At 41.9% G+C, this 127,764-nt stretch overlaps 2 protein-coding genes across 2 annotated transcripts; one reads left to right on the top strand and one right to left on the bottom strand.

Annotated features, from left to right (window-relative positions):
* Positions 1 to 6,158: 6,158 nt before the first annotated feature.
* SLC49A4 (solute carrier family 49 member 4) lies at positions 6,159 to 70,967 on the bottom strand. The gene is made up of 9 exons (XM_086615751.1): positions 70,613 to 70,967; positions 51,157 to 51,250; positions 37,852 to 38,120; positions 32,121 to 32,250; positions 26,874 to 26,982; positions 26,166 to 26,233; positions 21,142 to 21,269; positions 10,479 to 10,661; positions 6,159 to 7,344 (listed from the first exon to the last, which is right to left on the bottom strand). The coding sequence occupies exons 1-9, from the start codon at positions 70,965 to 70,967 to the stop codon at positions 7,229 to 7,231; spliced, it is 1,452 nt and encodes a 483-aa protein (XP_086471877.1). The 3' UTR covers positions 6,159 to 7,228.
* A 300-nt stretch (positions 70,968 to 71,267) lies between these two features.
* Positions 71,268 to 108,842, top strand: HSPBAP1 (HSPB1 associated protein 1). Its single transcript, XM_086616163.1, has 8 exons — positions 71,268 to 71,793; positions 84,029 to 84,214; positions 89,797 to 89,981; positions 94,137 to 94,273; positions 97,418 to 97,589; positions 105,005 to 105,088; positions 107,986 to 108,096; positions 108,288 to 108,842. The coding sequence occupies exons 1-8, from the start codon at positions 71,268 to 71,270 to the stop codon at positions 108,840 to 108,842; spliced, it is 1,956 nt and encodes a 651-aa protein (XP_086472289.1).
* Positions 108,843 to 127,764: the final 18,922 nt, after the last annotated feature.

Below are 127,764 nucleotides of genomic sequence, written 5' to 3'. Positions count from 1 at the left end.
GCCCCCCACCCTAAAACCCCACCAAAAGCAATGGAAATCTGTCTGGTGGCTGGGCTGGGCTTTGAGTGAGGGTACATTCATTTAGACTAAGCAACCCCCATTTTGAAGCAGTATCTGCAGTGTCTTTCAGTGATACCACAGCAGAAATAAACTATTCCACTGTATTTTTCTGGAATTAATGAACAGTGACGGCAGCACCTCTGAGTAACCTCTTTAATGTGCAACAACCAGTACGTAAAGTAACACGCACTTCATGGTCAGATTCCAGTTTTAAAAAGAAATAACACGGTGTATGTGTTACATTGACAAGTATATAGTGGTTTCAACATTATTTTCTCAAAAATAAAAATACATCACATTGGAATATCGCATACAAAAAGTAGAATTCGCCCTAAAATAAAATTCTATCAAATCATTAAAAAATTACAAAAGTAAAATGCATACAAACCCCAGTAAAATTGAACAGTCTTACAGGTTGAGGATAGTTTACAGAGATGCTCTCCAACACGTAAAACCCTCTTCCTTCTCCATATGTTCATGCAGTCCAAAAACCCCAACCGTTAGGTGCATCAACATCATTAAAAGCCATTTTTTCCACCTTATCAAGTACTTGTTTCTAAAATGCACAGCGGAAGACATTAAACTGGGTGGGGAAAAAGAGATTTTAATCTAGCAAATATCATAGGCAGAGAAAATAAATATTTCTGGAAAATACACCGTTTCCTGGAGGGGAGCAGCAGCTGGTGGCCAGCCGCCTGTGGGGATGCCCTGCGGCTCTGCTGGGCTTACTCAGCCCAGGTGACGGGTGGCAGCAGAAAGGTCCATGCAGGCAAGAGGGGAGCAGGCAGGTGCCAGGGCCGGGGCCAGGGAGCCAATTCTGTTTTCTCATCATGGTTTGATCGCACATCCAGGGTGTCCAGAGGGAGCCGGACACAGCCCCAGGGCACTGCAACCCTGCCCACCCAGGCAGACTGGCTCTCCGAGCATCCATTCCCTCAACATAACCATTTCCCACCAGTTTGCCAATACAACCTGTCCTGCAGAGGGGTTTTCTATCCATACAGCACATACTGTCTCTGCCCTATAGATTATGCTGGCCAGGCAAAGCAAACCAGGGTCTGCACCCCCTACAGAAGTCTCAAGGCTGAGGATGTGCAGCCCATTAAACAGGGCATTTCCCAGACCCTGCTCCAGCCCCCAGCCCTCACAGGATTCCAAAGCACTTCCCAGCCCTGACTGCAGTGTGTCCCTGCCTGTGGAGGGCCAGGGGGGCATCCCCCTCCCCTTTTACAGGTGGGCAGAGCGAGGCACCCCACACAAGCAAGCCCAGGATCTCGCTACCCATCCCAGCATCACACACACCTGCACATCCCCTCTGCAAAGCAGAACATGGGTCTGGGGTTGTTTTGGCTTTTACAAACAGATGGACTAAGATCAGAGAAATGGCCCAAGCCTAAAGGGAAAAGCTCCCCCCAAAGAAAAAAAGGATTTGCTCACAGTATTTTCTTCACGGAGCGATACAAAGTGAGTGCAATGAGCTTGTCTGCATATAACAAGCGGAGAAATCGCATGGGGGAAGCTGGCGGGGTGAGGGACTGTGGAAGGAAAAGCCGTTATCGCCGAGAGTGAGTCCCACCTGCCTTCTCTGCCGCACCCTGGAAAACCAGCACCTCTGTGCCATATGCCACAGCCAGAGCCGTTCTGCGGCACAAATCATGTCACAAACATAAAATGAAGGTCAGAACCTCATCCTTGAGGGAGCAAAAAGCGAGCTCTGCTAAAATCAGGCTGCAGAAGACATCCCTCTTGTGCAAATAATCCAGGTGCCCACCAATGCCGCACCTTCTGGGCATCCTGGCTGCAGCGCTCCCCTTCTCCCACTCCGCACCCACCGGTGCCCCCAGCCCAGGCACACGCCGTGGACAAGCACCAACTGCTCCAGCTTCCTCATCATTCCAAGTAAAAGGCAGGAGCCAGCACATCTGTGCAAATACCTGGTTTTTCTTGTCAATACTTTGGACAGAGTTACATTTCTTCTTCTGTTTCTTAGTTTCACCTCTCTTGTAACACGAACTGCCAAAATTATGAGCAGGTTGACATCACCTTCTGACTTTAGGGGGTCTGCCGCCCGCTCTGCGGCAATTCTCTGCCGCCCGAAATGGCACTCCTGGAGGCAGCAAGGCAGGAATTCCTGCGCCACCTACAACCCACCTGCGGCAGCAGCAGCTGCAGGGAAGCGGGCGCAGGCTGTGTTGATAGTTATGGTTGTTCAGGCAGGAAGCCTGGAGGGTGTCTCTGCATCAGAAGGGAGGCAGCAACCATGACCAGGCTTTTCCCCTCATCACCTGTCCCTGTACGTGCTCCCCTTCTCCTCCCAGCTCTGACGCTGGGACCCACATCCCGGACCCGTGAAAGACGATGTAGTTGCATTTTGGCAGGGTCAGCGTTAAGCCTCACGCGACCGTGCGCCCACCAGCGCTGCTGCCTCCCCCCACACACCGCGCCCCAAGCCTGGAGCTTTAACACCACCGAGAACAGCAGCACCAACATCCAATACCAAACTGATACCAGATACTAGCGCAGGCTTCCACACCAGCACAGCAGCTGTCTTGCCAAATCATTACAATGATCCAGACTCAGCCTAGAAGAAAACCTCCCAGAACTAATGAAACATAAAACCGCCTTTGTCATAGATACTGATATTTGCAAGTGACCCAACAGAAGAAATGGAGATGAAAAATTAAAACCCTGCTGTCACAGCATTACAGGACAGTTATATCCACTGTGCAAACTGTGCAATCCCCATTCATATTTCAGTCAACCCTCACAATTACACAGCACTTCCCTTTCCAGTAACAGCCAATCCATGCATATCAATCAATTCAGTTTGCTTATATTACAGTGTAAGGCAGTCACTTGCAAAGTTTGCTGTAGAATAAGCCAGACACTAACATCCCTGTCACCATGAAACTTTGAATTTTATACAGATTTGATCAACTCAATGCAATATTTCAGTGCTGAAATGCCCTCTGGAAACCTCCCTCCCCTCACTCAATCCCTCAGCTCGGCATTCCCAACACAAACACTGATGCAGCCTGGGGTTTTCCAACCCACTCCAAGACCAAAGACGTCCCACTCCCATTCATTTCAGCTTTGTCAGAAGGTTGGGAATAACTCCTTGATGCTGTGAGCCTGAATATGTAACACGCATGGCGCCCACCAGTTTGGTCTCTCTAGGTGTGGGAGCCAAAATTATAAGCCTCAGGCAAATTATAGTTTGCCCATAAGAGACTATCTGCTCACATATATGCAAAATCCTTTTGGTCTGCACTTTCTTCCAGCTTGCATGATTTTTCAAAAAAAAAAAAAAAAATCACTATTTTTAGGCATATAAAGTACATGGTCAGCCAATTCATCCCTCTAAAATTGGCGTGAGAGCACAGAAGCTCTTCTCCGTACCTCCTGCATGGACTCTGGCTCAGGGGAGCGGGTGGCCACGCGGGAAGGCGAAGGAATCAAAAGGAAATTAATGCAGTGAAGAGAGACAGTAAGCAGTGCCGTAAGCGGAGCCTATGTCCACTAACCCTGAGCTTCCCCATTAGCAGCATGAAAACGAGCTCAGCTCCACAGCTCGCAAGCAGCAGAGCCGGTAGCTGGAACTGGAAGCTGAACTGAGAGCTGTTACTGAGCCAAGCAGAAACCTGAGGAGCAGTCCATCTCAAAATGAAGAACTACGAAAGAGGGAGCGGTCGGTACAGAGCATCCTTCCTGGTGTTTTCAATATAAATTATTTGTGTTTTAGGGGGCTCTGCACTGCTGGGAAAAAAGTGTTCTTCAGGGCTGTGAACTTAGGGGCCACGAAGAGGAGGACATATTGTGACTTCCCAGGGCACCTTCCTCTGCTGGCAGATCACAGGCCAAGCAGCAGCTGTCAGCTACTCTGCAGCAGGACAAGGTAATGCCTCATTTAGATGAAAAATTCCATTGTTGCTGACTCAGAAGTTACAAAGAGACTTAGAACTTTCGCTAATTAATAAGAGAAATATGAACAGTTTTGAGCCTGTTCTGCACTACTGCTAATTGTATCAGCATTGCTTACGGCTCTCCCTGCAGTCTCAAATTCTAATTTCCAATGAAGTGGAGTTATCCTGACAACTTGGACCCCTGGTAAATCCAAAGGCGGACCCAGTGATAACCCATAACCAAAAAACACTCCCACATGTTCAGTTGGGTTACTGGCATGAAATGGACTGCTCCTCCCGAGAAGGATGCTGCTGCTGGGCACCGATGAAGATAAAATATTTTTCAGAGATCTCAGCAAGCACATTTGCAATCCCCACCTCTGTCCTGAGCCAGACTTGCTAATCTAATAAAATCCTAAAGCCCGAACATCCTGTGTGTGTGTGGAGTGCAGCAGCATCCTGCACAACTTCAAGTCATTTGGGAGCGACTTGGTTTTCACTCAGGCAGATTTCCATCACACTTACCGGGAACTCCGGTGCCTGCATCCCCAGCGAGGGTCTCCAGCAGAGCCCTGCCGTGCTGCCCAGCTCCGAATAACGTCTCTATTTTGGTGCAGAGGCATCGAGGGCTGTAATTAAGACCACACACTACAGTGCTCAAGACAGACACAGATACTTCTACCAAAGCATCAAAGTTCAGGAGAGCAGCGAGCAATTCACACCGACTCAGAAAAACAATCTAGGGGTTTAAAACAAGATGTTCACTCTTCTCCCCTGACTGTTTGGAGAGTCTGCATCTGGCAGCACTGACAAATATTTGTAATTGTTCAATGCTTTCTGGAACAGAGGCAGAGTAGGTTATAGTCTGAATACTGCCTGAAGCGCTTCTCTATCTTAAAATAGACAGGACAGTGAAAGGATTGGAAATCTCTGTCACTCGGGACAGCGCCTGAGTTGTGCAATTTTAATCTTAATATAGCTGCAGCAAATTGCAGAAGCAGAGCTCCAAAAAGCCATCCGAGCTTGCAGTTCTGCCACGACAATGCAACTCCAATCAGACTCCTGGCAAGTGATCCTTGGTTTCAGAAGACAATAGGTAGCAGCAGCTACTGGATACTCAAACTATTCCAGGCACTAAAACATAGCAAAAAGAAGTTGGACAGTTAATATGATTCATCTGAAAAACGGTAAGAGGATGATGCCAGTGGTTCTGAACACGCTGGTTGGTTTGATTTAGTTATCCCAGTGTAGGTTAGCTCCATTTCTACAAAGAACCTGCTTCAAGATGGAAAAAATTACTTAGTAGCTGATACAGGCGATGAGCTAAGTCAAATCTCTGTTACCACAATAAATACATCCATTGCTCTGAAAACAAAAGCAGGAAACAGCCTGTTTTATTTTACTGCACAGATACACTCCTGAGTTGAAGGTACTGGTGGCGCACTCTCGCTGCAAGAGGAGAGCGGACAGAACGAACGGACCCGTGTCTGAAAGGCAGTGCCCAGTCCAGGGTTTATTGGAGTGAGTTTACCGTGTGGGTGTCAGCCCAGGGTGGCAGAGGAAGGCCCTGCACAGGAGCAAAGGGCATCCGATGTCTACAGAGGCAGAACCCTGCACACCAGCCTCCTCCAACACGTGCAGCACACCCTGGAATCGCTACCGTAGGAAATCCTTCAGCCCCTGAAAAAAAATCACGTCGCAGACAGCGTACGTATGCGTTCCCATCCACGGCAGTGACTGGTTTAGTTACAAACAGTGGCATACCACCATCCAGCGACAGGATTACTTAAACCAAACCTATGTAAACACATACCCTTATATAACTTATATATAAAAGATATATATATAAGTTTAATTTGTGTATACATAGATATAAATACACACGCGCACACACACAAACACACACCCCTAACACAAAGCACAGAACACACGTGGAAATACTGTAAATGATGCTGAACCGAAATCTAAGAATATAATTAAGAAACTATTAGCAGGTTTAAAATTGAGTTAAAAAACTATTCAAAGTGTCTTTAATATTAATGTTCAAGTAAGGGCCAGAACGACCATAGATTAGTACCGATAAAAAGAGCTGGCATTGTATTTCCCATATTATGCCAAAACTCATGAGTTATTTCTCATTGTGAAACTCATTGTCATTTTGCCATCAGGGCACCTGGTCGACTAGACAGACTTTTTTTTTTTTTTTTTTTTAGGAAACAGTGATTTGAAAGACTTGGGTTAACAAACGATACTGTTTAGGCACCCTCAATTATAAACTAATCCTAAAAACCACACACACCTTAGAGTATCAGAAGAGAACTAGTGGGACTCGGACATCCACACCCACAGTATTCAGTGGCACGAATGGGTCTTCACAGTAAAAAAGGCAGTAAAAGGCAGTACTGGAGATGGGGGATGAAAAGGTGCAACAGTGGGGGACTTTAGAACAGCGACATTTACCAAGAGTGACCCTCCAGTAAACTTCTGAGATACCAGAGATGCTCCGTGTTTGGGAGATACAGAACCACGGTGGTATTTCAGAGGCGACTGTGGGTGTAAGTTAGGTTTCAGTGCCAGCTAAAGCTATCGTCTACCTGTGCTCCAGGGTGATAACCAACACCTCTAACAACACTGCAAGGATTGTTTGGGATATTTAGTATGGCTAAAAACCCTGGTACCAGTGTCTTATACCAGAAATCACTTTATTAGAATGTAAATGTAGTGTACAAGCACCAAATCGTTTTAGCTTAACTGTTTAATGGACATTCATTATATAAATGACTAGCGATTTAAAACAGAGATCTTTAAAAAAAAGATTTTTTTTTTCCTTTTATCTTTTTCTTTTCCTTTTGTTAAGATTATTCACTATTTCTGTTCTGATAGAAGACTTCGATGATTACTGGTACCCTGGTGTGTACAACCTTGAGTCAGCACACATGCACGCACACACACACAACTGTACACCTCACTGCTACATCAACAGCCTTTTAAATAGAGAGCCCCAGCTCTGACACCGGGACCTGTACATCAGATATATTCTCTTTGTGCATTTCGGCATCATTGTCATCACTCAAATTCCACGTTTATCGCAAATCAAGGTGGTCTTGAATGTGAGAACAGCCTGTCCCTCACCCTTTCCAATAAAGCCATGATTAAGTCTTGTAATTTCTTTGTTTTTCTGCTGTTCAGCCGTGCAAATCCAGGCAGATGTGCAGACTGCAAAGATGATTTCCAGTCTCTTCCAACCCCTCACCAGTCTGGCGTTATCACACAGAGACGACGACGTCAAGATAGAGTCTGTCGTAGGACTCGCGGAAGCAGAGGATGAGGAGCAGGCTTAGCAGACATGATCCTGGCAGGCACCAGTTGAACCAGGAAAACTCTGTAAAGCAGAAAACAGACCCAACCTCAGAGTTACCAAACATATTTCGTGTTTAACGCAACCAAAACTTGGATTGATGGTGAGTTTGAAGGAAATGGCTGTGTTCTGAACAAAATCCTGACAGCTCTTGATTGATAGATGGTTAACATGGTCTATGAGAGTTCCATGGATGCCTTATGTATATATAAAGTATATATTTAAATAAATGTATATATAAAAAAACAATGCCTCTAGCTAACGTTAATCCTCCTTATTCAACCTGTCAATGGAGAGAACGGGGAAAAAAAACAGTATCATTGCTAATGGAAAATAAACCACTTCTGAAGACCCTACTCATTAGTTCTTTGATTTCATTAGTTCTTTTAAAACTAAGATAAATTAAAAGTGTAAGAAGAAGCAGAATTTGATTTTGAATCAAACCTGCTACACGGTATAAGGAGGGAAACCAATTCCTCAGAGGAAACTTGTGAGTAGTACGATCAATTCAATTTAAAACTAGTTGCACAAACAGCTCCTCAGAAGCCTCTTTTTAGCTCTTTTAATATATTGCACTTAAAAGCCTGTGTTCCACATTCAAGAAATTCTATTGTCTAATATTTGATTAGTAATTAACAGTTTTATTCAGTTTGTTGTTTTTTATTTTGTTTTGGTTTGGGTTTTTTTAACAAGAGGACCACAATTTCCTTTTTTTTAAAAATCTGTCAATTTACTGAAGAAACAAGAATTTTACTGGAGATGGTGGGTTTATTTAGTTTTTTTTTAAAGTCTTCTTTATTATTATTTATTTATTTTTCCAGAATCTAAACTCTTCCTCAAGGTCTCAGTTAATAAAAATCAAGACTTCAGCACTGCTACTTTCTTAAATCTGTAATTTATATTGCTAAAAGAAAAAGCACAATTTATATTACACAATGCAAATGACAAAAGTCAGAAAGCCTAAAAAAAAACAATCAACCTTCCAAAATCAGTAACCTTCAGCAACACCCTCCCTCATCTGCCAAAAACCCATACAGACTTGTTTAGGCAGTAATCTTATTCAAATCTTACTAAAATTTTCCTAGGCTTGGAGAAGACCTTGTCATGCAATGCCAGAAGTCAACAGGCAAATGCTTTGCTATTCTTTTCCTTATAATACTCTTGCTTAATGGGATTAAACAGGCTTTAACCCAAATATCCTAAAAGATCAAATTTAACTTGAGAATCCTTCATGTCTTTTGTAACCCAGACCGTGCGGCAGCACCGGCGATGCCCGTTAGCACATCGATCGCATGAAGCTAAAGGCCGATTTCCGTTTGTTTTACCCTTGGAAGTCCCTGCAGAAAAGGCGAAGGAAACCTCGTTCAGAGGCTGCAGCTTTGGGTCTCAGGGCACAGCTCTAGCAGGGAGGCTGAGCTTTAGAAAAGGTTTACATCTCCACTGTGCTAGCTGGTCCAAAATCTTCAGTGCACTGGAAAGTTTCCAGGGTTTGGCTCTTTCACAGCCTTTGCAATATCAAAGTACCAGGAGAAAAAAATATGGAGAAATCTGAATTAAAACTACTAAAGATTATTTGGCCTAAAAAGCAAGACCGAGGGAACAAGACAAATTTGACTGAGTTCTGGTTTATCTTTAAGTTTCTTAAATGCCATTAGAAGATGTATTTGAATGAAATGAAAGACTAATGTTTAATATCGTTATCTACCCTCCAAAGGATTTTTTTAATAAAGGAGCCGATAGCACCCACTGGCATTGATTCCTCAGGGACCCTATGCACTCTTGTACTTTCGATCATTTGTAAAACTCCACCATGGAGAATGGATTGTCCTAAGTACAAATTATTTCTTTTTTTTCCCTTTGAAGAAATAGGAAAAAATATTCCAAGTGTGTGGATACACTAATTTAAGGTTTATCCTTACCTGCATTTACTGATACCTGCTACAAAAAGAAATACTAGAGAGAAAAAGAGGCCCCGCATATCCTGTTCATGAGGGAATGAGTTCACTTTATCGTAATTCTTCAGACAGAAGTGAGACACTGTATCTCCAGCCTCAATTATTAAGTAATTCCAAACACTGGATTGTTACTCTGAAAAATGCTGAAAAAATTATCACAACATTCTGTGTAATCTTTTCGGCTCACATGTAAATGTTGGAAATAATAGTACATGTGAACATAGTTCACATCAATTAATATTAATCATAAAAGCATTCGTTAAAATGGAAAGGCTAGATATCAGGCCACCCAAGGCTAGCAGGAATGGAATTCAGATTGTACAATGACGCAGTTCAACATCTATATAAAAACCCCCATAAAAATAATTTCTCTCAGTTCACAAACCACAATTTGGAATGGGGTTGTTAACCTGCTTGAGATTTCCCTGGCAGAAAGACACACAAACCATGCTGAAAATTTGCCCCAGGCTCTGACCTTTGTAATTTCAAGCACAATTCATTCTGAAATTTGTCAGTCTCCTCTTCGTTATAAACCAAGACCATTTCCTCTTTAAAGCAAGATGGGTTTTTATTTTACAACTTAGAGGAATAACATATAGTCTAGTAAATAGCAAGTAGAAAGTTATGATTATGAATTATGAGGAAGCAAATAATACTTGAGAGACGAGAAAGTCTGAAGAAGTTGATGAAAATATCAAGCAAAACACTGTTCTGCCTCATTAGGCCGCTAGATTATCTAATTGTCTTTGCACAGTGGCCAAGAGATGCTCTCCCCTACAATGGTATGTCCAGCCCACCAAACGGAGCTGACCATAAATGGGGCGTTTCTGCTCTGCCCCTCCTGGGCAATACAGTTATGCCTTGAAGCATGAGACTGGATTAGCTTTATTGTAGCTTTATTGTGGTTTTGACGACCCATAGATACAAACGTTATTAATGGTCACATTACCCAGACCTTCATAAAAATATGACGACAGTGTCTATCTGGATGGCTTCTGGCTACAGCACATTCTAAGTAGAGTACGACTATATACATCCTGCACTAAAGCACTGCGTTTTTGTTAGCATGCTTACAGAAAAGAACAATTAAAGTTCTTCAAACATCCCATTATTAACAGAAATTGTACGTGCAAATCCTCCCTTTACTGATAAGGGTATGTCTTCATGGAGAACTATATTTTCCAAGTAGCTTATATTTCTTACCTGTATGGTAAAACGTGAGGAAAAACAAAAGCACTCCCATAAACACATTACTCAAAAAGGTGACAACTCCGCAGGTAATTCCTTCTGGAACAGGGTAGACTGTCTCTACAAAGAGCTCAAAGAATATTGGTACGCTGCTGTTGAGGAATATACCCAACAAAATGCAGGATGTGTACAGTGTAGCTACAAAAGAAACAAAAACAGTTATTAATTTCACACTGGCATTTTTTCCTCCCTATTCAGAGCTGCCAAGAATACTAATACTTGAATAACTGAAAAATGCATAAACTTATTTTTATCCTGTATGTATTACAAAGCATATCACATCCCACTAGTTTCAGGTGGAATGCATGCATTAATTTTGAAAAAAAATTAGAAATACTGTTTTATTTATATTTTTTAAAACAGAACCTATGAAGACACGTTCAGTGATTTAGAATTTACTTGTAAGTAAAACGAACAGAACAAAATTATGAATGCAAAGCATCACTTACAGTTTGATTTACCTCTGAAATGAACAGAAACTATTGTCCTATACACAATTAGGACAGGGAGCAATTAATGCACCAAATTGGAAATGGACATGGATTAACCTTTTGACTTAGCTCTAAAGGTCAAAACTAATTTTACTTCCATTTTACACATAAATACTAATGATCTACCAGATATCAAGACATTAGTATTCATCACAGCCTGAGCTGCAAGATGTTGAATCCCTTTTGGCTTCAAAAGGAAATGAAGGGCACTCAGCACCTGGCAGGAACGGGACGTATTTGATAATGCAGATAATTCACCACTGTACAACAAATTATTTTTCTTGGATGAATCAACAGAATAACATAGACATTTCTTCAGTAGCCTCAGATATTTTGTTCTACAATTTCTGACACTGTCAAATACTTTACAGAGCTTAGCATCTTAATAGAGATGCTTAATATGTCTATATTATCCATTAATAAACGTGTTACATCTATTTCTGAAAAAAAGAAAACTTCAGAAGAATTTACTATCCATTTAGAAATGTAAATAAGTTGTTGCTAAGTGCTGTCTCAGGAAGGGAAGATTTCCTGACCTGCAGCCTCAACAGTCTGAAGTCACTGATCAAGTAAAAAGTATAAGGCAACGACTAGAAGGCTTGGAAAAAATAGAAACGTCTGGAATAATTTCTGAAGTTTCCACCAAAATGATAAGAAAACATAAAGCAAAATTTTTCGATACAAAAGTGTTACCAAGTCATAGGGAAATTATTTACAGCATCTTTTCATTGCAGCATGGTACAAAATTCTTAGATAGTTTTTTTTTTTCTTATAGATATACATGTTTATATAAAGAAGAGACTGTATTTTCAATTTAATTTATGTTCTTCCATCTTGGAAAGGGAAGAACTGAAACAGCTCTGCTTCATCTTCTGTTAAGCATTACTCGAGCTTTCAATTGAGAAACTGTTAGAAGCAGGAAATTTCCAGCTTAAAAAAAAAAAATTAAAAAAACCCACTGTTTCTTAAAATATGAAGAATCATGGAAAAGAGATAAAGGCACTAAGAAGCAGAAAGCGCTATCTATCAGATCCTCTGTTTGATGTGGTTTGCTTCCAAGGCACAAAGACATATTTCTTTCTCTACAGAGGATTTGCCTGGACAGGAAAAGAGGACAGAAGTCCCAGCCAGAAAGATGACACAGATGGCACAACTTCAGGAGGGAGAGCTAGCTCCCACATTTTTTTTTAATATACCAGAATGTTCTGAACTGTTAAGGAAAAAAAAAAAAGAAAGAAAGAAAAAAAGAACAAATAAACCACAGTAACTTCTCCAACCCTCAAATTCGCTTATTATAAACTGCAGAATAAGAGTCAAAGAAATCGATGCACGATAAGTTCAAGTGTTTTCAAAGAGGAAGGGAAAAACCCAAAGCAGGACTAGGATGCTCTTCCTAATGGGCTCTTCTAGTTAACACTGAAGAACTGATTCCCTAGTTACAAGATCCGTAGATTTTTGCTGCAAGTCCTCATCAGTATTTAAAATTTCACGAACCTTTCTCTGAACTCCTATTTACCTCAAACACCACTGCATATTGCTCTAACTGTCTCCAACTGCGGTCAGGTGTAGCCAGCAAATCTGAACATACTCAGCTATTTGAAATTTTTGTGTTGGCTTGAGAAACCAACACGTAAATGTAAAAGAATCTTGAGAGAAATGAACATCTGCCCCTCATTACACTCAAGTAAAGATATCTACAGATAACTACTTGTAACTTCTAGAGAAAATTTCCAGAACTTTTCCCAAAGAAAAGATGGTGGTAGCCAGCAGTAATTTTGTGTTAGAAACTCAAACAGTGGAAATAGTCATGAAGCTGCTGAAAGCCACAATAGCACCATAAAAAGTGGAGCTGCATATAAAGAGCACCAGAAGCAATACCTCTACAGGGAGAACAAAACCTCTTCCATAAACAGCAACAGCCAGGAAAGGAGGAATCATGTGCCTTTGAACAGAGACAATCTCTAGACATATAATTTCCAGAAACTTCAATTCACTTGAGGTGAAGGCAAAAAATATGCATCTAAGATCAGTGGCCATTTAAAAGACCAAGACTTTAAATTTTAGTCAATACAGTAGAATTATAGAATGGTTAGGGTTGGAAGGGACCTCAAAGATCATCTAGTTCCCAAAAGTTTCCATAAAACAAACAGAGGTCTTCAAAATAAATTTGATAGTTTAAAATATGCTAGTTGAATTACATCATTGCTCATCACTTACTAGAATGTATTAAGAAGACTAGACTTACTAAGCAAGTAAGCCCAATAACTCTGTACTTTAGAAACTACACTCTCATGTTTTCTTGTCACTACACCTAGCTTCAGTCACACATTTACCAAATACACCCCCTGGCATACAACTCACGCTTCCATACTACCATGAGTAAGGCAGCTTTAGCACTGCCTTTTGTTTTCCCCAAGTTATTACCTGCCTTGTGTGCATGCCAAAAATCACCAGCTGCATACCAATGACAAAACCTCTGCTGAGATCACACATAGTACTTACACAACAAAGCGTATGTATATGCACAGACATATTTGAAAACTAATAAGAGGAAACGTGAAGGCAAAAGGATAGGAAGAACATAGCATCTGGTAGATGCCAATTTAAATTCTAAGATCTAATGGAAATGACAGCTTTAACTGATAAATCTCAAAAAGCGTCTCTGAAAGTGAGGGAGATGTATGCATCTGAAAGCCTACAGAACTCTCCCTCAGTGGGTACGTACTGTAGTGATGGGAAAATATTTATTTCATGTTTCTGTAAATCACCCAAGGTCTTCCTGAGCGCTATACAAATAAGCTTATTTCATTAACTTGGCGACTAAGTCACAAATTCAATCGGTCAACTAGACAGAAAGTCAAAGATACACAGTTTCAGAAAAATAAGTTATACAAAAAAGTCAAATAAGAGTTCAAAAGTGGTTTTTGCCTTTTATTTCATACACTAAGTAGCACACCTTATATTCCAGCTCATGGGCAAAAAGATACTGCAGCAGGGAGAATACCACCTATTAACAGAGACCATTTACTTTCCATTACAGCGACCTTGCACTGAACCAACACAATTACCATGATTTTATACTGTAGAAGAACAGCTGCTAAAGTTACAGCGATTGTTTTTTCAATTAAGACAATCTTGATGGTAGTCACTGTAAATGAATAGAAGGATATGAAAGCGCTGACAAGAAAGAAAAGAAAAAGAGATGATTTACCAAGAAGCTAACACTACGTCCTAAAGCCCAACAAGGACAAACGACTAGCTTTGATAGGCATACGCTGAGGAAGCATGTCATGCTATTAGTACAAAAAAAAAGATCACTTTTTCTTAGGAAAAGGGATTAACTGCCTATGAAGCCATGCACAAAGCTGTGTACTCGAGACAGTGGTAGCTGTGGACATCAATAAATAATGGAACTGGGCTGGGTCTCTTTAAAAAACCACTTTGATCAATGGCACGTTTTAAAGATGCTTGTATGAATCAGGAGCTATTTCACAGGTTGGCCACTGCAAAAAGAGCAGGAAAAGCAAAACACCCATGCAAAGCACAGTTGCTTTGGAGAATTGGCCTGGAGCTGCCGTGGCAGGAGGCTCAGGACAGGCTTCATCACATAACATTCATGCTTGGGTGTGAGGCAACCCATGCTATTCTCTCAGTGCTCATTCTCCTCCTGGCCAGGAGGGACGCAAGGAATGAAATTTGCCTTGATAACAGCACTAGGGATGTTACCAGTTAGATGAAGCAGGGTACCGACTCGGGACTAATGGTGACACAGTGCCTTAGCACAAAAAGGAGAAAAAGTGGTAAGAAGGAAGGTTCCTTCCTGTCTTTGTATCCTCCCTGCAGGTCTTCAGCTACAGGATGGAAAATACACATCTGCATCCAAGAAACAGACTTTCTTTTCTCCCAGTCACAAGCTGTGGCAAAAGCTTTATACCAATTTAAAAGAAAAATAGGAATTTGAACAGGCAGGTGATTTAAATGACGATGTGTACTTGGTGTCCCCAGATGAGTTTGCAACACAGCAGAAGGAGTCTCAAGTGTCTCTGACATCCAAGCAAGTTCCCAGAACTTCCCAGGATGTTCTGCAACATGTTTAGCAATTTACTCTTTAAATTACGTCATCTCTGAATTTATAACTACAGAGCCTAATCCAAACCCAAACAAAATTAATGGAAGGACCTCCACTGATGTAAATAGTTCTTGTCAACCCATTGGCATGTACATCTTAGCTTATTTTTAACAAAGACTATGAAATATTACCATTTCTCTAAAAAAAAAAAAAAGTATTTTGCAGATAAATTTACAAAAGAAATGCAGATACTCTAGAGCAGTATCAAGTGTAAGCAGGTGGTACAGTATCTTCTTTCCAAAGTCCTTTGCCAGAAACTCTTGAACTCTGTACATTGTGTAACAGTTCTCTTCTCAGACAAACCGAGTCAAGACTCTCACAAATTTCATATGGATAAACAGGAAAGTAAATACAACTGAACATGTTCTCTTGGGTGCAGCATACAATTTAAAGTGAAACCTCCAGGAATCTAGGGCATTTTGTTATTGACCATTAAAGCAGCATCTCAAATGCCAAAATAAAAGGATAATGTCTCACGTGGATGTATGCTTTGTTGACTTTAGTACTTCAGTATCTCCACAAATGCTTTGAACAATTCAAAGTTAGCTCCTGTCAAACTCTAAAGTCTGTTAAAGTGGAATAAAACTATATTATAAATAATATAATTTATTTTTTGCTACTGGCCATGGTAAGAATAGTCATGGAAGAAGTTCCCTTTAATTTTTCCATGAGAAATGTGACTCCTTCAAGATAAGACAGTAATTTTTACTGTAATTCTCTTACAGGAACAAAAAACACAATAGAAGAAGGATGTCCCTGTAGTGCGTGTTTTTAACATCAATGTGTTTCATTGCCTGGATTTCCATTCCAGCATGCACTGATCAAATTCTTATCTCATGATACAGTTATGAAAGTAATCAAAAATATGATCAGATTGCATTTGTTCCACATAGTTCCCAAGAGAAAAGCAAGTGGAACTCACTTTGAAAGGAGAGCATTCACTCTGGAGAACTAAAAAGTGAAGAAATTACTGAGTGACCCTCAAAAAAAAAAGGGAGGGGCTGGAAATCATGCAATATTTGAGACTTGCTATCAACAAATATTTAAAGTTGCCAGATTTCTAGATATTCATTCCTGAAATGCTCCTTCCAAATTTCAAGCATTGTACACTATTTAATACTGGGTTTTAAAACTGTGTTTAATTAAAACCCTTAAACTAGTTTTTCTTTAAGCACTCTTCTATCTGTGGATTTATGGAGGCCTTCAAGAAGACAAAGGTCATTATTTCCATCTTATGAGTGGGAAAAGCACAAGCGGAGCAGGGGTAATGATTTTCCCACAGGCAGAAGCGGGTTAATGCTGAAGCTGGAAAAAGAATCTCAGTTTCTACATTTTCAGGCCACTGTTTTATTCTCTGGGTGCCCCTGCCTTATACTTACAAAGCACATCTTGTTTATAGTAAAGAAATTAAACTCAAAGAATAAACCAATCAGTATTAAATAATTAACATCTCTCTTTTTCAATACTGTGCTTTGCAGATGAAGACAGGGAGACAGATGTGCTTATAATGTTCAATTTGTTGAACCTGAAAATAACATGTAGACTGCTTAACCTAAATATAGTCATCAACTCATGGAGTTGCCACCATATTCAGACTATCTGCCATGTAGCACTATAAAAGATTTTGTAAAGCAAAATTCTGCTGAATGTGCTCATAAATATTAGAATATTCTTGATATGCTATGCTGAAAACATTCCATCTGAGCTGCAAGAAACTAGTGTTGCATACCAATTTTTGGAAAATGCTGGTATTTGTAACCAGAGATACCACCAGCAATACAAAGTGGCAAGATACTGAAACTGGCATTACAATGCCTTACACAATTATTTTGGGTCAGAGTATCCCATTGTACATAAATTCACATAATGAAGTTCAGTATAAAGCAAACTAACAATGGCTTTGGCACAGAGAAACAGATCAGCAGCTGCATTGGTAATTCAATGGAGAAAACTATTTTAATGTTCAATGTGTACATAAAATTGTCTTTGAAATTTGCTGAAAAATGCAAATAATACACATTAAAATTAAAATTTCTTAAAAGAAAATTCAAGCTTGCTTAAAACGTACACCGATTCCAGATCAAGAGTTTTTAAGAGCTGTGAATAGCTGACAAGAGGTGTTTTAGACAGATGATATAGTCGCTAAGATGGCACTGTGTCACTATTGCCTTGCTTTATTTTTTTTTTCTACACTAGCAGTTATAGTTCATACACGACTCCAAATTCACTTTTTATAAAATCTTTTGGAGATACAATAAGAAGTCAGCAAGTGACAGAAAACTTCTCTTGCTCTGTGGCAGGATGAAAACCAGAGCATATTATGACAATGCAGAGCAATGCAGGCATTACACAATACAAACAATGCTAAACAGCATCATTTAAAGAAAACACAAAGCAGTCATTGATTTTTAATATCTGCATTACAGGTCCCCATTCTAAGTAATTACATTTCGTAGGAAATATCTTTAGATGATGTCGTGTCTATTTACAAGAAATTAGGAGAATATTACACAAACAAGTGCAGGAAAAAACATTTTTCTGTGACCATTTTTTTCAAATACAATTCCTCCCCTAACATTTAAACCAGACATTACTACAACTGCTACAAAGAATACTGATTAAAAGAGGGGGGTTGATTGTTTGTATTTTAAAGAGAAGTCTTTAGAGATTTTCTTCCCTTCCCTTTAGGGTGAATAATTGGCCAAACTGTCTTTTTAGCATTTCTAAAGCCTGCTTGCATGCAAACGTTCCCACCTGAGTGCTTACTCTGAGACCAGGTGAGAGACAGGCAGAGGGTTTTTGGAAGAGGGAATGAGCAGAGCACGTATGCCACACAATATCCACATTGTAAAGGAAAAGACTGGGTTTGGACCTGGGGAAACCACTGGCAATGTCTACCTACGGATGCAAACTTTATTCATGGATCAAGCAGCTGCCAGGTGAGATGAAGCAGATGATGATGTTCTCTAACCAGCTTTCATCTCCAGGGTAAAAGCCTGTCTTAATACCCAGGCCAGTGCAAAGACTCTCACAAGGTGTCTTGCTTGCTCATCAAAACGACTGTCCCATCCCATGGAAGAGCTCCCTTTTAACTGTACCAGCAGTCCACCAGGTCCTGTGAATATTCTACCAGTTCCCAGGTATTGCTGAAGACAGCAACACTTGTGGTTTTGTAAGGCAAAGTCTGACTTGTCCTGCGTTCAATTTTGTTCTCTTGAGCAAGAGAGGAGAGGGAAGCTCACAAAATGGGAGCTAGATGGTTGGAAGGGAAAACCTCCTTGCAAGATCAAATGTACAACCCCATAAGTTTCAATAACAGTTTTGAACCCTGCTTGCTCTGCCTCAGCATTTGAACAAGGCTGAAAGTGTGGACCAAGACCCATCACTGGCTCTGTAGAACCACCAAGCCTAACACTTGTGCTCTTTGACACAGGGCAGGAAGAAGTTGAGGAGCCTATTAACCTTCTGGCAACATTAAACCTTGTTGCCCTCAATAACACAACAATCCCTGCTTTACAAGTGTCCAGTGATACCTAGAAAGTAGCTTTGGGATACAAAGCATTACATATACCTCTACTACTACCTAAAAAAACCTCCAAAACAAAACAAAACAAAAAACAACCCCACAATGATGGGGGTTTTGTTTCGCACATCTTCCAGCTCTACAAAAACGCACAGAGCATTAACTACCTGGAAGTCCACTGCCAAGAGTGGTCCACTGAGTATGCAGAGTGACTTCCACCTTAACAAGCTACCTCAAATCACTTCTCAAAGCTGCCAGCCAACGGCCTTTCACCTCCTACATTTATACTCTGATATAACCTACATCTCAAACTTTTAATTAAAGAAGAAAAAACCCCAGAAGTTCATCCAAATCAATTCAAATGTACTGTTTCTCCCAATTACTGTGGAATTCAGAGGTCATCATCATGTTGCATCATTACATCAAGGAATAATCTAGCATGAAGTCCTATAAATTAGCTTAAATAGCTTGTGTGTCTTCATCCATAACAGCATATTTCATAAAGATACAGCACTGCTTTTCTGTGTACGAGGATCTAAATTGAACAGGCGCATTACATTATTTTATGGGAACTTTAACGAGAAAAGGCTGATACGAAACTCCCTCCGCCTATCTATGAAGTTTAAACATTATGCCACAGAAGTAAAAAGATATCTTATCTGGTGGCTGCACATTAGGCTCTGATGCTTTAGATTGCCTTCTTTGAGGCATACACCATATTGCTGGCATTTTTATTCAAAACAATCTTGTGTTTTATAGAAAAGGGTTCAACATTTACAGTGACATCTGTAAGAACAGCACAGACAGAAAACTCTAAAATATAATTTACAACTCAATCTAAGGAATCATCCATTTAAAAGAAATGATAACTGCATGAAAAGAACAACCCAATCCCTATTTTTATCAAAGGATATTAGTTTAGGACGCTTTGTATCAAACCCCAAATATCTTCAGTACTTCCATGTCCTGACAGTGGATCACCTTTCCAAAAAAACCACCATAATGCACCTGCATGCTATAAACAAGTAAGAATTCTTCTAGAACCTATGCTGCATGCTTAGTTCTTTACAAAAAAGAAAATAAAATCAGAGACAGAGCTCCATCCGTTTTGTTTTGGATCATTGGTGAGTGCATACGTAATAATTTTCTCCTCTTGAAACCTCTCCACTTCATTCTTATGCATAGACTTGAAGGGACATTTATGTGTTTGGCTTGTTGTATCAATTCGGAGGATAGAGTTACTGTGAAAATTTACATTACTGCAGGCTTGTAGTGATGAGGCAGGCAAGCACAAGAAATAAGCTTTTATTGCATTTACTTTAAATTTGATAGGAAAGGAAACTCTAGTCCTTTGGTATGACAATAACCACCATGAAATTTGATTTTTTTTATTGATTTAATTACATTTTATTTAAGATTTTTTTTAAAAAAAGTTGAAATTTCAAGATAAATCACAAATTTGACCTATCCATCCAGATGGTGTTTCTCTTGAATTGATCATGTATTTCAATTTGCTGTACCCACTCTAGTTTATAGTTGTGACATACACAATGCACCAAGGACACTTACTGAAACTCAAAGTTAATTTGAGTAAAACAATATTTCATACACTACTGTCCACACCAAGCTCTTTATTAAAAACGGGAAAAAAACAATTTTCATTTCTCCTATAACACATAAACTTGCCTATAACAAAGATGGTACTTTCTTTAAAATGGATTATAAATAAGTATTTTTTTAAATCTCAGTGGCTTAGTTTTACTGTAACTCATTACTCTGTTGAAGGTCTTGGAATCACAGGTGGACCAATGCTTCGGTGCAGACAGGAAGGTGAAGGACAGATTTTTGAGAACTAAGCAGAGCTAATGTTCAGCCAAGGGTACTGCTCACTGGCAGCTCTGAGCTCTTCCCCCACTCCTGCCAATAGCTTTTTTCCCATCTTTGAGGCATAGGCTGAGTTAATTTTGGGCTGGAAGAGTTCCCTGAACCTGCATGCAGGTGCAAAAAAGAGGACAGCACAGTGCAGGGATAGATCTAGATGGCTGAAAATACCATGGGTCATCTTGGTTTGAATTGCACCATGTGTTTCCAATAATTAATGTAAGTTTCAAAACCCTAAATTCCCAGAGGTGTTACTGTTTCTTATATGCAATGCCATGCCCATTCATCTGATTTCTCTTGGTTTATTTCTCACTTCTGTTATTTCAAAACACTCAGTCCCAAAAATCAATTTTAAATGTATATCCTGGGTTCTTACTATTGGGTTTTGTTAGTTTTCAATCTTTTTATAAAGTTATTCAAACCCAGTAAAGAGATTTCAGATTCAGTAGCTTTTCTAAATATTTTTTTTGTCTTAGTAAAACTACTGTATTACTAAAGACATCAAACCAGGTTATAATATAGTCAATTTAAGATAGCAAATATTTGTCTGCAATACCAGTTACAAATAACAGGAATTAAAGTAACTGCCGATACCTGTGGTTAAAGGCAGATGAGTGACACTAGTTAGACAGGTGAGAGTGAACCAAGTCGATGCTAACGTTGCTCCAGATAAAAGCAGCAGTAGTATAAACTTCAGCATGCCCCTGATGAAGTCTGCAAATCTAAAATAAAAGCACAGATCAGAGCAGTACAGATGCTGATTTTCGTATTATTTAAATATGATGATACTTGATAACTAATTCAGTATATTCTCATTAAATATTGTGGAGACTATAAAAACAATTTAAAAATCGTTTCTCATTTTCAGAAATAAAAAAAAGGCGTTTTGATAGAATGGTGGTATTTCCAGCTGTCAAGCTGAAGAGCCATGGATTTTTTAGCTGTCACAAAATAATAACCAAACTAGAACAATTCTCAAGGCATCAACTGAAAACACTTGGTATACAGGAAGGCTTATTTTTTTTCTTCTGCATTTGTTGGACACAACACAACATCACACCACTACTCACATCGCTGTTTTGTCAGTGTTTGCCAGTCTCCCTTGGCAGACACAGCGCCCAATTAGCATATGAGGAGGCTGTTGCATTTCATTCAAGACATAGTTAAGTGTCAAGATTCATTCCTGTGGGAAATGACAAAACTCCAAACACCATAATCCCTAGATCGAAGACGACAAGGAACAGCTTCTGAACCCTTGGATGCGTTGGCGATGAAGCTCTCGGTGGCTCAGGCAAAGGAGGAACTCTTTACGCAGGCGATCACTGCCAGTGGCTGTTTTGGGTTGAAATATTCCAGAAACTAAGAGCTCGGTTCCACTCCTCTCCTACACACATGCCCTGCTGACAGCCTGGGGGAGGACAACCCCACAAGTCCTTGGGCAGTCTGACTGTTACACAGAGGGAAATACCATCTTTATACCACCTGATGGTACAATTGCTTTTTTCATCTTTTCTTCTTTTTCTTTCAAAGAGAAGGAAGGCATTTGAGCAGCGCCCGCATGGCATAATTATCAGTGCAACTGCTCTTTTCAAAAGGGATTTCAACACAGCTACTAAAAAAGATATATTAGAAAAGGCAATGTCATTTATCCACTAGTAATTTTCTCTAATGTCCTGCTTAGGAGATGTGATTTTGTGCCAGATTGGTTAGGTATGTATGTCTAAAGAATGTCTTCTGCCCTCACAGCCTCCCACCTCGATGAGGCTAACAGCGGCACAACCCACCTGGGTTAGTACATGATAAAATCTGTCCCATCTGTCAGCTAACTGCCTTCTCTCCCCTAACAAAGATCACTTTACAGCCATATAGCTTACTTGATAAAACAGATAATGCTACCAACATTATGAGAACTGGGAAGCCTAGCTCTACATACACCATAAGAGATGTACACATAATGCAAGCAGGAAAAAACAAAACAAAACAAAAAAACTCACAAAAAAACCCCACTTCTTTCCTCTTATTTTGATTCTCTCTGTGCTTTAATTCCACATTGAATTTAGCAGTGAGTAATTCAATAAGCAGTAGAGGAAGATCAATGCTGCATATAATCTTCAAAGTTTATGACTGCAGTGTTGAAGTGGCTTATGCATTAATCTCTGATAGTCAGAGGTTAGCTGCTACTGTTGTTTCTGACAATCCATATCCAGCAATCAGGATCACCACTTCTCAGTGGTTTGTCAGTTTCTTTAATTATTCTTTGGGATCGCTGGGGTCAAAATCAGTAATTTTAAAAGCTTCTCAGAAGCATCTCAAAGTACAAACTTTTGGCTTCTTCCACAGAAACTCTCCGCTTTGCCTGCCGGCAAACATCATTATTCCCTCTCCTTACAAGCAAAAGCAGCTATGTATATCCCATCTAATGAAACGCAGTGTGAGAAATACCAGCCTTCAGGGAGGGATCTCTAGGCAGTCCTCCATCTCTATCCTATCACCAGGGATATGAGGGAGTGGGAGGACAATATGCAGTTAAACCATTCCAGATAAGTGGAGCAAACACCTACCTTTACTGAGCAGTTGCAACTCTTTTTGACATAAAGATCCTGGTTTGGATAGCAGTGGTAGCAGCGTGCTCCAAGGAGCTCTCAGATATCACAGAACTCCAGAAGGATCAAATACAAACTGAAAGGTTTATGCAGCTACTGAATTCAGTCAGCAACAGAAATAATGGGAAAAAATGACATAGCAAACTAGCCTGAACTTGGTAATCGAGGGGCTTTTGCTGCTTGTCTGTTTAAAGGATAATAAAGATGACTTTAAATCTTGTTGACTCTTCAGAATACTTGTTTCAATCAAAAAATGAGAGAAATTATTTTTATCCTCTGACCCCAGTATCCGCTTTCAAAACCCGTTGTTCTGTTTAAATCCTTCTTCAGCATCTATCATGTCAGGGGATGTCTGCAGCTGCTAAAAAAGTAGGCATACCAGGAGAGCATGTATGTACTTACCCAGACACAGACTTCTGAGCCTACTGCTGGTAACAGTCTCCTGCAACGCAGCAAATCCAGCCCTAGGCTGGATCCTACAGTTAAAATCACAAACCTGTGTTGCTGACAGCACTGTCTGTTGCTAAGGAAATTACCACCATGTCATAAAGTTTCAGCGTTTTTACCACACTACAGGTTAAAAGCAGGAAGAAAAACTGAGCTGTAGAGAACAAAACCTCAGAAATATCTATGATCATCAGAAAATGGGGGGGAAGGGAAGGGAATAGATTTATGTTTCCATGCAATGATATGAATGTCACTCTCTGACGCTGCTGTTCTTCAAACCAGTATCATTTGAAAGCTGCCAGCAAAGGGTAGAGCACCTGCCAGCTGCCCAAAATAGCCCAGGCTTTTCAATTATAAAGATGTATCACACAAATTAGCTAAACATATCTAAGTTCTGGCTATCAGGACAGCAGTGGGTGGAGAGCAGGAGGATTTATGTATTGTGCTGAGGAAAACTTGCACCATTTTGAAAATCAAATTTCCAAACTGGGCATTACTTTAAACATAGATGATTTAACATCTACTGTGATGTGCAGCACCAAATGCTCCAGGGCAAGGCTCAGGTTGTTACAGTTCTAAATGGTAGAATCTGCATTGACAAAAATGTGAGGAGTGAATTTCTAAACTGCACCGATTTTCCTTTGATAAATTAGCAGAAAAAAAAAAAACAGGGGAAAAAAATCCCACCCAAAACCCAACAGCTTCTTGAGAGGTGGTTAAAGGAGAGAGCTGCTTGCTTGGCAAATCACAGTTCTGACACTGAAATACATCAACTTGTCAGCCTTGACAAGAATCATTACTTAATTTTCCTAATTACAACTTTCAGCAGATTACAGTCAGACTCGTCATTGATTCAACTCTACACAGATAAATGCTGAATAGGCCTAGGAGGGAGAGTCATCCATCAGGAGTGACAAATCACCTCCTCCCTCCCTTTCTGTATGCAAACCCTCCCATTTGAACTGTGTATTGCCCAAGTTAGAAAGACATATTTGGAGACAGACTGTTAGTATTTTTTTAATTTACTCAAAAGCAAAGCTCTGAATGCCACAAAATACTGGTATTCAACAAGGTTTGAAATCAATTCTGAAGCAGTTAAAGAGACTGCCAGCATTTCCTGAAACTTAAGCCAGGCAATATATTCAATAAATTAATCTACCATAAAGATTGAGATTTGCATGTTGGAATTGAGTCAGCAGATTCTCTCCTAACAAAGTTAAGTGAGCTGCTAAGGGTGCCCCTCCACTATTGAAATGTTGCAAATATACCAGAGATTAACTCATGATGAAAAAGATAAAACTGGCACACTACCTGCTTCAGTATCTAACCTGCTACGGTGTCTGTGCTGTTTACAGCAGTTGGTTTTAAACATCTACTTTTCTTAAGTGAGGAAGTCTCCTATCTAAGCTTAGCTAATCAAAAGCAACTCCTTTTACAGGAAATCAGGATGGGAACACTGTTTCAGTAGATTAAGTCTTTTGGCCCACATCTGGAGTGGACAGGAGGGAAGTGTGTTTCTTTTCCCCAGGTCAGGAGTTTTTCCTCTCCCTCCATCGCAGTTGCTAGGCAGCCTGCAAAACGGCAGGATGAGAAACCTCTCATTTCTTTATGCATTGTGTACTCTGATGATGCACAGCAAGTGAAAAAAGAAAGCGCTTCAATTTCTTTCCTAAAAAGACGCCTCTCTGGGTCCGCAATCCCATAATAACTGCAATGATGACAGACCCCTGCACTTTTGCTAAACTCATTGCAGAACTGGAGTCTAAAGAGCAGACAGAGAATCCAGGACAACGCTTAGTTATCCTGATGCGAGGGGAACATGCGATTGGTTTTAATCAGTTTTATAAACTCACTGCTCAAGTACCTCCTGAAAGACTTTTTCTCTCTCCTCCCACCCCCTTCTTTAAAGAGGATCTCAACAAAGAACAAGCAGCATTTGGAAGGGCAATCCATTTCTTGTTTTTATGCTCCCCATGTCATCAGCATTCAGGATGGCCAGTGAGCACTACAGTTGGATATATAAAAAGCGTAGGTACACCCATACTGGTACAGCAAAAAATAGCTAGGCCATATAGGAATCCAGTAAGCTGGCCAAAACGAGCCTAGACTAATTCCTCTGTGGAGGAACATAACATTACTGTGGGTAGGCTGCTTGTGCTACATTCCCGATATTCCTTTGGGAATCAATATGCCCAAAAGTGTTGATGGAAGGAGACAGACACTAATTTCCTCAATGCCTTCCAAATGTGCTACAATGAGTTCTCCCTCATACCAGGCAGCTGAATTCACAAGGACTGTGTTTAAAAGGAGCATACAGGAAGTACTTGTCAGGAGTAACAGTATGACTTGCCAAACTGAGGTATACACATGTAGAACTCTCTACCCTTCAGCAACCACTAACACAGAATACACGAATTATTGCTCTACAAGAAGCACATCGTAACCCCAGAATGTATTTTTCATTTGAAGTTTCTAAAAGATGAGGGAAAATAAGTTATGTTATTAAGAGAATAAGCTAAAAGACAATCACGGTTGAAGAAACAGAGAAGGACATGTAATTATTCCTACCTTGCCATTGCTATGCCAACAACACAACCTCCAACTATAGACCAAAATCCAATCCAGCCTGCATCTACCTGACAGGAAAAAAAAAAACAAAACAAAACAAAGTATAGAGAAATGTGTTAAAGCTGAGAAAATAAGATGATGTTACTTTCAAAACAAACAGTGTGCAGGAGCTCCAAACTGCTAGTAACAGCCCCCACTAACAACTTGAAGCGCAAGACTTTTTCTAGGATACTCAAATGGAAATTAATTCACTAAAAGAAAGTATGACTAAGTAACCCATGCGCTAAATGTGACCTTTCTTTATAGAATCTGAGTAATGTCCTCTGGATTTTTATAATACTCTATCAGGGGCTTAGAAATCCTTTTTTTCTCACTTCATCTTTTCCACCTGGTAAACATTATTTTCTTTTACTAAAGGTGCAGCAGCCAGCAATACTCCCATTTTTTTACCTGCCTCTTCCTTCTTGTCAAAAGGTGCGTACAGTTCTGAAAACACTCACCGCTAGTGGAGAGTCAGCAGGGAGAATTGTGACAGGTTAGGGTGCTAAAGCTACAGTTTATTTTGTTTAAAATTTCTGGAGAAAAGTGGTCCAAATGTATTAATAGCAGCTTAAACATAAAAACTTGACAAAATTGTATGCTAGCGCAAAAAAAACACCCCATGCCACTTACAAAATAACTGCTGATTATCAGTCAGGAGATACTTACTTGGCTTACGTGAATTGGCGTTAATATCAAATCCAAAACACCGGACCAGCCAGAGAAAACACCCAGTGGTATGGCATAGGCTAAAGCAATCATCAAGAATCGGAAATTGCTGTGAAGACAAAACATACGCAATTAGCCGCAGCTTATACTAGAAATTGCACCAAGATTGGCTGCTAGAGTAAAGGACATCCCAGAATCTATATTCTGCCCATCAAGAAAAACAGCAGAGGTCTGAAAAAGTGAGCCAGGAAAAACAAGGAAGGTATCCGGCCATGCCACTCAAATTCCAGTGCTGAGATGTTGCTGCCTTAGCACTGTGATAATAATAATAAAAAAAATATCAGTCTCTCCATGTAGTTCAAAGATTTTTGTAACATGCTGGGCTCATGTGTTTCTCATTTCCACATGCAATTCTTCCACGCATTTGCATGGGCAACCTACCTAGCTGAAGTGTATGTTAGGAACAATAAGCACTAATTTAAATGACAAAAAGCATATTCCAAGAATAAAATCAGAGATTCATACTTTTTGAACTGTCCTTTTTTTAAAAAAAAAAAACCCACACAACTTTTTTACTTCCCTTTATTTTGGTGAAAGGTAGGGAGAGCTCTGGGAATGAGATGGGTACAGTTGTAAGAGTTGAAAATTTTGACAGTTCGAGCTGTCAAAAAACAGAGACAAGTATAATATTCTGCTCTAAACAGTAAATGTGTTTGCTTTTTCCTCCCAATTAAAATTATTCAACCTTTAGTATTCAGTGAAGATGAAGCAGTCAAAGCTTCATTGTACACAGCTAAACAGGAGAGTGGGCAGACAAATACCACCACCAATTTCCCCCACCCACCCACCATAACCGAAAGCAAATGCGAAATCTTTGCTAAGAGACACCCAACTTTTCCTAAAAAAGTCTTTTGAATTGGAAATAAAACCAGAAAATATACTTTGGACTCCGCAACAGTGATATTTTAAAGAGATTTTACAGTGATTCCAAGGTTATCCCATGGGATAACTGTGTAACCACAAAATGTAGCTCCCCCCATTCCCAAACAATTTACATAAAATTGATCCTGATCAGTACCAGTTCCTTGGCATGCAGCGGTAATTTGACAGCACACAGTTACGAAAGCCAAGAGGGAGAGAAAGAGCTTCAAATACTCTCCAAAACATTCAGAGGTTTGCAGCTTACACTGTTTTACTCCCCGAGAAGATCCATGCACAGCACACCAGCCAGCGTTTCTTTGCACTGTTCTTTTTCACACATCCTCCTCTTGAATAACACATTTCTATCACATGAACATATCCTCCTCTTTCACTATCATTCATGTCAGATTTATTTTTTAATGCAAAGAAAAACAACTCCCAAGCTTTCAGCTCTTCCACACACTGCTTATATTTCTCTGAATGCTGAAGTGTTTGCTGTCTACCTGACAACTTTTCTTCCTCTCTCAAGAATGTCACACTCTTACCCTAGTCTATCTTGTATCATCTTGGCATCTCTTAAGGCAGGTTTTCTGACGCTATTTAATACTATCCATGTAAAAGCTAATTCAACATCTGTAGAATAAAATAAAAGAGCAAGTGTCCATTTTGCATGGACATTATACAGCCATGTCATAGATTGTGAAGAGGGAGCAAGTCTGAAAGCACTCTTCCAAAATAACACTTGCCCTATATTCAAGATCATTGGCTATCTGAACCTTGTCTTCATTAAAGAGCTATTTTTGAGGAGGTGAGTACTTGGTAACTTACTTGACCAACATCTCCTGTGGTGTATTTTGTCTTCTGTAACTCAGGCGAAGAGACAGACTGGCACATGGAATAGCTGCTCTGTGCCACGTACCAATACTAGAGAACCAGATCTGCATCATGACATCCTCCAGTGACAGAGGCTGCCACTCTGCCTGGTCTCCAGAATAAGGAAGGTGGCCAGGAGAAAGGGCAGATGACAGTGACAAAGCAGCACGGATGACCAGATGTCATTCTGCTCCCTTGTCCAGCAACAGCTAGCGCTGGCTACATTACCTGCTAAAGCTATTTGAAACATACATCTTAAGTAGCAGCTCTGCTTTTCATGGCTCCAGTCGCTTGTATTTGTTTTTGCCATTTTGCAATTGCTCCACTGAGAATAGAAAAACCTGCTGTCTGTCACACCATCAGTTGGTGAACCCATACTGTTTCCCATCGTATCAGTCCTTATGACAGGACATCAGCAATAGCCTCTGTTAAACCATTCTGCTGGAATATGAATTGGCGTTTTCTTCTGTTTTTTTCAGAAACCTACTTAACATGACTAGAATCTGTAAGACAGGCTGGTTCAGAGGGGAGCCCCATCAAAGTCAGTCACCATTTTCAGAATAACTGACAGCGCCTGTTAACACCAGGCACACTCTGAGCAGCTTCAATCACTGGATGGTGATGTCATATGAAAGTGTCATTAAAGAAATAATGATACACAAAAATCCTGTTACAAAATTTGAAAATTGCTTACATAGTTCTTTGAAAATATAAAAGGCATGTAACCAGCTAAAAGCACCTAATTACTTCAAAGTAAAAACTATGACACGTTTTCTTAATGCAGATATTAAGACTTATCAACTATTTAATTATATTAGATTTTTTTCCATGGAAATTTGTGGCATATTCTGAAGAAGGAGAGGAAAAAAAAAACACGTCATATTTGCTTCACCCAAGAAACTGAGAAAGGGTACTTTTTCTAATGGAAATTCAAACTACACTTGTCGCAGTGTGTGATAGACTGTTAAAAGACTTGGGCTTAGCTCCCAAACCATGACTAATCTGTCGTCTCCCACTGCAGGCTGAGAGAGTTGGTATCAGGAGATAACCAGAGATCAGCTAATTGCTATAATCTGTCAGAAGCAGGAATCCTCTGAATCAGGACGAAGAACCAAGTTCCTAAGCAAGTCCCCAAAAAACGGCCTACAGGGGATGGTTGACTCTAAGAAGATACATATAATACAGCTCTGCATGAAGCAGCTCATGAAGATGACTGCTCAAGGGCCTGAAGGCATGAAGGAGTGTGGGAGTTGCAAGGATGTGATAGATCCCTTTGGCGTCCAAGGAAAAAGGTCAATGACTTCAATGGTCAAGTTATGCTACACAGCGTTATTTTGAATTAACAAAACCGCAGCCTTGAGAAAAGAAGAGGGAAATGATGAACATCTCAATTCCCATATGTGTTTTTTGGTGTACAGTTGGGTCCACCCACCAGCTCACACACGTCCTAAATGCCTTAACACACAGTTCTTATACCAGAGGGTAAGTCCGCAATAAGGGGAAATCATGATTCCCTGGTACTCATCAGCTGATTACCTTCAGTCTACAACATGAAGTCAAAAGAAAGGCTCTCTGTGCCAAGAATTATGAAGCCTAGATTAGACAGGCAATAGAGCTTAGAAGCCTAACGAACCGGATGACGGATTTCTCTTGAAGCATAGCAGATACCACTTTCCTTTATAAAACCCCCTTGCTTGACGGATTGTTGCTGAAAGGTTCCAAAACATAAGTGGGTTTAACGATGAACTGTTGATTGGTTCATGTACAGAGGAATGAAGAACTGCCTTTGATAAGGGGTAGCATGGAAGAACGCATAAAGACTGGAGGGAAGGGAGATATAATGATCTACCTGGCTGCATTTTAAAAAACCTTTTGGTTCTCAAACTATGCTCATTATTTAAGCATCCAGTTTGTTTTTTGAAGTTTCATTGATTGTGAATAATAAACCAGCTTTGCTGTTTACCTCCTGACCTTAACAAGTATCTCAGGTTCACTGTTTACAACACTTTGAACAAGGAATCTAATGGTTATAAAGCTCCCAAATGGAGTACTGTCAACAGAAATTTTATATTTCACCTGAGGAGTCGGTTGCTGTTTGGATTTTTGTTCAACAGCAACATTTTTACAACACAGCCCTCAGGCAGGGTCTCACCACACACCAGCTTGGGTGCATAACAGCATTATTGTGTGTGCTAAGTGTCCTTATGGGAATTGCAATTTTTTAATATCCTGAGTAGGTCACTTTGTAGACTAACCACTCAGCCGTACTCACACCTTCTCCCAACTGCCAGCCTGCTCCAGGATGAACGCACAGAATTAAGCATCTTGTCAGCTATTTACTCCCCCAAACTGAAACAAAAGCCTCCAAAAGAAAAATACCAATGACAACAAGGAATGAGTTGTTTTTGCTGGCTCTAAATACACTTTCAGAAAGTACAGCCCACAACAGGTCTGTAATAACTCAATGCCTAAAGCTCCACAATTATCAAGTTTCAAGCAGCCCTTTGTACGCAGATTCAGCTCCTGTCACGACATCACCCAAAAAAACATTGCAGCAAGAGTCTGAAGTTCCCCAGTGAAGTCAGCCACACTCCACACCCCGGGAGTGGTTCTTTGCCCCACAAAGTTCATCTGTGCACAGTATCACGTACAGGGCGCAGGCCTTCACAATCATTCAGAATTAATATTACAGTTGCTTTAGCTGTTCTCTGAGATCAGATTACCATTACACAAGACATTCTGCAAACACTGGGGGAGGTGGGACTATGTCTTACCACAAGAGCCCAAGTGGGAGAAGTTGCAAAGCTGGGGATGTCACTTTCTTTATATTTTTTTTTTTAAACCCAAAAATTTAAAGGAAACTAACTCACCCTTGAACCTGTCCAGAAACACATCTGGGGACGCTTATCCTATTCCCACTACATATTTTAAAATACAATTAATGAGATTTAATAGATCATATTATGGTTTCAGATAGTTCATTCACTGCTTCCACAGTTGAATGAAAGCAGCTGAATACTCCTTTGAATGACAAGCAAATCCCAAATTCATTCCAATATAATAAGCATGGAAGAAAGCAGCTTATTAGCTAGTTAAGTCCAGTGTTGTTAATTGTTATCTCACATCTAGCAGTACGCACACTGTTAACAATCTTGTACAGCCTGATGTAACAGAAGCATTGCGTAAGAAAAGCCGTGCTAACAGGATGACTAAAGCAGTGTTGGTGCTGAAGGACTCTGTCATGAAGGCTTAAGATACATCAAACGATTTAAAATTTAATGTCTGCTTTTTCGCAGTTAGCATCCTTTTATGTCTCAGCATTAATATTTTATTTTATTTTGTTTAAAAGCACTACAAACCAACTTGTTTGCTCAATGAGAAGATTAAAACACGCTTGTTTTTATTTATTTAGGTGCTGATCTGCTTTGAAGCAGAAACTCAATGAGGACCTACCTTAAGAGTCTGCAGAAACTCCTCCTGTAGCTGAGCCGTTGACTCGCTGCAGCCACGCTGGGAGGGAACGGAGGGCGCGAGGGGAAGTAGGCCAACGCTGCTGAAAATATCAGGGAAACCATTCCAAATTCTAAACGAGAGGGCAAAGAAAAACAAAACCAAGAACAGATGTTAGCATCAAAAGACTTATTTTGGTACAGCATTGTTATCAGCCAGCCTCTGATACATAAATCCACCACAAGCGCTTTACTGCTCCCAACAACACAACTCTGTAACCTGAAGGAGAATTTATTTTTTCCTCCCCAAGCAAGATTTCAGATTGAGACGGAGAATCAATGAGATGGAGAAATACCAGCAGTCCATTCCAGTGACAAGAGCTGCAGAGAACCAGGCTGACACACGGGGAGCTCAGTGAAGCAAAAGGAAGGCTTTTGCATTTTATCTTTAGAGAGAACTGTACTACGGAGATTTGGCCACGTTTCCTCGTGATGGAAGTAACACAGTGCAGGTAACAGCGGGCTGGAGACTTTAAACAGATGGGACTGGGGAGGCCCCAGGGCATGGAACAACAGCTACTCAGCGCACAGGATGGTGAGGGCAAAGGAAAGGTCAAGCAAGGCAGCATCTCGGACACAAACTGTATTACATGGCAATAGAATATAAAGAGAAAAGTGTAGGAGCAGCCATGGCTCAAGAACAGAGGGAGCACAGGTAATAGGGAGAAAATGGAAAGAATATAGCTGTTTGCAGATCCTCCTCTTGTTCAGGAGCAGGTATTCTAGATCTTTGAAAAATTCCATAGTAGGAATTTGGACCTGAACTTGCCAAGTGGTAAGCACTTCACAGAAAATAGTCAGCAAGCCCCAGGATCAGACATTCTGAGGAAAAACAACTCTACCCAGTCAATCTAATTAATTTGATTTACAGGCCTTTTACAATGTATATCATGTTTTCCACAGTCCTCGATCCCAATATTTCTCCTATCCCCTTTAAAAATAAGATTCTTTGCTGCTAGAGAGAAAAATGTATAGCTGAAGCATGTTATCTTAAAAGAACTTGTGATCTTATAACAAAGGAGTGTTCACTGACACCACAAATAAATTCCAGCAGAGCTGGATACTCAATTGAGTTCATTTTCTTTTTTTCTTCTCTTTTTTAATAAATCAATATGAACATGGCACTTTGCCAGCTCTTCTGCTAAACCAGAAGAAAATAAATTCAGGAAACTGAAAAGTAAATAACACTTGGACTCTAAATGGATCAGCTGGAGATGGAAAAGGGAAAAGAATGCTTCTATTCGGTATAGGGGAAAAAAATCTACACTAAATTTCTTTTGAAGGCATACTGGGAATGTGACAACGCTATTCTTCGCGATCAAATACTAAAGGATTCATTTTGAATTATGTAGTGTCTCTTTTTCTTGCTGTGGTCTAATTGCATGTTTCGAGGGTCAAGGGCACTTTTAACCAGACCTTGTCACTGTATCTCCTCTGTTCTCCAGAAAACAGATTAATTTCCATCTTTATGTACATTGTTTTTGAGACGATGAGCAGTGAATAAAGCACTGGCCGTAACTGATCATCCCAGATCTAAGAAAGGGATGAGATGCTCTGTCACTACAGGGTGATACTGGACAGGAAAGCAATGCTTGCCAAAAGCTATTTATCCCCTCTCCTGCACCTAGGTGTACATACAGGTTTACTGGCATATATATGCACATGCCTATGCACACTTTAATCATCTATTAAAGGAAGAGTCACGCTGCAGACAGGTATAGCCAACAAGACTGTGACCACAGAAAACCATAAACATTGTCCGAGGTGTTTATTATTTAGCTTCATTATACTGCAATGCCATAAGGGGAAAGGCTAGGTCTTTTCTCTAAAGAATGTAAAACACGTTGATCATTTTTTTAAGTCACAGTAATATTTTATAACAGCTGCCCATCTGGGGCCTCTTCTACGGCTTGCCTCAAGATTCCTGCCAGTCAAATTGCTGCAGTAGGAACAGTATAGTAACATTTCATTTTTTTTTAAATTAGTAAATTCAGCATGCAGTCCTTGTTGTACCTTCTTGCAAGGCTTTGATGTTTCCCAGTGTTATACTTTCCAGGCTAACAAATTTGCCTCGTAAGCACTGCCCTCATACACAAAACAAAAGAGCCGAATTCACTTCGGAAGCTAAAGCAGCTCCCTCTATTGAAGCGTAAGAGTCTTTAGTGCCATCTTCGCTTTCTGTATCACACTTGCATCTTTACCAAAAGTCCAGGTACTGTCAAACACATCCAAATTCTTACATGTTGCATTCCTTCCTCATTAGGAAACCCACACCTTTATCACCATTATCATTTACTCTATCAGACCAGATAAAGGAAAATACAATCTAAAACTTGTCCTGGGAATGTAAGTAGGGAGTAAAAGTAAGCAAAAGAGAAGAGGTAAGAAAGGTCAATATTAAGACTGAGCTGCAGTCACAAAAGAGGAGCTCTTCCACAGGAGCTATCGGCTTCTCAACAGCACAATGGATGCCGCAAAGCACTGAGAATTGGGCAAATCAGACTAAACTAGCGTGCAGAGACATAGCCATGTATATGACTTGTTGAGGAGTGAATTTGGAATGCTTCACAAAAGCCAGGTACCATGCCACAGTGACCCGTGACTGTAAAAGTGGAGAGATGTCTGCATCTCAACCTAGGAAGTAGGCATCCTGCTGCCTGTGTAAGCCCTAAACAGAAAAGAGAGGTTTACAGAGACACAAGACTCCTTGATACAAGGTCTTTTTCCTTCAGATAGGCTACTCATAGCATAAAAACCTACCCAAACTCAGAAACCCTCCTCCTTATCTTGTCTTGAAATGTAAAGGGAGAACGAGGGCATTTTACACACACACTCACACTTTTTTAAAAACAAATAATGAGTTTACATTGATATTTAGGAAAGCACATGGCTAAAAGCTCTGGCTGAAGTCAAGAATAATTCCAGCTTCCTTATGGTGTTATTATCAGGTGATAAATACAATCCAGTCCTGATTTGCTACATCTGTACTATTTCAGCTGTGAAGCAGAATGTGCAGCGACACATGACACAGAAAGAGGCTGTGGTAATTCAGCCGAGCTCTTAGTCCGCGCTTGAGATAAAGGAACAGCAATTTATTAAAACACAGAAGAGACTGCAGTTAACAGAGCAATTTCAGTTCGGGTTTATAAGCAATTGCTTCGCAATCATGTTTGAGGTTAAGTCCTTGGAAAATTAGCACACTCTTGGCACGCTACTGATCCCAAGTTAACAATTCACATCATTACCATTTTTTAAAAGTCATCACCTAACTTTTGGAGGCTGCTTATCTAACGCTACTTCACACAAAAGCAACAAGCTCCATCACAAACACAGCTCCGTTAGGAACGCAAAGGCTTACCCGGTGAAACTGGCTTGCCCATAGTAGCTGAAAGGAGAAGTCATACCAAGCCTGACCACACTTGAAGTGGGGAAGTGGGACATTTGGGTCCAGCTCCTTCTTCTGCTACGTTCTGTAATGCCTTTGCTAGTAATCTGTGAAGTCAATTCGAGCTTCGTTTTCTGCCCAGCTGACTGAGGAGACAAATAGTACCCTACAACACCTACCAGGTATTTTTTGGTTTGCAGGTGAACAGAGCTGTACAACTACCACAAGGCAGTCACCCACCACGAGGCAGCCGTCCTTCCACTTCTGGAGCCTACCCAGCATAACAGAGCCCAGGGCAAGTGGACAGTGGGGACCTGGCTCCTTCAGCTCTCTTCAGTGAGACAGGACAGATCCCACCAAGGATTCAAAGCAACCTCCTCTTTGACAGTTCCTATCAATTTTAAACCAGTTGGACGTTTTGCCACTGTCACTGCCATTTGCTGCAGGCCGGTAACGTTCATTTGCTGCAGGCCGGTAACGAACCAGCTCTTTTTCATTGCCTGAACAGCTAAAGGGGTCATAGCTCCTGAAAAGATGCACCCCATATGACACAACCACAAGTCCAGCTGCACAAAGGAACCACCTCTGTTCAAAGCACTTTCAAATATGAAGTAAGAACTACAGATGTCCCACAAAACACATTTCCTAGGAAGCTGAAGAGCTGCTGTAGGATCATCTTATGTTAGGACCAATGATCCCAAACAGGTTCCCAAACCCTTGCTGGCTCAGAAAGGCAGAAAGAGCCGTGCTGAGACATGGGGTAGGCAACACACACCTCTGAACCTTGGTGGCAAGCAAGGTCCATCCCAGTTTCTAAAGAAAATGCTTAGAAAATCTCCCAGAAGAGAACAGAAGAGAGAGTTAATCTAATGGGCTGCCAAAAGCAACATTTCTAGTGGTACCAGACTCAAACCAGTGGTTTTAGGCACAAAACTGTACTTCTTTTAGGCAGAAGAATTCTCTCTCTGTGGAAAATCTGGAGAAGGAGAGCTAAAGCACTTCTCTGATCACTAGATTTTTCCTCCTCAGGATAAAAGCTGACTTGCCTCCACTTTTCCTTCTCTCAAAATGGCCATTTTCATCCGCCATGAGCTTCTCGGAGTCTAACATCATATTTACCGCTGAAAAGGCTTAACCAAACTTAAGTTTCCTTGTTGTTCCAATACATTTGAGTTCAGTAAAAAGTAGGTTACTCAAAAGTACTTCTTGCTGAAATAGTGATCCAACTTCTACTACACTTTCTTTAAAATGAACAGTAAAGTGGTCCTCATCCAACCGGAGTATTAACTCAACAAAATTTCTGTAAGAATAACATCCAGGAATAAACGATCACAAACAGCTCATTCAATCTCATAAACTTGCATATAAACTGCGCAGTATATATACTTTAAGACTTCTGGAGCACTTAGGGCTAACTCCTGGCTGAATTTCAAAGGCTGCAATTATAAAGGGGGAAAAACCCAACCAAATGTGCAACTGTCACGACATGGTAAAGTTCAGCTGCTCTTAATGCTATAGCAATTTATATCCACTAAAAATCAGATTGTAGACTCTTAAGCCACTTAAGAAACTCTTTCTCCTTAAAGTTTGCTGTTAATTTTTGTTAAGTGACATAAAGAGTCATAGAAGCCATTGCACGAAAAAGAGCAAGGACATAAAATCTAAGTTATATGAGGTGAATTTTATAACTGGTTTTTTTCCACTAAACTGTTGTCATTTCATTGACATTATTCACCACATAATTCTTACATGGTTTTAGTTAAAAACAAACTCTACTGAGTTTTAATTTCAGTGTTAGATTCTTAAATACTAATAATCTAATCACATTTGAAAGTCATATGCAAGTCATAAATTAAGGCTGATTTAATGCAGGAAAGAATTCAACGCTGAAAACTACTGGATTTCCATCCTTACAGAAAGAAAAGGAAAAACCCCAACCTGTCATGGACACATTTTTTTTAATGAAAATTCAAGAAGCAAAAACCAGTTCAGAAGCTGACGGAAAGCGTAAGCTCTCCTAAGATCAGCCGATACAAACAACTGAAATACTTAATTTGGAATTGGTCTGTACAAAAGGCTATTTTTAAATCTTTCCTACACAAAAAGGAAGAAAAAATTAACCCTTCTGATGGCACAACACTTTACCACTTCATTATTTTCCATCATACAGTGACTGTCTTTTATGAGGACCAGCCACTAGAGGGTAGTGGTTCACAAGTACCAAACACACGCATGAAACTATGTAGATTTTTTTATACTTTTTATTTTTATTTTTATTGTTAAACCATACCTGCATACAGCACAGCCTCAATGCGGTCCTTGACGTGTTCTGTGTTGCTCTGTGATACCAGCGGGAGGTGAGATGTTTCATTAGGAGATGGCACTACAAGAGGTCCCACTAGGAACGCGCCAGCAGCGCCCAGATAATTGAGCAGCGATGCGATGGCTGTTGCTGTGGCACGTTCATCCGGAGAAAACCATGTCGTGGAAAGAAATGGTGCCGCATTCATCACAGTTGGCCCCGCCAAGCCATTTAACAGCTGCCCTCCGTGAATCAGCCTGGAATAGAGAATAGAGACCACAGTCATTTGGATGACAATTGCTTGCCTTTTTTTTTTTTTAATTAAAAAAAGCATGTAAGATATTGAGTGCTGGAGATGGAGTGACTGCACAAAGAAATGAAGGTCCTGCACAGAAAAAGGATATTCTATACTCTAAAAGAAGCCCAATTAGACTGATTTAAAGAATCCAGAGCTACTCTGTTCTCATTACCTCAGATCAATGGAGAAGCAAACGTTCTCTTCAAAGTACGAAAGGAAGAGAGAATAAAAGGGACTGTCTTTGCAGAAAAAAGGTATCATGATAGGATATAAAAGTAGAAAAGGTGTAGCTGCAGGAAGGCTTTAAATTACAAACGCCTTAAACCTGACCCCTTGCCTGCATAATTCCCAACAGAAAATTTAAATTAGTTACGACAGATCCAAAATTGAAACACTTCAGCAAAATACTCTGCATATTTTTTCACTGCATTATTTATTTTTATTTACACACTCAGATGAGTTCTATGTGCGTACAGATGAGGAGGCTGGGCTGTTGAGGTTTTCAAGAGAATCATCTTCTCCAGCAATCTGGCCATTCTCAACATACTGTTGAAACAGCCAAGCAAACCCAGATTTTTCTCGTTTTTCACACTCATTGGGATTTAACAGATAAGACTGGTGACAGAACAGAGATAGTACTTCCAAGCAGTGAAGCCTCTAAAAACTTTGGCTTAATATTAGTACAATGAGCACATACAGAAAGGACTTTTTGAAGGCTCTTCTACATGTGGAAGTCAGCCAGAAACTTTCCACTTTGACTTTCCCCAAAAGTGATCAGCTGTGAAAGGCAAAAGCATTTTGGAATTTATGTAAAAACCTCATTTCTAAAAACCAGCTAGCGAGTCAAACAAAACATTGCAACTCTCCAAAGTAGATCTATCTATTGCGCAGTAAAATGGTGGTAGATGATATTTTTAAATGAGTGGTGTTTTTCTAAGCATAGCAGGAACTCCATGTTACTGCTGCAAGACTTGAGTTGTCAGACATAAAAACCTACGGCCTGAAAACGGGGAAACATAAGTTAGCGTTTAGGCAATGTTTCAAGCCACAAATGGCTGAATAATATACGGTGTAGCAGAAGTTTTTTAAAACACACAAAAGAACAAAATATGCAAAAGCAATGCTGACAGACTAGTTATCAAATTAACAAGCTAGCTTGCAATAAAAAGCAATAGACGCTACTCGTTCTCAGTAGATTAGAAATTAGTTTTTAAGCAAAATTAATAAAAATATACAGAAAAAAAAAAAAAGCCATTATATATCATATGAAGGATACCCTTTCTGAGCTGGGATAGAAGAAATAGCCACTCTTAAAAATAAGCAAATGCAATTTTTTTTATTTTTTTTTTTTTAAAGTTCACGTAGTGAGGATAGATTTCTTTACTATTTGGTCATGATGTGCTTCAGATGGACATCACCAAGGCATGATCAGGCCTTTTCAATGCTTGTTAAGCTGGGGCTCCCCAGTCAAATAAAATGAAATATTTTTAAATAAATAAAAAGCACTACCTAAATAATGTTCTGGTACACTTTTCTGAAGGACACATTACACGAATTCTTATTGTTACTCTCCAACCCAGTGTACTCCGGAGAAACCAAGGTATCACTGTGTACTTTGGTGTTTTCATTCTACTTATCTCACTACAGCAAATTATTCTCAAACCCATCCTAAACTGTTCCAGGGTATTTGCAGAGCTATGCTCCATCCCCAGAAACAGGTGCAATTCAGTAGCATGTGAGGTAACAACTGCAACATATAAAGATTTTATTTTAGTATTTCCTCTTGCTCTAAAGTGAATTTAATGCTTAAACTGTGGTTTTGTTATTGTGTGCTAGGAAAACAGTGTTACCACAGTTTAATAACCTTTATAGCTATAGGTGCCATAGCAACACTTCTGTTCATTTATACCACTATGATAATACTGTTTTAATTCAAATACGACTACCCTATATAAATCCTAAGGGCAAACAAAACTTACTAAAATCATAAAAAGTATACCAGTTCTTCTGCAGCACCTGTGGGCATGCAGGCACTTCATCTGATAGAAGAAGAAAAGTTGTGTAAAAAAAACCTAAACAAACCACCAAACAAAAAAAGCCAATTTATATATTGTAAGAATTATACAAACTCTTTTCATGTACTTACACTTCAGATTTAGATTCTGTCTATCAAACTTCACCATCTGAATAAAGCTCTGTAACTGATCTCTGTACTTGAGGGAGAAACAAACGTTAATTTTACTTTGCAGATCCAAAGGGAGAAAGTAGTATCTTAATCCAGAACTTTAATTCTGTATTACTTTGTCTTATTTTTTTTCCCCAAAGAAAGAGCCAATTTTTGTCTCTCTGTAGGTCTCTGTTGTTGGAGTTCTCCTGTCTGCTCTGTCTCCTGCCTTGCCCTACCTGGTGTGCTGTCTGTTCCCACGGATTTGCCTTTCCATCTGGCATTTCTGGCATTTACCAAGTTTGACATTAACATCCAGGGTAAAGCATCTCTTATCTTCATATTGCTTAATTTTTCAAATCTAACATATTGCAGTTAATAAACACTATTTTCAGACTAAATTGCCACAGATATACAGACTGCTACCTCAAATGTCTCTGCATGTGATAACAGTCTAAATCTTATTTTATCTGTTTTTCAATACTGGCTTGATTTAAGCTACTTTTTCCTGAGAAAAAGATTATTTGCGTTGTTCCTCTACACATCCTGAACTCATTTCCCTGGAGAGGCAGGGACGAGAGATTCAAACCATGATTCAGTGCATTTACTAAGCTGCTACTCCGAGAGATGTACATAGCAGCCGCTCCATCTGACAGAGAAATACGAACACAACAGTACTGGTGGCTTTTTGCTGTTTGTTACAACGTCTTATCATCACCGTGCTAGATTTCGGTCTCACAGCCCATAGAAGTCTTCTCTTGTACACTATCAGTGCTAAAAATGGCTCCGACACCAAAAGACATTTGTTTCTGTTACTCCCCGATTTTCTTCTTGTTTCTGCTACTGAAAAGGTGCAAAGAGCAATTGCATTTTTCCCTGCCACTATTTCAATTTCGTTCTGCACAAGATTTCTCTTCCCTGAGAAAAGGGCTAACAAGATAACTTTAGCCCAGGACCCTACCCAGATGGAAAAATATTTTTCAGACTCATTACACTAACTGGGTAATTTTTGTCTGTTATTTATCCAGCTTTGTTCTGTTTTCAGATGCACTATTTATCCAACCATCATCTAATTATTTTCATGTATCAAAAAGTAGAAAGTACTGAGTTCAAATAACAGAAAATAACACAAGAGTGGAAGGCTTTTTAATCACGATCATGAAAGAGAAATTTGAAAAAAACGACATCAGAAATTCATCTCCAGTCATAAAATAATTGATGACTGTCTAGCTTAAAGCAAAAGTGGGGAAGTAAACATCTAACCAAAATATCTTATTTCTAACCATTTCAGAAGCCAGGTGAGCAACTCATTTTGAAATTTCAAGGGTTTTGCACACCTGACCTCTGCGCTAATGAATTTCTGTGCTCTGCCAAACTTGCAACTTGCAGAGGAACATGAGCCCTTTACAAAAAAAAAAGGTTACTTGAGGACTGCTAGTACATGGGAGTGCTAAATATCATATGCCATAGCATCACAGTAATGGATAACATATATTTATATTATGTATATATCTATATACAAAAAAAATAATTCAGAGGCATACATACACACACGCATCCCTTTGCACAAAATAAAGATCACATTTGTTCCTAAACTGTCCTCAGAACTGCAAAAAGATAGAATAATAGAATGGTTTGGGTTGGAAAGGACCTTAAAGATCATCTAGTTCCAACTCCCCTGCCATGGGCAGGAACACCTTCCACTACACCAGGTTGCTCAAAGCCTCATCCAACCTGGCCTTGAACACTTTCAGGGATGGGGCATCCACAACTTCTCTGGGTGAATAAGGGATAGCTCAAATATAACAACAGAAATTAGATAAGAAAAAACTCTTCTTGCACTTATACTGTCATCTCTTTTCTAAATTTTTGTCAAGTCACATTATAAATAACTTAAATTATATGGTTTTCATCACTTCCCTGAGAGAATATATTATACGAGTATTAAGAAGTAACCTGCTTATACCTACTTTACTCACTCACTGTTGTCACTGTTGCAATACCCTAACAGGCAACAACAACAAAAAACCAATGTTAAGGCTATAAATGCTGAAATTACAATATCACTGAGCAAACTGAGTATGAAAAAAAAAGTGAGATTATACAGGAAAAAGGTTTTAGTGATTGATGATAATACCATATAGTTAAGATGGGAAAGCGTTTCCATTTACAGTAGGCTTTCTTTATCTTTTTCTCCCTGTACAGGTTGAAACTTTTCATGCATGGTCACAGTCTCGTTAGGTATTGATTTGATTTGTCAAGCTATTTAAAAGCTGCGTGTTACATAAACACCTCTTCTATGCAAAAAACCTAGACATTTAGTGTTTCTACAGCAGTATGTCTCATGCTCAGACTTAAGAAAATTTTAAATGCAAGAAAAATCTCATTAGTTTCCATACTCAGATGGGGAAAAAAAGGCAATAGTAAAAAGAAAATTACTTTTAATACAACAGATTTAAATCACAACACTAAAATAAGCCTCCAAAGCTCAGTTCTAAGATTTGTTAATTGAACTTGTTTGGGGAAGGCTAGGACTGGAGAAATCATGTAAGTATTTTAACACTAATTAATGGAGTGGAAAAAGTGTTTTCACCTTTTCTTTGGCAGGCAACATGGGGGAAGAGTGAGGCCATTGGCCCCAGTGCATTGCTTTGACTCTCTAAACACAGATTTTCTCTACCAGCCTCTGATGAGCCCCTGCTCAACTGGGAAATCAGGTTCCTCTGGGTCCTAGAAGGGAGGAGAGCTCATCTTAAGAGCCTTATGAAGATGAGATTTTCAGATTTTTTTTTTCCCCTTGAAACTTTTACCGTGCTTTTCCTACCAACTGCCACAAGAATTGACTGCTTAGTCACTCTTCAAACTTCTATACAGATGCAATGAAAAAAACTTGGTAATTCAGTTTTGCTGCTGTTTGGCAAAGTGTAAGGAGCAACGAAGTCCCCGAGCGTGCTAGTCTGCTGCTGCACAAAGACAGCGCTGTTGCATGCCTCTTAGTCTGGAAAAGTTTAGTAGATTAATTGCTGATCCTCACAATTAACGTGAAAGAGATTCCAGATAAAGAAGTTGATGTTTTATAGAAATGGAAGGCTGTTTTTTCTTTCACATGCCTGACATTTTCACTCATTGAAAGAAGTGGATTGTTCAACTCCTGCTAATTTGGAAGACAAATAAGTTTACATAGCTATTAGCTCATTGTGGGAACTACTGGAAGCAAATGAAAAAGACCCTTCCACTGGAGGACTTCAGAGCACTTTTCAAGGACTATTGAATTTAGCCTCACTACATGGCAACAAAGCAAGTAAATACCTCCTATTCCAGAGCGTCTACATTGATGTATGATGCAAGTTGCTTGCCCAGGAAAAGGAATATGAAACTTAGCCACACTATACATTAGGAGATTTATTATACCTCAGAGGGAACTGATACCAGTTTTGTAAAGAACCACCTCTGATTTTTCACAATCAAGTTACTAGAAAAGGATAGAGCTTTTCTTTCAGGCTCATAAAAAATAAATACAACAAAAGAACTCTCTATTAAAAGGAACCTTTTCAGTTACTTTTTAAGGCAAAGACAGAGTTAGGGAGGTCAAGTTCATGCTTTACAGCAATGTACTGCTATGGATTATGGGAAGAACCCGATGCAAATACGGTCATGTTCATAATCTGAAGAGAGTGCAATAAGGCTCTATGTATGGAAAAGGACTGGAAAGAAAGATTCCTCTGGGTAAAGCAACGAATTAATCTATTAAAAATAACATTCTGAAAGATGAATTTCATGGAAATGCACTTCCTTTCAATATTTTCATTAAATGATATACTTATACTACAAAAGCGTTATGCCTTCTGGATATTCATGTATTGAGGCCATTAGCATTTTTTAGCTTGTTTTTGATGCATGCGACCATTGATATAAGAATAATTTAAAGCTGTTTTTCCCCATCAGTAAGAAAAATTATTACAAGCAGAAAGCCTGAGTCACTGTGTGGTACATTATCTCCAGCAAGAAAGTGAAAAACTTTTGAAAATGTACTGTTGACCATTTTCATCAGGAACTGGGCTCACATCACCCCCTGTACAAACCATGGCCTCAGCACAGTTGGTCCCATCATTATGAGAGCGGACTCGGAAAGGACCAGACCATCTCCCAGGCATCCCAGCCTCATGTGTCTTCTCCCACTCTTAAAGAAAACAGCAAATGCATTTGCAATGGTCTGAAAAACAGTGAGCTTTGGTCTTAAAAAGTATTGGAAAAGCAAAGTTACTCTGAAACCATTATTACTGAGAGCCTGCCAAGAGAGAGACAAGGATTTGCAAGGACAGGAAGCGGCAATCTCAGGCCAAGACCCTGATGTCTCCATCAGACCTCCTGACAGAGGAAAGGGAGGAGGCGGGCATACAGCAAGACCCCTGGCAGTACAGCGGCAAATTCACTTGCATCCTCACACCATGTTCCTGTGAAGACATCACAACTGCCATACGGCCGAAAAGAGGGTTTCTTCACTTAAAACTTTATGCAAGTTTGAAGGATGAGGGCACATGAGAGCAACGCTTTTTTGGCTTTTTTTTTTAATTAAAAAAGTGAGAGTTTTTTTGTTTTTCTTTTAAAGCTAACCTACTCCACAAACCCATTTTTAAAAGAAGACATCTTTAAAGCAACACTAAGGGAGGACACGCTCATCAAATACGAACAGATCCAAAATGAACAGCGTTGCTGTAAACACAAAGTAGGCAATTACATTATGGGCTAATGAGGCAAAACGTACCGAAACAAGTTATCAGGGAAGGGCACCAGCACTGGCTGCTATCAGTGCTGCCATGGGAGAAAGCTATGGAGATTACTTAGCACACTATGGTCCTAAGTAGGATTTTTTTTTTTTAGTAAAAGAGTACGAACATACAGGAGATACAGCAAATTAGGGAATGAGATAAACAAGACCTATTTAAATGCTCCTGCACAATTTTTCAGTGAAAGAGCAAGAGGATGTTTTGGTTATAATGCAGCAAATTCGACATAAATTCAATATGAATTTTTCTTTATGGACAGAAATTACCCAACAGAATATGAGTCACAAGACTAAGGCAGAGAGCTTAATACGATAGCTTTCTACAGTTGACGATAACACCTGCCATTATACGAGATGGAGCTAAAAATCCCAGAGAGAATATAAATTCTCTTTCCTTCCAGCACTGACTTACGCTAGCTGAGGCCTTGTAGAAATGTTGCCCATTAAGTATTGCTGCAGTATCAAGCCCCTTCTGAGATTTCAGAGTTTCCTTTAATATATCTACTGGATTTACCACTCCAAGAATTTACAGAGGGTCTGTAAATCGTTAATTCAGCACTTACCCCCATCGCTGGGCTGGGCAGATGACTCCCACAGTGCCAAAGCTGAAATCCAGCACCGGAGCAAGAGGAAAGAGTATTTGTCACCCAAAGTGTCAAGCTGCCTCCTGATTCCATTAAGGCTGTTTCAGCTGAAGAAGAAGCCAATTTGGCTGCCACCTAAGCAGCAGTGCTGATTGGTGGCTGCTGGTGCATGACACGATGCACAGCTCGGCCAGGCGGGAACACTGAGCGCTCCATGCGACACTTCATCCCACCGAACCCACCACTACCATCGACAAAGAAGCAAAGCAGTGAAAAATCATCACAGCTTCGCAGTAACTCGCAGGACCTCTCGCCTAGAACAGCAGCTTTGGGGCAGAGGTTAAAAAGTAAAGAAACCTGTATACAAGATGAAGCTAGTGAAGGTAATAAAAACAAGCTAAACTGTTAAGTTACACGTCTATAAAGATTAAATATTCCCCACGAGAATGACCTGTTTACTTTTTTCTCACTTACCTCTTTTTTGGGTACTATGGATTAACCTGACCCAGCCTCTCCCAGCACCGCGGCCGAAGCACACAGCAGCGAGTTCCCCCAGCGCCAGGCAAGTGTTCAACCTTCAAACACCCTCCTCCCACACTCACTGAGCTACAGCATACAAATGGGTAAGTTTATTCATCTTTTTACTTCAGAAACATGCTTTAGATGAGATATTTTTTTCATTTCTCTTCCCCAGTGAGTTAGGGAGCACACAACATGCATCCCTGTCTTTATTTCTTACAGGTAGATTCTTCTATCATTCTCTCCTAAAAGGCCCTTTTAATTCTCTGGGACATTTTAATCCCTCTTCTCCACAGCTGCTCCAGTTTCGGGTGGTTTTTTGAGTACTCAAGTGTGTTCAGTACCACCAGGGAATATGAGAGTCCTAATATGTCCCTTCTTTACTGAATTACCTCTTCTGAGGTGCCCCTTTGCATTTGTCACATGTGAGAATGGTGGCTCATGGTCGTTTTAGGATCAGGAAAGATAAATAATGAGATGATCCTACATCATTCTTAAGGTTTTAGGGATAAAAACAGGGAAAATGTGAAACTATTAAAGAATATATCTAACAAGAATAAAATACTTGATACAAACTAGTTTGCAACTAGCTAATACAAACAAAATGTACCAAAGATGTGGTAAGAGCGAATCTCCAAATATAACGAAGGGAAAAATTAACATCAATATATCTAAGAGTAGGCAAAAAATTTAAAAAAAAAAAACAAGAAGTGGCATTATTCAAGAAAAAAATCCTTTTACAGGAACAACTAATTATTGGTGTGTTCCCCATAAATGACTTTGTAAATAATCGCTCCTGTTTCTGCTGTCATTCTGTGTTATTGTTTTTCTAGCTTCCCAACAAATGTTTTAATGACACTTATTGCCAAGGAGCACCCTCTCACTGCTGTGACTCAAGGTCCTCAATAAGTACTCCTCTGTTGTGAAACCTAATGTGAAGGCCAAACCCTACCAGCCTACAGCATACTAAGTTCTAATAAATTGCTTAATTAATATATTCAATATAAATGACAAATTAAGTTACATCTTTTACTTCCATATCTTTAATTATCTTGTCTTTCAAAACATTTTAAGAAGTCTTACATCACATGGTCAGTCTTAAAAGTCATAGATTTATGGCTATGGGCTGATTTCATCATTTATTTCCTTTTTTCTTATACATTTCAGCTCATACACATTTTTGCCTAGATGTATTATTTTACAATTATACAGAAGACCTAAGCTGTATGTAAATCTATTCCTGAACACAGAATATGAGATAAATATGAAGTGTTATGGGAGGGGGGAACAATCCCCATTTCATCAAAAAAAAAATGGCCTAGTAATGTTACTGTTCAGAAAAAAACCAGTCAAATTCTGAAAGAATCCAATGAAAATATTCACTCAGAACCAAGCAGTAGTCAAAAAGGAAAGGACTGGACAAAATGCAGGCAAAAAAAGCATTACTGATGCTCTTGTGACCTTCAAGAAAAAGGAAGAAGGCACAAGTTCAGGAATGGTACAATTTGATAACATCTTTTTTTATATTCTATATAATTTACATTAACTATGAACTGCAAAAAAAAACCATGTGTGGCAAATGGGATTTTCACAATATTTAGAAAACAATGGTTTAGGGTTTTATTTTTAAAAGTCAAATTCACTTTGATCTGTGATCTGGCACATTGGACAAACCCATAAGTGCACGGTACATAAGAAAAATTCTTTTCAACCTCCTTGTCTGTATGATATAAACATTAACCTCACAGGTCAGTAGTCTGGGGAGGAAAGCAGGTAAAGAAGAGCATATATGTACGTGAGAGGGGCTTTACTAGAATATGTACAGAATGGTTCCTCAATTTCACATGCAAGTCCATACTTCCACATTTTCACCATGGACTCCCACTTTAGCCTTCACTGCATTTATGCAGTTCTGGCACGAACTCCCAGTACAGCTTTAGGTGACACACTGGCAGAGAACAAAAATTCACCATAAGGAACAGGTGCTTCAAGCGACACACTCAAACATGCAACCTGAATTTTCCCTCATACAAGTCACGCATATACATGGGCATCAAACGAACTGAAAACAGAGGTTAAGGTTTGTCTTTAAAACCTGACTTGGAGAACTGGGGGTAGTCTTAGTCTGCTGTTACACATGAGAGCCAAAAGAATAATTACTAGAAGGGAGCTTAAGAGTGCACTTGGATGTTACAGGTCTGTGTGAGATAAGGAGCACAAAGCAGTCAGGATTAAATGTCAGCCTTAACGGTGATTTCCTCACGTCTGTGATTGCTCTGATAGGCAACAGGCTTTAGTAGCTGTCCTTAATGTTAAATTACAAGAGCTTAGGGAGCAGAGACAGCTACAAAGTAGGAAAAAAAACCCTAAACCTAACGAACTTGATGAGCTCTCTTGTACTCCTATGTATGTTAACTCTGACATAATTGTCCCATGGAAATCCTTCAGTATATTACTGCAAATTACCTAGAGACTGAAGGAACATATTACAAAACATGCAAAAGCATTTAAAGAAATTCCAGTTACACTGGCTTCAGAAATGCTTCAATATTAGCTCATCTGTGATCTTGTCCATCTGACTGGCTCTATAACGTTCAAATTGTTGTATTAATGCATACACACATTCAGAATAAGTGCATAGTTTAGTGTTCAGCCAGTTGTCACTAATGCATTAAGCAGTAATGCTCATCTCAAAAATATTATTTTATTTGGTATCATGCTTCAAGTAGTTGATGAAAATGGCATTCAGTTAAGGGCAACTGGTATACATCACCTGGCATAACATCACACACAGTGTGTACATTTACAATGTCTCAAGAAATTTCACTGAAAACCATCCTTTTGGTTCACACAGTTAGCTATAATTAATTCTCTGTAGATTTTTCAATCAAACTATTGAGATTGAAGATCAAACTACTTCCTCAGGTAGAGCAGCAATTCTTAAAAATTCCCCCCCCCTTTTTTTTTTTGAGTAGGCTAAACAAGCAAACATCAATTTCAACTGAAGATGAGGCATATTTTCACAGCATGAATAAACAATATTAGTAACCTTTTCCATCAGGATTCTGCTCAGGCTGCCTTTTTTTTTTGCCCATATGGTTTCCAATAAAATGTTATCATCGTATTTTGTACATCTCATCAGCCTCTATACAGTCCACAGCCTTTCTTTCTCTGGTTAAAGCTACTGCTCTTTGAATAGTTCTCCTTAGTCATTTATCTCATTGTTCTCCTAGGTCTCCTCACTGCAGTTACACTGGAAAACCTTGTTTAAAGGTGATGCGAGCAGGCAGAAACTCTCCTTCCCACTCCCCAAACGATACCTCTCATCTACATATCATTTGGGAATTTATTCTCAGGTTCTTACAGTCTGCATCCTTGCTTTGGTAAGGCCTAGGGCAGCACCAGTCTTTTGGCATAAATCATAAATGAAAAGCTACAGAAGACATTGCATTTCATTGCATTTAAGCCATCCAGTGCATTTAGAAGACATATATATTTAATCCAAGATGGGTCAGAATGGACAAACTGGATGTCAAGCATTCTTTAGCATCTTGAGAAAAGGTAAAACAAGGGCACAACGAGGACAGCTCTTCCTGGCCACCTTAATAGTACATTTTCACTTTAAAAGGGTCACTGTGAAGAATAACACAACACGGTTAGTTCAGCCTCCCCTGCTCACAAAGTCCTAGACCACTACACTGAAACGGACAACGCTGGGCAGCTAACATCTGGAGCACCTTGGGTTTCCTTACACACTCACTAACCACCTAAGAACTGAAATTGCATCCCCCCTACTCCCCACACTGAACTTAGTTTATTAAGCCATTCATTACATATGAGCTACTTACTCCTGACTGGGGCTAGTTTTACAATGAATGCATTTATTACATTCTCAGTCCTCTCTCTGAGCCTGTTCCTTTGTTTTATCCATGGTACCCAGTCATCTGCCTTCTACTTCACACCAAATGTTTTCTTTCTCACCTTAAAGGTTTCCAAGTTGATTTTCAAGATAAGCAAGACTAAGGTAAAAAAAGAAATTTGCTGAAATAATACAAGGACTGCCTGGAAGCTGACTAGAATGCAAGGGGGGGAGGGGAAACCAAACGACCTTTTACAAATCAGGTGTTTTCTTAGTGCTTCTATATTATGCAAGGAAAACCAATGAAGAGCTAGTGCTACTACTGTTTTTAAAGAAGCAGAAAAACATAGTAATGCCTGTATTCCTTCCTCCTTCAGCATGCAAGGCAAAAGAAAGTTAAGTGAACAATGAGTGATCCATATTCCCCAGCTGTAGAAAACAAGCACAACTCCTGTACTTACCCAGGATTCTCAGGTTCAGGATACACTGACGGGACAATTGAATTGTTGGGATTGTGTGATTTTTAGGAAGGAACCTGTCTCTATCACTATTGCATGTGTACAGAAGGCGTTCATTTCAACCACAGAGAAAGTACAAGGCTACTTTGGAATGCAGACTGGAAGAGACTACATGAAAGAGGCTGTTTTGCATAAATTTGTCTGTCTCGCTGCACAATCCCATACAGTCAATATGAGAAACACGAACTAATTATTTAACATTTGCATACAAATTACATATTTTGGGGTTTTGTGGCACAGTTCCATGTGTGATCTTGGGCCAGTTTTTGAACCTCTCTAAATCTCTGCTTCCTTGTTTGCAAAGCAGATTAGTATTAGCTATGCAGGATAGGGTGAGGCTTAATTAACTCAGGTTTGTAAAGGGCTTTCTGATCCTCAGATACTATGTAGAAGAAAGACTAGAAAAATCCATTTAAGAAGCATGTAAGTCCATGTCTACACAACAAACATTAGGTGTATCAAATTAATACAGAAAATTTGTACTAACATTTCTTCACAGTAGTGGCAAAAGTTACATTAGCAGAATGTATAAAATATGTATATTTAAAATAACTAATTCACTTACTTCTTCCTAATTTCTAGGTCTGAAACTGGAACACATCTCAGGCCAGCTCCCAATACCATGAGGGATGATGTTAATAACACAGTTACCCTCAGACCTAAGATGAAAAAACAACAGTATTTTACAAGTTAAGTCAGCAATGTTTGAAAAAAAAAAAATTGCCTAAATATATATATATTTACATGCAGTCTCACAGAAGTAATGCATGTGTCTTTCAAATCATAAACACTTTGGTGCCGATATGAATTACAGATACATTATGAAATCTTGCGCTATTTTCTATGCTTACACTCTGGGATCACAAAGGCTTACTTCTGGCGTACTATGACACAAGACTGCACCCAAAATCTTACAAACATTCTTGGAAGTAAAAAGTGATAATAAAGTATCATCAAAATGTACAATATTCCCTTCAGAATTAGAAGCATTAGGGAATACGCTCCAGAGTGTGATCTGAAATCTAAGCAGATTCAAAGAAAAATCTGGACTCGTACATTCTTTTCCAACCACTTAATGAGCACAGACCCAGCATTGTTATTGTTTTCTTTTGTAATGCAGATATGCATTCCATCCTGAAGAAATAACCATTTATTCAGGGCAAAAACACGCACGTCTTTTTTTGCAGTCCTTGCAATTAGGCCAGGTTTTCGCTGCGCTCAGCTCGTATCGTCAGAGGTTGTAAATACAGTACATTACAAAAAAAGCTACAATTGACTGATTCCTTGAATACGTTTTTCCTCATACTGCAATTCTTGACTGAGAAGCACTTAGATTAGAAACAACTTTATCTTAGTGCTGCAATTCCGTTTGCCAGCAGTTTACTTGCCGCTGCTAAGGTGTTTCCATCAGCAGCAAACAGAAAGAGAACAGTGACAGCTGAGGGCTTAACCTCCAGAATCTTGTAAAACATCAAAATCATAAATATGTACAATTAAAACCTGCTGATACAGTCTGTGTCTGAAGTTGTAAAACTTGAAACAATTTCAAAGCAACAAACAGAAAATAAAGGGCTTCCAAGTTCTTAGCAGAACACAATAAAAACAATCAAACGATGACAAAGACTCAGTATCTCTAAGGTTTAGGTCAAACTAGTAACTACCCAAAACACGGATGGATGAATAAATACCTGTGAGAACTCACCTAACAAACAAACGATTTTAGTTCTTTCTAAACCTGCCAATTTTCAGAGAAGCACACCCTCTATACTAATGAATCCTGCCATCAGTACAATTCAACCAGTAGACACATCAAATATTTTGTCTCCATGTGAATTTTATGGGGGTTTAGAACATGTATTAGTATTACTAAAATGTAATTTTAGGGGATGAGACAGCACTTTGCTCTTATTGCAACAGCTCTTAGTGAACCTCTCTCATGGGCATGTAACTCCTTGTGCTGGACACTGCACAAACCAAACCGAAGATGGCTCCTCTCTCAATCAACTTAGCCCAAGACAATCCAAACAAAATGAAGTTAATGTTACAGGTTTTCTAGAATGGAAGTATGACTTCCTTTGGTACGGCTCAGTCATTAACAAAAGGAATGTCATCTGCAGTCTTGCATTCCAAAGGACACCTCACATCCCTGATGCCCTGGAGAACTGTCATCAGCTGAATCCTTCAATCCTTGAAGGACTTCCAACGCCTGCCCAGACTTATTTGCTTGACTCTGTGCTCAACCAGCACACATTGCTGTTAAACTGGTTTTTCAAGCGTGCGTGTTCAGAGAACCCTAACTAAATACCCGGATAATAAGGCTGTTCAAAATCCTGTTGCTCTTCATGTTGGCTGGGCCACCATGTGAGCCTTCATGCCATGCTTAACCTTATATTACCATACTGCATATGTTGTGGGGGTAATTACTTGTACTAGGATCGCATATGTGATGCTTTTGCCTTCTCTCCTGGGAAATGAATCTCTGTTAGCATTGCTTTTGTGCATAATGAGAACTTGCACGCAATGAGAATTAGAATTTTACTGATGGAAAATCGAAACACAAGTCTTTGTGTAACTGAAAACTCTGAAGTTTTCCATCTGGAAATGCTGCTGCGATGTTTCAGGAGAGCTCTAGTAACATGCATATCACACTGTTATTTTCCATGTAAACTAGGGTCTTTTGGAATTACATTTCACAAAACACGACATGTTCTGCCTTTCAGGAGACACGAGGACAGAGATAGCCTGGACTGTCCTGCTCATGGGGGACAACATAGGAGGCAGAGGTCTGGGCAAGCTCAAGGCACAGCAGTAAATGAGTGTTATACACAAATCTAGGTTTATATCGCCACAGAATGCACGAGGAGTGTTTCCAAATAAAAAAGCTTCTGTTTGATTTTTAATTTTTAAAAAAATACCCAAACCAAAAAACACAAGCCAAGAAAAAAATTTTAATTTATATCTGCAGAAAAGTTTCCTAAGAAAAACAACACGTAATTCAGTGAAAACTGAATTGGATGCCAAAGTTTTCCCCCAGCCCTAATTCTAGGCTTATCTTTAACATCAATCTTATATGTCGGGTAATTTTAAAATAAAACTATCAGTTAAAGCCTCACAATCGAGTATGTTTGATCTCTCCAAATATTCTTTGAAGTCCTCATCTTGAATACTATACACTGTAACGTACCACTTTTAAATGTTTTGATCGCACAGATTATTCTTTGGCCTTTTTTTTATTTCCCACCTTAACATGTAAACACACCCTTAAAAATTCCTTTGGTTAAAGCCAAATGTTGAAAATGATGACACCAAAGTGAACAAGTAAAAGACTGTCAGATGAGCAACATAATAGACATTTTCTTTGCTAATTACATGATGTATTTCTAACCTCTAAGCATCTTACCCTTTTATTTTGCTTTACATTTTAACTCTTTGAATCTGTCCTCCTTTTCATCTTTGTTAAAAATTGGCCTTTAATCACATTTTTATAATTATTTCAGTATTTTTGCTTTAAATGCTACACTGGCCGTTAATCTGAATCGGACATCTTGTAATACTCTAAAAGGTGCACCCCAGCATGTTTCAGACAGCAGCATGCACCATAGGGGCAATAAACCAAAGTAACCAACAAGCCTGAAAAAAAAAAAGCCCATGAACCCTGAAGAAATTATTTCTCTATTTTAAAAGATCTAAGTAATTCATACAATCAAGATTTTGAGTAGATGTAATTAACTTCATTAATTTTACCCCATAAATGTAAGTGGTAATTGATGGAGACGGGGCTACAGCTTCTTAAAAATCCCTCATCCAGTTTGCAGTCCCCTTCTACCAGAGGTTTCTGACACACGGCTAGAAAGGGAATAAACTCCTTTAAAGGGATTTTCTGCCAATGCAGGAAGTTTTCTGTTCTTTGGAGCCTTTCTTGTGAGCTGCACATTCCCATCCTGCTCTTGCAGGAGGTTTCTGGGCCCCATAGGTTGCACTGCTGAGCAAAGTGTGGCCACTTCAGAACAGCCAAACGTCATTGACAGTAACAGAAAAGTCCGAGCTAGCAGCAGAAATTGAGTCAGTAATAAAAAGGCATATTAATTATCATTTATGAGTTAAACAGTCAATATTGCTGTTTAACTCTCCTGCAGCTAATAACACAGTCTGCTTTACAACTTCAGCAGCCCATGCTGCATTTGCTGGGGTTTATTTCTTTTTAAAACAACTATCCCCAAACTCCTCCCACTATTAGGGATTTTACACAACCTCTCAACCCACAATCCTCTTAAATCTCCTGCAAAACACAGACTTTTAATATGACCAAGACCATTTTGTACTAGTAAACTAGTAATGATCACCTGTGATGGCAGGATACGCTGACCGGATCTGGTCCCTGGGACATTTCTACCTGTCCCCCCTAGTTTCCTTTCCTCTCTGCTGGGAAAGCAGCTGCTGCAGCAACGCAGACGGTGTGATGAACCCAGGGCCCCCCACCACCCACAGTCCGACACAGAAAACGAGCAAAACCTGACATGCTGCAAGGTGGTCTCGCACCGGAGTGGGAGGTAGCAGCCGCTGGTGACATCCGGCCGCTCTTCAGCTCCCTCACTGCAACATCAAGCGATGGCATCTAAAGGTGGGTGTTGCATCCTCCACAACCCTTGCAGCGTGAACTACATTCGAGGTGCTTTTTAAAGTACATGCAAAGAAAACGCACTCCCCCGCCCACCCCCGCCACACTGCATTACTGGCTTGTAACCCAGTAAGTGATTTATTATGCCCAGTTTAACAAGAAGCTTAATAAAAGATGTTGTACAGCTGCAGTTAACTTATTCTAACTATTTATACATTATCAGTTTGTCATGCAGAAAGAGAACATGATTAACAACTGTTCATTGCGGCTTTTGACAGTTATGACCATTCCTTCTCTCACAATAAAACATCATAAAACACGTGACTGAAACTGTAAAAAACAATCCTTACTCACACAAAAACCACATTCAAGTCAGAATTGTCTTCACGTCAAGAAGTGGAAGTTTCTACTTCTGCTGTCTAGTGACAGCAAAACCCCGCGCACCCTGCGGCTCCCCAGCTACTGCTACAGACCCACGGCAGCAACACGCTTCTAGTTCAGAGCATTGCACAAGTGGCAGATACTGTTTGGGTTTGCTTCCCTCTGCCCTCCCAATGAAGCATCCATCTTACAGGGAAAATTCCAGTCAGATGTGCAGAACAGACAGTTTTCACCTTAATCTGCTAAGATTAATTGAAGTTTGGGCAGAGGAGAGGCTGCTGGATTCAGCACTCCACCTGGCACGGCCAGCAGCGGATTTTCCTTGTACATCTTGGGTACCCCGCTCTCGGATGCATTAACATTTGAGGGTTTTCCTTCTCTCAGCTGCAGATACTAAAATCAGTCCTCACAAATATGGAATACAACAAGGCTCTAATTAGAAACGAGTGACATCAGCCTGCTGCACATTTTCAGTTTTTAAAGACCAGGCTGGAAGCAAAAATGGTCCCTTCTGACGCTGAACTGAGAGCGTTTTAATGTGCTTAACTACTCCACTACTATTTTGACTAAAGCAGACCTAACTAAAAAAAAAAAATAATAATCTTGCCTTGAGGCACAGACATCAGGAAATGAAAAACTCCCCAATCTCAACACCGATTCCAACAATTCACTGTTAAATTGTGCTTTTCCTTCCAATTTAAAGCAAATTCAGTTTTCAAACAAATTCTTGTTTTGCCTTTCTTGACAAAACAAAGTGCAGGATCTTGCATTTTTCCTTCTGTGAAGTTAACCTGCAATAAACAGCCTTTACTTCTGGTTTCAGAAAGTAAAGCACTGAGCTCCAAGTCTTTTACAGTTCTTCTTTGGTCCTGGAATTGTTTGTGTCTTGTCTAAATACCCTCCTTATTGTTCAGGCATCCTTCACAAAATAGACTTCTTTGCTGGATACCAATTCTCCGTTTCATAGCAAGGGTCTGTTTCTCTTCCTCCTTAATGCGTGCCTTTACGTTTAGCCACAATAAAACAAAAGCTTGATTAAACAGCTCACTTTATCAGGGAATCCTGAAAGCTCTGCACAGAGTCCCTGCTTCATCATTATCTACTGCTCCAGAAGTCTTTGTATTTTAGATACAATTCTAGTAAAATTATACTAATAGCTGTACCACTTACTGTCACAAGATCAGTTATCTTTGTCATGATTAAAATACACTCCTCAAAAATTGCTACCTTTCTACTAAACACAGTGAATAAAACTTCTGTTGTGCCTGTACTTTGCCAAATTGACTACTGTCATTAAGGATGATAAGCAGCAATCCTCTTTCAGAAGAAGCATCCTTGCATCAAGCAATACAAGTCTCAAAAGAAAAGAAGCTTTTCATTGATGTAAAGGACTCCATAGCTGAGTTGTGGTCCTGAAATCTTTGCACTAACACATGGAACAAACTTGAAAAATCAGTACATTGGGCCTGCCTCAAATTCCACAAAAGCACTTGACTGCAGAGGAGCACAAATTGTGTTTGGAAACTCAACGGCAAATAAATACGTTCTCAAGAATAGCATCAACTACACTCGGAAGCAAGAAAAATTTGGAACCAAATAAAAAGACTGCATGCAAGAATGAACAACTACCAGATCATACGTAGCTAATCAAAAATTACTCCCAGTTTGATGCCCACAACATTACTGGGTGCTATTAAGCACAACCTGGATCTCCCTTTCTCTGTGGCTACAGGATACTGATGCTTCTGTTATTGCCTCCTCTTTCGTAAGTTGTGTTTTTAAAACAAACTGAAGTAAATTGTTTCCATCTGTTCCCCTGGCTCTATGTGGCACTTCCAAAAGAGTATCCAAATTTCAACTGAAAAGGTTTAGGACTTGAGGTTTTTTTTTTTTTCTGATTGAAAATGAAGCAAACTCCTAATGACCTCATTTAAGCATGCCGCAAGACAGTTGACAGCATCCCTCTGGTATCAAATACTAAAAATTATTTCAGACAGGTCCTGTGTGATACAGCTTAAAGACCCAGTCTTGTCTAGGATACAAAAAGCAGACCTTTTCCCATAGGGATCCCACAACACAGCCCAGTTCCACTTTCCAGTGGAAGATTGCATGGCAAGGGCAGATTCTACTAGACACTGTGCTCTAATTTCCATCTGACATAAACAGTAGGTAGATTGGGATCCCCAGACAAAATGTGTACTAGAAGCCTCTTGAAACGTAGATTTAGGAGGTAATGATCTTCAGAGAGATGATTTCTCTTTATAATTTCTTACAGCTGTTGTAATAGAATCTATCAGAGACAGCTGCCCAGTTAACATCCCAGCTAGCAGGAGGAGTTTGAAATTTCTTATAAATTATTTGCAAAATTTAAATTTGAGGAAACAAACTTCATATGTATAAACACTGTAGCTTCAAGTAAAAGAGCTCCTATGGTTTGATACAGACTTTCTAATACAGGTCAGAAATTCAGAAGAGTCAATATCCCAGAAGTGTCATCACCACTGACACAGGGGAACCCACAGGGAAGTCCCTGACAAATCAGGAATAAAGACCAGTGCCAGGGACCAGATCCGACCCAAAGATAAAGCTACTTCTGCCGCTGGAACTTGCTGGACAGACACGGTAAGCCTGTATGCGAAACTGAAAATACGAGGGCCTAGACTTGTCCCCATCTTTTTTCAGCATAATTCTCAGAATAAAAACATGCATTCTCTGCATAAATGTCATCACATGAGTTTTTGTAAGAAAAGCATCACTCCTGAATTTTGAGGTTAGTTAAGAATCTTGTAAAAAAACCCAATATAACTGAGAGTCTCAAAGCACAAAATTTAGCCAGCCAAGCTTTTCAGAGAGAAGACACTCATCTTGAGGGAAATAACTGAACACATATAACAAGTAAGACAGATATAGAAGCTGCTAGGACATAATTGTGAGAAGCAAAGCTAAATATAATGCAATTGAGAATTATTACGACAATCACATAAACACTCCGCAATTCCTGAGCTGCTGCGTCTTTCTCCATGTGCATCCTGATTGTAAGGAAACCGAGACACTTAAGTATTCACATTCTAACTGCACTAACTCGCTTCTGGTTTGTATCGGAAATACTCTTCTTTTACGGTATTTTTCTCCCCCTGCCTCCCCCCCCGCCCTTAATATTCATTAAAGCATATTCAAATCTTTACTTTTCTGTTTACTCTAGATATAAGAATTTGACTGCACAGGTTAGAAGGAATAACAAGCTATCATAACCACGTCAAGACACTGCAAGGTGCTTTTGTCTCATTTGCATCAATGAGGTCAAGCCAATGGGATCAGTGGACCCATCCTGTTTTACCATTATCCCAGCATATTAAGCAAGGATATAATCAATCTCTAAAAAGATGTCAAGGAAAGCATAGCTTAATTCTCCAGCTCTCTACTCCTCTACCATTAGTTGTTACAAACTTAATGACTCAAGTTCTTCTGTGGTGTCTTACAGACTTAGCTCCACTACCATGGATTTAACCACTGTTGGTGGGCAGACTATACCTGTAAATACAAAGCAAGTATTTCAGAGATTGTGCAGCAGTTTAAAACTTTGGTACTGTAAATAACGTAATCCTGATTTTAAGAACTGAATAGGCTTAATATAAGCTTTTGAATATATGAAAAGGTAGCTTACGAGTACTGAAGTTTCCTCCCATGTTATCAGCTCAGGATTTTGAAGCATCCTAACAGTTTAACACCAACAATGAAAAGACAAATGGCAAAAGATGCAGATTAAAAATCTGCATTGCAAGTTTCCACAAGTGTTGTAAATTCTATTTCTCAATCCAGAGGCTGACATTTTGCCTGAACAGATAAACAAAGCGCTGAGTTGAATGATATTTGCCTAGAGATCAAACTACTGATTTTAGAATTAGTTTTAGACTCCTTTCTAAAATATCTCCTATTCTTTAATACCATGTTTCTTGGCTTCAAAACAGATCAATTATTTTAGCTGTTTATCGATATTGCACATTTTACTGCAGAGAGCATTCATTTTTTCTGTAACTAATCCAAGTGCAATGAACCTCTCTTAATGCTTGCAGAGTGCCTCTGAGAGAAGACAGCACTTGCCTGGGGCAGTAGGACCTGCATCTCCTGACATGCCTTACGAAAATTGGGCAGGCCACTTGTCTTCTGCTTCACTTTTCTCTTTTTTTTTTTCCCCCCTCTCTGCCTTGTTTATTCAGGCTATAAACACATGGAAACAGGAGCCAGTCATACCATTAGTATTAGAAATACTAGTAAATCAGGTCTTCTCTTCACCTGGGATCAGTGCAGTGCTGGGATACAATTTAAAAAAAAAAAAAGAGCTATTTGAGTGCTTACTAAATTTGTGAAATTAACATGCAAACACTTTTAAGAGTTGTTTCTTCTTCCTTCACCTCAGGTACCTGCTTTCCACACTCAACTCTGATATTTACTGAAACATAAAGATTCAGGTGAATAATTTAATCCATCTTTGCCATCTGATAAATTGAAAAACTACCTAACAGGGCATGCATGTGTGTGCACATGTGCTAGCATATACACACAGAGAGAGATGCAGAGCAACTGACAAAAAAGGCTAATAATGCAGTCAGGGATTAAACCTCTTCATTAATTTTGAAGTTAAATTATGTATTCTCATTAACAAGTCGAGAGAAAGTACAAGACAATAAGCCTTCGCTCTAGCTCTCACTGTTGTGTTCCTGGATGAACGCCGACAGCCCAAGCCCTTTCAGCACGGAACAAGGGGAAGGGAGCTTTTTCTTTCCTCTTCCCACTCATTTCAAGGACTCCTGACTGCACAGCAGGCTTAATTACCACACAACTAACTACAGATCCTTACCTGTGGCGACAGAGAGGAAAAACAATCTCTCTTGTACACATCCATCATGGAAGATGTTCTGTCATTATCTTAGTGGTACTTGCCCACACCCCCCAACTGTGCATGAAATTCTTCATTTTTAAGAAATAGAGAGGCATTTTGCTTTGCCACGACAGAGTATCAAGAAGCAACCATGCAGCAAGGATTGGCAGCTATGCTAAATACCGCCTAGTGCATCCACTAAGAAGGACACCAAGTGCAAAGTTTCCGCTTTTCACTATCCCTGCTGCAAGCTGGGGAAAAAAGAGCCGTAAGAGTCTCATCGACGTAATATCCATGTGGGTCTTGTGACTTATAGAAAAAGTCACTGGAGTGAGCTTCTGATTTTCCTCTGTGTGACTAGTTTCAATGTTACTTTAACATTAAAATTCATCAGGCACTATTTAGGGTACATAGTTCATCCTAAAAGACATCCTTTGTAGCACTGTGATGTGTCCTAAACCCATTATATTTTTTAAGGCTCCTGTCAATTATTTAGGTACACGTGACTGATCAGTTAAAATATAACAACTCCACCTTTCTCATATATTCAAAAGGGATGGCATTCATCAAAAATAACCAAATAAACCAAAAAGTTTCTAAATGCTGTTGAATTTGATGCTGTGTATTCCAGAAAAACATCAGCAGACATTGCAAAAAGCAGAAGACCTCTCACTTTCAAAACACATCATTCCCTCAGGCTGAATCATACGGATCTCCAGCTTTAAAAAGAGGAAAAATCCAAAAATCCGCTCTACTACAAATCTGCATTAGAAAGCTTAATTTGTAGCTTTTGAGGAAGTTGGAGCACTAATCACAAGCTTCTGCAGCATAATTATAGTTACAGCACGGTGGCAGAGTCACAATAGCACAAGCACATGAGAAGTATTAAAAACCAAAATTATGGCAGGAAGTGATGGAATAGCTGTGAATGTCACCACTGAGGGAAAGCCAGAGCAAGCCACGATTTCCCTTGCCCCAGGACTATATCTAGAAAAATTCTTAAAGAAACTGGTACCAGTGAGGTCTTTGCTCTGCTCAGCTGAGGCTAAACTGGATTGCCACTGGGAGAACTCAAACAACGTTCTCCACGAAAATTCGCAAAATATTCTAACAGAAAATTACCAAAGCGTCATGTTTCTTAAGTTTACTTCTGTTCATCTCAGCACTGACTTTGTTTTTTGGGTGCTTTTAAGTCAAATGTTTTCATTTGGCAATGTCAGACTATAAACTTTCACAACTGGGAACACTAGTTCAGGACCTGCGCTATGAACTGTCTACTTCTTCAGCTCCGAAAAGGCAAGCAAATACCACTGGCTTACACGGCTCCTTTCCCATAAGCAGGGCATTTCTCACCAGAAAAGGAAAAAAAGACAGAAGTCAGCGACGCGGAAAACATCTGAACTTCATTAATGTGTAATGAACCTCATTTTTGCATTCTCTTCAGATTTGCTTTTCACTCCTAAAACATAACATGAAACTAACTCCTAAAAAGAACATTGGCCAAAAATAATGAATAAAATTTGTTTTGCTTGTGCAATGGTAATGTTGCTACTGGAACTTAGAAATCAGTAAAGCTGGGTTAGTTCAGCATTAACAAATGAAAGTGGTCTTTCTTTGTTCATACTTAGTTTCTTCTGATAGGAAAAAACCAAACAGTATCATATTAATTCTTTGAAGGAAACAGATTCAGCTTTCACAGGCCAAAACCTGATCTACTCTTTATTGCCTTTAACGGAATTATAAACTAATAGGTAGGAATTATAAATACAGTATAAACATACAGCTAGCAAAATGAACGCTAGCAGTACTGTCCTAAGTACTTCACTACTTCCATAGTAAAAAATCTACAAGAACGCCCAAGGAACTTCACTAACAGTGGAATTATTGTTGTCATTTCTGTTATAGAAGTTAGCACTGTTCTACAAGGCCTTTCAGACCGGGTGAGGCACAAGCCAGAGGGGCCACATCCACCCCAACATCCTGCTCGTGCCTCCATCACAAGGCCAGATATCCATCACCACCAAACCCACTCAAGAAGGAAGAGCTGCCCTCCTCTGTCGGCAGTGCCCAGGGAGCCCCGCAGGGAGCAGGCAGCTGTGGTGCGGGGTGCCTCGGGGAAGGGGAAGGTGAAGGATGGACCAAATGTACCCTCTGTTTGATAAGAGGCACTGTCAGGTGCAGTTCAGAGGTTGGGCTGGGCAAAGGCATAAGACTGGGACCTTGCTGGAGACAAGAAAAGGCAAAAAGGTCAACTGCATTCAAAGAGACTTGCCAGGTCCTGGTTTTAAAAGTGCTTCTCAAGTCAGTTCACAAAAGCTGTGTTTGCTGATCCGCGGCTGGGGTGCTGCAAATGCAGCCCAGGAGGGGTGCAGGCACCCACCACCACCATCATTGCTGCTGGCTACCAAAGTCATGTTTACTACTACCTCTTGCTCTCTCAGCGTCCTTTTCCCTGTGCCTTCTACTCTTCTCATTCCTTGACCTTTCCCACCCCCACCACTCCCTGCCCTCCAGTTCTAGATCTCACTTCTGCGCCCATGCCTCCCATGCTTCACCCACTACCTTGTCCCATCCTCTCCCCTTCTCTCTCTTTCTTCCCACCTACCCAAGGGCTTTTCTCACATCTTCTCTCACTCCTTTGACCCCTGAGCTTCTCGAATCCAACCTCTTCTACTCCTCAACAAGCAGGAGTAGGGGAGGACAGAGGGAAATGGGAGGACAAGGTGGGCACACCACAATGGCAAGGAGACACACAAGTGAAGCAGGAGATAGAGAAGAGGAAGCAATCAGATTAGGAAGAATTTGGGTCATTTGGGTTATGAGAGGTAGTAAAAATAGGTGAGCATACAACAGAGGAGATATCAGTGCACAGCCACCCTAGTATTATACTCTCTGTAGTCAACTTTTAAAAGCTACTGTTGGCAAAATATCTTTGTAACTGGAGCTGTGTCCTGACCCAGTTCTGGGATGCTTAAGTGCTTTAACTCTGCTTGTGTTAACAGCTGCATAATGAAAGTAAGGGATCATATTTTTCACTGGTAAATGACTTCTCTATCCATCAGTTTGTCAACATCAAAGTATAGCAAGTTACATACCCCATGCTCACTGTGTGTATACTCAGTGCACCAAAGCCTCAAGACAACGTTATCCTCAGATAACAAGGCCATTATTGTTCTCGCATGAGCTACACAAACATAGCAGGATTTTACTTTCCATCATGAAAAAGTTATTTTAAATCCAGCATGCAGTTTCCTGATATTCTTCAGTATGTGGTGTTTCAAACAGCTGGCCTAGCACAACTGTCACAGCTGCAAAAAAAGTGTGCTAAGAGCACACGAGTTGTGTAAAGGGTTGCAGTACAAAGAGAAATGTCTGTGGAAGCATGGTACAAAGCAGAGACAGGGTGTGATACCATCTAACAGAAAGAGCCCCAGAAGAGGACATCTGTCTACAGCCATGACTGATGCTTTCGACTCAACCTGGCCCAACAGGGGGTATGGGAAGTGTTGCTAACAATCAAGCTAGTATTGCTATGATGAATCATAGTGGCGACACGTTAATACAACTCATCAGATCCTAATTAAACCACTCTATGTTGCTAATCACTCTGTGCATCTCAAGTGGTCTTTTGCAGCATGCCTGACTCCAGTGAGGGTGGGCCAATCAATTCTCTAATGAGTCCTCACTTCTGCAAGCACTTGCACAAATGCTCTGTGGACTTTCATGAAGCCACAGTATATAAAATTAAGCGACAAAAGCTAAGCGTCAGTCTTCCTTTTTCTTTTCTTCTGATGGTACAGAAGAAAAGTATGTCTATACAAACACACACACCAGCAAATCATCAAAATAAGTTTTGTAAAATCAAGCTGACCAAGTATCTGCTCAAGTGGGATTTACCTATATTCAACTCTCTAATTGCTTCTTTCATCTTTCCACATGAAAAACAACACTTCATCTCATTTCTTCCAAGATTTGTTAGCTTAGGAAAATTAATCCCTTTCACAGAATTTGATTGGTGTGGATCAGTATCGCTTATAAGACAACGAAATATGCATCGTTCAAAGTATGCAGGAGAAGATGCCCACAGGATGAGAGACAACAGACTAGGGTAAAATAGATATTTTCCTTCAAACCCCTTCTGCACTTTGTTGAAGTGCATCAATCACTTGCCTTTTCACCAAATATATTCAGCTTTCACTTCATGTAAGTCAAGGCATTCTCTTCCTCTCCTTTTTTTTTTTGTTAAAACTGAAGCACTAAGTTCACGTTTAGCATTCATTAAATCCAAGAGAGCCTTCTGCTGCTCTTGTTGGAGATAATAAAACCTTTGCCATTAACATAAACGCTATTGCGTAGAATCGGTTGCTTATGATGAGGCTACTCTCTCACCCAGCATATTTCAGGCAAGCGCCAGAAACATCACACTTTCCTATTTCACTGTCTCCTTGCCACTCTACTCGCATTTTCATACCAGTAAGTTTTACCATAGGTGTTTCTTTCCTGTAGGCTGTACTAACCTACCAAAACCATAATGTCTGTATAAACCTTCTCTATTGTTGAAGCGTGTAAATCCTTTTAGCTTGATCTCACCAAATTGTATCAAAATCTTACAGCCTTACGCCGACTCTTATCCTAGGCATCTTTAGCTGAGGCTCACACTGGAACTTGACCCGTGAATTATCAAATCGGTCATTTTGAAATATTGGCTACACATCTTGCAGTCGTGCATCTGAGATAAGTCTGTTTCTGAGATCATGACAAAAAGGAGCTGAAAATGTGCTTCTTTACCACAAAGTGAAAACTCTCAGACTTCAAAGCTTCATGATTCACCTACTTTTGTCCTTCTCCTGTTAACCAAAACCTCATGTGTTTATGATTGCTTAGGACACGACTGAACTATGAATACTTCCAAGAAAAACTGCACGTTCTTGTGAGAGTCACCATGGAAAGTACTTCACGCTGTCCATCTATACCAAGTGATACCTATCAGCAACTAGACCTGCCGCAATTTCTCAGTTATTACTACTAAATTATTAGTAACGTGCTCCAATTTATATTTACTACCATGTTGTCTGAGATCCTGAATGACAGACAAGGACCCTGAGATGCCAGGCACAATGGAAACACTTAACAGAAAGAGTCTTCCTCATCCGTTGGCTTCACTTGACCATTGATGTTTCCACTGACTTCTGGAACAACCACCTGCTTCTTCCTTGCTCTCTGTACCCATCCTCACATCTCTCAAAATAAAATCAAAGTCATTTCACAAACACTTCCTAGATGAAAATCTAGGAGGAGAACAAGTTCACTTGAAGTCTTTTCCCTTCTATCTCAGAGACCCTAGATGTTAATTAGGAGTCCAAGGTCCTCTGAAAGTAAAATCAGTGTTGCCGTGTATGCAGCACAAAGTGGCAATCTGGGAACTTCCAACATGAAAGCCATTAAGCAGAATTCTCTTTATCCATCACGAGTAGTTTATTTTGTACAGAGAATAGTTATTAAGACATTTTTATATTAGTGTGGCCCAATTTAGTAATCATACTCAATATTCTTCACTATTTTGTCAGACTATATTAAAGGATTTAACCTCAAAATTCCCAGGTGTGAGAGATAAGAACTATTAAATGTATCAGAGAAGGAAACTGAGAAGCATAATTTAGGAGACAGCAATGAAATCAAGAGTTTGATATTCAGGAAAGGACTAACTATCCACACAAGTAAAAACATTAATGGTTTCAATAGGCAAGCCAATCTCCATTAAAAAACAGAATCTGATTATTAGTTTTCTCTCTACTTCATAATTTCATCACTAGGATAACAATGCTATGTAAATTTAATTTCAGAAAAATAAAGTTACTAAGAATGTCCATTTAATCCATGTAAGCATATACCATTTCATAAAAAAGGACCAAGAAATAGATTACATTTCACTTTTACAAGTAATATGTCACATTTCTTCAAACTCAATATAAAACTGTTCACTGTATTCTAAAAATTAATGAAAAATATCACCCTTCTATTCGACTTGTTTAATGCAAATTATTGTAAAGCATTTCATTCTTCACTGCTTCTTCTTGCTTATATAGGAACATAATGAAGACTGACATTATCTATTGCTTCTAGGTCTCACCCCATAACTACAAACTTAACTAATAAAAAAAACAGTGAATCAAATCCAGAGAAGCAGGTAAGCTTTTGATATTGAGTTAAATATATCAACATCCTAGCAGTTCTGTATATTTATATTTACAGTTCCCAGGAAATGAAACACTCAAGGCACAAAACATCCATAAACACTCAAGCATCATGTGACAAATTGCAGCTAATTTTAATCATGTAAACAACAAGGGTCCATCCAACGGCACATTGAAGTAATTTCCCATTTAATTTCAATCTTATTTAATCTCTAAAGGTAATTATCATTCAAACAAGGACTCTCTGATCCTATTGCTAAAGAAAATGCACCAGATAAGACACACGTAGCTCCACGGCATACGCCATCTTTTGACCTTTCTTCACCAAGAAACCAATCAACCAAGACAACACCTATAATTCTACTTACGGAAAAGAGTTTCAAACCTACTTCATAATGGCACATAGTCAAAAATGACACATGCAAACATAATTTCTGAGCCAGCATCCAGCCAAGGAGCATGGAAAACTCTCTCAGGCTCTCGAGGAAAAGCATCCTGGCAGAGTCTCCATTCAGCCAGAGGAAGCAGGGAGACAGGAACAGAAATATGGTTCGCTCCCCAAAGAAGAATTTCCAGCTATGATACATGAGCCTTGCTAAGCATCTGAAAACGAATATATTTTTGAGAACGACAAGAGTTCAGCAGAAAATACAAACTAGCTTTAAATCTACACGCATTGGAGAAACACCAGCTAAATCCAGGCTTCCTCCAATGCCTCAAACACTCTTTAAACTACTGTGTTAACATCCTTAAAAAAAAAAAAAAAGTCTATTCCTCTGGGTCAGTTCAGACCTTCAAGTAAGATTTTTTTGCAAATACAGCCTTGTGAAGACCATCACTATCCTCCTGATGAAAATTCACTCTCAATTTTGTAAAAAACAGAAAATCCCTGTGGATCCCAGGAACACGGGCTTAGCCAAATCAGCCAACCAAGATGCCAAGCTGCTTCCAACATCAACGCCCATTCTGGGTCACTGAAGTCCTCGGGGGAGGCATACAGTTGCCTGTAGTATCTCCTGCAGAAATTCCCCAGTGACACCACCTACACACCTTTCCCAGCCCATGTATTCCTCCCATTCTCCAACTGCATTACCTTTATCAGCTGCAAACAGGGCTCCACAAAAAGTCCAGGAGACACATTTGGCAGGCCAGAAGGGAAAAGGTCACAAAGGCAAAGAAATCCTTCGAGGTTAGGAAACAAACAAAAAAAAAAGTGTAATTGCTCCACCCTGGATCCCTTCTATACAGAACCAAAGAACAGATCATTCCAAGCTTATTTAGCATTTCTTTCACTAAAAATAAACATTGCTGTCCTCTCTTCTCAGAAGACCCCACACTCTTCTGAGAAGCTGTGAAAGAACTGAATCACACAGCCCAAGAAATGCTTCTTCCAAGTAGGATTATTAACATGCCCATTGCTAAATATTTAATCTTTCAACTTCTAATTAAAGGCAAAAAAAAAGTGACCAAATCCTTGTAAGTCATACTGAAATAAGAAACAGGCGCACAAATAATACAACAGAAGTTTGGTATGGAAACAGACTTATGTTTCAAATCGTACACTACAAGGAACAGCAAAAAACCAAAAAGACAAATACTTTTGGATTTTGTCTGAAGCATCATAACACAAAATCAGACTTAACGGACAGCAGGCAGCTACTTATCAATACCAGATATACCTCTGACTGTGAAGTATAGGACTATCTAACAGCAGAATCTCCTCTCAAATTCTAACATGCATCATCTACAGTGTCATGCTTCTGATACATGCCAGGTTTTACACGTTGACACTTTGCAAGTAGAGTTTTTTCCTGACAGTTCCTTTACTAGCTAACTCCAATGACAGATGATTGAAGCCAGAGAATAAATGGTGTCATTACTCTATATTTTTGGTAGAGAGAATAAATTTGGTGTAACAACAAGCATTTGTACCCCTAAGCAAGTGAAATATAGCCCTGGCAAGATCACACCAAACCAACTTTACAGCTTCAAAGTAGTAGAGTCATGCTCCTCCCGGAACACATGTACTCCAAAGAGCAGATACCCTCCCACAACATGCCACCAGTAGAAACGTGCCCCATAGGAGCACTGGGCAGCAGTGGCTCTCATCTTTGCTCCATGACAGACCAGGCAGCAGGACTCCACCATCACTTCCAAAGTGAACAGCACCACGTTCTCTGTGGGAATCATCCATACTCAGAAAACAGCATGAAACAAAACAGGGCCCCCACAAAATCTGCTGCTGCGGAAAGAACGTCCTCCAGAGCCCTTATGTACTCCTTATGCATAAATCCTATGAGTTGAGATGCTCTATTTAGGCTACCAACCAAAATTCTCTCAACAAGGAATGCAATAAAAGCAAGACCAAAGGAGCAGTCCATATCAGTATCTCCAATGAACATGGAAACTAAAAAAAAAAAACCATGAACACTCATGCACTCAGTTAAGACAATGAGGAAAACACTTCTACACATATTCTCATTAAACAAGCTATGTGTGAAACCAAGAAATCCAGCAACTACATCACTAATCCCATTAAAGAAACAACAAAACGCTAATGTTTCTTCTTCCATGAGTTACCCTGAAACTTTTCCAGTATTTTTTTTCATGTTGCTCAGAATCAACTTCGTAGAAAATGAGAAATAAAAATACAGACTCAGTTCTACAAGCGCAGGTTCAAGTTTAGCTTTACTTCCTTCATACCATGCGCAAAGTCATTGTCTTCACTGTACAAAACAAAATAACTTACTTTAATTTTACGATAATTAACAACATGGTTATACAGCAGTCTAGACAGACATCGTCAACTAAAGTCTAAATTGCTTGAGAGGAGACTAGCTGGCACCATGGACTCATTTGGAGAGCGTATTTTCAGCCCAATAAGTTTTATTCCCTCAACACCTCTTCAGTTTTAGGAAAAGCAACACCAATTTTGAGACACAAGCTGCCTCAGCTACGACTTTTCTCCCTGCTTGCCTTCAATCCAATTTCCCCCCTTCCCTTCTCACAAATGAGCTATTAATTCCTAAATAAACAGAATGAGCAGCACTTAACATTGGGAGCCACAAGGGTACGTAGGCTCCTATCTTCTGTTTAGAGGCTTGTTTAAACAGGAATTAAAAGACTAAACGCTTCCGTGGATTTAGGCCCAAAAGCTCAAATCTGCAAACACAGGTACTTGACCTCACCCGGGCGGTCCCCGGGGTGACTGCAGACAAACTGCACAGGCCCTGGAGAAGTTCTCCAAACACCATTTTCAGAAGTTTGCTACCGCGATGCAACGGCCTGACGCGGATTAGGAAACTGTCTTGCGTGCTCCTCTGCTGAAACCCCGGAGCGCGACTTCTAGGAAGACGCAAAGTGGCATAAACCAGAACAACTAAAAGAAAAACCACTGACTTTGTGTCCAGTCTGCTTTTAAAAACGAAGTATTCCTTTCCAGATGGAGTAACCTCCCTGAGCAAGGGCATTACTTAATCCAAGCATCACACAGGTGTTTGTTTCACAGCTGATCACCAGAAAACACGACCGCCCCCAGGTCAAACACCCGCATGGCGATGCCAGACTGGAGCACACCTCCTCCAGACCGACACCTCAGCCCCGACGTAAAATGCCATAATTCCTCTCAGCTTCAGAACAGCTCAAGTACCTTCCTTATGAACGGCCTCGGACATGCCTTTGTTTGAGCAGTGTACTGAAAACAGCGCTCTTGACGCCTTTAAAGTATTAGTCACCCCCTTTTAAGACCGAGGCCACAGCCCCGAGCTCAAAGGCAGCCCCGGGCTGGCGGCGCCCTGTCCCCCGGCCTCAGGACCACCGCGCCGTCCCTCACCGCGGCCTCGGCGGGACACGGCCATGGCCACGGCGTCCCCGCCTGACCCAGGGGGAGCCGCAGGAGCGGGGCGGGCAGTCCCGACCCGCCAGCCCCGCCGCCCTCGGCCCTGCTCACCCTTCTTGTCCATGAGCCACATGAAGAAGAAGCAGGGCGCGAAGCCGATGGGCCCCCAGAAGACGAGCAGGGCGATGTCCCAGCCGCTGAAGCCGAAGGCCAGGCGGGCCGAGTTCTGGATGGGGCCCCAGGTGTTCCACACCAGGCCCTGCGCGAAGCCCAGCAGCGAGAAGAGCAGCAGCACCAGCCACCGCCTCCCGTAGACGCGGCCCGCCAACGGCGCCAGCCGCCGCACCGGCACCGGCGGGCCCCCCGCCGGCCCCCCCGGCTGCGGCCGCCGCCGTTGCTGCTGCTGCTGTGGCGGCGGCGGCAGGAGGGGCTGCCGCTCCTCCGCGCTGCTCCAGCCTAAGCCCATCTGCGAGGGCGCTGACAGGGGCCTGCCGGGGAGGAGCGGACGGGGCTGGGGGGGACACCCACACTTCAACCCCCGAGCGCTGCGGCGCTGCCCCGGCCCGGCACAGCCGCATGCGCGGTTGGGGAGGGCCGGCGGCCGCCTCCTTCCTCCGCCGGCGAGGGGAGGAGGGAAGCGGCGCCGGGGAGGAGAGCCGGGCCCGCCGCCCGCGGGGAGGGAGCCGTGCAGGCGGACAGCCGGGAAGCCTCCGCGACCCTCGGACCTTCACCTCGTGGGGAGAGGGGGCTCAGGTCCCCGGGCAGAATGTGGGGCGGCCCACGGGAGCCGCCGCTGGAGGCGGGGGGGGCCGCTCGGGTGTCACCGGAGGGCACGGGGGGAGCCCCTGCCTCGGGGCCGCCGCCACCCCCGGCCGTCACGCTGCCGCGGCGGCTCCGCCCCGCGCAGCAGGGCGCAGCGGGCCGGGCTCCCCCTCCCGCTAGCGAGGGCGGTGCCGAGCGGGGCCCGCCAGAGCCGCTCTGGAGGGAGAGCCGGAGGAGCATGGCCGGGGCGGCGAGCCGCCGTCCTCCCGCGCCGGGTAGGTGCCCCCGGCCCGTCCGCGCCCGCGCAGCCGCGGAGGGCGCCGCCCCGCCCGGGCCCGCCGCGCTGCGGCCTAGCGCGGCCCGGCGGGCGGCTCGCCCCGGTGGGCGGCGCGGCCCGGGCCAGGCAGCGCGGCCTGTCTCGCTGCGGGCCGGCGGGCGGCAGCTGGGGGCCGCCGCGCCTGTCCTGCAGCCCCGCCTCCGAAACGTCCCTCCCGGGCGTGGGGCCGTTGCCGCCGCGGGCGCAGCGCTGGGTTCGGCAAGGGCAGGGTACCCGCCTGCAGGGAAGTGCTGCGGCTGAGCTGCGCTGCGGTACTTCTCCTTTCGAAGGCAGAAGTAAATTGTTTTGTGATGAGATGAGTGCAAACCAGCTATGGTCCGGATTAGGGGAAAACAGTAGGATTCAGTTACAGCCTGCACTGAAACCCATGTTAAAGTAATTCGGATGGATATCCCGTCACGTGGGCTACACTAAACTCATTAGAAACTATTACCGTTTAGATCGATTGAAGTATGTGTTCATTCTATTAGGTTGCGCGAGTGTTTAGCTGTGTATCTTACCATCTGCACTTGTCATAAAATTGATGGCTCATATGCTGCACAGTGCTTCATCTTCCCTGAAAAAAATAGGTATTGCAGTTTGGTTTGCTTAAGTATTCCGTCATGAGGTCTGGAAGTTGGCTTGATGAATGCCTGTGTGCTTAACTGGGGAGGGCCGAACAGGGGGATACGTGGGGGATGGGGTTAGATCCAGTGTCAATGTTGTATGGGCAGCACACAACTGGATTTTGCACGTGGTGGCCCATCCCTTGTTTTTGCAGCCAAAACCACACGCTCCCACGAAGTTCTTCCCAAGCCATACGGACATTGTGTTTTGTTTAGACCATACACCTCCGTTTGCCAGAGTGAGGTTCAAATTAGAAGTTGCACTGAAGGTGCAAAAAGGAAGTTTATGCCAGCTGAAATCAGCAGAACTACGATCAAAAAGAAAATGGGACTTTCTCTAGAAGAGCTCAGGAAATTCCCCAGGAAAAATAAAATTCATGGACAATTAAGTAACGGGGACATACAGATAGTAACAAACTAAAATTTGAGCTTGCTGTTTACAAATGTAGTGACAAAAGTAAAATACAGTGAAAACATTGGACAAAATTCTGATTTGATCACAACGGATGCGTATTCCAGTAGTGCTTTGGGGCTCCCAATAAGATTATTTCCCTGTTTTACTATGTCTTTTTCTTACATTACCACCTCAGCATAGTTTAGCCCATACCAAAATGTTCTTTCAATTTACGATGGCTATGTTAATATAATAACTATAATATAATAACTATAATATAATTGATTTGGTGGCATTATGCCAAAAACAAAGTGCTGTCATTTGCTGAAGTAAACAAAGTGAAAAAATATTTCTCTCTGAAGAATTTTCAATTAACTGTAGGAATTGTGGGGGCTTCTTAGTTGTTCTAGCAGCAGGAAACTCATTCAAAAGTAAGGCAAGTGGGGCTTTGCAGTGTCCTTTCACTGCAAAATTTGCCTCTTGCCTCTTACTGCCTGCATGGTAAAATGAAAACTTGACTGTAAGCAGGATAACTCCTTGATAACTTATCCAAGCCACCTCACCGTATGATGGCTTTAAAGATATTTTGACTCTTGCATCGGTCAGCAAAAAAGAGAAATTTCTGAGAAACAGCAACAAAAGAAAGGAGCTGTCAACATAGGCTCAGAAAATCTAGGGTTATTTACTATTGACTTAATCATGATTTAAATGATTTATTTTAATCGCTTGATTTGAAATCGCTCCATCTTTTTATAGCTTCACAACCCATATGCGCATCTTTCAGTCATGGCCTGACCTTTTCTATTCCAGCTATTTAATTAACACAGTGTAATATTCTGTGTGAATTATTCTTGTTTGCAGGATATGGTACCATTTAAATTTGTTAATGTAAAGGAGCAGTGCATTGTTGATAAACTGTTGGAAACCAAATTAGCTTTATCTTGCAGCTAGCTGATTGCATTATTTCACTCATGGGCATAATATTTCTCTAAATATGCTAATTTCACTCTTTTCTCCGTGTGGTGACATTTTTACTGTTCTCATTACTGACATTTGTAATATTTGGGGTGGGAAAATCTTTTCTTGCTTTAACCTCATTATAATGTAGCTAAAGAGATTTGAATATTATCAGATGAAGTACACATATATTCAGGCAAGTGGAAAGGTTATTTTGTTTCCTGGCCCAGTATTTTCATGCCTATAGCAGGACTTGCATGGACTTAATGGTGCCTAGGTCCAAAATTGTGATAAAGCAGCCCATCCAGTTACTAACTGCCCAACCGCGATAGCGTATCCTTTGGTAGGTACCTCCATTTCAAACCTAAAAGCTCTCAAGGTGCTTACATCTCCGTATTCATGTCTATCTGCCTGTGTCCGGCCTAAAACCTGGAGTTATCTTAGGGGGAGTTGGTGGCCTTGAGCTCTGATAGACTAGTGGTGATGAATAAAAATTGTATGGCTGGAGCTGTTATTGCCGCCAAATGCTGATTCCATCCTCAAGGCAGGCCTCGCTGATCCGCTTATGAGTTGGTGCCTAGACTGTGCTGATTTAAACCTGGCTTATTAAGATAAACTGAAGACTTTGATGGTTTGTTATAACCTTGAGGCATCTGGAGAGTCTAATTCAGCTTAAACACACACCTATATCATGTAATGGTTGAGCTGAGCAGTCCAGGAGAGTATCCCTCCCATGGTGCAGCCCTCAGTTCCTAGCACATTAGGAAGTGTCATTTGCTCTCTCCAGTCATCAGGTTTTTGACAGATTTGCTCTCCACGTGACTTTCTTCAGAGAGACTCGATGAGCTTCAGCATCCCCTTGTTTTTTACGCCTCTCTCCCACATCATGAGTACAGTCTTGTACTTTCTTGTGTCAACTCGTATCTCACAATCTGACAAGTAGCAATGGATTGCATACCCTACGAAGGTTAGAAGCATTTTAGCACAAAATGGGCAGGACCCGGAATTCATTTAAAGATTCAAAAGTGGAGTTTAGCCAATTCTGAGTATTCCTTTCAGCATCCCTGTTTTCCAGGGATTTCCCTCAGCTTCTAGACTTCAGCTGGAATTGTGACAATGTAGTTTCAGAGCTGCCGTGAAAACAGCACTAGTAGCAGGGAGCTGTAATAGTTCTCTGCTTTACGTTCCTGTCTTGGAATAACATCTTTGAAGGTGAGCCTGTGAGGTGTGAGCAAATCCCGTTCTTCCCTCATCAAGTTTTGACATCCCTTTCCTTCTAGTTACTTAGGAACAGGTTGTTTGGGATCTCCTCTGTTTTGGGCTTGGTTTGGGCACTTTCCAATCTGTGCATTCTGTACCTTTCAGCATCTTTTCTTGCCTTTCTTTTTTTATTGAGAGTAGGTGGACTTACTGTTCTACTGTCATACAATGATTTCCTTGTACTTCAGGAGGAAAAAGGTTTTACAGTGCTTCCTTTTCCTTTTTTGTGCTATCAACAAGAAGTGAAAATACAGACATGAAAGCTGAACAGTTTTATTCTTAAATTCAAATATCAGTGTTATCCAGTGGGCATTCATGCATACCTTTTGTTTGCAGGCTGTGTATAGCCACATTGCAAAGTTACCATTGTAGTGGAGATGATTCCAGGTTTGTGGTGAGCCAGAGCCCGTTGCAAGGTCTTTTAGGCAGATGTGGGGTAGCTTGTTTTTCTTGTGGAGTCTACCTTTGTGGTTGGCCAATGAAAGACATCTCACCATATTCCCTGTAGACCACAGTGTAGGTTCTTTACTGTAGCTCTCAAAAGGAATATGTAAAAATCACACCTGACTTGGACTTTGAGTACATTTAAAGCATTTTGTATTCCATTTCTGCTTGTTCTGCCATTCATCACCCGCTTAGCGATGAACATGTAGATGATGATTGTATTCATCTTCTTTGAGGGGGAGATGGAAGCTGCATGATGTCTTTCATCCAAGCTCACTTTGATGGCTGCTTTCCTACCTGGTTTAGACAACCTTCAGGCTCAGTGTCTTAGGTATTTTAGGGATGTTACGTTGGAGCTCCAACCTCAGCAGACCACGGTCGTTATGTTCTTTCATTTTATTCAGAGCCACCATGTGCAAGTAACTGCAAACAACAATAGAGTATTTTGCATCCCAAATTTGTGTTAGGGAAATCCAGTTTCTAAGACTGATTTTGATGGTATCTTGTCTTCCCTAAAACCTGAGAATGATGGAAATGAACTGAGTCACATAAGAACATTAGGCTTGAGTTGGGAATACAGGGTGCAAATCTCCACGTCTCCTTGGGCTAGGGCTGCCTCAGTGTAGACCTCATTGTCTCTCATGCCAGCGAGATGAGCTAGTCATATTGCTCTGGTACTGATCTGTCTTTGTGACTCTGGTGAATGTGTTTCTCATTTCTGATCTGACTTTGCATTGTTGTCCTCTTGTCTTACATTGAAGCAGCAAGTAATAATTACTGCTCCGATATAATTAATGATGTAGGCATTAGGGGGTTTGTTTCTATTGGTCATGCTTGGCTGTCACACAATAGGTGTGCTGTGTGCTCTCCAAATGAGTCTTCTGAAGACCTGACTGTCTGGATGGGTGTTTGGGATCAGATACATATTGAAGACATAATGCTCACAAAATGTTGTTTGTCTGTTTGGAAATGTGACTCTCTATCATGTAATTCTGTGTAGAAAAAAGAGGCTAAATTGATTATTTCTGTGTCTGTGCTTTTCTCAACAGGGGCATGTATGATTTAAGATTAAATTATTCTATGCTTTGTGATCACAGACACAATGAGATTCTTGGGACTAGATACAATAGTATGAGATTTTGATTTCTGTTAGAGTATGTCAACAAGAGCAGTGGTAAGGCAGTTTGCATGTCTTGGAATAAAAGTGCAACTTTAAGCTTTTGCAATGTTGTTGTTTTGCTAATGTTGAGGGTGTTATCTTAAATTTCTAAGTACCATGTGCTTTTGAAGGCTGAATATAGAAGACATTATTGCTTCTAATATTGAATTAGTCAATTGTTGATTAGTATTGAATTAGTCAGTTGTTGATGAAGTGACATTAATGTTTAAAAAGAATCTGAAAATATTGAAACTCCTCTACCGAAAGGACTTCTCCAAATGTACTAATAAGTTGAAAAGTGCAGAGTTTTGGTAAACTTTGCATGTTACAAGAAGCTTCCAAAATTCTAAGCAGGTTTCTTCTAAAATTAAAGGTCACCTTCAGTCTCCAGAAAAGCGGGTACAGCTGATCAGAACACGAGTTCATCATGCACATCTGAGTGTGCCTACACTTGGGCCTACAGACTTTGATCTTTTCTGATATTTAGCTCTTGGTGTTTACAGATAAAGAAACTTTGCAGGCAGTTGCTATTGGAAAAAGAAAAGAGAAAGAAAATCTCTGGAGGGAAGATTATAAAGATATGTTGACACCACTAGCAGCAGCTTGTGTTATAAAGTTGTGAAAGATAAGCTTCTATGTTACAAGGCTGTGCTTTTTCTGTAAAAACAGTTTCTTCTATGCTTAATATTTATATTAAGAAACAGAACTAACATTAATGGTTAAGGCTGAAAATTAAATTAGAAGAGCTTCCTAGTTTGCATTTTGGTGAGCTGTATGAGGTCGAATGCATCCTTAGCTCTACATTATGTCAAAGCAAAGTTTTGCATTCTTTATATGAACCCCAGGATTCAAAACATACCCTGTTAACAGTTTTTCACAGACCAATTTCACATTGCTGCATGAGAACCTTTGTAAAGCGAAATAGCAACTTGAAACAAAGGTTAAGCTCACTTCTGCTTGTTTTACCCATGCTGAAAGAACTAGAATTATGTAAACAGATGGAATAATAGTCATGCTTTTTGTTTAATATTCCTATAATAATGGCAATCCCCGAATCTAATACCCTGATTGTGCACATTGGTTATGCGCACTTCAGAAACTGTTCTTGAGGTCCACATGGTAGGTTTCTCTGGTTTCTTTCAATTCAATAATTTATGGAATTTAAAAATACTTCTTTTATTCTTCTAAAGTATAATTTCATTCTGACAATTATACCTCTAATTGACTCCGTCATTAATCATAATTTCTATCCTACGTAGTACAATAGTGAACAAAGTCATGTGTACTTCTGTCATAAGCCCGTTGTGGATCAAATTCAAAAGGCTTGGTTGTATTAGTGACTATTTCTTACAATGGCTTATGTGAAAAAAACATATTTTTAGAATACTATTGACTATTTACTACAATAGCTTATGGGAAAATGGTATATTTTAGAAGATTTAGATTCTTTTGTTGGTGTCATTTTGAATTTGTCAGTCAAGTTTGCAGGATAGGACAACAACAAAGTCCTAAATGGTTACAGTTTCTGACAGTGAATTTTATACAGTGCATTCATCAATTTAAGACTAGTGCATTCATATTTATTGCTAACTAGGAATAGAAAAAGAAATAGAAATATGCTTTACTTACAACATGAACAAATTATTTCTGTCTTAGAAACATAGATATTAGTTCCCTGATGTGCCAGTTACCTTATCTTCAATCGTAATGTTATATTAGTATTAAGTTTTGTATTAAATTTCTCATCTACTAGGAAATGTTGTAAGAAACGTGTATCAGTGCCAGTGGGGTATTGGGAAGAAATGGCTCTGCTACTAAATTTCCTCAGCAGCAGGTGGGTGTAATTTACACCCCAAACAGACAGAAAGATGGAATTGTAGCAGCCTAGCTTAAGGAAGAACAGTCCTTTGGAGAAACTCTTTTGTATCCTGATGGAAGGTTTTGATCAAAGACCATGGTCTTTTCCTTCAAAACAAGATGAAATGCCATTTATCTGACAAGTGCTGCAGTTTCATTATGTTTCACTTTGCTTTCAGCAATTTTACCAGTAAGAAGTGTATGAAGTTAATTGGAAATACATTTAGTATGACCTCTACTGGTTGTACATATCCTAATTTTCCTAGGTTTGAGGGAGTTGGAGGGGAAGAGGGTATTTCAAATGGCAACAGATGGAGGCAGAGCTGTAAGGACAAGGAGGGAAGGGAAAGCATTTCTTCTACTAGAGGAAACCAGAGGAGCTGAGGTCATTCAACATTCAGTTAGTTAGCTCAAATCCAACACAACTGCTTTCTAAAAGTGTTGTAAAGGATAGGAGAAGAGATGAGGCAGAAGCTGGCCAGGGATGCAGAAAGAGCTTTCTAGGAAGAGCCCTAGGGATTTAGGGAGGGATTTCGTAAAGGTACACTTGAGATCATATGGTGTCATTTGGAGCAGGGGCAGGAAGTCCCTCCCAGTGCTGTGTTCTGGGCTCAGCCTCTTCAGCCTCTTAATCCACCCCTAAAAAGTCTGGCAGCTACTTCCTTTTCTTTATCGACAAGACTGTTTGAGGTTTGAGGGCATAGCCCACACTCTTATCTTACTTCATGTCTTGAGTTACTCAGACTTACTGTAAGAAAAACTGTAAGAACCTCAGCCCTTCCACAGGAGGACTGGAAAGTAAGTTCACATACAAATTCGTCTTTTGGCCTTTTTCTGCTGTTTTGATGCCCTCCTTCTGCGGTAGCAGACACAGCAGGCAAGGAAAGGTGTGTTGGCTTCAGGCTGCCAGAGTAAGCTTCAGGTGCCAGTCTTAGCAATGCAGACTGGTCTATCCTGAGAGGCTCCGTGCAACTGCTAACTGTCCTTCAGTAGCCAAAGTATCTTTGCAGATCTAGGTTAGATGCTCCCCAGCTGTGCTGCATCTGCAGTATTGACCTACCCGGAGTCAAAAATAATAGTAACAGCAATAACTGGTCAGGAAGTAATACCTAGATGTTCATGTGGTGTGTCCTGAAAACTACTCGTGTGTTTGTAGATGCAGTCTGTTTGCCCAGGGTAGGCTGATTATAGTGCGTAACGTTGTAATCACATGCAGATTAAATACAGTTGTTTTTTAATTTACAGAGTTAATGTACTGTGAAATCATTAAGTCTGACCTCCAAACCAAGTCACTTCTCTTAGGTTGGGGGAGTTTCCCCATCCTCCCCTATACCTTCTCTTTTCTTGCTCCTGGTTGTTGGACAGTTAAGATTTTAGAGGTTAGTTGATGTTTTTGAGTGACCTGGCTGCTCTGTATTAATAAATACAAAATTTATATATACAAATTTTTCTTTTAACGTTATATATTTTTTTAAGAAATAAGTATAATGAAGCATTACAGATTTGCAAGAAAAACAATTTGATGATGCTTATACCAAATACATTACCAGGATTTCCTTGTACTCCCTCTTTTAGAAAATAATTTTAATACCTCTCAATTAAATCTCATATTTAAGCAGCAGGGTGTTTTGGCAGAAGCCAACTACCACGCACTAATGAACTCTTCTAATTTGCTAAATTATTTTAAATGAATGACAGTGCATTTAGCTTTTTAATGACAGTACATTTAACTTCTGAACAACTTTGATCAAGTCCACTTTTCATCAGACTGCCTGCTGTGCTAAACTCTATTCCCGAACCACACTCAGTTATTCAGAAAAATTGTTAATCAGAAACATTAATTTATTTTCTTAGAAGCACAAAGTCTACTGGCAAGTAGTCAGCCAGTTCTTTTCTTTTACCTGCCCTCAGTGCTGAGTCTGGATGAATCTTCATATTTTCCAACACTTCATGTAAAGACGACTGGACAGCTTCGGTTTTTTAATTGGAAGATCTCTATTTCGCAATGTGTTATCTTTCTAAAGAACACCTACATTTTTCGCCAATTATATAAACCATCACAGTTACAAAACTTGAACTAAAACTTGGTTTGGTTTTTCAGTTCCTGGTTGGATTCTATACATACCTTGTGTAAAGTCAAAACATGAGACAAATTATTCCTGCTTCCTTTTGTACTGTGAAGCCACATCATTTGTTGAGCCTGACAGAACTAATTTAAAGTATTCCTTTTCTTTTTTGGATCGGAGTACAACTGAGAAGATGAAGACTCCAACAGAGCTTTTCTTTTCAAAGGCAATATGCATTTCTATTCTCTCCTGCTACCTGATCTCCCCTAGGAATTTAATAGCTAATGCCCAGGATGTTCCGTGGGCATTTTGTTTCTTTGCAACACATTTTATTTGTACACCTTTTACTTATACACATCCGTGTCCAAACTGTGTGCCCTTATGTATGCTATACAACCTCAGGTTTTGACTAGGAATCAATTACCATCAATTTCAGGTTAGGAAGAACTGAGAAGCAAAAGCCCAGCTGATGAAGTCTTTGTGAAGCTATGATAACAGTAACTAAGGAAACTATTATTGTTGTTGTTATTATTATTATTTTAAGTTACAATTTTTTCTGCTAATCTCTCTTTTAAGAGATATCTTTAGATAACTCTTTTAATTACTTTTTACTACTCCTACAGCATGTAGTTCCATCAGAAATCTCTGTTGGTCATGAGCAGAGTTCTCCAAATTATCATAATACCTATTCGATGTAGTATATGATATTTATCTTTTATCATGTGCCTTTTCTCTAACAGGCATTTAGATATGCATGACAAATATTATGGGGAAAGAATTATGTTTAGCTGACTGCTGTTCTCACCAAGGAATACATAAAACTGAATCAAGACGCTTAAAGATTCTTCGCAGAAAATCTGCAAGAATCCTCATTTGTCTTTGCAAAAAACCCTAATGTTCATTTGTCTAAGGCTTTAAATTTTCTAAAACGTTTCAAACTTCACTGCTGATTGTATCATATGTATTGTATCTGGTTATCTGTATCAGGAAAAGATAATACCATTTGAAGATAGGAATGATTAGCATCTTACTAAGATAGACTGTCCTCTTTTATTGTTTCTAAATTTTAAAGTGAAATAGGTTTACAACCGAATAAAGCATGGCGACATGACAAAAACCTCCAGCAAGCGTTCAGTAGAGGCGAGGCTATTTAGTCTAATTGTGTTTTTTTTTTGTCTGACATGGATACAAATTCTCCCAGTAGCTTGAGCTCTGAGCTTCCCACTGTATATTCTCTGTGGTTAAAACCACACCTTTCAAAAGCACAATATGTGTGTGGAAATCACATTAGAAAGCCACACAGAATCAACAGTTGGCTTCAGTGAGCCTTCCTGTCTCTCCTAGTAAAATTTCTGCTTTTGTAGCACATCCCGACTGTTGACTGAAGTTACAGGATAAACCTGAAGCTTTTGCAATAAAACTCAGCTTTACAAAATCCTTTAAAGAAGTGCCACTAATTTCTCGCATTTATTTAGATTTACATCCTCTAAAATAATTAAATGTCCTGCCCTTAAAACGAAAACTATTGAGTAGTCCAAAAGGCAGCCTCGTGGTGATAAACTTAGCCTAAGCAGGAATAATTTCATTTTTATGAGTTGGAAAATCTGAAAGGTATGCAAGGCCAGCCAGCTCCCACATCATGAAAACCACCTCTGTATGATATTATAATTGCACCAGTTAAAGACAGAAGAAGTTTTGTGAACTCCCAGGGAGCATTCAGATCTGGACTGAGTCTTGCCTTAAGCCTTCGAACAGCATCACTGTGAAAAAACATGCTGAGCTTTAACCTCTTACCATGCCTACAGCCAGCTCCTGGTAGCTGCACCAGCACATGCCGTTGTGTCTGCAGATGGTCCTTCTGCCTTCTCTGGACTTGCTCCCTCTAGGTATACTAACCCATCGCTCACAAACCCCCCGAGCCTCCTTCCGGGGGTGGGGAAGACCATATGGTTAGACATACGGTCCTCGTGGGGCCTCCTTATGTCCTGGTTGTGCGAGTTTCTGGAGCGCGAGACTGGAGGCCAAGTGTCGTAGACGTCTCTGTGTCACAGCAACACCATCCTGTCAAGTGTTGCTCTGTGTATGAGGGGAAACGTGGAAAACAAACCAAAACCCGGACTCCCTCCTGTCATCTGCCTTAAGAAAGGAAAGCCATTTAAAAATGTTATGTTCCATGAAGGTAAAATATTGGAGGTCTTTAGTTTTGAAGCTTCAAGATGGAGTTTTCATGAGTGAAAGGACAGAGGGATTCAGTTTCCCTGGAAGTCAGTGGGAGAATGGACCCCTCAGCTGCAGGAAACCCCAGCCCTGATACCTCCCACTGAATTTGTGTGAAGACAGCAGCTTAATTTAGAAAACTAAAAAGTACAGCTATGCTGGAGAATAAACCCTTTTGAAAGAAGAGGGGACTCACAAAAGTTACCAAAGAGATATGGCATACAGCGTGCACAGGGCTCTTCTTGTTCCTGCCATTGACTCTTCAGCAGTCATATATTTATTTTAAATTGTTACGTTCGAAACAATCCTGACGAACCTTCCTCAGTGACCTTGTTCCCAGTGGGTCTTCTGTGTTTCCCCCAGCTGGCACCGCAGAGCTGCCCTGCCTGGGACTGGCTGGTTCTCCACCACCTGTCCCACCACCCACACACAGGGAGGAGCGAGAGGCAAAATTAGCACCCAGCAGTAAAGGGAATTTTCTTGTCCTGTGTTTATTTGACCCTTTGTGCATGCCACACCATGATTTGTCCTCTAAATAGCGTGATTGAATTGGTTTGTTTTAAATGAGCTGCTGGGAGTCATGGGGAACTATACGTATCCATTCCGTAGGCATTATACAGATACCAATTCTGGATGAGTTAACTTCAATAGAGGTTAAAATAATGAATGGATTTTTTTATGATCTGAAGTTGTAGTCCACTGCTTCAGCTCTATAGAGCTGTTAGGGTTTGTTTGTTTTTTTTTAAATCAGGTTTTCCTTCTTAATATGTCCCTAAAGAAAAGTTGTTTTGAAAGTGCTGAGTTTATTCAGGGTTGCGGGCATTTCAGCTTGACAGTTTCAGTAGGGCATATAAATCTCTAAACAGCAAAGGAGTAAATGGAAATCTTGGGTTAGTTTAGTTCTTGGATTGGCCCAATTTCCTTTTTCCAAAATTCTGTAGATGAAAAGAAATTTTAAAACACTTTTAAAATACCTGCTGTTTTGGTTACGCTTCTGTTCCTTGGTTTAAATCAAATGCATAGGAACCTGGTTTTCTATCTCTGACAACGTGCTACGCCTCTTGGAAAGAATCCCATGCAGAAAGACTGTTATTCATGAAATTTATGTTCTCTAAACCCTGGACATTATTTGTATGGGTTTTTTATTGTTAGCCTAATTCTAAACAGTTTGTCTACAGTGCTTTATTGCCTAAGCTACGAGTGAAAATTCTAAGCACATGCCTATTTATTTTAATTTTTTTTACATTTTGTGTGCTAATATACTGCTTTACACTTTAATTTAGTGTAAGAATGTTCTTGCAGTGTTTGTAGTAGAAATTTGATTTTAAAAAGTCTATAAATGTAATAAAACAATCAACCATAAACAAAGGAGGTGTTAGTTCTTCATGTTTCCTATGCTGTGGGAGATGGTAGGTAACACTTAATGTATCATAAATCATCTCTCTACAGCTGTTTTTTTCTTTACACAGATGAAGATGTCAAACCATTTACTCCTGAGAAAACGAAGGAGATTGTGATGTCCCTACAGCAACCTGCAGTCTTCTGTAACATGGTTAGCGACTGGCCAGCCCTGCACTGGAATGCGAAATACCTTTCTGCGGTGTTGGATGGAAAGACAATCCAGTTTAGGCTAGGCCTGAAGACGGTGGATTTAGGTGAGACTGAGGTGGACAGGTGTTACATGTCACAACTCTCTTTTTTTAGGTTTTGCAATCCTCTCCCTCTCCATTGTCACCGTTCACTCCCTAATGTACTGCTTTTCACCACGGGCTTTGTTTTTAGGACATGGGATTCAGCCTACAGTGGAACTCTCCTTTCTCTTTCTTGTGTGTTTATTCTTAGTAGGAAGTCTGGTGGGTAACACTAACATGTAAGAATCAAGACTCTCAGTTTTCTTTCCTTGCTTTGTAGTGTGGGCGTTTGGCCCTGGTCTTATACATGATTCAGCAGTTCACATGAGCTGAGCTTCCATAGCCACAAATTGGTGTATTAAAGAATGAGCCAATTAACCAGTCTCTCTTGGTTTTTTTAATCTGTAAAATGGTGGTAATTCTTACCTTCCTCCAGAGGCTTTCTAAGACTGTGGTGGTTTTCAATACTTTAAAGTCCTGTGATGAAAGATGCAATAAGAAAACCACTTGACATCAGTACAGTAATTTCACCTCTAACCCTCCAGATTCACTCAGACATCTCAGAACATGCCATGGGAGAAAGACCATTTTTGCACTTGATTTTAAATACTACAACTTCATTTCTGCCTGTAGCCACACAATACTAGTCATAGTCTATGCCTAGACAGACAGACTTTTATACTAGGGAGGGAAGATACAGGAAACATGCTCCAGGGTAGCAATCTACTAGCCACTTTAGAGGCTATACATTGCTTTATTTGTGCCCTGTACATCCTTTGCCCTCCCAACCACATACCAAAATACATTTTGCCATGCACTTTCTACATTCTGCCTAAGGTATCTTGTCTCTCTTCAGGTTTTTTTTTTTCCCCTAGACCAGAAAAACCCAGTTCTTAAAAAACGTTCAGTATAAGTCAAGTTTTTTTAAACCCACCTAGCTATTCTTTCTGTACTCTTCTAACCTTCTTCAGTTGGACTACCTCTTTCTTCAAACATAGGGTCTGCACAAAGACTCCAGATGAGGGGATCTGCCAATTGCTATGAAAGTGGTAGGATTACGTCACATTATCTTACTTAACGCTGTGTGAAATTTGCTTTCTTCATAGCATCATGACCATATTATTTCATATTCAGGTTTTGCAAGAGAAGCCATGAAATAGAAGTGTTAGAGGGAAAATGCTTGGCATTTTAGGATTTCAGAGCATTATACCAGCATGGATTTATGATTCCTGTGCCATTCCTGGGAAAACAGATGTTATTTATTCACTTTCTACAGATGGGATAACTGAGGTGTAGAATTAATATCTACACATCTTCACAGCAATCTCTCTAAGGTTCGATGAGGTATCAGCCAGTTCTTCCACTACAAGTAAAAGGCATCCCATTGCCAATAGGGAAGATGTGTGTATATGACATTTTCCTTGATACCTTGTTAATATATCTCAGTTTAAATATGCAAGGCTTACCAGGTAAAAGGATAGTTTTGGTCCCAGTCTTCATTAATTGGTAGGCACTTTTAGAGAGCCAAATGGGTATGCCAACTGCGAAAGCTGCTGATGGGATTGATGGCGTGTTATATAGCTAAGTGATGGATTGATGTTACCAACTAAATAGATAAGAGTCATCACTTAACAATAACCTGTAGTCACTAGGAATATAGAGTGGATTTAAACTGGACGTTGTATCTTGGAGTTGCATCTATCTGTATTTTGCCTTTCTGTAAAGGCATCAGTCCCTAGGCAGAAATAAGTTTGTCTCCACGAACCTCCATTATATGCTAATATGAGCTAGAAACGTCTTCAAGAAGATGGGTAGAGCCTTCAGGGGTTATATTATAACCAAATGAGACCTGTGATGCTATAAAAAATTTGCATTGTAAGGATATATTAGTGAAGCCGTTAGCCAAGCCATCTCGAGAGTCTGAAATAATGTAATACATTTCATGTGCCACTGTCACTTGGAAGATGGTTGATCTCACCCTTGTGTGCTTAACATTGTTTTTCAACAAGAGCTTCTCTTTCTTACTGTTGTTCATGCTGACTTTCCCAGGTGAAACGGAGGCAGTGATGTGGTTAGAGAAAGCAACAGGAGAATACAACTAAAATTGTACTGATCTCCCTGAATATTCCTCCTATGTTTGCAATAGATTAATTGCCTTAAGACTAGACAGGACCACTCCTGCCACTGAGTCGGAAACATGTACAAGAAAGAAACTTTCTCTTGCATGTAGGTATATTTTGATGTCACTCTGAAATGGCTGCTTCAGAGTTTCTGAGATTATTTAAGCCATGAGGTTCATCTGGAAGATCTGAAATTATTTGAGACCTCTTACTATGATGACTTCCTATCTTTCTTTAGTGCCACATCTGCAGCCTAAGTAGGGGTTCCCAAACTGAAGATTCCTTAATAGCAAAAGTGAGAACTGCAAATGGGGCAACTTGGTGGGAGTTGCTTGGATGTTATATTTGCTTTTCTTGCTAGTTTGGAACTTCCTGAGGCATATGGATGCGGAAGGCACGTTTGGAACATGCCAAAACATGAGAGCTAGCAGTATTATTTGTATGAATTATTTGTACCTACCAAAGTTTGTGTGTTTAATAGTATTCTGTCTGATTACACAAGTTAAACAGTATGTATCCATAAGAGGTGAAAAAATACAATCAGAGGATTAAACGTTGACAGAGATAAGATACCTCCGGAGAGAGTACCAGCATTCATTACAAGAAAATGAAGCTGTTATTAATCAGGAAATCCCTACCCATCTAGTTCCAGCCACACTAAAAGATTTCTTTTTCTGAAGTGGGATAAAGGGTGAGCAGCAGCTACAGAAGCTGAGTTTCTGGCAGAGAAAATGCAGCATTGTAGTCCCTCTATCTGATAGCTACCTGGAGCACACCAGCAACGGCAAAGGAAGAAGAAAGCTTTCACAAAACTTACTTCTGTATGCAGATGCTTCTGATTTTGACCATTTTCCCTGGTTGTGTAGTAAAATGAATAAACAGTGACTTTACTGTGAAGAAGCTGGAGAGAACAAGAGGTTGTCATGCTGACCAGTTATGAGTCACAAGATCTCTGGAGGAAATTTCTCTTAGATGCTGGATAGAGCTGATGCTGTCAGATATGCGGTTGGATAGACAAGGGCTGCAACTTGGACGTCTGCCCAAGAGGTTTTACCACGAAGGACAGGAAAAGAATTCGAGCCTCTGAGGTTTGATTCAGAGAAGGACTGCAAAGGTAGCTATACACTCAGTAGCTGAATAGGAAGCTTAAAATACAGTACAAATACTGTAGGCTGAAAAAATGTTGCATGAAGCTGAGATTTGAGGTGTTTATTGGAGTTGGATATAGATGGTCAGTTTTTTGGTTTGTGAGTGTGCCTGTGCTTTGTTATAGTATTAAATGGTTATTCCTTGCTTAGATTATTCATTTAAATAATTTTAATTCCCTAGCAGCTGTGAATAGACATTTGGTTTTCTGTTAAGTTTAAAGAAATGGAGGAGACATTTCACTTGCATTCTTACTCGAGCTTTAGGATATTTTCTAAGGCTCTTATTTTTTCTACATTTCCCTTAATATTAATTGCAAAGATTGTTTTTCTGAGTAGAACAGAATTTCGTGTCTGTCAGGACCAGCGTTTAACTAAGGAGGGGAGCTGCTTCCTCCACCAGCACTTCTTCCCTCCCTCCAGTTTCAGTCTGTGGCATTAGATGGGAAAGCGGAGCACTGTCATGCCTCCAGGTACCTTGTCAGAAAACAGCACTGGTAGTTTACTTTAGATTTACATGGCTTAATCTACAATTTATCAATTACAAAACACCTTCAGCTTTTAGTCATTAAGTATTAGCAAACCGTTTAATAATGTTCTTGCTTTTAGCTACCCATTGGTAACATTTTCAGCCTAGTTGCAGACTACAAATCCATCTAAATAATCTCTCTAGATTGCCCAAATACATGTTTTACTACTGTTTATTTTTCCATAAGCACTCACACCTTGGTACTGAAAAAGTTATAAATTAAACCAAGAGCACTGCCCTGAGGAGACCATATCCTAGAAGATAGTCTTGTCTTTCATAGTTGGGATTTTTAAAATGAAGCTCAGATTGAAATACACTGTGAGGTAGAAAGAGCATATTTCTTGCCTTTAAAACACTTGCTCCTGACTTATCTTGGAAAATAGGCAGGGTCCTGAGCACTTTGTTCTCATCAAAATAATACAGATATTGAGCCACCTTCAGTAGTCCTTTTATCTAATTTTTCCATCAGGCCACCTTTTAGTAAAATGATGTGCATTGCATTCATGACTGGGTGTCAGGAGAGGGCATGGGACTGCGTCAGACACGGAATCAGATATAGGGGGGGTTGGTTATTGCAAGTGGCTTGTGTGTCTTGTATGCAGCTCTTACGTAGGGAGCCCTTCTACTGCACAGACCCAGGTTATGGATTGCTAAATAGTGGGGCTTTTCTAACATTTTTAGTTAATGAATTTGATAGTGAAGGGAAGGAAAACCACTACCTAGGCTACTACAATCGAAAATGGCAAAATGATAGTGGTAAAGGTTTGTAAAAGCTGTTCTCCCGCCCAAAAGGAATAAGAACAAATGTACGAGCCTCTATGGGAATTGCTGCGATAACAAAATGAGAGCAGTAAAGAATGAAGAGCTGCTGCCGCTGCTGCACAACAGTGAAAGGATCCCATTTCTGAGCAGCTCTGTGCAAGTTACAGGAGGTTAAATTGCAGCTCTGTCATTGTCATTCACATGGGCTGCAGTAATTTTTTCTCAGTAGTAGTTATAGTAAAGTGAGTGATATTTTTTCTTAACATTGGATAAGTCTCTTTGAAGCTGGCACAATTAGCGGCTGTGGGAAATGAAGATCTCTGATTAACCAGAAGTAAAGTATGCTGTGATGTGGGTTGTCTTGTAGGCTGTCCAAGTGACCTGACCTTGAGCTGAAAGGCTGTATCAGTCAGCCTGGCCAAAGCAGGATGGGAGCAAAACACTGCTGGTAAATACTTTCATGTCTGCCAAGGAACGCCACGATATGCTTTTGTCAGTCCCAAACAAAAAATAAGGACACACGGCATTTTAGATGGATCCTTGGCACACGTGTGGCTCCGTAATTTGCTTCCTGTCCATTACTGTGCTGATTTGCTTATCGCTTTAAGTGGGAAAAGGAGAGATGGACATGTCCATCTACATGAATCCATGGAGACAAAATAAAGGGTACGCAAATACTTGTGTGCACATTTGCAGCTCACACTTAGGTAGGGAGGTGAAGCAAAGGCCAGGCTCTCAGCTGTTTAGGGAACTGGGGCATATTATTGAGTTACTGTGCTTAAGGGTGCCTTGCACTATTGGTGTGCTTTTATCTCACAGCAAGTTCAAAGTGATGGCCATTCACTTAAAATTTAATGAAAAAGCAGTAGTCTCAGACTTTAGTTATGAGCTAGGTGATGAGAACCATTTTATTGACCAGAGTCAGGCCACCTAGTCCCACTTTGTATCTCATGTTGCATTTAAGCAGAGCTGAGAGAGAAACTAGGTATTATATTTACTGTTCTGTGCTCAGTGCTCATGTAACATTTGGCTTTTCTTTTGTTGCTCTAGTTCCCCAGTTTGAAACCAGATGTAGCTATGTGGAGGCTACACTTGAAGAGTTTTTGGCTTGGAGTTGTGGGCAGCCTTCTTGTCTCTCTGGACCCTTCAGTCGTTACGAGTACTCCAAATATTGGGCGTATGCTGACTACAAATACATTGCCAGGATATTTGAAGACAAGCCAGAAATTTTCCAGGTAAAGCATTAATATTATCTCATTCTAGTTTAATTGTAGCAAATTATCTGTTGTAGCTTCTGAAACTCTTACTGCTATCCCCCTCTCTACTCTTTTGGCCATTTATTTTAAAATTTTGAAATAAAAGCTATTGACTCTCAGGCTAACGGAGAACTAGTACCAAGTGGCAGCCAACTAAAATTCTGTGTCTCCTTACGTGCTTAAAAACACCACCACAAGTGACAAAAACAACTACCAGGTTGGCAGCACTCCCTTCCTGTTTAGCCCAGCATCATTTTGTGACCGGACAGGCTTGAGGAGCACCGAGTCATGTGTGTGACCTCTGCAGCTGAACACGTTCCCTGCACCTCTGCTGAAGGTAGAGACGTGAGGTGAGAATAGGGTGTGGAGATGACAGGCAGCCAGCAGGCCTGGCGTGTCGCAAACTCAAGACCCTGCTGCTGCCCCAGACCTACCTTGTACCCAAACGGTACCCAAATTAACAGCTCCACCCAGGAGAGAGGATTTGGTGCCATGGATTCACTTGTAGCAACGAGGCTGTAACATGATTTCACTCTGTGTTTTGCCTTGTGGCTCATTTTCTCAAGTAGCACAGTTCCTTCCCTTAATATGTTTAGGTTAACTGTTTGCAAGGAGGAGAGATTCTGAGTCTGCGGGATTATTATACTCGATTGTCTGTGGAGGCAGTAAAACACATGAAGTAACCTGTCCATGGAAGTGCATAATCTCTAGCAATTTCTAAATGCAGGTATTAGGACACCCCGCTGGGGTATTTTCTTTTACTTTCTCCATGTCTATCTGCTATTTCAATGTACTGGTTCATCTACATTCTCGCTGTTTCTCTTTGCAAACTGTAAAAGGGCAAAATTAAGGATAGCGGTACAAAAGGCGTATTTTTTCAAAAGATGAAAAGAAAGACTAGGAAATGAAACCTTATTCATTTCTACACTTTCAAATGCGAACATGGAATCATAATTCCCTGCAAACACTATATCACCAGGATGACAGGGAGTAAGAACTGATAAGCCCATTCAAATTAATTATTTCATCAGAAAGCATTTCCCTTGCTCCTTATATGTATTTTATTCCTTCATACCAGTGAAATCAGTGTTTTTCAGTGTTCGGTCTTTTTTCACACTGTCTCCTTTCCTCTCGTTCTGTGAGTGGGAGGGTAAGGTTTGGGCACGGAGACCATCTTACCTTTCTTTCTCCTCTCCCTTCCTTGGCACACTGAAACACAACCAGGATCATTTCACTTGGGCTGCATGACTGATACTGGGTCGTGTGGTTTGAAGTAAGTTGGGAGCTCCAGGGATGTTTCAGGCTCCCTCATATCTTTGAGTGACTTCCTCTATCTGTGGTCCTGCCCTGGTCTTCTCTCTTTCTGCCGCAACAGACGGCATTTTCCTGTGTTTTATGGCATAAGGTAATAGCAGCTCAGGAGACCTCAATAGCCTGCTGCTTCGTTCAGTCAATAAAAATACACTTGAAAGAAACCATTTTCTTACCTCCTTCTTCCCCTTGCCCCATTCAAGAACAAAATTGAGGCTCCAGGAATTGCATTTGTGTGCAGGTGTCATGCCGCAACCTCGTCACCTGACCTATAACAAGCAACAGATTGTACTGCAATTTTAGAATAGACACACGTAATGGTTATGCCGTAGATTTTTTTAAAAGCAGAATCTGGGAAGGAAAAAATCGATGGTGTTATGCAAGCAAATATGGTGTATGTCATCTGCCAGTTTCACAGGCATGGGAGTGAAATGCATCCATCAGTTCCAGACTCATACTGCTTTTGAAATACTGCTACACAATTTATACCAGCCAAAAGAATTCTTCGTGGAAATTCTCCTCCATTCTTGTGTGAATTTGATGATAACCCCTTTTTTCTTTTTAGATTTTATTTAGATTTACGTAAGGTGACTTGAAGGGGAAAAGAAGGCCAACTACACTGTTATTTATAGTGATTAATAGGGCCATTTAGAAGTTGTTTGAAATTTAGATTGCGCTGTTTATCATTTACAGTTGTGTGGGCTAAGGTAATGATTCCATTATTCTAATCTATGAGCAGTATCTACCATCTTACATTTTTTGTTCAGTTGATACTTCATTACAGAATTTGAGATATAAATCAGAAGCAAGATATATGCATGAAGTTTAAATAGAAATGAGACCTTTTAAAGTGACATACGGGTACAGATTAACTTCATTATAAGAAGCAAATGAAATAAATATAATTCACAAGTAATGTGCCATCTGTTATGGTTGGAACACCTTTTACTGCAATTCTTCTTGCTGTGGCTCTTTATTGTAGAAAAGGAACCCACTGTGACAAGATTTCAGTAATCCAACCAGTTCCTTTTCAGTTCGTTGGTTAAAAACTATTTTATCCATAATCGCTTCAACTATTTAGTACAGCTGCAGCACTTTCAAAAAGTTCTTTTAAATCTAATATTGATTATGTGTGCTTTCTTTCCACTTAAATTGTAACAAAATACAAAAACTATTTAGGTGTGAGATTAAAGTGTAGGGATGGTGTTACGCTTAACTTTATCACTGAAATAGTTGTATTGGATTTTAAATTTTATGGCTGCTGAAATCTATAGGAGCAACTTTTTCTTTTTGATTTTTTGCTGCCTTTGACAAATGTTTATATTACACCTCTACATTTTTTTTTCGAATGATATCTTTAAAATCAATAACACTGAAATTCAAAATCTTTAGCAACACCTAATTTTTGGGAAGGCTATCACTCATTTTGAGAGTTTCCTGATATGGAGTCATGGCGAAGTCATCCTTATAATAATGTCTAGCTGTAGTTTTCCTCATCCATAGATCTTAAATAGGGATAGTCATCCACCTGTCTGCAAGCAGCTAGCTTACATACTTAGATTAGGAGGCTAGACTCCTATTTGCACTTTATAGACAGTGGAAAGAGAGAGGCTTTTCCAAGGGCTGATTGAGAGTGCTTTGGCAGGAGCAGGAGCCAAGCTTAAATTAGGTTCCTAAAGTTAGGTGATGTGAACGACCCCAAAGTGCTTTACCAAAATGGAACAAATACCGTTATCTTCCTTTTCAAGATGGGAAAAATAAAGCTCAGAGATGAAGTGATTTGCCTGAGACCATCAGGAAGCTGGGAATTGAATCTCTGTTTCCTAAGGCTCAGTCTGGGGCTCCAGCCAAAAGGCACTGGTATCTCTGGCAGGTATGCTTCAAATGCTTTCCAGTAAATAAAAGATCAGGCCCTGCAGGTGCAGGGTCAGCTATAGAAAGATGGGAAGGCTTTATCCAAGCTATACAGAGCCATCTGGCAAAACCCTTGAACTATCTGAAACATACCTCACTGTCCCATGTTCCAGTCATCATCCCCAAGGGATTGCTTGTGGGAGGATCAACGGATGGGAAAGCTTCAGGATCATGTTCCTAACAGATGCATGCCTGTTATGCCCTTTCCTGATATGTCATCAAATTGTTTTAAGTTCACTGTCTCTGCAGTTGCAAAGGCAGAAGAAGAATGTGTCCATTAAATAATAAGGAACTTAAAAAAACGCAGTATGCCATGGGAGTAAAGTCATAACAATGGGTTAAAGTCTGTATTTTCAGAACACATGGAGAAACTTGAGACAGGAGCAAAGCGAGAGCAAACATGCCACATGGATTATCAGACTGCTTTGAAAAAAGGAATACAAATTTTTCCTTCCTTCCTTTTATTCTTTTTTTTTAAAAATGCCATATATCAGAATTTTTCCAAAAGCAGTCCTCTGCTTGGGTGGATGGTTAAGACTGGAGAAAGGGTCAAAAAAAAAGTGTTTGAAAAGAAGGAAAAGAAGCCACGTTGAGTGGTTGGGCAGTCCTTCTGTAGAGCAAATGGGTAACTTGAGTAATACGAAAGACTGGGATGAAAACTGGAGACAGAGATCTGGGAGGCTGTGTAGTCAGACAGAAAAAGAAGAAAGTCAGCAGAAGAAACGCTACTAGAGGGGAGAATTTTGGAGGAAGGGGCACAGGCTATGCGTGTGGGAACCCCTCTGAGGAGTAACAGCTGCAGTGGATAAAGAGCAACTGAGTGGTGGTGGGAGAAGAGACTTGGGAGAACTGAGGGTGGGATGTGACTCAGTTCAACTGCTTATGTAAATAACCTTTTCATTGCTGTAGGATATAAGGTGGTCTGACTTTGGTTTTCCTGGAAGAAGTGGAAAAGAGAGCACGTTGTGGATTGGTTCTGAAGGAGCAAACACCCCCTGCCACTTGGACTCCTACGGCTGCAACTTAGTGTTGCAAGTACAAGGAAGGTAACGAGCATATGCATAAAACAAATGCAGGGTGTAACGCTGTAAGGTTAGTTTGGGACTTGAGTATTAATTCTAGGTCCTGACTTCTGAGCTCTCAGTGATTGAAGAGCTTCAGAACTGTTCTATAGGAAACGGCAGAACTTCGGGGAGCTGGAGTTTAACTGGGTCACGGAGGTAACACCACTTTATTTTCTTCTATTTGAGGAAAATCTTTCCTGATCTGTGTGTTATGTGTTCTGATAATAAACTTTTAGTCTTTCTGGTAGTTATGAATTCAGGAATTTGGAATTAGGAGATAAAGAGTTAAAAATAAAAAGGTCAGAAACAAAATAGAAATAAACTAGTTTAGACTTTTACAATATTCTCTGTGCAAGAGCCTCTAATAGCCTGCTGGAATTAATTTAAAAGGGGAACATCAGAATGGGAGCAGCCAGCTGTGAGCAAAGTTGAAAGGGACACTTGAGGCTCCAAACTAATTTTGGAGCATGTGGCTTTGTTGCTATATCTTTCTGCCGGTTTGCGTGCTGTCTTTTTTTTTTTTTCTTTTCTTCCCGTTCTGTTTTTCCTCCTTTCCTTGCATATTGGCCTGAGGGGTTTTTTTTATCTATTATTGCTGGACTAATGCTAGAGTAACAAAACAAGTTGCATACATCTTTTAGGTTTGATAGTATAGAGTGGAAGGAGTAATTTGCCAGTGGGATTTAATGTGATTAATTACTCTGATGTTTTCTAGAACACTAAAATCACGGTGGTCTTGTCATTAAGGTGCAGGACTGGAAGTCAGGCGTGCTGGCCTCTATGCTGGGTGGTGCTGCAGGCTGACTGGTTCTAAGGCCTGAGGCAAATGAATTTGTCATCTCCTTATCTGTAAGAAGAGTAACTGTTTAGGTCTCAGGTGGGTTTTCATTCATGCTTTGAGATCTTTGGGTGAACGTGCAGCAGAGACGCTCTGGAAGCCCCCTCAGCACTGCGCTTTGCTGCAGCCAGTCCTGCAGACTGCAGATCGCATCAGTAAGCATTATGCATTGAAGCCCAGACACTTAAGTGTATTTAGGAGACAGAAATCTCATTGAAAACTATGAGACTTACATGCCTAAATATCTTCTAAGGATCCACCTAAATATTGGGTGTACTAAATAAGTACAGTAATCTAGCAGACCTGGTACCTGCCCTGCCTCTTTGATCTCTACCTTCAGGTGTTGAACTCCAGCCAGAGTTCCAACACCACGTAGCAATTTTGCCTGCCTTCCCGAGACGCTCCCTCCCCCTCTGGTAGAACAAAATCCTTGTTCCTCTCAGGGAAAGAGAAGCCTAAAGCCTTTGCATGGCCCGAAAAGACGAAAGTTGTTTTCCTCTTCAGAGCAAAGCCTATAAATAGATTGAAACTTCCATAAGCTTGTGAATCCTGTGCTTCTTCAGAGCAGAAAAATTCCCTTTTGAGACTCACAAACAAGACAGACTTTGTAACAGAATATAAGCTTATGCTAAACTTAAATAGATTTGCCTTTGCGGGAAAGCCAGGGATGACTCCTTAGCCCTTTGTTGCTATCTTGAATTTCCTCCTTGCATCCCTCGAGCTTCTTAATTTTTTGCTTCACAATATTGCTTTGTCCTGAGCCTGTAGGATTAACCCTTGAGCCTCCTAACCTCATTATTCTCTGCCCCTTCAGAGGTTCTAGCTTGGAGGGCAAAATAAAGGTGCAGTAGGGCTTGGGTTTCAGGAGAACTATTTTTTGTGCTTGCTCCCAGTAGTAGCTTTGGTAATTACTGAGAAATGTCAGCGGCCATGGCACTTACATCTGTGCCGATCTCTGCAGTTCTGGCTATCCTGCTATTCCTGTCTCTTCTGGTTTTGTGCCATTTGGCTGCTTTTCTCCCATTTTCAGATCTGTGACTTAGAACTGACAACCAGACGCAGTAGGCAAAAAGCAAGAACTGAGTACAAAGGAGAGGGACAAAAAGAAAAGATCTTGCTAGAGTTTGAAACAAAGAGGAGAGCTGCACAAATTGTCCAACTGCCTTTACTTTTCCATTGCTTAGTGCATGGGTCATTATTGTACTGATTGTCTGGCACCTCTTAAATGTAATAAATTCTCCCTTTGTGTATTCCTTTCTGGTTATTTCCATCACCTAAAGTACTGCCGTATAAAACTCTAAATAACATATGTACCTTCTAAGATATTTCATTTATAGTACCTATAAAACTGTCACCACCAGTTCTAGTGTATTCTTTTTTCTTTGATCTGTTCTATGTAAGTGAAATAGAGACATTAGCTCCTGAGGACGAGGTCTGTGTCTCAGCTCTGCTTGGCCCTGCACTGCAGAGTGTAGACCGGGTTCTTTGGGTGCATGGAGAGCAACCTGGAACATGAGTGCCCTCATGAGCAGAATGACCCCGTCCTGCGCCCTCTGGGCAGTTAGTCACACCAGTGAGTTCGTAGCCCCAGGGGCCCCACACAAGCCACATTTTCATCATGTGATACTGATAACACCAAAAAATACAGTGTTTCAGGATGCTTGTGTCTATGGATGTCTCTAGTATTTACTGATGCCGTTGCCCCATCTGTGGCATAGAAGCATCAATGTGAGTTTTACTAAGAGTGAGGGTTGGTTTTGTGACCAACAGCCAACTAAGTACTGCAGGTGACCATAGGAAACAGAAGATCACGTCCATACCGCTTTCTGTTACCGTTCCAAACACACAATACCTTCCTTTTAAAACAAACGTGGTACAGCAGCCATTCATTCAGTGAATGAAAGTACGTTGTCTCTAACAAAACTGCTTCCCCTGTTTTATAGAGCAATTTTTAATGCTCTGAGCATCTGTAAGTGCTGTGTGTTGCTCTGTAAAAGGGAGGAAGGAAGAACCAGATGGGAGAGCTTTTTTTTAAAATTTTATTTTATCTGCCTTTTAAAAATAATTGGTGAGAAGCTGTAAATCTTTTCAGTTAAAAAATTAACAAGTGGAATATTTTAAAAACACTTTTAGGAGACAGCCTGTAAGCACTGCCTGTGTTCTCACTGCGTAGGAGATTCACACAGCAAGGCAGATTTATGTTTTATTGAAAACCTTGCTACTGCCTTTAGTTCTTTGCTGTAACTGACATGCACTGAATACATTTTTTATCTTCTCTCTATTTTCAGGAAGAGATGGCACCTCTTCCCACCTGGTGATACCAGTTTCCTTTATCCCACCAGGATCCCTTATGAGGAATCCAGCGTATTCAGCAAAGTCAATGTTGCCAACCCCGATCTGAAACGCTTTCCTGAGTTTAGGAACACAACAGCCCATGTGGTGACACTCAGTCCAGGACAGGTACCCTTCACATATGAGCTTTATATTAATTTAAAGATTCTAGTAAATTATTTAACTGGCTAATTAAGGACTGGGAAATCTTAACAAACTGACTGTGATACTTCCCTCCCCTTACAGTCTGCACTCAGGCTTGATATATTTCTCAGCATGGGAACTTTCTTTGCTCACAGTTATTTTACTAGCCTTTTTTGTACAAAACCCACAAACTTTGGGAGAGTGAGTTCAATCGGCTGCCTAATTCCATCACAGTTCTTGCAATCACTTCCAATTTACCTGCTTTCAAACTTTCTTGAACAGTACTCCAACCTGTCTACTCTGAAACCAGTATGTTCCATAAAATGTATTTGATTAATGAGCGTGTAGAGCTACCAGAGGAACTCATATTTTGATAGTGAATAACCTTCACCAGGGAACATTGGCCCAACTTCTTGCTTTAACAGCAGAGTATTGTAATGATGATACTTGCATTTAGAGCACACACCATCCAGAGGTTTCATGGGGCTTTACAAGGATGTTTTAACCCTGTTTTACTGAGAAAGTTCAGTTATAAGTGCCTGGCTTATAGTCACACAGGCAGTCAGCAGCAGTATGAGAGTAGGGCTCAGGATTCTTAATTCCTAGTCTTCTGCCATAAGTAGTGTCCTTCTTTATTTAACCATCATGGTCTGTATTTGGAGTCTGAATTACCCTTTTTTGTTTGTTTAGCAGCTCATGTCCTTGTAACACACTCCTGGGCATATCAAACTGTCGGGCCTTTCCAAAGGAATTTTGCAATGTTCATTGCTCCGACAGCTTAAGACCGTGAAGCTGCTACTTAGAGCCTTTTTCTACCAGATGTTGCCACCTCTTTTGACCTGCCAGCTCAGTGACTTGCACGAGTGTTCCCTTGCCCCTAGCTGGTAAACTCAGCTGCCTTCAACAATTGAAAGAATGGATTTTTGCTAATCTCGCTAGTTTTGAGGAGGCAGAGTGAGGAGCACTCGTATGAACTGGTGAGATGGCAGACTGGAGCAGGACAGTAGTTTCCAACAAGAGGATGATGGCTATCAACTGGGAAGAGTATGCTTTTCTGCTGGTACAGTTGGAAATGGGTAATCTGTGATCAGCCTTCATTGTTTGCACTACATTAGCTCCTACTCATACTCCTAAAGTAAATTATGAGTTTCACATTCTGCACTTAGTAACGTTGCAGTGTTCAATAATTTAAAGCACAAAGAACAAATTTTTACTACTGATTAAAATGATGCCACATCAGTTCTGCACTGCATTATCCATGATCCTCAACACTGTTTCAATTTATAATCTCCTTTGGAATGATCAAGTATGGTAGTGAACCTTTAATATGATCTTAATTTTAATTAGGCTTAAAGCAATTACAAATTAATCTTGCTAGGAATAAAGATCTTGAGCCAGCTCAGTAATAAAAGTTGTCTGCATTGCCTTGAAGGAGACACTCTTTGGATTTCTGGGGAGAAAGTAATGTGGAGGCAATGATGGAGCAGTGAGCTATTGTCTTTATCCATTTTATCAGCGCCCTTTTGGGTGATGCTTTCCAGCATCTCATCCAGAAGCTTATGGGCCAGGTGTCTGGGGACTGGTGCTATTTGATGGAGAGGGAAGGAATGATGTAGAAGAGCTCCTTTGTTAACAAGAGAGAGGATCTCTAAATAACAACCATCTTGATAGGTGCTTAGCAGTGTTTTTCATGTAGAATTAATGCAATTACTGCAGAATTTGCAGCCAGCTTTATTTTGTGATAATACATGGCATCTCCACTCCTTCCCAGAGGGTACACAGAACATTTTGGATTAGGTATTGTAACAATAAAGGCTTGAAAAATAAAGACAAAGGTGTTCTTGGGTATTCAGGAGAGCGACTGCATGTAGGGTGAGCACAGCTTTGAATATCAAAAACTTAATGTGCCTAATGCCACCTTCTGGTCATTGTTTGCTACAAGTCATTTTTCTGCACCCGTTTAGGGCTTTAAAGCAGAATTCCTTCCTATAATATTGTACCGGCACACAACACGTACTTTGACTGCATCCCTTGTGCCCTTTCACTGTATTGTTCAGAGGTGAATGTCTGTTACAAATCTTGGTAGTTGGCTGAGACTTTAGGTTTTATAAGGTTTCATCCTCTACTTGACCAGTGGCTGTCGGCTGCCTTTCCACAGAGGTCTTAACACATCTTCTGTTTATAAATTAGTGATCTGTTCTCGACATAAATTATGATAACATTTAGATATCTAACTTATTTGAATAGGCAGCTGAGTAGTTTTAGAGTTTGCAGCTGTACATGACTATATCCATAGAGTTACAAGCTCAAGTTGTATCACAGAAATATAGAGGCTCCTTATACATGTCTCTTCTAGTATCTTCCATCCCACACTTTGGAACAAGCGTTAAGAGAGCTAGAGTAGGATCTGCCATCCTCAAACCCTGTCCAGGACAGATGTCTTGTCTGCCATCAGTGAGAAGAACCCGGCATCTCTACAAGACGATTCATCCTCCTTGTCTTATACAATTACAGTCCGGCAGAAATATTCATCCCATCTTGTCCTTCAGTACAGGCTATAAAAGGATCCTACACACATAGATGCTTAACTTTTTTGATGATTAAAAATAGGAGAGATGAATCCCACAAAAGGCTACAAAAAACCTGAGGTGCTATACAAATACAAAATCATTGATCATTCCTTCCTCTGCCCCACTTCTCACCAGCTTCTTGCTTCCTTCCTGCTCGCTAATGTAATTGTTCCTAATCCATCTTCCTCTTAAGGTATATACCTATAACTAGACGGTGGTTAAAAAATTTGACGACAAAAGCGCATCTCGGCTTGTCTGAAGGTGGGCACATGAGGCTCCATATGTCTGCTCTCCTAAAGGAGAGCAGGCACCTTGTACGCTGGGCTCCTACGAGCAATGCCATTCCCTCTCGTGCCACCCCAGACAGGAGGGGTAGTGGACACCCGGACCCATGCTGTTACAGGCAGCGCTCAGCTGCCCTGCTGCCTGCTCTCCTGCTTCCTAGCCGTGTGTCCCAGCGCAGCTCTAGACACCAGAGGTGCAAGGAAAGGCCTAATTGAGCTCGTCTCAGGCATATCGAGTCCGAGAAGTGTGCTCCCTTCCAGCCTTGAAAAGCATTGTCACAGTATGGGGAAAAAATGATTTTTAAAAAGATCAACGTTACTGCTTGCTGTTTCTCACCGTGGCCTGCTGCTCAGAAGCTCTCCTCCCCTGCTTTTGCTTGTCTGCTTTCTGAAAGTCTAAAGAAACACATCTCCAACTCAGTCTGTGCTCACAACTACAGTTATCACTAAGTTCCTGCTTATAGCTGCAAGGTTTTCTCTTTCTGTGCTCCTGCTGTGCTCCTAACACACCGTGGGATCCTGCTCGGCAGCCAGAGCTCTCAACAGCGCAGGCAGACCTCTGACTTCTGATCCAGCCCTGAGCAAGCAGAAATGTTCGTGAAGGCAGGGAGGGATTTCCCTATGTGCCACCTTTAAGGAAAAGGGGTGAGAACTTCAGATTGGGCTTAAAGTAGGGAACAGCAGAAGAGACAGTCTCGATAACCAAGAAGAATATAATTGATACCCAAAAAAAGTGTTGCAGTAAGTCAGGAAATGCAGTAATTCAAACTTTTTAAAAGGCAATGAAATGTTCCAGCTCAAAGTATATAAAATACTTCCTAAAAAGGGTTGCAGTGAAAAACTCTCTTGGTTAGAGAAGAGTTTAAGTAATTTTAGTAAAGGAGAATTCAGAGTTGTCCACAGCATTATGCATAGTAGATGATTAATAATTCTGTTTTGGGGAAGGAGGAAAGAATTTTCATGTGGGAGACTACGGAGCTGGCCTCAGGTCACCCCACAGAGAGGGCAGACAGCCCAGCTTGACCTCTAGACACCAGAACTATCGTCTTCATCCCAGAAGAGGCAAAAAAGTCCAGGAGCTGAATTTACACTAGAATTGGTGATGAAAACACCACTCAGCCTGCAACACACTAGGAGAACCCCATGGGTGCCCAAGAAGTCGAGCAGACCAAAGGCGAAAGGTGCCAGTTCCTAACTCTACCTTTCCATCTCTTCCCTGAGCTTCCCTCAGCCCCTCGCCTGGGTCCCTCTGAACACAGCATGGTCACAGTCCCGGTCCCTTCCCGGTCACAGTGCTTCTCCCCAGGGCTGTGCCTGTGTTTCTGACATCAGGGGCCCTGGGTGCTCTGTTTCAGCAGGTGGGAAGATGCCAGCTTGGGAGGGAGGAGGGACACAGGGTAAGAAACACCTTCTGAGCACCAGCTGGGACAGGGCATGGGCTGGGGCGGCAGTGCTTTCACAGAGTCCTCACATGGTGCTCTCACAGAGCTGGCTATGCATTTATTTATTTGATTTTATTTTTCATTGCCAGGGTTGCAAGCAGCTCTGGGATTTGCTTGGATCCCAAAGAGCCCCCCCAGCTTTTTCTTCCCATCACACTGGTGTTCTTTGGTGCTTCCTTTTCTTGCGCGTTTACCCAGACGTCTTTTTCTAATGAGCAGGAAATTCTCAGTATGATATTTCACTTCAGGACATGCTCTCTTTTCGAAGCAATCCCACCTTTGCCCTACCTTTGCGCTGTATCGAGTTAATCATGTCCACTGAGAATTTAAACCTGTTCTGTTCTCTGTGCTGTACAAGTCTTGGGCATTGCTCCGCTTGCTCTCCCAACTGTTCGCTTGGTTTCTTTCCGCCTGCTGCAGACCAGAATTTTGTTTTATCTTTTCTGGGATTTCTGTCCTACTTTGACTTCATCTGCTATATTTGCCTATCGCTAGCCTAAATATTAAAATTGTCTGATTGGATGCTGTTTAGATCAGTATCTTCCCAGCCCACAAAGCTGGATGTATTCTGTAGAACGCAGGCTAACGCAAAATCATCTTTTAGCTTGGAATAGCTCTGTCTTTCTTTCGCACTTTGTATTTTCCCTGCAAAATGTTTGCTGTGGGTTTTTTTGTGTGTGTTATTTCACTGTGGTTTAATTTCACATTTCCTGTTGAAATGTAGTTTCAAACGTAGCTAAATCTGTGTCCCATATTCATAAACATATGGAAGTCTGCTTTATTTTATTGTGGAACTGATGGTTGGGGGCAGTAGTAGTGGGTTTTTGTTTGTTTTGATTTTGTTGTGGGTTGGGGTTTTTTTTTGCTTCTATTTTGCAAACCTAGAAGAACTCTAGAATCCTACTCTACTTCTTTCTTTGCTGGATTTTTTTTTTGTCTTTTGTTAGTTCTGCTGCTCCCTTGCCATCCGTATTTTTTGGTTTTAATTGCTTTTTTTCATTTCTTCATCTTCCTTAAAGTTTTAATCCTTTTGCTTTTTGAGAATTTCTTTTTTTTTGCTGCTATAAATCCTTATTTCAGCAAGCGTAAGCTTGGCCAAAAATAAAAGAGAAAGAGTGCAAGTATCTTTATGGCACCTGTTTTGCCTCTTTGAGTCACAGCTCTGTATCTCCTCTATAAATTGCAGTAGCAGGCAGTGCCAGCTGCAGAAGCACATGGCTTTGCAGTTATTACTCTTAACCTGCTGGCAAGTAAAATCTCTGATGACCAAGTTCCTCCTCTTTGGTTTGAAAAGACTAGACTAGTTGGGGGGATTGTATCTTCCTCCTAGCTGCACCTCCTCTTTCCAAAAGAGTTCTGTCTCTACTTGGCACATGAGCCATGTTGAGCCAGCACGTTCCATTCCTAATTTCCATCTTGGATTTTTCCAGGCAGCCCCTCTTACTGAAACATTCATACAGTTCCCTTAATTTGCCTCTTGCTTTTGTTCCCTTGCTACATAGTCCCTCTGCACCATACCCCAATTCCTTAGTGTCTTTATCCACTTCTCCAGCATGTTGCAAGCTCACTCTTCCTACGCAAGTCTCACAGTAAGGACCCTGTTGTTGGAAACAGCTACTTACTCCAGAAGCTATGCTACACCAGAATTTTCCAGGCTTCATCATTATACCCTGTCGTTTGGACGGCCCCCAAATTCTTTAAGAGCGCACCGTAAGATCCCCTGTAGAGCACACGAGTGGGTTTTGTATGATTCTGCCATCAACAAAACATGGGCAAACACTTGCTAACAGATAAACCCATTGCAGCGAATGCAACTGCACTTTTCTAGTCTGAAACTTGTTCTGTAGAAAACATGTTTTGGCTTCAGTCTGTGTAGGGTTTTGTACACTTTTAGATGTCAGCAATAACTAATTGGTGATATTTTTTAAATAATGGCCTTCCACAGACTGACTTCCGTCTCTGTTTTGTATGCTGTACTGAATTAAAGTACAATTTCCAAATGTTTTTGACCTTTAGAGAGCCAGTGCTTTTTTTTGTTTGACATAAATTGAAACCTGTGGAGAACATTTTGTCCTGTGGCCCAGAAATGACTCTGCTCTGACTGTCCTGTAAGTGTTTGCAGGACAGGGGCCTCAGTCATTGTTTCCTACGCTGACATTTTCTCATTAGCCGTATTTTGATATAATGAAGCACAGGGCTATCTAGGTAGCAGAACATTCTTTTAAATAATTTGTGTCTACCAAGAAAAAGAATTGTCTAGAATTCAGATACGGATCATTGCTTCACTTTCTTCATTCTGAAGTGTATATTTTTATCCGTCTGACCATTTTTATTCCCTGTCAAAACCCATCTTTTATGCTTTTCTTGATAGCTCTATGTTAATCTAATGTTCAGTAATCTGTAAAGCTTGTACTATATCATCAAAACAACATTAATGTCTTTGTACCATAAAAGCTATGGGTTAGAATCAATTTTATGTCACAGCTATCATCCTGATATAGTTGTAAAGCTCTGATCTAAACTAGATTGTCATGTTTTCTGGGACACCTTCTTTTAAAAGCCTACCTACTAAAAGTGACGAGTTTAATACTGGTGATTTTTTACCAGAATTAAAGCTACATATTGTTAATCACCTAGATGAGCATTAGAATACCTGCTTTTTGAGGAAGCCAGCTGGCAGTCCTTTTAAAGGAACTGGAAAGTCTGCTAAGTTGGAGAGTCTACCAAAGAATTCTTGCTTGGCTGAGACTTTCTCTAAAGCCCTGCTCCACTGCTACACCAGCTGCACTCCCTTTGTACAGCCAGACTTTGCTTACATAGAGCAGTTCAGAGATTACAGTCCTGCTTCACATGAGAAAGAGTTTGGATGAGAGGTAGTTCTGGATCATGTCCACTTCTTATATGATAGTATTGATACAATGGAAAGATAGAGTGGGCATTTAAGTCTTGAGAAAAATCTCTTCAGAAGAAAGAAATAACGATTACCTCCTACCCCCTACTCCTGTTCCTTGCCTCATTCTGCCTCTGCATCCCACATCACCTTAATTAAAACATCTTTTCTTCAGGCTTCTGCTAGTACCCTAATGTGACGTCTCTGATTCCAGGTCCTGCTTGTTCCAAGGCACTGGTGGCACTATGTGGAATCCATTGATCCCATCACTGTCAGCATAAACTCTTGGATTGAACTGGTATTTTCCTTCTCATGTCATGGTGATGTAGCACTTCCATGTCCACATGGACTTTTGTCCCTTGCGTGCCAGGTTCAGCCCTATTGGGTGTGCTGTCTTCAGAGGCTGAGGAGGGAAGAACCCTTACAGATACAGTTTTTCCTGAAGAACCTTTCAAGGTTCCAGATCTGAAGCCCCAATTCAGCAGAAGTCACCTGCAAGTTCACCTCAATAAGGCAAACAATTAAACACAAACTAAACTTTTCTTGGCCAATTTCTTATGGGCTAACTAGCTTTGTGCTGAATAGGGGATGACAAAACAGCAGCTTCACCTCAAGCACATGCTTACATGCAAAGCTAAATTAGAATTTAAATCAGATTAATGTGATAGGAAGGGGGTGGCAGAGGATGTTTGAATTTTCATTTCTCTGTGATAGTTTTGATTTGCCTGGAGTTGGATTTTCTCAAGTATTTAATTAATTTTCTTTTCCCCAGGCTTTGATTTTTTTCTTGCTCATGTTAGCCAGTATGTATGGGATGGTTCCAGGGATATCATCTCAATGCTCCAGAAGGTTTTCTGATTCAAATTACTTTATCATTAATCCTAGCTTAATATATTTAAAAAAAACCTTTGAAAAGGCATGTGAAAGCTGCCTCCCTAAAATACTTAAAATACTTAATGCTTTTTTTTAAAAAAAAAAATACCCACCCTTTATTAGATCAGAAATCTCCAGGGGAATGAACACATGCATTCAGCTGCTCGTCAAAGACCACACAATACCTTTCTATTACCAACATCAAACCAAGAGTAGAGGAACTCACTTGAGTGTTTCCCTGATGGAGAAATTTTCCAGATGAAACTATGTATGTAGAAAGGACAGCAGGCCCACTGCACATACCAAGCTCTTATATAGCCCTGAGTACAGTCGGGCTTTGTCCAGTGCCAGAGAAAGCATCAATGGCATCATAGAACAACCATTGCAGCCTACATTAAATTTGAGCAGCCTTTGAGGTAATTCAGAGGAACTGGCTGTGTGCCCCATACTCAGAAAGACCCTGGTGACACCACACACATGTACCCTGAGCTCTGCCTCACAAATTGCCCCCTCTGGAGGAGCGGCTCAGGACTGGATCGGTTGTGCCAGGCTGGTAGCTCCCAGGCGGCCAGGTGATGCGTTAGCTATGCTGTAAGGTTAGCTATGCTCATATGCGTAAAAGAACTTAAAAAAAAAAAAAAGAGCTAAACTCCGTGGCCTTTCTGATCATAAGTGTCTTGCAGAAATCACCAAGATCCTGTTTGGTGAGAGCAGGTAGTTGTGCATGGCATCATGAGCAGAGGAGCATTTGCTGGATCTTGCTAATGAATAGCAACCCCTCCCCCCAGATATCAACAGCTGCCATAACCAAGTGTAGCTATAGCAACCCAGGTGAAGGTTCCTTACAGAAACTATCCCTACAGCTGATGGTGGCAGCACTGTGAGGCGTTAGGCAATCCAGCTATAAAAATAAATTCTGACATGGATGCTAAAAGACAATACCGAGAACATTTCCATTAGCAAATCAAACAGTTCTTGCTTGCAGCTGTTACCAGCTGCTTTCATATTGACAGATGTGCATCATGCCAACATTTATAGTCCTAGTGAAACCATTAATTATATTGGCAAGACTTTAGAAATTTAATTTGTTTTCAGCTGGATGTGAGCTACTCAAAGTACTCCTTCCTTACTAACATACTCCCATGCAATCCGTACAACCCTCTTGTTCAGCAGGCCAGAGCGAATACCAGGAGTGCAACAACTTAAATAATTTCCACATGTAGATACCAAACTTTTTTTTTTTTCCGAGGGCTTGTTATATGAGGCCATTAACAAGCCAAGCAGCCAAATCCACAAAACACTAAGAGCACTTCCCCTGCTTCTATCCCAGGTTCTATTCAGGGTTCCAGGATGAATTACTGCCTTCAGCACTCATACTAGCAAAATGCATAGTTTGCTTGACATGTTCCCCAAAGCCACAATTAGGCAGTTCAGGGCTGTGATTGACAAGGTTACATCTGTCTTCCAAAACTTGTATGTCTAAGCATCTCAATGAAAGCAAATTTACATATCCACTCCTAGGCATTTTTCATTGAAGTAACTAAACCACCCATCTTGTTTGGAGTGTCTTATTGTCTCCTTCCACATACAAGAAATTCAGTTATGTGGTAAAGAAAGCTTAAAAACACCCTGTAAAGTTTTCTTCTGTTATCCTAAACTAGCTAGTACCCAGCTGCCCAAGAGGATGATGCAGGAAGTGAAGGCCTGAAGCAGAGCCAGTTACTAACTCAGTTTTCAGTTTTACAGGACAGCTTTCAGAGGAAACATGTTTTTCCTTCTGCTGATGTTTAAGACTGCAGCAGTATGTCAGCTACTGTTACATGATAAAGTATTTCCTTAAGACTCATTTTTGTGCCTCTATAGCCCCTAGATAGTTGCTGCCTTGCTGTAACATCCTGTGTGTTTTCAGTACTTAAGTTAGACAAAATAGGTACATAAGATTTGCTGTGTACTTTCATGGTCCTTCTAGTCCAAAAGAGCTATATAAATGCATACATTAATTAAATGCTAACATTGCATTGTAATTTCAAGCATCAGATTCAATCAACAGAGCACTAGAGTAAGGAAAAAGATTATACACATACACACTAGAACCTATTTTTTGCAAGTCCTTATTCAGATGAGTAGTTGCACCAAAGCCTGTGCTGTTACTCATAGAGGGGGCTCTACACCTCAGTAGGAGTGTCAAAAGTCTGACTTCACGTACATGAGTATGGCTTTCAAACTAAGGCCATCCATTTAGGTCTTCCCAAGATCTTCCAGGTTTCTGCAGAGACCCAAGCACTAACCTGTTTCCAAACACTTTCTGTTCCCTTGAGGCAGGATGCAGATCATGAAGCCCGTGTAGAAGAAGCAATAACTCGAATGCTGGTATGTGCCATAAAATCAGCAGAAAATCCCAGTGATGGAGATGGCTGGCTAAATCCCACAGAGGTAAGCCCTCCCTTGCTCCCATTATAGCAGTGATAACAGAGAATTACTGACATTTTGCTTAGCTCCCCAAGTGTTTTTTCTGCCTGAGAAAAAGAATTTTGAATTCCTTCCCTTTTTGTGGAAAATAATTACACAACACTGAATTGAAACATACCGCCTTTTAACTGGGTTTATCCTGGGTGTTTTCTTAGGTTGAGGCAACATCCCATGAAATCAATCTTCAGTACCTGAATAAAGCAGTGTCTGCGTATTTCAGGTGTCAAAAGGCAAGTGTGTCAGAGCAGGCGTGTTCCAGCAGCACCGGTCCAGAGCAAAGGACAGGCACCTCATGCAAGAGGAAGAAAAGGGAAGTTGGCTGTGAACCGGAGGGCTGTGGGTTACTAACCCGTGAATTTGGCTTTTCAGCACTGAAAAGTCAGCCACAGAAAATACCTTTTGGGCCTCATCTTATTCAAGTTCTACCACAGTCTCAAGACACAAGCTCGATGGGTGCAGTTGCAGTTGAAAGTGGCGGTAGAGATCATCTCCGTGAAAACGAAGGAGGACATTCTGGAAAATTACGCTGCATCAGGAAGCAGTTGCTAGTGAGTAATGACTGTGAAACGCCTGCACGTCAAATGGATTCAGACGGCAGTCCAAATGCCTCACAAGCAGCCCTTTCTACCAATGATTTGCTAGACTGCTTGGTTAATCCGCATGTCATCAGTTTAGTGGCTCGGCTGCTGCTGGAGAGAACAAGAGTTTAATGCCAGAGTGCTTTATCATTCCTGAAATAAAGAAATCAAATGGCAGCCTTGTTCTGGGTGTTTAAGCTCTGTCATAATTGAATGTTTCATTTCAAATAATTTTTAGGTACAGACACAGTGAAGTGACAGACTGAAGTTGAGCTGAAAGAATAACTGAGTAATGATGGCTGGGAAGAGGAAGGTGTGTTTAGTCAGAGAGCTCCTCAGTATTACTAACAAAACATATGCAGTTATACTCCCACCGTGTTGTGTGGATGGGATCTTTAAAGTGCTCTGCAGCTCCGAGCTGTGGAACAAGCACAGCTCTATGATAGACATGGAAGGGAGTGCTGGGACATGGTTACATAGCAGAGGGGGACTAAGAGTGGGAGAAGATAGACTGACTTACTGTAGACTGCAGCCCTTGACCACATTTACAGTAAAACGGTCAGTAAGTGATCAGTGGATCACATTAGAAATAGTAAGTTCAAATAAACCTAACCGGAGCCGAGAGGCCATGCACTCACTGATGCATCTACTCCCTCCCTTCCATGAAATAAGTTTTGTCACAAAGCTCTAGGATGAAGTGAGACAAAAGCCTTTAGCAAGAAAGTGGCCTTCAGCAGATTCAGAAACACTTGAAGCTGGGAAAAAAAAGGCCATCAGGAAGTCACTGTTATGATTTATTTAAAGCCAGATGCGCAGTCCCTATTTCTAAGGAACAAAACAAAGCAGTTATGACTTTCTACTTCTGTCCTACTCTTTACCGTAACAATCAAAATTTAATGATTTTTTCTTTCAGTTGTAAGTAGTTGCTGTACAAGACCATCCTTTCTTTAAAGTACAGTAGTCCTTGGATTTGTTTTTGAAGGCTGGATGGTCCTTTGATTAAAAGGTGATGGAACTTGAAATACAGGCAAGAAGGTCGTTTAACACTGAAGCAATGCATGGAGGCTTGAAGAAAAAAAAAAGGAAAGCAAGCTGCTGGGATCTTCTGGGATGCTCTTGCCTCCTCTGCTTTCTGGCCACAGTGGCAACTGAGAATGGTGTTTGCTCTAGCCATAGCTTCAGAGGGGTTCTTCTGAGACAACGCCTGTGCAACCTTGACTTTCAAAACTTATCTTTGCTCACGTCTATTAGCACCTACAAACCAGTTTGTCATTCACCTGTCTCCACATTCATAACCCTGCACCACTAGCCCCATTTCCTGCTATTTCCTTTGCCTGATGCCTGTTCCCTGCACGTGAAGCTAGTACTGTTTTCACAAATACCATCTTCCAGCAATTTATAGTTGAAAAATCACAGTGGCAAAGGTGCTTTCTCTCTGCTTTTATGCATATTGCAGGTTGGCAGCGCCCTGATGAACAACGGTAAGTGCTCGAGATACACACCAACAGGTCAGAAATCTAGGAATTTATAAAACCAAAAAAAACATACCTGGCAAAGGATTAAATTGAAAAGGCTCGAAGATTCCCTTGTAACAAGCACAGAATCTTTACCTTGATGGGCCCTTTACCTTGGTGGGTGCCATTACTTCAGCTACTGGATGGGGCAAGATTAAGCTCTCATTCCTCTGGCTGGCTGGGAAGGAAAGAGGAAACTAAGCAGTGTGCATAGTTTGGAGACTTTGGGCTTTGAAAGTGACTGAGTTAGTAGTAGGGGCCATATCAGCTCTATCTTTGACCCAGAAGTGTGCAGTTTCAAATGTGCTGCTGTAGCCTTCTAATTGGGCTCAGACCCCAACACCACCTGCGTGTCACATCAGCAGCATCCTGCAGGCAAGACGCGATTCTCAGCCACATCGAGAAAATCAACGTTTTTGGTTTGTCAGCATGTAACAAAAGTGTCTCAATGGGGTTTCACCACTGCAACAAGACCAGAATTTAACAAACAGTCCCGTGGATATAGTTCATGTTTGTGTGTTGGCACTGCGATGCCAAAAGGATTAAAAATTAGTTAGGAAACATCTCAGTCACATCTTGCTGCCTTTAGTGGTTTGGCTCTGCTAGGGAGCAGATCTGTAGAACAAGGCAGCTCCATTTCGATACATGGGGGCACCTCAGCAGAGCTGGGCTTTAATGACACTGCCTTGTGCCCTGCTGCTGCGCTTGTGTCATGGTTTGAAGTGGGAGGGGAGGTCCGGGTGGCAGAAGCTGCTCATCAGACTGGACTCCCATCCCCCTCAGGGCTTGAGCCAATCGGCACCTCTGTGAATTGCCCTATTTACGTCGGGACAAAGGAACTCCCCCCCCACTTCAAACCATGACAGCTTGTGTCCTCTCCCAGGCTGAGCAGAGGGGCTGCGACCAGCCAGGGATTGCTGCTGCTGTTGTTGGTACCCAACTTTTGTAAGAATTTCATGAAGGGTTTAGTAGGCGGTTTGCACATACCTAAGAAACGTAACAAGATGAGCATCCTTGAAGCTGCCGGGAGTGATTAGAAGGGAGACTTTTTATCAAGAACTGTCTGCCCTTGAAGGAAACATTCCAGAGAATGTATAAACTTTGTTCTCATGTTTTTCTGAACTGTGAGCATGTGCAGCAGTGACTTGAAAAGGTAGTTCTGGCAGGGGGAGATTGTGACCACCAACTCATGGACCACCTACCCTAAACATACCCCAGACCCAAAAGAAAGGGGTGGAGGAAGAGAACTGAGCACGCAAAGTAATTTGCGTGTAAAGCAAGAGAAAGTTGACCAATTGTTTACAAGAATATGTAAACATGTTATGAACACGCGTGATCGTAGTGTATAACTAAGTTTCTGTCCAGGGGCCAGGTGTGCAGCCAGGAGGAGATATCCCCCGTGCACCAGGTGCCACAATAAGTAATGCCGCTTTCTAACACTGCAAACTGTGTTGAGAGTTTCTGTCTGCATTTTCGGTGACACTGTGGGGTGCAAATGCCTCGTTTTAATTCACTGAGCAAAAGTAGTCTTGTAATAAAAAAGCTTTTATATCTAGAACTGATACAGGCTTTGGAGAAAGAGCACAGGCAGTGAAGTATGTGGAGGAGGTAGATGGCAACACTGCCTTCCAGCACCCAAAACGTGAGCTTCCTTGCTGAAGCTTTCCTCCCAAGCACAGACCGTTTCAACAGACACCACCACCCCCACCCTGATACCTTCACTGACCGTTTTCTCCCTTTGTACACGGAATTCCTGTCCTTGAAAAGGCTCGCTGAATCTTTCAGAGGTTTTCACAGGACTTGGCCCCATGGGCAGAGGCTCCGGTGCCTGTGTCGGAGGGCCTGTCTTGGCATCAGAGCAGCTGCTCTCAGAAGGCTGAGCTGCCCGTGAGCAGAGGCACATCGCTCAAAACAAACACCCTCTGTCTGGGGACAGTCGCAGTCTACGCCTGCCCAGGGGCAGCCCATGATTTAAGGGCCAGGCTACGGCCAGAAGCCTTTAGCAAAGGGGGAGGAGGAGGAGGAGGAGAGCAAGGCTGTTTAGGATGCTCAGCAAAAGCACCAGGAGGACTTTGTGTCTCAGAGGTGCAATATAAAAGCTCAGTCATACACTCAGCACACAGTGGTAGAGAAACGACCACAAATGCAGAAAGTCACGTATGGCAAACAGCTCGCACACCAATTTGAGAAATTTATAGCTCTGACCCAATCCGCAGGGTACCGAGTGCCACGATTTCTGATGCCATCATTAAATTCATGGCCGTTGCGTGGAAAAGCTCAGGCAAGTTTCTACATATTCATAGCGTTAAAAATAAATGATTTCTGACCTCTCCAGCGACAGCCTTGACAAAGAGCAGGAACCCAGCACTTACCCCTCTGCAACCACTAACGGAAAATATCCTTTCCCTCCAAGAAAGAGTATTTCCCACTCACTGCCAGCAGTGGGCATGGCAACAGTTGAGATCGTGGCCTGGAGCCATCACCAGGGTGGTCACCGTGGTGACTTGCTCATCATCTCTGCTTTTGCTGAGTGACAGTAAGAGATTGTCACTACATGGCCCAGTGATGGAGTTAAAGCTGTGCTCCAGCCCAGGGGCCAGTTCAAGCAGCAGGCTGGGCCAGCATGGCCACCTCCCCACACACAGCCAGGCCATTGCACTTGCCTGATGGAAGCCCTGGGTCTTTGTTGTGGCTTAGCCCAGCCAGCAGCTAAACGCCACGCAGACGCTCACTCACCCTCCTCCAGTGCCAGGTAATGGGGAAGAGAATTAAAGAGGAAAGGGGAAGGAGGCTCATGGGTTGAGATAAGAACAACTTCACAATAATATAAAATTAAAAGTAATAATGATAAAATAAAAATAATAATATATGAAGAATATATATAAAATAATGATATATACCAGCAAGTGGTGCACAGTGTAAGGGCTGGCCACTCAGTGACCAACACCTGTCCCATCCCACCAAATGATCCTGAAAAAGATAAGTCTCAACACCGCAATCCCAGATGAACGAGAGGCCTGGAAAGAGAGCGACAGAGAGAGAGAGAGAACTTTGAGAGACCGAGAGTCCAAGAGAGAGCCCATGGAAGAGCCAGACCTCTTCCTGGCCAACCCTCATCTATATACTGGGCATGACGCTGCATGGTATGGAATACTTCATTGGCCGATTTAGCCCTCAATCCTAAATCTAAGTTCAATTTATAATGGGAGTTGTGTTCCCTTTGTCCCGGCCATGCTCCCCTTCAGCCTGTTGTGCTCCTGCATGCTGGCAAAACATGGGAAGCTGAAAGGTCCTTGAGGTCTCAGTGCCAACTATAAACATCAGTGCGTTATCAACAATTTTCTCATAACAAATCCCAGACTAAATCCAAACCACAGAGCTCTTCTAGCTGCTAAAGAAGAACTTACTCTGTCCTGGTCAAAACCAGGAGAGTTCTCTGCCCCAAACCCAGGTTTACAGGGTGGTCCATGGACCAGCCTAGTGCATCTCTCCTGGGCTGTCTGACGTCACTACTCGCTGTCCCTGAGCACAGCCCTCACCTAAAAGGATTTGCACTTTGCTGCAAAGAAACGTAACATACTCAAATCAAAAAGTTCCACCTTGCAAGAGAGCAGGAAGGGAAAAACCCGAGTACTGACGTCTTCCAGAGTTTTAGTCTTTCACCAAAAACCTCCCCACTACGCTTCACTGGGTACCATTTCATTTCACAGCACTGTTTCCCTCCATGTCACATCTCAGGACTTTTGTGCTCTGGCATGGTTTGCTTGATGCCACAGAGCAACCGAACTGCAGAGCTGTGGCATATGTTACGATACAGTGATAACTACAAATTGAAGTTTTAAGTAACAAATGTGGCAGAGGGAATCCTTCCGCAGCACTAATTGCCCCTTAAAATAAAGGCAGTGCTGCATACCAGTCTGTCTGCCAACAAGCGAGCTCCTCACTGCGTTTCTTGGCTACAAACATGAACCGTGTAGGTGTATGGCATGGGCAGGCTCCCTCTCCCAGGGAGTTCCCAACGTTTCAGGTGTTACTACATCAGTGGCTGATGGGGAAAGACTTTTGCAAACAGGTGGCCTGGTTTTACCACCCAGTTCATCTGCACAGGTGAGGAAAAGGATCCTAGATCTTCTGCGCTGTGCTCGTCTGTCCTCTGGGCAAAGAGGTCTGATCCCATAGTGAGATGGGGACAGATGTTGCCACATCAGCTGAAGGGGCAGGGGGAGGATGGCACCTCTGCACAGAGAGCTATACATTCTGGAGCTGTGTTTTTTGAGACATCTCAAGTGGGTGCTCTGCTAGACATTTATTTATCCATCTAATTGGTGGGGTTTGTCTGTCTTAATGGGGTGACTGGGAGCTAGAAGCTCTGATCATCTCGGGACAGTCAGCTTGGCAGGACTGCAGCATCCCAGGCTCTGGGGAGGACCGTAGGGCAGTGGAGACTGGGGTGGCAAGTGCTGTGGGTCAGGGATGGGGGGATGATTTTTTGTGAAAGTCTCCCGGAGGCCTTGAGAATGCACGCAAAGACCCAGGAGCTCTCTGACCTCCCATGGCCCCTACACTGAGGGACCCAGGGAGCCCTCGGGGGGTAAAAGTGTCCCACAAACCATTTGGCTTTGCAACCAAATCTGACGTGCATTACAGATGTCCCAGTCTTTGCATTACTGCCTACCTGCTTACAGGGGCAGCCTGATGGAAAAGCAAAATCTAGCCCTAGGTTTTGAGGGAGCAACTTTACTTCTTCCAAAGCTCTGGTGAGATTGTCTCAACAACATGTTCTGATTCCTTGTGATGACCCATGAAAACCACTTCACGAAGGTCTGAAGCTGACACTTCAAGCACCAAAGAACTTTTGAACCTGATTTCCCCACAAAAGAGGTGGACCTGCATCTTTCCAGGTCAGAAAGATTGTTGGCAAAAAAGGGTTTTCATCTCCCTGGGGTCTATTTGACTCTGGGGGAGTCACTCTCTACCCCATCACCACCATGGAGACAGCACCTCTGAGCTTCGGTGGCAGCCAGATGGTTAAACTTCTTCCTAAATCCCTCTCTCACCCCTGCCATGCCCCCTCCTCCTGCTCCCCGCAGCCTGGGCGATGCCCATCCAAAGCACCAGGCACTAAAACTCACCGTTCCCCTTCACCCAGTGCTGGCCTTGTCCTGCCCTGCCAGGGCACATGAATCCAGTTCAATTAGCAGCAGCCCTGACAAAGCTGCTGGAAACCCACCATTAAAATGAAAAACGGTGTTGTGTAAAAAGAAGGCAGAGCAAGCGGCGCCGTGATACGACTTACTGCCTTCCCCAGATGAACGGCCTCATAACTTACGAGGAGCTCGATGCCTCGCCTGGGCTCGAGCCTGTTTTTCCCTGGGGAGGGAACACGTTCCCTCCACCCCACACTCTGCATCCGCTCAGGGCTTCGTGGTTTTTATCCAAAGAGGTTAGGATCTCCGCCATGGTTAACGTCAGAGCTTTCTGCTACGCAAAGATAGTTCGTTGAAACGTGGTTTAATTCCTTGTTTGCCGCTACCTTGACTGACAGCTAAAGAACTGCAAAGATTGATGCCAAGCACTGCACATAGATCATCATCACCACTTTAGCCACGACTGTCTCCTGCTGATACCCCAACAGCCCCGTCTTCTACCCTGTGGGTGTCCCTTGGGGGCAGCTCAGCCTGGGTGAGCTGACTCTTCCAGCTGGGGACATGATGGCATCGAAAGTCTCTAAATCACCAACAGGTCTAATTATAAGCATGTGAATAGATTCAATTACCACCAAGTTACACCCATGAGGATCAGCAGATCTTGATCTACGGGCAGATCAAGGCCAGAGAGCAACAAGGCCAACTCCAGGGTACAACACATACCATCAGAAGCATCCTCAGCCCCATGACTGCTCTTCTGTGTCTGTCAACCACATTATTGCCATTTTTAACTTCAAAATAACATTTAAAACTCTACTAGAAGAAGCAGTAGAGCATGGACTGATAGAAAACAAGCCTGCCCTGGCTGGGGCAGGAGAGAAAGGAGGAGATGGCCATGCAGGTCTTTCCCATCTCTTATTCTTCGAAAAGTTAATTAGCAAGGCAAGGTAATGGCATTTGCGCATTTACTGCATGCACTGATCACAATAAATTTTGTCCTGCATGTTAAAGTCAGAACCATCCCACATCCGCCAAAAAGCAATCAGGACCAATTAATGAAGATGTAATTTCCCCAGATGCTGCTATTAACATAATTCACAGTGTTCCTAGCAGCATGAATGTGATTAACTCAGTTAACCACGGCTCTCACCACTGCCACACCAAGCTGCCCGTGCCGGCACAGGAGCCTCGCTGAGCCCCTGCCCAGGTGGCTCATCCACAGGGCTGCAGGTCAGAGCTGGTCCCCATTCCACCTCCTCTGGGAGGGGGTTTGGGAATTATAGACATGACCCCCAGCCCAGCAGTGGCAGAGGAAGAGCCTCTAAGTCAGGACAACACAACAGCCCTTACCCCACATGGTTTATGTAACTCCAACTCATCTCTCCAATGGGATGAGGAACACAGCAGCAGACTCACCCCAGTCCCAAAAAAGGCATGCACTTGGGTCAGTCAAACACATGGCAAAAATTAAGACAGTCCCTTAACCCAGGGTGCCCTCCAGGTATCTTTTTTTCCATATTCACTCCCCACATAACAACACAGTGAGCACATCACTTTGCCTCTGCCACCATCCGAAACACAATGACTTACTGTTAGAGAGCAGCAGGACAAGCTGGGAGCCAGCATGGACCCTCACCAACAGGGTGCAGTCCTACTGGGGCTGGTGACTGGGTCCATCAGCACCTCCACACACACTGAGCCATGAACCAGGCCCAGGGTCCTACCATAGTCCAGCAGCTGGGAGCAAAAGGCAACAGGTCTGGAGAGATGGGACAACACAGGTCCCAAGTGCCTTCCAAAAGTGAGGCACAAGCCAGGACTAGCTGGCCCAGAGCTGAGCTGCAAAAGGACTCCAACGCCTGTGGGTGGGTGTGTCCCAGGTGAGTCTGGGCAAAGCCATCAGGGCCTTCAGGTGCTTCTCCTCCAGTGACAACAGAGCAGTGAGCAACCATCAAACGTTTATATGCCACAGCCTGTGCTCGCTGTGGGCTGGGGACAGGTGGTGCTCCCAGTGCTGATGGGGAAGGGCAGCGGTGGTGGGATTTCCTCACTGGTCTGTACTAATTGAACTCCCCTCCTGCTTCTCAGGCAGCAACCTGGGGTGAGGAAGAGGAGGAGATGAAGGCTCAGGTGTTCAGACCAAAGTTCAGGGTTTTCACAGTGCTTTGGTCCTTGCTGAGCTGAGGCAAAACCTCATCCCACGCCTGTGTCTTTGTCTTGCTCTCACCTGATCACCCTCCAAACCCAGGAGGCAGGAGCTAGAGCTGTCCTTGGGAAGGGAAGGACTGAGCCTCCTGCAGCCCCCAGCCATCTTTTAGGGGTGAAGGGGGATCACTGCCCACCTCTGGGGCTGAGAGGTGGGTGCAGGCAAGATGCTTTAGCCAGTCCCAATATCTTGCACAACATGATTTCAGTTTTCCCTGATTTGAGAGGAGAACTGACACTTTCAAGAGGCACTTTCACCCACATCCAAGTGTGCCCTGAAAGGACTTCTGGGTTGGGTTTTTTGGCTGGGTTTTATTTAATCCTCCCCCATTTTCAATGAAATTTCACATAAAAAAAACCATGGGCAGCATTTCCAAAAAGCTCAAAATGTTGGAAGGTCTTTTCTCTCCCGAGGGAAGAGCCCCGATTTCTCTCCCAGCCTTTTTTCTGATGAGAGAAGAAGCAAGAAAAGGGACGTTAAAAAAAAATGAATGCTCCCCCTCCCCCCCACCCAAGTGTGGAAAGTTTTCAAATGAATTTAAACAATTCAATTCTTTCTTTTGATAGGTTTGGTCACCAGGGAGTTGATTTCCCAGCCAGCTCTGGGAGCACCTTGAAGCTCCTAAAATTTGGAGGAACGTTGACCAAACTCCATTTCCTAGCTTGGGACCACCAGTGCTTTAGAAAATTCATCTGGTTTCGTGCAGATTGATTTAACTGAAATCACCTGAAAATACTAGCCTTAAAAATGTGGGTGATCTGCCAGGTCAGAAAAAGCAGGGCATTTTAATGAAAGTACAGACCTCTCTAAACCACTGAGTCGTTTAACAATTACCTGATATAATAACATGTAAAAAGATGCTGTGGACAAAGGTGAGATCGTTCACGTTAATTAAAACGCCTGAGCAGCAACGCTCCTGCCTTAATAGCGGATCTAAGCCGAGGCGTTGTAAAGCGAGGAGAGAACGGTCGTCGCTTTTGTGTGATTAAGGCAGAAATGGAGAACGACCAAGTGCCTTCGCAGAGGGCCGGGGAAACGCTGCAGCTTCTCACCGGCACCGTGATGGTGGTTTCTGGGGGGGTTTTCTGGGCACTACTGGGAAAGCAAAGTGCCAGGGAGGGGAGTGTCGGAGCAAGAGGCTGCCACCAGCCTGGGTGGCTGCTCCCCCCAGGGCATCACCTGAACCCAGCACTGAGAAAGGTCAGGATGGCTGCTGATCCCCAAAACGACCCCCATTTGCTTCTCCCCATGGCTGCAGCCCTCCCGCCTTTTGCCCCTTCTCTGAGAGATGTGGCCACCGAATTGGACCCGCTGCGAGCACCAGGGACGACTTGGTGACAGGTTTCAAGGCAGTTTTGTGCCACGTGCTGCCTTTTCCCATCCTCTCTCCCCCCAGGCAGGTGGATCAGTGGTGGGTACGCCCTTAAATCCTGGTGAGCCTCAGCCACGCAGCTGCCCGGGCTGCATCGCCACCCTGGGGAGGTATGAAATATTCATCAGGAAAAGCGAGCGATTGACTCTGTGGCACGGGTGATGAGGGCACGGGCGAGGGGGAGCTCAATTATTCATACCCAGCGGAGAGCTTCGATAGCAGGGAGAGCAAAACCCCCGCACGCACTGCTGCCAGCGGCTGGAAAGCCTCCAGCGGCAAAAGAAACCCCCACTCGCTGCTTCCCATCCTCATCCCACCAGCGTTCGTACCCCTTTTGCAAGGGATACAATTTGGTCTCCAAATCCCAGAGTGAGGCTGAGACTGTGTGTTCAAAAGGAGGGACCCAGAGAGAGGTAGGTGGTCACATGTAGTCCCCTTCATCCCTCATTTGCAAGATGGAGATAATAACCCTGGTGTGGGGGAGTGTGGGCTGTGTGGTATGGGGGCTTAAAATTATAGAATCATAGAATGGTTTGGGTTGGGAGGGACCTTCAAGATCATCTAGTTCCAACCCCCTGCCATGGGCAGGGACACCTTCCACTACATCAGTTTTCTCAAAGCCTATCCAACCTGGCCTTGAACACTTTCAGGGATGGGGCATCCACAACTTCTCTGGGCAACCTGCTCCAGGGCTTCACTGCCCTCAGAGTGAAGAATTTCTTCCTTAGATCTGATCTAAATCTGCCCTCTTTCAGTTTAAAGCCATTGCCCCTTGTCCTGTCACTACACACCCTTGTCAAAAGCCCCTCTCCAGCTTTCCTGTAGCCCCTTTAGGTACTGGAAGGCTGCTAGAAGGTCTCCCCAGACCCTTCTCTTCTCCAGGCTGAACAACTCCAACTCTCTCAGACTGTCTTCATAGGAGAGGTGCTCCAGCCCTCAGCTTGTCTCATGGCTCTCCTCTGGACCAGCTCCAACAGCTCCATGTCCTTCTTGTGTAACACGTCCGAGGATGAGAAAAGCCAACAAGGAAATTCAGTCCCTCCTGGTGAGCAGAGGTGATGCTCCCCTCCTGACTGGGTTGCAGCTGGGTGCTATGCCCAAACTCCCCCCCTACCGCCCAGGGGTCTCCCAGCATCACGGGGGGAGCATGGCTGCTCCCCCAGCGTTGTTCTGCATCCATCTGGGTGCTGGGCTCTGCCTTTTCACCTCCACAGAGCACCCAAAAATCACCCCCACACAGCAGTGCAGGCAGGAGGATCGTCTTCGGCGCCCAGGACCAATGCACAGCACGTGCTGAGGCGGCTTTTTGAACACAGTTTTCTTCTTTTTTTTTTTTTTTTTCACCACGGTAATTCTTTTATTCCATCAGCTACAGAAAATCGATGTGTCTTTTCAGTTAGGAGTCCTGGCTTCAAGCTTTCGGTCCCTTAAATCTTATTCCTGTGATTTAAGGGAAGACGAAATCCCTGGCTGGTGCCAGCTGCTGTGACGCCTTCCCAGGAGAATCTCCATCGCAGAAAGGCGACGGGATGACGCGAGGTAGAGAGGGACCGAGCCCCCATCTCCTGCCCCTTCGCTATCCCGACCCCACCAGCCCCCCCCACCCCTCGGAGCACCTTCTGCCCGGTTCACGATGGTGGCTCTGCCAGGGGCGACTCCTCCACCTCCCTCGCACCCTGCAGCCTCCCAGTGCCAACAGGGGGATCGGGGCTGGAGGGACCCCCAGCTCCCAGAGGGCGGGTGCCCGCAGGAGCAGCCCTGTGCCCCCCAAACCCCACAGCATCTTTTTCACTTGCAAATGACGCAAACTCGATAGAGAAATCGCTTAAGCGCAGCAAACGTGGCGCGCCGGGAGGCCATTTCCAGCCCCGCTCCTGGGAGCGCAGCAGCACCCGCATACTAATCCAGCCAGATGTTATTAAAGCCTCGATCAAATTAAATATAGAGAGCTTTTAAGTTCTCCCTTTGGATTTAAGGGGAATAAATTCTTCTGAGAGAATCAGCTAATTGACGGGTTACTTTTAAAAAATTTTGGCAGCTTGCTGGGCTGGGGCGTCAGTGCGAGGGAGTGGCGATCCCTGCGCCCAGCTGGGGACGGCCGGTGGGGTGCTCGTGGGGTCCACGTGTTTCCCTAATGCTTTATGGACTTGGCTGAAACGTTGTAAGGATGTGGCGAGCCCTACAAATATTTTTTTTAAATTCGGTACTGAAGGCTTTTCCCTCCTTCCCGCTTTCAGATTCATTTATTTAATTTCCTTCCTTGAAATAAAGACTGATGTTGCCGAATCCGAAAGCACGGCTCTTTTGTCTCGCCTGGCAAGGAAAGAAAATAGCCTTGCTCCCCTTCTAATGCTAATGCATGAAAAACCTCCCGGCGAAATCTCCATTTATCAAGCCGGATTGAAGGGCACACGACGGAGGCGCTTATAGCCCCGCTGCCTTTTACCTTGTCCCTCTGTTTGCGTTACTACCGAGCGGAGTGATTAGGAAGATTGCTTTTTCCTTAAGTGTCACAGGACAGAAAATTTACGACACAAGGAAGCAAGAAAGGACACGGACACAGGTTTACATCGAAAGCGGGGCATTTCCCAACAATTAAGAGAGGGACACGCAGTTTGAGGCACAAGGTGATTTTCAGCATCGATGTGCCACGTGTCCCGTGTCACCGAGGGCCGGCGGGAAGCAGCTGGGGATGGAGGGCTCAGGCTGGGTCTGCGGTGACGGCGACACGTCAGCCACCACCTCCCCCCGTCCCAACCGCAGGAACTGCTCTGCCGCGTTTATCAACCAGTAACAGAGTAATATTGATGATTCTCACTGACCCAAACACAATCTTTTAAACAATTATTTAAACAATTAATAGAGAAGTCAAATAACCCAAATGAATGATAACATTTTAAAGTAATTATTTGCTACAAATGAACACAAATGGTTTCAATATATAACGTATTAACTCCAGCAGTGGGGAAATTCATCCTAATTAGAGGTGTGCTCGGGCTGCAGCGCGTTCGTTGGGACGCTCGGCTCTGGGATCTGCCTGAAACCCTTTATCAGCTGTAAATCAGTATTTTCTTCCCTCCCGTATAAACTTCTCATGGCTTTTACTTCTGAGTAACCCACATCCACAGTGAGCTTTTCCCTTTTGTCCCTTAACCACTCCACCTTGTCCCGTTCAATCCCGCAGGAGGTACACTAGTGGAAGGACACAGCCCAGCATTAAGGCTCATCCACTCTAGAGTAATTTTCCCTTGCACAGAAAATTTGTAGAGGACAACGAGAGTGTTTTAATGCTGGCCTCCCTCTGCCAGCAGCCAAATTGGCCAAGAAAAAGGAAGATGAGCCCAGGTATCCACAATGATCCCGATGGCACCGGGCAGAAGCTGCTCCCCAGCCAAACCCCATCACTTGGTCAAACAGGGACCGTGCCTCAAATCGATCTTCAGGGCAGATACTTCATGGGCATAATGTAGTTTCTTTCACTTAATTCAATCACTGCATAATTACATTACCTTCTCTGGCACCTATTTTTTTGTACCAAAGGCGCACGCTTTCCAGCTTTTATTTTTATCCTTCCAGGCAGCTGACATTGGACGATGCAATCGGTGGTGACAGGAAGCTTCTGTTTCAATTAACGAGAGAGAAAAGTTCTGCGGGAAGGACGGGCAGAAAAGCAGGGATGGAGGAGGACTCGTGATTATCGAGGATGATTAGAGCTAATTGCCCTGTTTTACCACCAATTGCAGCTTCTGAGGCAAAATGATTGGGCTGTGAAGGTCTGGAGATGTCCCTTAGGTGTTCACAGTGATGGTGGGGTGGGCCATCTCATGCAAGCTGCCCAGTTGTCCACAGGACTTGCTGCTGTCCCACCACTGTGCATGGAGCCCTGCCAGCACGCGTGGGGCAGGGCAAGCAAAGGGACGGGGATGTGGTCCCGACAGATCCAGCCATGGCAGCGGGATGGAGGAAGCAGCTTGGTGTGCCCTATGGAGGCAGTCACTAGCAGTGATCCTCGGTGCGCTGCTACGGCACCACGTGGGCAGACAAACAACAAACTGCCAGAGTGTTTCCCCAGGAGAAAAACAGAAAATGCCTGTCTGCCCACAGTGCCCTTTCTCTTCCTCCTCTCCCTCTGACGTGGCTGGCTTACTCCCTGAACCACGGCGGTTTACGTCCCTCACAAACCACAGCACTGGCCACACCTCATCCTTTCATGGACGTGTTGGCCCTTAATTCCAGTGACCCATCATGGCAAATGAGTCCAGTTAAACATTTCCTTCAGCTGTGTCAACGCTGTCACAGTGTACCTGTCTGGCTTTTCCTTTTGTGCCTGTCTCATGGCCGCAGATGAACGTGGCCACGTTGCTCCTTTTCAATCGGTCTCTCCCACCCTCTCTGTTGGCCTCATTTCCATCACCCTGCTTCACTCAGTATCTCATCGGAGACCAAGGCAGTGAAATCTCATCTTGAGAGATGTCAGCAGGAGCAGGATTGCACCCAGACAGCTTATATTTTTATTAAGCAGCAAGTCAGATCTGCTCCTCCAGCTTGCACGGGTCACCGTCATCCTGGAGCTGCACAAACCAGGAGCATCTGGATTGCTGGGCTGCCTCGAATGCCTGTTTTGCTAACGGATGTGTGTGATGTCCCCACACTCATATTAGCCTGTTTTTCAAGGCATTTGATTTATTTTCAGGAACTCTCAATCCTCAGGAAAGTAAAATGAGAAAAGAATCAGCTCCTTCCTCAAAAAAAGCACAGCTGATATATAAAACATTCCCTGAGCACTGCAAGTTTGCCTTGTCCTTGTGTGGCTTAAATTTTGCATGAGGCTCATGGAAATGGGGAGAAAGGCTTTTATTATTACTAGTTTTGGCTGTTTCTCATTAAGTTTTGCCACCTCCATGGCCTCTCTGGCCAGGTGAGATCCTGCCGGCTTGGGTTGATGTTCCAGGTTCCCTCCAGGCTGGCTGGGAGCCCTGGGGACACCAGTTGCTGGTTTGGAAAAACACCTGGATGCTGGGGGCTGGGAAGGGGCTGCATGGGGAGAAATTTTACCCATGCCTCACACCCCGTGGCAGTGGTAGGAGCAGACCAGCCAAAGTCATCTTTGTGGAGAGCAGAAGTTCGGAAACAACGGGAAGCTTTTGTCCAGAGCAAAACCTTTGTCATAAAACTTCAGAAAATGAATTTCTTTTTCAATGGGTCCCCTGGGCCCTAAAAAATAAATATCTGAGGGTTCATGTAGTAGTAAAAGTCGATAAAAATATTTGAAGCAAATGAGCTATTGAAGAATTATGCGTGGAAATGAATGGATGGATGCTTCTGCAAATCTCTTCATAGAGGTGCCCTGGCATAATGAAGACGCAGTAGATGCATTAGTAAAAATCTTCTTTTTAACAACAGCTATATCTTACGGTTTTCCTAAAGTGATGGTTTACCACATGGAAAATCCACTTAAAGATTTTTATCTAGAAAGGAGGCTGCAGTAGTTCAGGGGGAAGGAGCCAGCTTCGTTCTCCATCCCCTCCCTGGGGTGGGGGATGCCATACCTGACTCTGTAACACTCCAGAGTAGTAAAATCCTTCCTTTCCCCTGGCAAGAGGTGGTCAAAAGATGATCCAGTGCCCACAGCCAACTTCATGGTGGCAAAACGCAAGGAGAAAAACACAATGTATGGAAATACAGTGGTTCCTGGCTGGGGCAACACCAGACACGTCCCCCACGGAGCACCTGACGGCCAGAAAACATACCAGCCCGACTTCTGGCTGTCCCAGCAGCTGGGCTTGCTCTGCAGAGGGGCTGTGGCTGCTCCGGGACGCCCAGCCCTCGGAGCGGCGGCTGCACCCTCCCTATCACCCACCCTGTGTCCAAACCAGCCACGGAAATAAGGTCCCAGTACGCAGCACTTGTTCTGCAGCTCGTAATGGTGTTTCCCAGCCCGTGCAGGGAGTTTTTGATGCACCCCCTGAAGAACACGAGCCGAGCTAGCTTTCCATAAGTGCCGAGCTTTGCTGCGGAAACATTGCTCCCTGCTTTAATTCTTATCGATTTTCATTTTTCCAAGGAAATGTTGGGCCTCTCTAAACCCCTGCTGCTGACTCCAGAGATCTGGGACGGATTTTGGCTGAGCAAGCATTTCTCTTGCAAATCTAAATATTTATGCTACAGCTGTGTAAACAGCCAAAACTCGAAGGGGGTCTATTTTTAGCATTCTTGAATTGCTGCGAGGGATGAAGACGGGCACGTTGTGCAAACTCTGACATCTTCTTTTGCCGTTTATCACACGTTGCTGCTGATGGGCTCAGCCCCTCTCAGCCTCCTTTCCAAAGGTGTTTCACTCTAATTATTTATACAGGGAATCCAGATGGATGGGAATTAGATGGTCGTTACTTTATGCTGCATTGTCTATCCGGATGCCAAATGTACATCTGCTTGAACGCAGCGGTTTAAAACCATACAACATTAAAAGGAAAAAAAAATATATAAAAAAAGCAGCCTGTTCTTAAAACTTGATATCCAGAAGGGAGAATAGTTATTCCTTAGTGTGCCACCAAAGAATATGTTACCAATCTTCGCACGACCCTCTGCAGACTCTTCTCATGAAGAAGTGATTATACAGTCTTGACTCAGCATTGAACAAACGGGGAGTTTTGTTTATGAGAGCTGACCTATAGGCTATGTTATCCATAACTCGCTGCTCAAAAGCTGGGTGGGAGCACGTACATGCCTCATAAAGTGTGGAAGTGATTGCAATCTGCTCCCTGATTTTGGCTGGGCTATCCCTGCAAGGTAAATAAGGGGTTTAAATGTGTACGTGTGCAGCATCTCTGTGGAGTCACTCCCAGGTTTGGCCAGCGGCCTTCAGACATCGCTGATGCTGGGGGGAAGCATGAGGAGATGGGAATTGCTGAGGATGAGCAGCCTGAGTTAAACACAGTTCAAAATAGATAATGGAAACAAAAGATGTTTTTTTTCTCAGGTTGCAGTGAGAAAAGCTGCAGCTTTCCCTTTGCCCCCAGGCACACACAAGGGCTTCCAGACCGGTTGCATGGCCAGGACAGCCCATAGCCTCAGGCTTGGCTTTGACGGGGGTTTTAACTCTATTTGAGGCTTCATCTAAGCAGTGAAAATGGTTCTGTCCCCCTCCTTTTGAGGGACAAGTGGGGCATCCCCAAACCAGCCTTGGCCCCCATCACAGAGCTTATGGGAGGTCGCCAGGGGAGCAGCAGAGAAGGACCGCCAGGACCGCGTCCCAAACCCGCACACAACTGCTGTGCCTCCCGGGGCGAGTGCTTGGTGATATCTGACTTGAACAGCCCAGCGGGGAAGGGAGATGCAAACACCCAGCAACAGGTTTTCCTTAAATAAACACTTCGCTTCTGAGCGGCAATGCTGCTGCTGATGCCTTGCCCGGGTGATGAATCAATTCCCCAAATTAATAACCCCGTTGCTTGGTGGTGTGTCTGGGAAGCTCAAGGTTTGGGAGCTCCAGGCTCGCTGGGACTGTCTGGGGAGACGTGGGGAGGCCTGGGCACTGCTCTCCTGCTCGTGGGGGTTACCCCACAAACCCTCGCAGGAGCATCCCTGCCTGTCTGGGCATGCAGCACCTCTGCAGGGTCCCAGCACTGTCCCCCGGGGTGCACCGGGAGCTTTAGCGGAGGGTGACTCTGTCACAACAAACAGGGAGGCAACTCCTCTGAAAAAACCTTCACTAGGAAAAAGTAATGGAAAATCTCCCAGAAAAGCAGCTATTTTGGAAGCATAGCATCCACTTAAGTGGAAAAACATGATGATCAAAGGGCTCAGAGGTGAGTCCTCAAAAGCAGTTTCTGCTTGGCTTTTGGTGTTTTGGGGCCTCAATCATCTTGAACAGGGTCAGATCACTGGAATACTCCAGCATGGGCTCAGCCCCACGCTCGTGCTCAAGCCTTCTGACAGAAGTTAATTAGAACGAGAGACGTGCTCCCAGCAGCAATAGAGCTCAGATTTCAAGCCAAGGAGGCCTTGTACCGTCGGAGGTTCATTTGACATGGTTAATATCAGGCAAACAATTTCTAATAGGGTAACGTTCCCAGCAAGACAGGACTTAAATTTTCAGGTGCAAAAGAAAAGCTGGTGACTGGGGGATCAATTTTCTCCTGGTTTTCACCAGGGAAGTTATCGCTGTTTGCTAAGTGCTGCCAAGGGAAGGAGGACTGAAACCAGCTCCTTTATGCTCTGCCATTTGATTAAATTTAAGCACTTTATGGTAAAACCCAGTTTGGCCCAACTTCTACAAATGAGAAGACAGAGCGGTGGAACGCCCGGCTCACCCGGCTGCGTTGCGCACCCCAAACATGCTGCAGCCAGACGCGGGAGCTTTCCCACCTGAATATTAAACAAGGAATGAATGGTAATTCGAGCCTCCTAAACTTAAGGGTCTAAATCCATTTACATTTACAAACTCTGTGATTAAATAATAAACCAAAATATTACGGCTTGTGCTTTAGATGTGAATTCCTTTTCTGTAGAGCATACATCTAAAATTACATTACAGCCCCTTATTTGTTTAGCCTGCTGCAGTCCCTGCTCACAGGAAGGAAAAAATTGCATGGAGGGGGAGGGACAAAACCCCCGAGTCCCAGAGCCATGGTGGGTTGCTTCTGCTTTAGCCTGGGCAGGCTCAGCCAGGCTTGTCCTCCCAAAGCTGTCAAGGCACCTGCGGCAGCAGGAGCATCCTCCTTCCCCATGGGCAGATGGGCCGGTACCCGACCCCATCCCGTGCCCGACCTGCTCCTGCTGAAACCCTGTGCCAGCTCCTGTCCCCGCTGTGTGA

This window comes from Tauraco erythrolophus, chromosome 8 (assembly GCF_009769465.1).
Source record: "Tauraco erythrolophus isolate bTauEry1 chromosome 8, bTauEry1.pri, whole genome shotgun sequence".
Taxonomy (NCBI): Eukaryota; Metazoa; Chordata; class Aves; order Musophagiformes; family Musophagidae; genus Tauraco; species Tauraco erythrolophus.
Note: the sequence above shows the minus strand (reverse complement) of the source record. Positions and strands in the feature narration are given on the sequence as shown.

Coding starts and splice junctions, on each gene's coding strand:
- SLC49A4 (XM_086615751.1), bottom strand. CDS start 70,967: ATGGGCTTAGGCTGGAGCAGCGCGGAGGAGCGGCAGCCCCTCCTGCCG. Junction 51,251..70,612: donor GTGGCTCATGGACAAGAAGG/GTGAGCAGGGCC, acceptor TTTTCATCTTAG/GTCTGAGGGTAACTGTGTTA. Junction 38,121..51,156: donor GACCTAGAAATTAGGAAGAA/GTAAGTGAATTA, acceptor TCTCTATTCCAG/GCTGATTCACGGAGGGCAGC.
- HSPBAP1 (XM_086616163.1), top strand. CDS start 71,268: ATGTGGGGCGGCCCACGGGAGCCGCCGCTGGAGGCGGGGGGGGCCGCT. Junction 71,794..84,028: donor CGCCGCGGGCGCAGCGCTGG/GTTCGGCAAGGG, acceptor TTCTTTACACAG/ATGAAGATGTCAAACCATTT. Junction 94,274..97,417: donor GTGTTGCAAGTACAAGGAAG/GTAACGAGCATA, acceptor CTCTATTTTCAG/GAAGAGATGGCACCTCTTCC.